The 135,000-nt window shown below is 43.2% G+C and overlaps 6 protein-coding genes across 15 annotated transcripts; 4 read left to right on the plus strand and 2 right to left on the minus strand.

The window, feature by feature from the left end:
* Positions 1-3,325: 3,325 nt before the first annotated feature.
* Positions 3,326-14,226, minus strand: wdr75 (WD repeat domain 75). Its single transcript, XM_030343592.1, has 21 exons — positions 14,065-14,226; positions 13,256-13,385; positions 12,809-12,874; positions 12,265-12,355; positions 11,488-11,612; positions 11,181-11,251; positions 10,897-11,013; positions 10,571-10,659; positions 10,198-10,356; positions 9,658-9,717; positions 8,782-8,897; positions 8,242-8,411; positions 7,638-7,792; positions 7,281-7,461; positions 6,775-6,866; positions 6,564-6,659; positions 6,105-6,274; positions 5,244-5,303; positions 4,459-4,605; positions 4,060-4,151; positions 3,326-3,832 (listed from the first exon to the last, which is right to left on the minus strand). The coding sequence occupies exons 1-21, from the start codon at positions 14,148-14,150 to the stop codon at positions 3,466-3,468; spliced, it is 2,640 nt and encodes an 879-aa protein (XP_030199452.1). The 5' UTR covers positions 14,151-14,226; the 3' UTR covers positions 3,326-3,465.
* A 2,566-nt stretch (positions 14,227-16,792) lies between these two features.
* stat4 (signal transducer and activator of transcription 4) lies at positions 16,793-37,486 on the plus strand. Of its 4 annotated transcripts, none has more exons than XM_030343595.1 (23): positions 16,793-17,345; positions 17,895-18,030; positions 20,802-20,900; positions 21,828-21,920; positions 22,281-22,359; positions 22,778-22,863; positions 24,364-24,515; positions 25,034-25,192; positions 25,920-26,012; positions 26,675-26,734; positions 27,097-27,117; positions 27,417-27,510; positions 28,256-28,300; positions 28,562-28,645; positions 29,024-29,122; positions 29,344-29,479; positions 31,822-31,874; positions 32,251-32,345; positions 33,752-33,888; positions 34,515-34,706; positions 35,332-35,377; positions 35,935-36,034; positions 36,845-37,486. In XM_030343595.1, the coding sequence occupies exons 1-23, from the start codon at positions 17,218-17,220 to the stop codon at positions 36,866-36,868; spliced, it is 2,211 nt and encodes a 736-aa protein (XP_030199455.1). In that variant the 5' UTR covers positions 16,793-17,217; the 3' UTR covers positions 36,869-37,486. The 4 variants fall into 4 exon arrangements, with proteins under 4 accessions (XP_030199455.1, XP_030199456.1, XP_030199457.1 ...); XM_030343596.1 differs by having other exon boundaries at positions 17,218-17,345; positions 28,259-28,300; XM_030343597.1 differs by lacking the exon at positions 35,935-36,034 and having other exon boundaries at positions 17,218-17,345; positions 36,845-36,982.
* A 226-nt stretch (positions 37,487-37,712) lies between these two features.
* On the plus strand, positions 37,713-51,761 carry LOC115533223 (signal transducer and activator of transcription 1-alpha/beta). 2 transcript variants are annotated; one of them, XM_030343593.1, is made up of 24 exons: positions 37,713-38,147; positions 38,590-38,720; positions 38,943-39,087; positions 39,392-39,490; positions 39,874-39,927; positions 40,179-40,257; positions 40,645-40,739; positions 41,331-41,482; positions 41,718-41,870; positions 41,973-42,056; positions 42,517-42,576; positions 42,664-42,693; positions 42,810-42,900; positions 43,467-43,508; positions 43,737-43,820; positions 44,168-44,269; positions 44,557-44,689; positions 46,775-46,815; positions 47,312-47,388; positions 47,491-47,627; positions 48,441-48,617; positions 48,832-48,880; positions 49,065-49,266; positions 49,959-51,761. In XM_030343593.1, exons 2-24 carry the CDS (start codon positions 38,590-38,592, stop codon positions 50,022-50,024), a joined length of 2,283 nt encoding a protein of 760 aa, XP_030199453.1. In that variant the 5' UTR covers positions 37,713-38,147; the 3' UTR covers positions 50,025-51,761. The 2 variants fall into 2 exon arrangements, with proteins under 2 accessions (XP_030199453.1, XP_030199454.1); XM_030343594.1 differs by lacking the exons at positions 38,590-38,720; positions 38,943-39,087.
* LOC115533225 (glutaminase kidney isoform, mitochondrial) lies at positions 50,799-81,962 on the minus strand. Of its 5 annotated transcripts, none has more exons than XM_030343600.1 (18): positions 81,522-81,960; positions 75,364-75,454; positions 74,276-74,397; positions 72,689-72,818; positions 72,177-72,256; positions 70,158-70,321; positions 69,452-69,510; positions 64,953-64,985; positions 64,487-64,545; positions 63,787-63,853; positions 63,226-63,276; positions 62,513-62,689; positions 61,490-61,621; positions 60,081-60,173; positions 54,300-54,361; positions 54,136-54,212; positions 53,347-53,410; positions 50,799-52,884 (listed from the first exon to the last, which is right to left on the minus strand). In XM_030343600.1, exons 1-18 carry the CDS (start codon positions 81,818-81,820, stop codon positions 52,734-52,736), a joined length of 1,911 nt encoding a protein of 636 aa, XP_030199460.1. In that variant the 5' UTR covers positions 81,821-81,960; the 3' UTR covers positions 50,799-52,733. The 5 variants fall into 5 exon arrangements, with proteins under 5 accessions (XP_030199460.1, XP_030199459.1, XP_030199462.1 ...); XM_030343599.1 differs by having other exon boundaries at positions 75,364-75,460; XM_030343602.1 differs by lacking the exon at positions 81,522-81,960 and adding an exon at positions 76,648-77,322 and having other exon boundaries at positions 75,364-75,460.
* Positions 81,963-83,246: 1,284 nt separating this feature from the next.
* On the plus strand, positions 83,247-87,764 carry fkbp7 (FKBP prolyl isomerase 7). 2 transcript variants are annotated; one of them, XM_030344156.1, is made up of 5 exons: positions 83,247-83,515; positions 84,087-84,238; positions 84,537-84,616; positions 85,685-85,815; positions 86,979-87,764. In XM_030344156.1, the coding sequence occupies exons 3-5, from the start codon at positions 84,577-84,579 to the stop codon at positions 87,138-87,140; spliced, it is 333 nt and encodes a 110-aa protein (XP_030200016.1). In that variant the 5' UTR covers positions 83,247-83,515; positions 84,087-84,238; positions 84,537-84,576; the 3' UTR covers positions 87,141-87,764. The 2 variants fall into 2 exon arrangements, with proteins under 2 accessions (XP_030200016.1, XP_030200014.1); XM_030344154.1 differs by lacking the exon at positions 84,537-84,616.
* Positions 87,765-120,248: 32,484 nt separating this feature from the next.
* Positions 120,249-128,249, plus strand: gjc4b (gap junction protein gamma 4b). The gene is made up of 3 exons (XM_030343838.1): positions 120,249-120,932; positions 124,635-125,833; positions 126,728-128,249. The coding sequence occupies exons 2-3, from the start codon at positions 124,672-124,674 to the stop codon at positions 126,739-126,741; spliced, it is 1,176 nt and encodes a 391-aa protein (XP_030199698.1). The 5' UTR covers positions 120,249-120,932; positions 124,635-124,671; the 3' UTR covers positions 126,742-128,249.
* The last annotated feature ends 6,751 nt before the right edge of the window (positions 128,250-135,000 follow it).

Genomic DNA, 135,000 nt, shown 5'->3' on the forward strand with positions numbered 1-135,000 from the left:
TCACACACTGCAAGTCGCTTTGGACAAGAGCGCCAGCTAAGTAATTGTCATATTATGTAAAGAGATAAAGATGTAGGGAGAGGGAAATAGAATGAGATATTGAGGGATAGAGATGGACAGAAATATTTTGAGAATATCTGTGAATTGAGCTGGAGAGAGAAAACCAGAAAGAAATATCTCTCAGTATTTCAAAAATAAATATAAATCTTTCCACTTTTACAGAAGTGATAGTCTGTTGGTTAGTCTGTCAATTTCTCTCGCTAAGTCAGTCAGCAAGCCTTTCTGTCAGTCAGTCCGTCAGTCAGAATATCTGGTCAAGAATGTCCCATTCCTCATCTTCACTGAGGACCAAAGTGAACACACCTTAATCCTTGAGCAAGGCACTGCACTTGACGTGAATTTGTGTAGGGGGAGATGTGGTGACCGTCTCTGCGGCTCCCCCCCCCCCCCCCCCCCCCCCCCCCACCCCTTTCTCTATCTCTGTCTCTCTCTCTCTCTCTCTCTCTCTGGGGACCAGAGGGCGAGCCATAAGGACCATCTGCCGCAGGACTCAGACCAGCAAACCAAACAGGTGCTGCCCTCACAACGGCCTGCTTCTTACCAACCTGACTCAGTCCGTCTTCCCCCTCGCTACTCCACTCTTCTCCTTCTCTGATCCCTGGCTGGCCCTCCTCTCTGAACACCTTCAGGAGCTCAGGTAGAGAGGGCAGAAGGAGGGGAGGAGAGGAGGAGAGGAGGAGAGGAGGAGAGGCCTAGCACCAACCAAGAGAAGCAGCATTGTCCGGAATTAACCTAAATGGATAATCTGTAAAACACACACAGGAAGAAGGGAGACTGAGAGAGGGAGGGAGAGAGAGAGAGAGAGAGAGAGAGAGAGAGAGAGAGAGAGAGAGAGAGAGAGAGAGAGAGAGAGAGAGGAATGCAGAAGGGAAATAGTGGACGAGTGTTTGAGACAGATGAAAGGATAAGACAGAGGGAGAGAAGTAGGGAGCTTATCCTGCAGAGACAGAAGGGGCCTCTAGCCAGGGACTCCACACTGAACTCACTGAAGACACTCCGTCCTGTGGTAGCGGGACAACTCCAGCCCCAGGCTCAGAGGCCTGCCTGGGGCTGGCAACACACACAGACAGATGTAGCCCTCCCAATTCAGCAAGCATGAATGCGCACACACACACACTCACACTCACACACACACACACACACACACACACACACACACACACACACACACACACACACACACACACACACATACTCTTACTGCGGAGGAAGCCAGACAAACCTCAGCATGCCACATGGTGTGTTTGTGTGTGATGGGGAGGGGGGGGTCAGAGGTCACAGAAGTCTTACAATGTACAAAAGCATGGCCTTAGGCCTACTGCCCTCGGGGTCACTGTCACACACACACACACACACACACACACACACACACACACACACACACACACACACACACACACACCCACACACACACACACACACACACACACACACCCCCCCCAATACATTAACACACACACTCCCATGCAACACAATGTACACACAAGACACACCACACACACGTCAGCAGGATAAAAGATTTATAGCATACAATCTCTCTCTACATATATATACACATATACGTATATATATACACATGTATATATATACACACATATATATGTAAACACATATATATATATATATATATATATATATGTATACACACATATATATATATACATATATATAAATATATCTACACATATATGCACAAATATATATATATAGATGTTACACATATATATATATATATATATATATATATATATATAATTTATATATATTTATGATTGTGTGTCCGGTGTGGGCTAACATCAGTGAGTGTCGAAAGACACAAAGAGAACTTCACATCTCTGATTAAGTCATGATAGATTGTCCCCATATGGCCTGGCCTTAAGTCCTGAGTGTATGTGCATGCGCGTGTGTGAATATGCATGTGCGACTCGCTCAGGCTGCAGAGTCATAAGTGTGGCATAAGTGTGTGTGCATCTGTGTGTCTTTGTGTGTGTGTCAGTGAGTGTGTGTGTGTGTGTGTGTGTGTGAGAGAGAGAGGCGAGTGTCAGGTCACCTAAGGTCAGAGGTAATAGACCAGAGCAGCTCCCAAGGGACCTGAGGCAGCTGCTGATCTCGACACACAAGCACGCACTTACGCGCACGCACACACACACACACACACACACACACACACACACACACACACACACACACACACATCAGCCCATTCTCTCCCTTAATGAGGGAGAAATAAGAGTTGACTACTTGGTTTTAGCATTTTTTCTTCTTCTGCATTAAGAGAATATCATTTATAATTTAGGTAAATTGTGTTACTATTGTATAATATATCTCCGATCTTACATCAAAGGTAGTCTCATAACTTATTTGAAAGGTTTTGCAACCTGTCTTTCAGTGACCATGGAGCATATTCCATGACATTAACTGCGTGTAATAAAATATAATGATGCTCCAGTTCAGTCCCTCACCCTAATGTGAAAACTTCTAACGCTGAATAACAAAGGTTTTAGGAGAACTAATAACATTACATAAATCGAATATTGCAACAACCTATCACTAATATTTCTGATCTACAATTAAAATGTGGTTAATGCAATTGTTAACAGTGTTAGGGTTTCTTCCTCGGCCAAAAAGTTATTGTTGGTTATTGGGGAACCAAACTAAGTATTCCCTATTTAATTGGACTAATTAAAAGGGATAAATAAATCAGGGTAAACGGTTCATGAATAATCTCAGAGAAGACTGAAGTATTGAGACAAATCAATGTTATAATCGTAAAGTTCCTCAGTTTAGACACGCAGAATTAGCCCATCTTTTTGCCTGTTCGTATACACAAGACCACACAATGATGATGAACCGTTTACGCTGCGAGTGAACCAATTTCGCACAGCACAGGGGTAAGTGTAGTCATCCGACGCCACTGCAATGTACACTGCACAGTAGTAGTAACAATGCAGTACAAATACAGGACTCAAATAACTATACTAATTAATTGCTAGAGGTATACATTCTATGCAGTGGAGTCCAATTTTCTTTTACACTACCATTCCAACTCATGCTGATGGATAGAATAAGCAATGCCTGATAGCTACATTACAATAGTGCAACATTAAAGTTTTGTAACCAGCTTTGAACAAGTCTGGCTTGAACATATTGACCTAGGTGGACCTATATCTTCATGCACACAAAATAACCAACATTTGTAAAATATGTTTTAGCTGAATATGTAAAGATTATTTACCAGCCCAAAAAACAAACACCATATTGACACTTGGTGAAAAAAAGGTTCATTTATTACAATTTGATAATGTCTGGTAAATGTTTGAGTGAGTGTTCATATGTTTGTGCTTATATATAAATATGTGTGCGCGTGTTTTCCTCTGTGCGTGTGTCTGGACTGTTTCTGCACGGTCATGGGTTGGTGGTTTCGACCATTGGTTTGGTGGTTTTGACCATCGGTTTGGGGGTTTTGACCATCGGTTTGGGGGTTTTGGCCATTGGTTTAGGGGTTTTGACCCTCTGTTTCGGGGTTTTGACCATTTGTTTGGTGGTGTTGACCACTGGATTGCTGGTCACCAGCCCACGGATCCAGCTGTAGTCCAGCTTCTTCACCCCCCTCAGTTCCCTGTGCTCTGCCTTGGTGAGAACGGGGCCCAGCTTGGCCCCCGTGTCTGAGCTCTCATGCTCCGGCCTGGGGGGTACGGACGCACCCTCCTCCTCGGAGTCTTCTTCCTCCTTCTCGCTCTCCATTTCCACCTCGGTGGGCTGTTCCTCGTCTCTGAGGAGACACATGGAAGAGACGCATGAGGACATTACATGATTTCCCGGTGCAAGATTGGGAACGCCAAAGTTCCAAGATTCGCCCCAAAGGCGGCTATCATCTGCCTCGTCATTACACGGCACACTAACGACTTTTTACTCTGTCGATTAAAACTTTATTAATGGTAACAAAAGTTGCAGGAACGGTGCATATCAAACATGACAGTGGATGGTGAGCTTTATTACCTGCTGTCGGAGACCGAGACCAGCAGGGAGCTGACAAACATGGAGCAGAGGATGGAGGTGGATGGGAGGACATGGGACGGGGTGTGGAGGAGCTGGAGGCAGGAGCAATAAAAACGGTTATTATTCATGGTCGTTATAGAGAAATATTGATGACTTTGTGTTCAAAATTTCCTTGAAAAAAAAAATAATAATAAAATCCTTCACTATTTTGCTTTTAGGTTTCACAACTTTTTACACAGACAATGAAGTGACATTTAATGAAAGTATTATTTTTTGGGGTTATAATGCAAATGAAAAAAAATATTACTTCCACACAGATAGTTGAGTTGGCATCTACAATATTATATAAAACTAAACAGAAAGAAGAATTGAGTGCACATCGTCGCCATGGTCACCCACCTCCTTGATGGCCACAGAGCCCTGTGGAAGCAGGTTTCTGACTCCTGATTGGCTGCTCAGTATGTCCCTCTCTTCCTCTTGCCGCTTGCGGTGCTTCCCCAGCAAAAGGTAGAACGGCGTCATGGCAACGCTGTCATCAATCGTTGGCTTAAAGGGGTAAAAAAAAGAAAATAAACATGATTAACGGACATATTCACTCCTATAATGTTGGGCCAAATAGGAATGGGGGGAGGGTTAATGTAAACTTTAAATGCATTTATTGAAACCCCAAATATACAAATGCTTATCCGATTTTGGTCATGTTTTAGGGTAAACAACGTGGTGGTGGAACACAGCATTAACGATAAATGATGTAACACGCATTAGCTAACTTAGTTGTGATTGGCCGGTGAGCCCAGCCCAGCACAAGCACGCAGCAAAATCATGCGCAGCCCGGATGACAGGGAGATAAACAGATAGGGCCGCTAGAGAGAGAACAGGGCCAGAAGGAACTTTATGGATTTCAGAATTTCTTCTTTCCACTGGCCCACCAAAGTGGGGTCCCAGTTCACCCCTGCAAGACTCACAATGTTTAAAAAGCGTGTGTATGGCTGATAAAGAGATCAACCATCCATATTCCACCGCCCATTCTACTGTCTACCTTTTGTTAAACATTAAGTCAATATTGATAGAACTAAGGTCATGATAGCGGACAATGTGAGAGCAAACTGGGAGATGAATAAACTGATAAACAACAAACATGATGTATGCAAAAACTCTTGTTTATGTTTTTTGAGGACAGCTACCTGTTTGCTCAAAGCCATCAGTCGCTCCTCTTCGGGCTTGGTCAGGAATGTCAACAGCTCCTGGAGACGGAGAACACAACAGTTACACATTGAGCTAAACATAAGTAAGTGGGTTATAAGTAGTTGGCTTAAAAATGTGCTCTGGTAACTGGTATCCGTCTGAGCAAAAGGCAATCAGACTCAATTCTAAAACGACAAAAATTATTTACATTTCATATTTTTCCGTCACACTGATCAATAGGTTAAAATTAGGCTTGGTTCAACTACCGTTCCACTTATATGCGTTGATAGATAAAGTTATCAAAACCGATACAAATTTTAAAACTAAAGTATCTTGCGAAGGATTGCCCAGTGGCTAGGCTGCTTTTCTCCTCGCCCAAAAGTCACCGGGTTCAGACCCCAGTGTCCACAGCTCCCCGAGCAGGATGGCCCTTTCCTACCGGCTGCTTCATGTCATAAATCTGAAATAATGGCCAATCCTTCTAGACAGAAAATCAAGCACCCTTCCCTCGCTTCTCCTGGCCATGGCCAGCGTCGCCTAGTGGCCAACTCCGGTATTGATCTCCGTATGCGATCGAGCGTTGAATAAATCTTGCTCGACTAATACCGTCTGATTACGCACGCTACTTCTCGGTGATGAGGGAATCCTAACATACTTCCTCTAGTAACACGCAGCCTTTAGTTTGGTGTCCTACTGACGCGCATGCTCCCGATCCCAGCCCCAAACTCAAAAAAAAGACATCTTCTGCTGCCTTTTGCGGTCTAGGGAGGACGGCCGGGTTGGGGGGTGGGGTGTATTCAGTTCTTGTAACCCAGCCATGGTGAGGGGTTGACCCGGTGCGGGCGCGGCGGCGGCCCTACCATGTTGTGGGTGAGGAAGTAGAGCTGGGAGCGGTTCAGCCACTGGCTGCTCTCCTCACAGCCGTCCAGAGGCTCGTCCCGGGGGGCGAACACGGCCCGCGTCACCCGGCCCGTGCACAGGGCCTGCTGGGAGAAGTGGGGGCGCGGCTCGCTGGGTCGGAACACAAACACTACGCACAAACACGAGGTTTGGTTATTATCAACTGTATTTTCAATAATTGTCGATAATTTGACTTTAAATTGTTGGAATTTCACGTTTATATTTTGCATTTATATTGCTTCTTTTCATATTCATTGATGTACATTGATAACTTTGTATCAGAGCAGAAAGGACACTTTACTTTGTCCCATGCCACTCACATATCCCCTCTGGGATTAAATAAAGTCAATTGTGTCTAATCTTGCTCAAAGGTGGAGCAGAGTGACTAGCAGTATGGGGGTCGCGTGTGCGTCTCTCACGGTCAGTGGTCTTTTCCGCGCCACAGAAGGCGGCGACGTTTTCCGACAGGGGGTCAGCCAGGAGCAGGCTGACGTCCAGGGCAGTGCTCCACTCCACTGCAGGAGACGGAGATCAGGGAGAAGGAAGAACGGTAAAAAAAAAAGACTTGAGGAGCAGCAATGGAAATATGGATATTTTCGATGGTTCTTCACACAAGCTTGTGGTTCTTACAGGAGCAGGTGAGCAGGTTCCAGCAGCACAGGTTCTTGTCGGTGGCGCCCAGTAGGTACTTGGAGCAGCTGAGACGCCCGAAACACAAGTCCCTAGAGGTGGAGGGAGAGAAGAACCCTGGTGTGAGTCGTCTGGCGTTACTCCGGTCGACCACAACTCAAACACAACGACCCGGATGTCCATCCTGAAGGCCTGATGTACTTCAACCAAGTGTCGTGTTTTTCAAAGACAAAATGGCAGCACAGAAACTGAATAGAAGGGCTTCCATAGACGCTGTCTGTGAGGGGTTTTAGGCTGAAATAACCAAACTTTTCCCCCAAAACACAGCTGCCTGCCATTGGTCAACAATACCATGTGACCTACTGAGTCTCGTCTCACTGCGACTCTTGCCATCACTCGCGTGTTATGAGGCCACAGCCCCTGCAATTATCCCCTTGTAGACAGCATTAGGCCGAACGGACCAAGTTTGTGAGTGAGTTAGTGAATGAGTGAGCGCGTGTTCTTACTGGATGGCTCCTGGTGGTTGCGAAAGCGTGGTCAGCAGGTCCCAGGAGGCGGGGCTCCACACCGTCACCACCTCCTTGAAGCTGACGGCCAATAGGGAGCCGTCGGCCGAGAAGCAGCAGCACTTGGGCTCCAGGCTGTGATAGTCTCCCACAAAGTCACAGGACCAAGACGCCTCCTCATCTGAGACAGAGATAGCAAAAAATGTTATGACTTTCCATGGTTGCCTCAAAAAACACACAAAGATGGGGTTGTACTTTCCAGATTCTGACTTCCTGACTTAATACCCACGTCTGTCTAGGACCCCGACCCAAATGTAAAGAACCGGCGACGGCTGCGGCCGGGACCAGACTGCTTACCGTCGGAGGGGTCCGGCTGGGTCAGCTGCCAGGCCTTGAAGTGTCCGTCCAGGCTGACCGAGACCAGCGTGGTGCTGTTCTGGCTGGAGGGGCTGAAGCAGATCTCGCTGATCGGGCCGTCGTGGGGGGCCGAGATGGTGGTGTTCAGCACGAAACTGGACATGGGGCGAGAGAAGAGCCGGTAAGAACTGGAGCAGAACTTGATAGAACAGCTAAGGACCAGAGCAGAAACCTGCAGAGAGCAGATAAAGGTTTGAACTAGAGCAGTTAACTGGCGAGAACCGGGGCTGGTTGGACGAGGGTTTGGAGGTCTCATCTTCTGCATTGCGTAGCGTATAGGGTATTGGATCCGCAACACACAGTATTTGTGTGTATGTACAGAATGTTTAGAAAACAACATTCATACTATAGTGCTGTTTTCTCAATAATATGCACAGGATTTAGAGTGCATGGTAGAATAGTGTTCTGTTGTGTAGATTCTGGGTAAAGTATCGTTAGTGTACGCTGTCGTTTTCTACTGTACCCTAACTGTGGTGAACCGCATCATATATTAGCACTAGAAGCAAGAGGCACGGTGGTGTGCGGTGTTCCGGCGTGATGCTACCTCTGTGTGTGCTCGTCAAAGGCCCACAGCTTGAGGCTGATCTCCACCTCCTTGGCGCTCCTCTGCTCCACCGTGGCCAGCCAGCTGCCCCGGGAGTCCAGCGCTGCCTTCACCACCTCAAACTGGTCCAGGTTCGACTGGTTGATGTACTCCTGCTGCACGATGTCCAGCTACACACACACACACAGACAAACACACACACACAGTCAAACCCTGTCCATTGTTGATTGCCTTCCATTTCATGGAAACGATCGTGGTTAGGTGAATCAACAACGTAAATATTTGGTTGGTTGCCATTCTATAGACAAGGGTTCGTCCACAATGTCGTCCACACAGAGCAAATAAATAAATATTTTTTATTTTATTTTTGCGTGCGTAGAGGTTTTCAACTACTAGACAATAGCTGGACCCTTCTCCAATGTGTGAGAGTGCTGCCCTCTAGGGGCCACGCTGGGGTTTAACATGCAGCGGCCACTCGGTACACAGGGAGGCGTCCATAGCGGAGAGGGGGTGCGTAGGGCGGCCGCGGGGGGTGCTTACGTTGTACAGCTGCTGGTCGCGCTGCAGGGAGTAGAACTGCAGGTGGCCTGGCTTCCCGTTCAGTACCAGGGCCTTGGTGCGGGGGTCCACCATCAGCGCCGTCTTCACACCGTCACCTGGGGGCGATCCAACAACGATGGGAGGGGGGGGTGAGGTTAACCAACATGTCCACAAGGATTTAGACATTGAGCAGATTTATCCAAATTGACTTGGAAATATTTTGCATAAATGTAAATAATGAGTACCGGTAGGTAGGTGGGATGTTATGGACATCTTGCTCATTAAAATTACAATTAGGGCATTTAGCAGACGCTTTTATGCAAAGCGACTCACATCGGTTAACACACATTGAAACACCGACGCAGAGTCAACCATGCAGGGCGACAGCCAGCTCGTCAGGAGCAGTTAGGGTTAAGTGTCTTGCTCAGGGACACATCAACACGCTAGGAGGAGCTGGGGATCGAACTAGCAACCTTTCGGTTACAAGACTACTGCTCTACTTCCTGAAGACAACTGCTCTAGCTAAGCCGACCCTTTGGCTCATGCATGCCTACGTACACCCTTAGAAGTGGACTTGCCTGCCCCCATTGGTCAAAATACAAAATTATATTGCTCACAACCATCAATTTAAACTTTTGTCAACCGGGTTACGATCGTTTGACCCAAACACGATCGGTTGAACTAAATATGAAGCAAAATAAATTGAACGGCTCTGTTCACCAAGATTTGACCTCGCCTGCCATCATAATATAGAAATGTACTTAAGGTCGGTTTAGTGAGTGTAGGTCCCAAAAGACACACGGCAACAGTCTTTTGGGTCCCGAGAATAAACTGTTTGCCTGCATGCCTCCTACAGACAGCCCTGGACGCACTCACCGTGGACCAAGCCCTGGATGACAGCAGACACCTTGGTGCAGTTCTTGATGACCGTGATCTCTGTGGGGGGAGAGGGGGAGTAGAGGAGGTCAGTCATTTAGTTGTAGGGTGCTGAACGGTTCAGCCAGGAAAATATCAGATTACATGTTATATCTTTGCTACTTTCAGTGTCACTAAAAATAGTACTTAGACAACCCTGGTCTTTCACTATGACCTGTTATATTAAAAACTGATTTTTGTTTAAATCTATCGCTCAAACTATCCAAGTGATTGTCCAATTTATTTTTAAATCATTTTCATTTCTAGTTCTCTCGTCAATTCCCTAGAATCACAGATTCAATCCATTATTGAAATGTAAACAACTTAATGTACATCTTTTTTAACTATAAATATCACCATTCATATTTGTATTTATAGCTATGTTTATATCACTATATATAACCTCAACTTTAACAGTTGTTGCTTGCAGTACAGAAAATCCTTTACACCAAAGGATGTAATAGCATCGAGGTGCGTTTGATGCGAGCTCCGGTGACTCACTGTTGTCGGTGTGGGAGGTGCAAAAGAGCGACCCGTCGGGGGACACAACGATCTCTTTGATGGAGGACCCGAGGCGGGGCAGGAAGTCCTTTTGACCCTCCTGGCCGTAGCGCCACTGGACCAGCACTGACTCCAGACCCCCACTCAGCAGGTTAGTACCTGATGCCAATGCACACAAAGACAATCCCACCACCACCGGTTTAAAACAGACAGCAACAACCAAGTGAAAACGTTTTAGACAGAGGGAAGCAATACAACCCCAAACAGGAAATAATCGAACATATTTGTTCCTTGTGTTTTGCAGGTGATGAAATAACTACATAGCAAAACCTTTAGATTTTAGTAAGGGTAGTGTGTGCATGTGCGTTCCTACCTTCTGGGGTGAAGCAGAGAGCGTTGACCCCACTGTGGTGCCAGTGAACCGTAGAGAAGGTGTACTCCTTCTCCTGGTTGAAGTTTCTCCTGCACAGACAAACGCACATCTCAATTTACAAAGCCGGGATGCAATCTAATTTATTATGAACCTTGTTGGAAAGCTAAGTTGCCTGAATGACGCAACTCATTTAAACACACCACAACAACATCAGAGTTTACTCATTATAAAAATGCATAACATATCCAGTAAATCTCCGGCAGATAATATATGCTTATGCATGTGTGCGCACGTGTGTGTGTCAGGGTTTCTGTCATGGTCCTCACCAGAGGCGGATCTTTCCGTCGCCGTGTCCGGTAGCGATGCAGTCATCTTTGGGGTGGCAGGCCACGCAGGTGAAGGCGTTTCTGGCTGCCATCTCACCAGAGGTGCCCAGCGCAAACCTGTTGGGATTCGAACCGTGGAAGGACACGATGAGAACCATCACGTTGAACGGCGCGAGTGTGTGTCACTATTAATTTAGGTATACACATACAGGATATTTTTTAACTCAATGTTTATGCATTCTTAAATCAGCATGTCAACTGTTAAATGTGCGTAGCTTACTCACCGGTAGAAAGTCTTCTTGTTCAAGAAGTAGACATGCAGCACATTATCTTTAACAGATGCCACGTATTCCCCCTGCGAGCACAGTGCACACGACGTTAAGTAATCAACACAGAGGTAGATAATACCATAACATAGGTGCATATAACATTGGTGCCCCCTACTGCACCCCTCACAATTGTTACGTTTTCCTTAGAGCAATGTTACGGGAAAATACTGAACTTGCACATCAACATAGTGCACCACCCAAACACAGTGTGTGAGTGAGTGAGTGAGTGTGTGAGGGAGTGAGTGAGTGCGTGCATGCGTACCCCTTGGCCGAAGGCGATGCACTTGGGATCGGTGCTGACGCTTTGGAACACAATGGTGTGCCCCTTGACCATCACATGCTGCTCCACACTGGGGGGCAGGTTCAGAGAAACCAGCCCAAACTTCTCTGCAGGGGGAGACGCAGCATGTTAGCATGTGGTTAACACCACTCTCGTCTGTAGTCCATCAACTCATACTGTAGCAAATGGTCCTTTCAAAGAATGGGGTGATGAATCCCATTATTGGAACACTAAAATACATCTCGTCTCTTAGTGGTTAGGGTTCCTGACTCTGATGAATGGCTCTGGGTTCAAACCTGCCATGTCTGCAGCCTAACCTGTATGCATCCATGAGCAAGATACCCAAACCGCTAACTGCTCATTGATAACACGCAACTCAAATACTAGGCAAGTCGTTCAGTGTTTGCTAAAAGGACTAAGTTGCATCATTGCGAGAGTTCTACTAAAGAGAAAATTTGTGTGACTGGATGAAGTTTAAAGTAGTTTCTTTCTACAGTGTCCAGTCCACACACATTGATTTTAAACCTTTAGACACATTGTTATAGTTTACTACTATTGGCATAGTTAGTGTTTTTCAATAAACCCTTACACTAACCAACTCCAGCAACATGATTGGTTAAATATGAAGTGTAAGAAAGTTTAACCAAATTTGACCCTGCTGCCATCAGAATTGTGAAACTGCAGTCAGATGGATTTCTACTGTAGATCATAAAATGCAGTGTGACCAAAGAATCCTGCAGACATTCAGGTGAAACTTACCCTTCTTGTTCCTCTTTACTGGCATCACAAGGAAAACGTCTCCTTTTGCAGAAACATGCATTGACAAGATGCGTCTCCTGACATTGTAGGTCTGGGAAATAATTACAAGAAACAAGACTATCATCCACGGGTTCCATTTCAACTGAAATGGCCTCACGCCATGAAAGTTATTCTACAGGATTACCAAAGTTGCAACCAATGAAAACAGGGCAAGACTAGGTTACATGAAGGATACACCATGTTCGTTATTGCTAAAGAAAATTACATCCAGTAGTCTATGATTACTAATGCGATGAGCAATACCGTGATTACAAGTGAGCATTTACAAATAAATAAAGATACATAAAAAAAAACACTGCTTTTATTCGATACCAGTGTTTGTTTAAATGGGGGAATAACTTCTTGAATAACCAAAGGGAATTCCAAGACAAAATCATAAATCGTCGTAATTACAAAAAGTAGAAAGTACAGTGCTTTATAAGTTACTGCAATGACCAGGGACTGAGTGCAAAGTAGAGGGAGTTTTGAGGTGCAGTAAGGTTACCCTAATAAGGATGCCATCTGTGAAGTCCCACAGCCTGATGGTTCCATCCTCTGAACACGAGAACACCTGCGAAAAACATGTCGTAGGGATGATGAGTTGATTTATATTCTCTAAAGCGCATACGAGTTCAGTTGAAACCGTTGGATTCAAATAAACAAAGTCCAAAGTTAGTAGTGACTGTCCTGTTCGTGATTAAAGTCTAAATGTGTAAGAGGGGGCATATGAAAGGTAAACTCAGTTTCCCTTTCAAGATTTTAACAATCGATGCAGCACACACTGCACTGACACATCTTCAAGTGAACAGATATAATCAAGTTGAAAACACACATCTATTCAGTCTTAATTCCAAGTCCAATGCAGAACAGTATTTTCTCTTGTATTTTCCATCTGTTTCCTATGGTGTTTGTCTGTGGATCAGAATACCTGAAAAGCGTTGCTCAACCTTACCTGGAGGTGGTTTGAGGGGTTGAGGACGAGCCCTGTGACCAGCTCTTTGTGTCCCTGAAGGTGATGGATGCATTCCTCCGTGGATGTGCTGAACACCTTTATGCACTCACCCGACACGCAGATCAGGAACCTGGGGGGAAACATCTAAATTCAATGTGTGTGGTGTGTGTGTGGGGGGGGGGGGGCTTCCTGAGCAAGACACCCTCATATTCCTCCTTAACGACTGCTTAATTTCTTTATTGAAGTGACTGAGCTAAGACACTGCAAGTTGCTTGTTACGGCTACACATTTATAGTAAATAGGCAGGGATCGACTCCCGGGTAAAATGTTCTTGGTTCGGAACCCAATGTACACTGTCTACCTTTTGGCAACTTGCGCAAGAGGTTTATCTCTATCCTACTCCTTGATGACATGTACAGTTACCTGTATTCATCAACAGCTCTTGCTTTGCTTAATTACTAGAGAGTAGCCTACGTGGTCTGGTGTTAGGGTGATCGAATCCCGGGCAAAACGTTACTGGGTTCGATCGTCATGTCCGCAGCCTCACCATCAATTCAGTTATATGCGATCAATAAAGTAGTCTGGCAAATGACTAAATATGAATAATAATATGAAGCCAAATTAAACGATTAGGTTGACATAAATAACGTTACAAACGTCCTAATGCCGGGGGAAGGGCTACTTTCCTCGCCCACCAAATGGGGCCCCTTTGGTAAACACTATTGTGCAAGCCTCAAACAACCGCGTACATCACACAAACTATAATCACCGTGATCGTACTGTTAACTCGATATAGGAAAAACACGTACCTTGAGTCTTGAGTGATCACAGGTGCTCTAAAGTTTATTTTGCTTCCACCTCTGTGGACCACGCGTGTATCAGCGTGCGCCACCATGTTTCACCTCTGACCCATCAGTCCCGTCTGCTGTGCGTTGGTCGGCTGGGAGAACGATAGACTCACAGCGCCCCCTATGGCACCGGCGGAGTGGGCCACAGGACCCTCGCCATGGAACCTCATTCTGAGGGGACGGAATAAAGAAATTAAAATAAAAACAATAAAAAAAGAAGAAACTAAATATTCAGAGGTTTCAAAATCATGAATAGAAATTCAAAGAAAACAAACGTATAACTTGTTATAATATAATCACAATTACCAAATAAAAATAACCTCCTTCTCGGTTCTTCTTCTATTTATCAGCCCTGTGGTCTTCAGAAAACAAAACAAATCCTACGCTCCAGCTACAACACAAAGTTGAGTCTTCATCATTGTCATATCAATCTCCACCAAATCAGTACGAGGTCCTCCGTCCTCTTCACTCCGTGTCACAGATCCTCTGAAAGAACCCTGGAGTTGGCTCGGGGGCGTCACCTTGTGGGCAGATAATGAATCTCCCTATGGGGGTTAATAAACATTATAAAAAGTTGAAACCAGACTTTTAAAGTATATTAGCCCACATATAAATTAATACATAGATAGATACAATTAGCCGTTATCATATATCTTTAGTAGGCCTACAACTATTTCACAAAAATGACAACAATTTCATTCCAACAAATAGACACAGGATTTTAAATATTTGCTAGTAATATGTCCATGGTATGCATCTCAAATATGGCCCTCATTCTAATTAAAAAACCAGGGACCCCACTTTTAGACAATATATGGCCATCATGGGCTTCCTTGAGCGCCATGTTAAGGAGAGGGTGACATCCAGCAATATGGATTCAGAGCAGGGAGATTATAGCCAGGATAGCCAGGAGATAGCACCGGAGATCTTGGCCCTGCTAGCGCCCATGATGTCTCCCCAACGAGAGGTAGGCTACTGGTAGGCCTATAACAAAAGCTAGCCTAAAACATATGCTAAAAACATACCCTAACATACTAGTGTCTTGGCTGTGATGAGCTTGTGCTAAAGGAATGACGATTTGATGATGTAATTACCCTATTAAAATTTGTAAACAGACACACATCATATAAGATTCCTTTTATTTAACCTTTATTTTTTTTTCAGGGAAGGCAATCGAGAGCAAGACCTCTAAGTATTTTTAAATTAGAAGATGAGGCATGCATGTATAACACATCTAAGTAAAGTCTTCCTGTTCAAGATTGAAAAAGAAGACTTGTTTCTGTATACAAATCTACTTTTCCCTTAAGGTTGTTGTTAGGTGAAGCCAGATGCAGAGATATTTATAAGAATTCACCATTTTAATTTGCACATTTTAAACAAACAAATGCATGCTTTCTTTCACAGGTGATGGCTGAAAGTGAAGAGGAGATATCTCCTCCCTCTCCAGCCTCTCACAGTCCGCTGCGGACACGGTCACCTCTCCTCCATCTCCTCCCACTACCTCTACGGTGGCTCTGGTCACACCGCTGCGTCCTGCACCTCCACCACCACGGAGGAGACAGCTGGAGCAGCCGCTGTTTGCGTTCCAGAAATCCATCATGACCTCTATACAAAAGGAAAAGGAGAATGCACTGGCTGTTGACGAGGATGTGCATTTTATGCTCAGCCTCGTCCCATCGTTGAGGAGGCTGTCGCACCACATCAAAAGTGAGCGTCATCACTAGCGAGCCGTCTCGTTATCACCATGATCATGAACGCGCTTTTGATAACAGAGTTCCCCAGTTGGTGACGTATGGTTTATAAGTGACGCGCATGAACATGGCGGAACATGAATGTTTTACTCAATATAAAATTATCATTATTGTTTGACATTGTAACCGTCTGTTGGCATCGACTTTGTTCAGTTTTAAACGTTGTGCACTGATAAACCAGCTCTAGATAAGGGCATGTGTAGCCTTCCATACAGTGGCAATACAATGTGCTCCTCTTGAATCAAAGCAAAGGATAGCAGGAGAAAAGCTACAAGGAAATAAAGGCGTTCGAACTTGAAACTGATCTTACTAGGTTCTGTTTAGTTCCGATTTTTTTTATCGGACAAATAAGACCTGCTTTGAAGAACTTTTAGATTCCCAACGCATTGCACATGAACGGTCGCTGTCGGGAACACACCGGCGCCGAAGCGGCGCGTCAAAACGCCCCCATTATTTCCGACGCCCACTCGCCCACACCGGCGGCGGCTACACGCACACCGCTCGGCGGTGCGCCGCCCCGCCCCTAGGCTTCACGCCACTGTTCTATTCCCTAGCCTAGCGTCTTCCCTAGCGTTTTTAAAGCTGTTTGCTACATCCCGGCTTGATACAAGGTCCGGTACAAATGGAGATTGTTGATGCATGCACTTGATGAATAATTCCACAATGCAAAAAGATTGAGCAATGACAGTAAATAAAGTGTGTAAAGTGACTAAACCCTAAACCGTAAACAAAGTGCCCGACAGTAGTAAAGTAACTATGAATTAATGTGACTATCATTGGCATATAATTGTTATAGGTTTGGTGGGTGTGTCAATGTCCAACTTTATGTGAGTATTTAGTAAATAGGCGTTGAACGTTGAAACGACGTGGATTGATGTCGTCCATGAGTCATTGAAACGACGTGGGTCGAAAGACCGACGTCAGAAAAACTTTCGTATCAGTCCCTCAAGACGTCGTATTGACCTCCATGACAAACGTCCACTTGATCGACGCCTAAATGTTTACTGGAAGGGGGACAAGAATATTGAAACTGAAAATTTAAAAGGTACATGGCGTACCCGTGTCCCTCCGAGAAGGCGTGTTTACATGATTTCGGACAGCCCTTTGAGTAAAACCTGTCACTCGGAAGTCTAGCGCTCAGCGGATTAAAAACGAAAGTCAGTAGGACAATCATAGGGCACATGAGTTTGGTAGAACAAGCATCAGGGAGGAGAGACAAAAAGAGCCCATTTTACACATCTTATTTAGGTCACAACTGGATTGGCTCCTTTTTGGTGTTCCTTCGTGCGCTCTAAAGAGAAAGTATATATATTTTTTCTATTACATTTGATTAATTGCGTGTGTTAAGCGGTGCGGTGACGCGATGAGTCAATGGAAACAGATCCAGCAGCTCGAGGTCGGTCTCCTGGAGCACGTGGACTACCTGTACAATGACAACTTCCCCATGGACGTCCGACAGGGTCTAGCAGACTGGATCGAGGGTCAGGATTGGTGAGTCCTCTCCCGTCTTGACTTTCCCCGCGTTTGCTCCTTATAGAGGTTTATTTTCCTCGCTTTCTGTCTTATCTTCCTGGCCTTGGTGCGCATTTGGTCTCTACTCCTGTTGTCTTTTATAGTAGATTCTATATTTGTCGCTTTTGGTTTTAATAGTCCCCATCCTCTAATTTGTCTTCCCCTCCCCTCTCCACCTTTTTCCTTTTCCTCTCCTCTTGTTTCCTCCTTCTCTCTCTTCTCCTCCTCTCTCCCTCATATGATGTATTATAATAGTATAATACATATGATAAAATAACATATCATGTATTATAATGTAGTATAAGAAATATTTTAAGATACCATATCATGTCTTGTAATATATTATAACACTTTGTATAATATACTTTATCATGTATTATAATATATTAAGTGATATGTTTTAAGATACTACATCTTGATAAAATATACTACATCACGTATGATAATAAAATGTATCATGTATATAGTATAAGATGCTATATCATGATAGTATACAGTATATACTGTATTGTGATGTGATTTTTTCAGGGAGACAGCAGAGCGCAATGAGTCTATGGCAGCAATGCTGTTCACCAACCTGCTGGGACAGCTGGAGAGAAGCTGTGCCCAGGAGCCCAACTTCCTTCAGAGACACAACCTGAAGATCATCCACCAACAGCTACAGGTACCTGCTTCACTACTATACAATAGCGTAGTGTACACTACAGGAGAGTACAGAAACCCAACCTGAAGATCATCCACCAACAGCTACAGGTACCTGCTTCACTACTATACAATAGCGTAGTGTACACTACAGGAGAGTACAGAGACCCAACCTGAAGATCATCCACCAACAGCTACAGGTACCTGCTCTATGGCGACACATAATAGTGCCATAATTCACTAATGTGATAAAAGATGCATTCGGGCGTATTATATTATTCCACACGCGTATATTAACTGCGAGCGCGCAAATTACCTCTGCGCGCGCAAAACAGCCTCTCGCGCGCGCAAATTACCTCTGCGCGCGCAAAACAGCCTCTCGCGCGTAACAGCCTCTCGCGAAAGATGTTTTGCGCTCTCGCTCCCAAGGCAGGGCGTGCTTTCCTATGATTGGTCGTTTCTGAAGCGCGATATTTGATTGACAGCCCTCCTCAGATTCAATTGTGAATTGTACAGTAAATGGCTGAAACGATAGTTACGTATTGTAACTCTAGATTCTATGAGTATAGGCGCAGCCTTTTAAGGCTATCGCTATTGGGTTATCCCTAGGCGTGAGCCGTAGCACTGAAAAAATTGTAATCCCCGCCCACTAACAGCATGGGCCTCAATTACGTCCGCGTGCGGCGTGCCTCGACGACGACCGCATTTCGCAAATATAGTCGGGCGCCGGCGGACGTTCTGCTCCCAATAAACAGCTTTTCTTCAGCTATTTAAAGGACAACGAGGCCGACAATCAAAAGGCTGCGCCTATACTCATATAATCTAGAGTTACAATACGTAACTATCGTTTCAGCCATTTACTGTACAATTCAGAATTGAATGAGAGGAGGGTTGAGGAGGGCTGTCAATCAAATATCGCGCAGAAACGGCCAATCATAGGAAAGCCCGCCCTGTTTTGCGCGCGCAGAGAGGCTGTTTTTGCGCGCGCAGAGATAATTTGCGCGCGCGAGAGGCTGTTTTGCGCGCGCAGAGGTAATTTGCGCGCGCGCAGAGATCATTTGCGCGCTCGCAGTTAATATCTACGCGTGTGGAATAATATAATACGCCCGAATGCATCTTTTATCACATTAGTGAATTATGGCACTAATGTGTCGCCATACTGCTCCATTACTGTACACTAGGGTAGAGTAAATTACAGGAGAGCACAGAGAAACAACCGGAAGATCATCTACCTCAACTACAGGTTCCTGCTCCACCACTGTACACTAGGATATAGTTAATTACAGGAGAGTACAGAGAAACAACCGTAAGATCCTCTACCACAACTACAGGTTCCTGCTTCAGTAGAGTAGAGTAGAGTAAAGAATAGATAGAAAGACACTCATACCCATGCACGCACGCATTTACGCACGCACCCACACCCACACCCACACCCACACACACACACACACACACACACACACACACACACACACACACACACACACACACACACACACACAGTATACAAATAAACATGTCTCTTACAATGTGGTTGTGATGGAAACTTCAACTTTAAGAGTTTGTGGGCCTGTCACCTGAAACAGGAACAGGAAACACAGGGTGGAAGTGTTGCTTTAGGCCCCATACATAGGTCTGCATGAGTCGCAGAAAGAGAGTGAGAGGAGACTAGTTCTTCACAACACAACTGTGAGGTTGAGACCACTGCTTCCTGTCGTCAATGTTGAGGGCACTCTCACACGGCTGTTTGTGTATTTTGTACAAAAATGAATTCATAAAATCCTTAAGATTTAAAATACGTAACATTACTGAACTTCAACAATTTGAACTGACATTTTTTGAGATATTTATCGAGGACAAACTCAATATTGACGCTTGAGACACATAAATGAACTATCAGTGTCATAATTAATTCCCGCTAGTCTTGAAAAAAACCTTATCTCTACCAGCTTCATGACGACTTAACGACTTGCTTTGGATACCAGTGTCAAAGTGACTAAATAGTTTCATATTTTTATGACGCTACCACTTTGTCAAGTCATACCTAGAGGGATGACTCAACTAGGGTCACTCTAGACGACGTGTATTGGTGTGTGTGTGTGTCGGGTGAGAATAGGGTTATTACAGGAAACAGCAGGAGTGAAAGATTAAGGAATGTTCCATTATGGCCTCAGGTTAGAGGATACTTCCTCCAAGCGAGGGTTAGGGTTAGCCGTTACAAACCTGTTAGACTGAATGGTTTTGTGTGTGTGTTTGTGTGTGTGATTTTTGTCTTATGTGTGCGTGCTTGGGTGGGGCTGTTTCTTTGTCTGTCTTCACGTTCATGTGCTAGTCAGTGTATGTGTGGGTTTTTGTTATCATGCATACGTTTTTGCCTCATGAGGGTGTGTTCCTATGTGTATTGTTTCCCGTATGCGTTTACGTGTATGTTGTGTTGTAATGTTATTGTGTTTATGTGTGTTTGTGTATCCATGTGGCCTGCTCAAGGCATCCCGCATGGCTTCCTGTTCCTCTTTGAGGACAACTCACACACACACACACACACACACACACACACACACACACACACACACACACACACACACACACACACATACACACACACACACACACACACACACACACACACACACACACACACACACACACACACACACACACACACACACACACACAACTGATGGATCCCCATTACTCTGTTTTGATTTAGTGTGTGTGTGTGTGTGTGTGTGTGTGTGTGTGTGTGTGTGTGCGTGTGTGTGTGCATGCATGCGTGTCCATTCGTGTTTGCAGATGAAGTACAACACCAACCCGGGGCTGATCGCCCGCGTGATCTCCAACTGCCTACGAGAGGAGCGTCGCATCTTGTCCTCCGCATGCATGCAGCAACAGGTCGTCCGCCATCCCCGACTCGCCCTTCGTTCCATAAAGGGCTGATTATGGTTCCACGGTCACGCGACGCAACGACCACGCAGATGGTTCAGCGTTGGGCTTTAGAAGCGGACCAATCACAGCCCTTGCTGCTGCGTCACCTCAAAGGAAGGTTCACTTTTTTGGGAGGTGCACGTCAGGCGCACGTCAGGCGCACGTCAGGCGCTTGCGGTGGACGCAAGGAGGGTCCGCAAGGATGTAAGGGGTCCGTAACCCCCATGCGTTGCGTGAACGTGGGACAATAATCAGCCCTTTTTAAACCCTCCGTTTTCCCTCCTCTCCCCACTGTTCCCATAAGGGAGTTGTTGTCTTCAACACCATTGTCGATGAAAATCCATCCGACGTGCCTCAGGCAAAAATAGTATGTGATGACGAATAAAAAATGACTCGCCCAAGTTAAGTCTATGTAACTTGGGCGAGTCCGTGTGGGAAACAATGCAGTAGCTTGGTGGCTAGAATTAACATTGTGATTTACATAAAGTAGAACATTGTAGTAAGCTAGATCACAATGGAAGTATACTATCAATACATTAGGTCTCCCCTGGATTTGTGTTTTTCATGTTTCCCCAGATGTTGGGGGGGAAGGGCATGTGCACCACATACATTTGCACACACAAAACATCTATCATATACATATTAACATATGCACATAACATATCTATGTGTTATAATAATATTGAAAAAAGTTCAGTAGATATAGTAATAAGTATCGAATAGAATGCGTGCAATTCCGAGCAGATCATTAAATTGGACTGCTAAATGGTGTCAGTTGCTAAAACCACAAACTGATAGATTTTTTTTTCCACGACTAAGAAACGTATGTATGTGAAGCTGTCTCCCTTTTCGAGGGAACGGAAGGAGCGAAGGTAACAGATTGTTATTGAACAGGGTCCCCTGGAGAACTCCATGCCAAACTCTGTGACTCTGGAGAAGCAGAAGAACATGGACAACCGGGTCGCCATCATCAGAAGCAGTGTCCAGGTACCAGCAAACGACTCTTTATCAGGTCAACATAATGATGCCACATATATGGTTGGGATTGACAACATGTACATGTTGAAGTTGAAGAAATGTGTGTGTGAGAAAATGAGACATAAATGCATACAAAAATAATATATATCCTATATAATTGATATTAACAGTAATGGTTGATTATATAAATAATACATCTGCCATTTGGTGGACACTTTCAACCAAATCGTCTTCTAAAAACGTGATTGCCTACATACATAGTATGGGTGGCCCCAGTGGGAATTGAACCCCTGACCCCGGTAGTGTTAATGCCTTGCTCTACCGGTTGAGACCTACAGTTTGTCTATCTTCTCATCTGAACTAAACCAGCTGATGGACCAGGCTGTGAAGTATATCGAAGACATGCAGGATGAGTTCGACTTGCGCTACAAAACCTTACAGTCTCGAGGTAACTTGTGTTACAAAGACACGCACACACACACACACACACACACACACACACACACACACACACACACACACACACACACACACACACACACACACACACACACACACACACACACACACACACACACACACACACACACACTCTTAAACGTTTTTATTTGTACACTGACGTGAATGGAAGGATGTAGTAAATGTAGTAAAATGGCAAAATACTGTTGGATGATGTTTGATAATCAATGTGATATGTGTGGAATGGTGTGTGTATGTCTGTATGCATGGTGTGTTTGTGTATGCATTGTGTCTGTGTGTGTGTGTGTTTGTGTGTGTGTGTGTGTGTGTGTGTGTGTGTGTTTGTGTGTGTGTGTGTGTGTATGTGTGTGTGTGTGTGTGTGTGCATGCACTCGCATGATATTTAGATCCAGCAGAGAAGACGACCGAGAGGATGAAAGAAGAAGTGATCAGACTACAGGAAATGCTAAACAGACTGGATTTCAAAAGGAAGGTGTGTGTCATTTCAAAGTGTTTATAAGACGTTTGTGTGTTGTGCATGTTTCAAGGTGTATGTAAGTTGTTTGTTTGTTGTGCAAGTATCATGGTGTATATAGGATGTGTGTGTTGTGCACGTATCAAGGTCTGCATGAGATGTGTGTTGGGCACGCATCAATGTCTACATGAGATGTGTGTTGGGCACGCATCAATGTCTACATGAGATGTATGTGCAAGTATCAACTTGTATCTAAGATGGGCATGTTGTGCACGTATCAAGGTGTACAAAACTAACCTAAAAAGATGGCGTCGATTAACGACCAGCCATCATTGTGTTTAAAGGTTGGGTATGGAATTCTCTTTTGGCCATTTTTGCAAAATTACTTGAAATCCTTATCATAACCCACTTACAGCCACTGAGTTAGAAGTACTGACATGAAAATTAAACAAGTCAAACATCTGTGGAACGGGCAGGGCTCGAAAAACTCCAGCCAATGATTTCCAGAACCACCGAGTGGCATTGGACAGTAAGTACGTCAATCAAATGGTCGTACTGCACTCCCCCTCCCCCGCTCCCTGCGTGTGACCCCTTCATGCACGTACTCAAAGCTCGTGACCCAGAGCAAGCTTCTGTTTGTTGTTATCCTTGCTAGCTAACTAGCTAATGGCTCGATCTCGCACATCTGTGTTCGCGCTCGTGCATGATTGCGCATCCATGTACTTAAAAGGGGTGGAGTCAGAGTCAGCGTTGAAGGAGAGGGGGTAGGACCATTTGTGTTGTGTATTTTCAAAATCTGCTGGCGTTTCGCAAATCCCATACCCAACCTTTAATCAATGTTTGAAACTGTAGACTGTTAGATAGTCTTATATTTTCTCAGCCCACCTCATCTCAATACCTAATCCTATTTCCTCTCAATTTTTAAGACATATTTTATTTTAAGAAGTTGTAGCAGGCTCGTGGGTGAGGGGTATCCACGCTACCAATTTGAACAGTGAAGCCACACAACACAGAGAGCAGTTCAATGTCTGGGGGATTTATTTACCGGGTATTTACAATCAGGGTGGTGAAAGGGTCATCCTCCTCCATCAGGGTATAATCCGTAATCAGTAATCTCTCTGTGTGTCCGTGTGACTACACGGACACACACTCACAAACACAATTACACAGACTTACAGCCTCTCTCTCTCTCTCTCTCTCTCTCTCTCTCTCTCTCTCTCTCTCTCTCTGGCCATACAGTACTTCCAGACACTCACACAGATGCTGTCTGTACTTCTCTAGCCCCCCCCCCCCCTGCTCTCTTTCCTTTAACCCCAAGCACCGGTCTAATGATTCTCAGGCTTGCATCGTTTACGGGAGGAAGTCCACGTAAGGCTTGGGGGTGGAGCCAGCAGGTTGCCAGATATCTCCCTTCAATCACCACTCCCCTCACTGCTCCCTGCCGTCTGCCACAACGTGTTCAATGTTTCTCTTCTGATCTGTGATGCATGTCAACATATATCGTGATGGTGTTGCCAGGAGATCCTGTCCAAGATGGGTGATGTCATCAAGGAGGTAGACTCCCTGGTGACGTGTGATCTCCACCCAGAGCTGCTGGAGTGGAGACGCAGGCAGCAGGTCTCCATCATCGGGGGTCCTCTCCTCACCGGCCTCGACCTGTTGCAGAACTGGTACTGACCCCCACACACACAGGGCCTCTGCGGCTCTCCCTCCAACTGTCTGATTCATTCATCTGTTATTCCTTCCATCAGCCATTCATCTAAATCGATCCATTGTTCATTCATCCATCTCACTATCAACCCATTAACCCGTCCAGCCATCCATCCATCCATCCATCCATCCATCCATCCATCCATCCATCCATCCATCAATCAATCCATCCATCCACTAACAATCTATCCATCCATCGACTTATCATCCATACATCGTCCCATTCAAGGACAAGACTCATTGTACATTCAATCATCCATTGATTGATCTATTTCAACTTTTTCCCTTTCTGTTTTGACCTCATCTCTCAATCCATGATATATCTTCTCCTCATTCTGTAATATTTTACCCTCCATCTGTCGTTCACCTCGGCTGCCTCCTCTTCCTCCCCTATTCCTACTCCTCCTCCCCCAACTTCTCCCCCTCTCCTCCTCCTTCTGTCCACCTCCTCCTCCCTCTACCTCTTCCTCTTCCTCAGGTTCACTGGGACTGCCCATAGTCTGTTCCAGATAAAACGTCAGCTAGACAAGCTTGGGGAGCTGGTCGTCAAGGTAACGTACGAGGGTGACCCCATCCCACTACAGACCCCCCACATGGCTGAGACGGTCAGGTGCCTCGTCTACCTCGTCATCAAGAGGTAAGAACGAGTCAAGTGGCCAATCACAGCTTAATGAAAAAGAAAAAAGAAAAGCTAAAAATCCTTATCAGTTACAATATTGACAATGACAATAATAATAATAATAATAATAATAATACATTTAATTTAGAGGCGCCTTTCAAGACACCCAAGGTCAAGACAATGCAAGTGCTTTCTTAATTAATGTTATGAGGAATACCAATGTTAGGCAGGAATATAACTATAAAACAGAGGACTGAGGGGGTTCCGAAAGAGCATTCAATTCATAATAAATAATCAAATATTCCAATATAATCTAAAGATGGGTTAAAATCATGGTTTAAATGTGTAAAGTGAAAGTGTTAAAAAGATAACTGATAAAAGAACACAAATGCAGAAATAAATGAATATATAAATGAAAAAATGCAACTAAATAACTAAATCATAGAGCACCTAGAAAATATTTGTAAATTCAAAACAAGTTTGATTAAAAGATAGAAGGAGAAGAGATTAAGATGAAGACATTAATTGATGATAATATGTTGATATGATTCTGCTGTCATGTATACAAAATGGTTTAAATGGGGAAGTTTTATATAATAGTGTGTGGGTGGATGCCTCTGTGTGTGTGTGTGTGTGTGTGTGTGTGTGTGTGTGTGTGTGTGTGTGTGTGTGTGTGTGTGTGTGCCTGCCTGTGTCTGTGTGTGTGTGCCTGTGTGTGTGTCTGTGTGTGTGGTTGTATTTACAGCTCGTTTGTGGTTGAGGTGCAGCCGTGCATGCCCACTCACCCTCAGCGTTCCCTAATCATCAAGACCGGTGTGCAGTTCACCACCAAAGTCAGGTACGGCCATTACCATGGTTACCCCATTGTCCTGGCAACCTGTGCGCCTGTTGTTGCTACCTGCTGCTTCCCTCCCCATGGTGGCTGCACTGGCTCAATAAAAACCTTGTTTGAAATACCACTGTTTATACTCACAGATTACAACATTGGGTGTTAATCCATCTATCAATTCTATTTTGTTCTATCATTTTTCTGTTATACGGTTAAAGATTTTCAAGATGCCACGCAAAGAGTGCTTTTTTTTAGCTAAAAAAATAGTTTATTTTTGATCAGCAGGAAGTCTCACGAAGGGGACTATATCCACTACTATATTAACTTATCTATATTAAGCCATTTAGTTAGAGAGGAACCAACTGGGTTGATTTAGCACTGGGTGGATCGCATTCCGTAGATGCTCGTCGTTTCAAATTACTTTGAACAAAAGAAAATATGACAGTAAAAAATAAGCCTGTTCCGGGCAAGTCTCTTTGATATGAAAATATCTATTTTTCAAGGAATCCCTGTTCAAGATAGAAGCAATACAATTTAAAGCAACCCAAAAAACCTTGAAAGTATATAAAACAAAAAAATATAATATCACATAATCCTAGCGGGTCTAGCAATGTGATAGTCATGTGTCTTTAAGTTGTATTAAGTAACAGTTGTTTCTCGTATCTAACCAGACTCCTGGTTAAACTTCCTGAGGTGGACTACCAGTTGAAAGTGAAAACAACTTTTGATAAGTGAGTAACACATTATTTTTGATCTCGATAATAAGTTGTATCTCAATAATTCATTCATATTTATGCTGGTGAAGACAACCAGTCCCATGATCCAACATTACGTCACAGGTTCACGATGTCATCAAACTACTTATTTTATTGTTTTGATTGACCCCTAGCTGCAGAAAATACATATAATAAATCTAAACTTGTATTCATTCTGTTTTACTTTTTGTCTGTATGTTTATGTGTGCTTGTATGTTTATGTACGTGTGTGCGTGTTACTTGTATATGTATGTGTATCTATATGTATATGTGTGTGTATGTGTTACGTGTGTGTGTGTGTGTTTGTGTTTGTGTGGTTGTGTTGCACGTGTGTCTAGGGACCTACCACCCGGCAGACTGTAAGTACAGCCACCTGTAGCACAGGAAGTTCAAGTTTAAGATGTTAAGACACCACACCAAACTTTTGTCTTTGTTTAAGTTTATATAGTTTTATTCAACCCTTTATTTATTACAAACAATCTTGATATTAGCATTCTCAATTATGTTTATGTAAAAAGAATCTAGGATTTTTGGGACCTTTTGAAATAGAACTAATTAATAAAACCACTGCATATATAACAGAAAATCTAATAACTATATTATGACTTTTTCAAATTCCTACTCCTTAATCGTATTTCTTATCGTCTTGGATCCTCAGAAACCGTCAGTTTTTCATCCTGACCAACAGCACTAAGGCCATGGACGTAGAGGACTCGGCCAATGGCTGCCTCTCGGTGGAGTTCAGACACCTGGTATAACACACACACACACACACACACACACACACACACACACACACACACACACACACACACACACACACACACACACACACACACACACACACACACACACACACACACACACACACACACACAAACACAAACACAAATTAAAAATCTAAAAATTAAAGTTGAGATTTATAAGATCGAGCCCTTCCCAGTAAGAGACTTTCACAATTCCAAGTTCCAACGTTATTAAAGCTTTCGGTCGACCCTTAACTGGCTGGGCAACTTCTTGACGCAAACCGGCAGAGTGTACATTCTTACAAGCATAGAGAAAATGTTACTGTTAATTACTGTTACTGTTAATGTTAAGAGTATGTAAAATAAACAACATACCAAACCCATTGTCAGAGCCATAGTGGGTGTAGCCATGCTACGGCACATTGGACATCTTGAAGCCACGTGTTGTAGATGTATCAGACGTGCCATGTCTTTGGGGAAGAATGGAGGCCGGTAACAGGCAGTCCGAAAAAATGTAACTCCACAAGCAGGCAGGACCTGAGATAGAATTCTGCTTTGTGGAGCTGAAGGGACACAGTGCCCTCAGCAGGACCAGCGCCGCACTGCACTTATAGATAGAGTTGGTAGTAACCGGAGGGAACAGAAATGGGTGGAAGCTGTTGAACCTTTGGTCTTCTGCTATGCAACTTCAAATAGTAGTATTTTTGTCTATTTATGTCTGGTATTTGATATTAACATGCATGTATTTCAGCAGCTTAAAGAGAAAAAGTACATCAATGGTGCGAAGGGGAATGAGGTGAGAGCAATAATTAAGAATGACTACTTTAAACTAATAACTCCTTCAGAGCCCTGAATGATAAATTACTGTCAACATTAAGCTTCTTAATAATTTATCGTTGCAAAATCAAGAATTGGTAAACAAAGTTGTTTGCAGATGGTTGGTCATTGACGTAACAATGACCAACCATTGTTCCTTGACGGGTAACAACATAGGAAGGCTGTGGACAATGACATGTGTGCGTGCGTGTTTGCGTGTTTTTGTGTGTGCGTGTTACAGGGCCTCCTCAGTGTGACGGAGGAACTCCACTCTCTGAGTTTCGAAGCTCACTTCATGGTTCTGGGCCTCGCTATCGACCTGGAGGTCTGAAGTTTTATTTCAAACATTGAAACTACTTATATCTAGCTTTGCTTGCCCACAAGGGCTTGGGCAAAACGACAAGAAGTTTAGAATCACAGAGATCCATTTGAGAGGTAGATTTAATCACACATTTAAACAAACACATTTGTATTCCCTACCTGATTAGAAGACAGCTTAACTATAAAGGCAAGGATTTTGTTAAAAAATAATGATGATTGCGATAAAAAAAAGGCTAGGGATTCAACCCTACCTCGCAGTCGGTTGTTATCATTGTATTACGTTTTTACATTTTAGTGAAAGAATAAGACAGAAATGTTTTGTAAGTATATCAGGGATTAATTTAACCTTGTTTTGATTTACATTTAAATGTTTGTTCCCTAGACAACTTCGCTGCCCCTAGTGGTAATCTCCAACGTCAGCCAGCTGCCTGCCGGCTGGGCCTCGGTCATGTGGTACAACCTTCTGACGGACGAACCCAGGGTGAGATGGCTCTCCACCCTTTCTTGCCCAACACACATCACCACCATCAACCCCTGTCACTCTCTAGCCCTTCCATCCACATAGGGGAAAGATCAATAGTCCACCAAACATGCCAGCCCAAAACTATCATTAAGTAAATCGTGACAAACAATTTCCCTCTGGATTAATGAAGTACTCTGATTCAACCAAAATAAACGAACTTAATGATTTGCCTTTCGCAGAACCTAGGTTACTTTGGTAACCCTCCCCGGGCCAGCTGGAGTCAGCTGTCTGAGGTGCTGAGCTGGCAGTTCTCCAGCTTTGCAGGCAGAGGGCTCAACCCTGACCAGCTCCTCATGCTGGGGGAGAAACTCCTTGGTACCGCATTACACTTATAGACTTAAAACTCCTCTGTAACCCACTACACTTATAATCTTAAAACTCCTCTGTACCCCACTACACTTATAATCTTAAAACTCCTCTGTACCCCACTACACTTATAATCTTAAAACTCCTCTGTACCCCACTACACTTATAGTCTTAAAACTCCTCCGTACCCCACTACACTTATAGACTTAAAACTCCTCCGTACCCCACTTCACTTATAGTCTTAAAACTCCTCTGTACCCCACTACACTTACGCCTCGTTTCCACATACGTATGTTTTTCGTGTCCGTGCTTCCGTAAATTTACGGAAGGAATCGCTAGTGTTTTACGTACGGGCATGAATTTATTTACGGACAAAAGATGTTAGGAGAAATCAGCGGATTGCTTACTCCGGGTAGGAAATGAGTGCCCAAATGAAGGAGTTCAAGTACCCCGGGGTCTTGTTCGCGAGTGAGGGTACTATGGAGCGTGAGATTGGCCGGAGAATCGGAGCAGCGGGGGCGGTATTGCGTTCGCTTTACCGCACCGTTGTGACGAAAAGAGAGCTCAGCCGCAAGGCAAAGCTCTCGATCTACCGGTCGATCTTCGTTTCTATCCTCACCTATGGTCATGAGGGCTGGGTGATGACCGAAAGGACGAGATCGCGGGTACAAGCGGCCGAGATGAGTTTTCTCAGAAGGGTGGCTGGCGTCTCCCTAACTCGGATTAGAGCCGCTGCTCCTTTACTTAGAAAGGAGTCAGCTGAGGTGGTTCGGGTATCTGGTAAGGATGCCCACTGGGCGCCTTCCTTGGGAGGTGTTTCAGGCACGTCCAGTGGGGAGGAGACCTCGGGGAGGACGCAGGACTAGTTGGAGAGATTATATCTCAACACTGGCCTGGGAACGCCTCGGGATCCCCCCGTCAGAGTTGGTCAATGTGGCCCGGGAAAGGGACGTCTGGGGCCCCATGCATGAGCTGGGGCCCCATGCATGAGCTGCTCCCCCCGCGACCCGACCCCGGATAAGCGGATAGGAGACCGGTACTTTGGAACATGAGGATCGACATATACAGAGATAAAAACAAAACCAACAGGCTTGGAAAGAGATCGCTGAGGAGTTTGGCCTGCAAGGTACTTAGCCTACAAGTTTTGTGAAAAACATAAAAACTTTCAAGAATGTACAAGAATGTACGTATGTGGAAACGAGGCGTAACGCCTCGTTTCCACATACGTACATTCTCGTATGCGATCCAACCGTCTCCGACCGAAAGTCCATTCATTCCTATGTGATTCTCCGTAATGTCCGTTTTTCCTCCGAGACTCCTCCCCTCCGTAAAATTTCTGTCCGGTATGTCCGTAATACACGTTCAAAAACTGTAACTTTCGCCGTCGTTTTACGGAGATACCGTATGAAAGTTTTTATGTTTTTCACAAAACATGCAAGTACCTGGCAGGCCAAACTCCTCGCCGATCTCTTTCCAAGCCTGGTTGGTTTTGTTTTTATCTCTGTATATGTCGATCCTCATGTTCCAAAGTACCGGTCTCCTAAAAACGGCCATTATCATACGTTCCCCCATCTTTTTGGCTGACCGTAAATAAATTCTTGTCCGTACGTAAAACACTAGCGCCCCCTTCCGTAAATTTACGGAAGCACGGATACGAAGAACATACGTATATGGAAACGAGGCGTTACAATCTTAAAACTCCTCTGTACCCAACTACACTTACAATCTTAAAACTCCTCTGTACCCCACTACACTTATAGTCTTAAAACTCCTCCGTACCCCACTTCACTTATAGTCTTAAAACTCCTCCGTACCCCACTTCACTTATAGTCTTAAAACTCCTCCGTACCCCACTTCACTTATAGTCTTAAAACTCCTCCGTACCCCACTACACTTATAGTCTTAAAACTCCTCCGTACCCCACTACACTTATAGTCTTAAAACTCCTCCATACCCCACTACACTTATAGTCTTAAAACTCCTCTGTAACCCACTGCGCTTTAAGGCTTAAAACTCCTTTGTACTACACTACACTTATAGACGTATAGCTTGTGGGTACCCTACACTTATAGACTTATAGCTCCTGGGTACATTGCACTTAAAAGCATGTTAACGTTAAAATGCACTGCGTGGTCCAAATTACGCAGAGTGCGTGCAGGTAGGGAGGCAAACAGAGGAGATAATCCAATCATTTCATTTGGGATGAATGAAATGATTGGATGTGCAAATGATAGGCGCCACAGCGACAGAAACCGTATTTCTTCAATTTTTTTGACAGAGCATTGGTAAAGAGATTTCAAACAAAAAGTGCATTACCTACGTTAACTTTACTGCTGTCCACCTCTTCCCAGGTCCAGGCAACTCCTCCGGTGACATCCAGGTGTCTTGGTCTAAGTTCTCCAAGGTAACGTTGAACCATTTAAAGGCTTGAATTCTGAAGAATCCAACACACTGGTTGGAATTATGCCATTATAGATGACCACATGTTATTTCCAGATGTCATAAATAAGTAGTTGGTCATTACTTTCAAAATAATAATAAAATAAGAATAGAAAAAATGTAAAGTAAAGTAAAAAAAAACAAAACACAAAAGGAATGAACGTAGGGGAAACTTTTTTGAAAATTTTAATCTGATTGGCATGATGAGGACATATTCATGTACAAGTGTGAGTAACAATGGCCAAAGCGCAGGCGCATTGCTTTCCCAGGACTCTGACCCTATTTGCTCAGCTGGGACCAGCGTCATTCATGTGTCTCTGTCACACTTTTGCCTGCTCCAGGAGAATATCCCAGGAAAGGCCTTCAGCTTCTGGATCTGGCTGGAGTCCATCTTGGAGCTAATTAGGAAACACTTACTGCCCGTCTGGAACGACAAGTAATTGAATGACTCACTCATCCCTTCATTCCTCCATTCGCTCCTCTGTTTATCAGATTCTAGATCTATGTTTAAAAACTCATCCGTCTATCTAACCCATTCTTTAACAAAACCCTCCAACTGCCTCTCAAGTTTATAACAGCATGGAAAATACACTGAGGATGTATGAAAAAAAATAATGATATAGTATAAAGTAATGTGAATCTCTAAATAGTTATAAGCCTCTCATATAAGTTACTTTGATGAAATCGGGCGCTGCTTCAATCAAAATCGCCGTGGTCCACTAGATGTGCTTTACAATTGTTCTCAATTGTTTAAACACGTTTTCTGAAGCTATAGCTCAATTTCTCAATATTCTAAACACAAACCTGAGAAGAGTTAATCATTTTGTCAAAACTACACAAATTCTTCTCAAAACCAAAACCACCAAACAGTAAACACAACTATCAAATGAATATCTCTTGGAGAGCATCAATTAAACACTGATGTGATCAATTCAAAACACATCAAAATACTATTTACATATGTTTTGGCTTTATGAGGCCATGTTATATATTCCAATGTATACAATTGTTTAGAAATAGCTTTCTTTTTTAAAGTTGCAATTAGGTGGTACATATGGTATAAAGACTGTTGCCATATTTTAATACAATACTGTGAATATATCATATAAATATTGCATTGACACAATCGTTTCAGAATAGGATACAATTAATATTTGTCTATCCAATGAGCTCCAATGGGCTAAACTCACAATCCCAGCTTCCCAGAGTCATACTGTACACCTATAGTTGTTGCTGCAACATTGTTCTGACAATACACCAATGTTACCTATTTTGGTCAATTACATTATTTTAGTAATTGCACTGATAAGTAAAATGAAAAACACAACACTAAGAAAATGTTGGTCTTTCGGGGGATGTAATGATGAAATCAGTGCAAAAATACAGTACAAAAAGGTAACAAAGCAAATATATATATTTTTTACTGTAATACAGTAAAATGGTCAGCTGAACTGACTGAACTGAAATAAAATTAGAATATTAATGAGGTGAAACAGATCTACATGTATATCAGTATGTATCCCACCTCCAATCCTGATGAGGCCAAATCTACAACACAGTAGAGATCACAGAGTCCTCTTTAATGCTCTGACACATGATTGAAGTGTTTTGCCAGTTGAGTATAAACAAGTGAGAAGTGAGTTAGACTTATTGGTAATTAGTTGTTTCCAGGTGAACCAAGTGTGCTAAATGATGATATTTGTGCTTAGAGTTTATCAAAAATATGAAAACAGTGGAGTTTTCAGAATTGTGTGCATAGTTAAATTTTTTTGTGTGTATACAATCGAGAAAAACCGTAATGTAACCACAAACGTAAACATCTCTTCCGACCACTCTGTGCAGTTACATCATGGGCTTCGTGAGCAAGGAGAAGGAGCGAGCCTTGCTCAAGGGCAAAGAGGGAGGGACCTTCCTGCTTCGCTTCAGTGAGAGCCACCTTGGAGGGATCACCTTCACGTGGGTTGAGCAGGCAGACAATGGTGGGAAACCAAATTATTCACACACACCGAAGATATCACTTGGCACTGACCAGCCTGCATGCTTTATGAGTAGTAGTATTAGAGGGACAGTGGTTGCTTAGAAATGGTGCCTGATAGAAAATCCGAACCAGGGCTCAAAAAATTCCAACAATTATTTTAACCAGGAAGAAAAAAAACTAAATCATTATTACTGTTCAGGCACAGAACCGTGGATTTAATTGACCTGAAAACGGGGATCTGAAGATGACGATATTCATTTGTTCTAATTCCGACCTTCTAGAAGAGTGAGCAGGAAGTGACCACTACTGTTTCACACTGCGATGAAACATTAGTGGGTGGACTATTATTCATTTGTTCGTTTAGTCTAATTGTATAAACCATTAAGTAGACTAGGCAGTGGTGGTTACACTAACGCGTTTCAAGTAAAACACAATAGTAAAACTTTTTATTGTACTTTTTACCTTGTGATTCTCACCATTTCTACTGTTGTTGCTCCTTGCTGAGTCTGCTCTCAATGCGGGGATTGATAAAAGGGGGGGGATATCACGCAAGGAGCCACTCTACTGCATCTGTGGAGCTCAGATTTCACCCGAACACTTGTCTCGCTATGATGCCCCTCACCACAGGGGAGTCAAACTTCACCTCCGTGGAGCCGTACACCAAGAGCCGCCTGATAGCCCTGCCGTTCGCCGACATCCTCAGGAATTACAAGGTGATCTCGGAGGGCTTGGTGACCGACAACCCCCTCAAGTTCCTGTACCCCAACATCCCCAAAGACGAGGCCTTCAGCCGGTACTACAACAGCCCCCAGAGCAAAGGTAACGCCACGGTTTCGGTGCTTGTTTGTGTTTGTTTGCACACCATGTTCCAAATTGGGTCCCGACTCAAAATGACTCAAGGGATTTAAACTAACAGTGACGAGGGAAAGATAGTGTCATGGCCGCCAGAGGGATGGACTCCCAGCGGAAAGACCCCAGTGTCTTCAGCTTAACCTGTAGGCATCCTAGAGCAAGATGCCCTCCTAACCCTTACCAGCTCCTTAAAGGTACAATATGTCGGCAATAAAAAAAACACTAGTCCCCTCAGGCCCCCCCCCCCCCCCACCCCTACTGTCTCCCAACCCTGCCAAATCCACGTTCCCTCCAAAGCATGTCTCACTGTAGAACATTAGATTTGGTTACACTGCTGCAGAGTCAAAGCCAGAAACCTGATCCCTGTAGCCTTAAATCAGTGTCCACATGACAGAATGTGTTTTAAAGCACATTAAAAAAAACGTTTTATATTGTTCCTTTAACGAAATGCATCTTCAATTCAATGGAAGTCAGATTGAATAAAATTGTAACTGCACATACATTATTGTTCATTATTAGCAGGAGCAAAACGTTTTTGGAATGTGTGTATTGCTTGTCAATTCTGATTCTGTGTTTGGGTTACTTATTTCAGTCCATCCATACCTGTCTGCCAATCTGATCCCCATCTCTGAGCTACCGTGAGTGGATCTCTATAAACATACTGTGTCTATACATATACATACAAATATACATATATATATAATGCTTTAGTCTACTGCGTAATTATGACTGTTTTTATTATTCAGAGCCACACTCATCCTGGTGTTTCTAACGGGTTCCATCCAATCCAATGAAGTTAATGATATTAACTGCCATTTCGCTTTATTCCTTGGGCGGCCATCTTGAACTCCAAATTATTCCAAAGAGGGATTCCATGAGCTGACGAGAAATATTTTGAAAAGTTTTGCTAATGATACTGACTGAGTAGAACATTCTGCCACATGATAGCCATGAGAAAAACTAAAACTAATACACGTCGGTCAGAGACATTTACACTAAAGTTGTCGTAGTTTCCCACAAAACCCTGAACTTCGCACAGAGTGGGTTTATAGAATGAGGAGCGATACTGATAGACTTTAAATCCTCAGGAATCCTCTTCAATGTTCATAATTCAAGATGGCCAGCGGGTTAAGGGAATAAGGTGAATAGTGTACACGGCCGGGTGAGCGTAAAGCTGCTTCTCCATTCGCCTCAGGTCCAACGGGAGCGTACCGCTGACACACTGCTCATCCCCTGAGCCCCCCATGAGTCCAGGGGTGTTCCAAATGCTGCACCAGCAGCTGTGCTTCGACACAGTAAGAACCTCAAAAACCCTAGATACTGAGCTACCGCTTTGGCCAAAGTACCAGACTTATCGGTGGCAGGAACTAGGATAGTCTAGTCTAGCAGTGGTTGTAGAGTTAGGCCCAATCCCATTTCTACCCCTTACCCCTTCCCCTTCCCCCTCCCCCTTGTTTTGAAGGGGTAAGGGGAAGGGGTAAGGGGTAGAAATGGGATTGGGCCTTAGACTCCTAGCTGAAAGGTTCTTGGTTTAAAATGCAATATCCACCTGTTTTGAGCTGCAGGCCTCCGAGAGCTAATACGTCTCTAGTACCCTTCGACTCCTTATTAATGACATGACGATATCAAGGCAATAGATACATAGGCCCTGTTTACAAGAAAGAAGTACCTGGATTCTAGATCTATGTTTAAAAACTCATCTGTTTACAGGTGGGGAATGTTTGGAGTCTAAATAGCCTTTGAAAATGCATCCCTGGTTCAGCCGTTCCCACTTGTTTAGTGTGGGAAAAACACTCTTTGCATTGCAATCTCACTGTTTAAAATCACGATTTGAAGAGAAATCAAAACCCACCAAAAATATGATCACTTTGCAAACATTCAGTCAAACTTTTGGTTAAAGTTGAATGGGGCTAAGACTGAACTGCTACCTGACAATTGACAATTATATACTCGTACACATGTTCATAATTCAGGCTATTATGCATGTACACATATTCATGATGTATGTCTATGTATAATTTGTCTATGTATGCCCGCTTGCACAATGCTGTTTTCCAGAACTTAACCTTAGCTGCTAATTTTAAATCTGTCTCTCCCTCCTTTAGATGAGCCCACCGTATTCAGAGTGAAGACCACCTGAAATCCTTCCTGTATAAAGTTTCAACATACTGAATCTAGAAAAGACCTCGGAATTAACAGATTATGACCTAGCAACGACCAGATACCCGCTTCCAATTGAATGTCCCGAAGCCCAGGATTGTATTTTTGTATTAGAAATAACTACTTTTACTATTTTTTATTCTACCTATCTATATCTTTCAAATGCACATTGTTGTTGCACCTATGTCCCTTTTGTTGTTGCACATATGTTATAAATGAAAAAATAAAAACATATATACATTTGGAGTGTTTATGGTGAAACAGCTGTGGTTATTTAGTCATTAACACAATATGCATATTAACGTTTTCTTCTTTCTTTTTGATACACCAAATCAATAACGTTCTTAGTATGGCTTAATATGTATATGTGTTGTGTTTTTTATGTTTTGTTGATTGGAAATCAAAGCACATGTTTTTGTCATATGCCACTGACTTGATAAGGGTGTCCAAAAATATGGTCCATAATGTGAGTGCCAACAAGTGTGCGCGGTGTGAGGTGGAGTCGCAGCCACCTCTCCTCCTCCTCACAGATCACTAGAATCACGACATGACAGAAATGAGTCACGAATAAAAACTCATGTTGTAAAGTTGTTTTCACGATATTTTCAAATCCCCACCAGAAAGTGGTTAAAATAATTGAATCTACCCTCCAAACGCTATTTATTTACCCAACACGACTTATTTAATGGACTGTAAAAAGAAAAAGAAATTGTACGCGTTTTCTCCCTCTCCTTTTGTCTCCCTCTCCCTTAAGGGGAATTCCCTCTCTGTTTCTCGAGAACCACGTGATTCACACAAGTCGCTCCTCCTCTGGTTGCATTTAGAAGTGCGCTGCGCATTCAACCAGCCTAGTGACAGCAGTGGACGGTGCAGAGCAGTCCTCAAGTGGCCACCGATCTTACTGGGCAGCACGGAATCAAGACGATAACTTTAACTTTAAGAAGTAGGCACCGCGCTTACTTTAGGCGTTGGGATTTTTTTTTATTTTTTTTGTATAGCCTATTGAAGTCGTGTGAGGATCAGAGTGGAGTAGGTGGGAGGAGTTGAAGTACGTACAAGAAGGTACATCGTTAATGGTTCAAATCAATTGCCTAATAGTTCATATAATAGGCCAAATAGTTCATTGAACACCGTCCACGGTGTGTGGGCTGGGGAACACCAGCCCACGCTGTTTGGTCCAGGCTGTTCGGACTCGCAGAGAACGCAAAGTGCGCGTTCAATGCCCATTGGATTCATCACAAAGCAAGGGTAAGTGTATTTATATTGGGAATTGAGAACGTCAGAATATTGAATGACTGCTCTATTAATAGGTGTACTCGGATTTTAAATGTGGAGGAATGTATTATCATCACCGCCGTAGCCTTATCAAAAACCCGGAACTTTATACCCCAAGCACATTAAACAATACAGCACGGCTATAGATCCAATGCACTTACACCAAGAATCTATTGTGATTGTCAAATGTTTATTTGGAACAGTTTTACACATATACATTTATAAAATACAATACAATAAGATGACGACAGAATAGTTAGGCCTAAATCACTTTTGCCATTCAACTTCGATTGCCGTGACGTCAGAAATAAACAAACGGGATAGTTCTACGAATTATAGGCCTACGAATTAAGTGAATACGATGTTTCAACCTAAATTTAAACGGATTTGGATGTTTTTTCATATTCGTCGTTAGATGGCTCAGTGGCAGGAGCTGAAGAACATTGACTCGGAGCATCAGAACCAGGTCATCCAGGTGTATGTCCACCAACAATTCCCCTTGGAATTCCGAAGCATTGCGAGCGCCTGGATCGAGGCCCAAGATTGGTAAAGGACCCTTACTCCAAAAAAAAACAAAAAAACATAACTATATTCGATTAAATATTTTTCAAATCTTTTGTTAAGAATATGAACAATTCCTACTGGAAAGACAGAGACCCTTCTTAAATTGTTCCAATAGGACACTAACAACAGAGTTGTAATATTTCATCTTTCTTTCAGTTATGGTATTTACAAGATTCTCAAGGGATTTGTTTTGTGCTATTGCAGGAAATCGGTGGCAGAGGATGAGGGACGTTCCAGGGCTCGTTATGATGAGTTGCTGGACATGGTTGAGGAACACTACAGCCGTCTTGTGCAACAGAACAACATTTTAGGCGGACCCAACTATTTACAACTAGTAAACGATGCGAGGGTAGGCCAACTGCTTCCGTTCCACATGTTATCAATTCGTGTCCTCCTTTCTCTTATCAGACCAAAAATATCCTCAAGCAAGGATATGTAGCCTGAGTTGTGTTATGTAGGAATAAATGCGTGTCTGATGCGTAATGCAGTTCCCTTTTTCGAGACTAGCCAGTGGAAAATAAACGATCAGCGCTTTGCGAAAGACTTGAAGTTTAGCAAATAAAGCGACGGGGTATTGAAGGGGCAGGTGTGGCCTCGTGGCGCCGGGGCTCTGCTCGGCCTATCTTAAGAGCCGTGCTGTCTCTTCCTCTCAGGCCCGCTTCCAGGAGAACCCAGTGCACATGGCAAGGATCCTCTCTCGATGTCTGTCAGAGGAGCGGAAGATCATTACATCAACTAGGGCGAATCTCCAGGTCAGTGCGGGAAGTTTGTGATTGGCCCGATGTGAGTTAATCCCCCACTCACCCACCCATCTTCTTATTTATCTTATAAGGGTGCCGCCCATATAATTATTTGCATTTATTTTGTCAATATAAAAAAACACGGTTATTATCATTTCTTTGCTTGGCTTGGATGGGTCGGCTGAATTGGTTGTCTCAAGGCTGTTTGAAGACTGCGGACATTGGGGTTCAAACAAATAACCTTTGGGCTGGGAGATGAATATGTGATTGAATCATAATCGACTTTCGTCCCCTTTTCTTATTGAAATAGTTTTTTTCAGGACACAGTGATTCATTCACTTCATGGGATCACGGCAGGTGTCCGTTTTTAAATACGTCAACATCTCTTTTCCCAGGAATGCCAGATAGAGCTGGACGACTCCATCATTGAACTGCAGAAGAAAATTCAGGTAGTATTTTGGATCTATATAGACACAGACTTATGTAAATATGGTTGTGGGACCATCAGATTTTGAATACAGGATACTGTCACTTGTTAGGGTTAGGAATTATATTACAGTGGTTCCCAAACTTAATTTGGCCTGTTACCCCATTTTTACAGATCTGAACATTAACCACTGTACAACCCATTTTAAACCAACCATATTATTCAGTGTCTAAAAAAGATTTTTAATAACCATATCCTTTTCTTTTGGCGCAGATGGCTGATTTGAAAATCAAGTCAATCGACGAGCAGTTCGGAAAGCATGACTCCTTCTTGAAAGAGTGGCAAGACGAAGGTACAACAGGATTGAAAGGGGCTGATTTTTATGACATCCATTATAAGGATAATAAATAAACTCTTAATGCCCCTTTTCATTTCGACCAATTCCAAAGCACTTAAACAATTAGTATGTTTACATGTACGCTAACTAACAGATCTAAATCTGATTTAAGACAATCATTTTAATTGAGTAACTTATAATTCCATGTACACACAAATGTGGTTAAGCTACGAGATACCTTGAACAGCATCCAATGTTCATGTCATGTTAAACGATTAAATGTATGAATTCATCCTGCGCGTGGTCAGAGATTCAGCACTACGTTTAGCATGTAAACAAGTTTCCGCACGTTTTATGATGGTTAGCGATTACTTGCTATGGTGTGTTTGTTGTCATCTCCAGTGGAGCAGCTGAACGGATCACCAGTCTCCCTGCAACTACACATGAGGAAGATTGACATAGACCGAATGCTCGAAGCTCTGAATCAAGCCAGACTGGTACACACACACACACATTGGTTTTACTTCTCTGATCTGTGTGAACCTACTGTCCCGTGGATCTGGAACTGACCTCAGCCATTTTGTGTACACATTGCCTCTGCTTGTACAGATTTACATCAGAGGAGCTTAAAGTATTTAGAAGCACACTGTGCCGGTAATTTAACATCATAATGGGAATGTTAGCCAGTATCAAAATGCAGGCAAATCGTTTCCCCCAATTTCCCTGCATAAGATGCTGTAACATTGCCGGTAAAAGTCTGGCACGTAACTGTTAATGGCAAAAGCGCACACACACACATATATATATATAGATGGATGGAAGGATGGATGGATGGATAGAACGGTACTACCAGTGCTTTGTGAATGGTAGCATTCCGCTAAAAAGACAGAAAGTCAAGCCTTTTGAGAAGCCGAAACCGCTACCTTTACCGAAAAACTTGATCTGGCATTTTAAAACATTCAGGTGAGAAGGGGCCTTTTGTGCAGCTATTCCAATATTGATGTATATGTCAGTTGCTTTGGATGAAAGTGTCCGATAAATGTTAATGAAAACGTATTAACCTATTTGTTTGTCTGATGGCTGTGCAGCACGTGTGTAACCTGATCGGGAACACGCTGAAGCTGGCAGAGCAGGTGGTGTCCAGGGTGGTGGATGAGGAGCTGAGGAGCTGGAAGCTCAGACAGCAGCAGGCCTGCATCGGAGCTCCAATCGACACCAGTCTGCACAAGCTGCAGAACTGGTACCTTACATATGTTCATGATGACCTCGGGCTGTGATGTGTGATGACTCTCAATAAGCACTTGACCATGTAGACCTGGGCTGGTGTTAACTTCGATGACTTTGAATAAGCACACCTCCTGTGTGTGTGTGTGTGTGTGTGTGTGTGTGTGTGTGTGTGTGTGTGTGTGTGTGTGTGTGTGTGTGTGTGTGTGTGTGTGTGTGTGTGTGTGTGTGTGTGTGTGTGTGTGTGTCAGGTTCATGGCGGCCGCATTAGCTCTGGACAAGCAGCTCCAACAGCTGAGGAAGCTGCCGGAACTGGACCTACAGTTTCCACCCAGTGACCTCCTGTCTCTGAGGACCCAGTGTGAGAAGACCGCACATTGCCTGTTCATAAAGCTCCTGAAAAAGTGAGGACTATATATATTATATAGGTGGCCTGTGAAGGGTCTCGTGCCATACCCTTTTCTTGGGAGTGAATAAAGTAACTGAGGGGTGGTGTTGCCTTGCAGTGCTCTGGTGGTGGAGAAACAGCCCAACTCTGCTCAGAGACCTCTGATCCTCAAGACTAACGTGCGCTTCTCAGTCAAAACAAGGTAAGGGCTGATAAGTTCCCATGTCCCATCCTAGTCTAGGTGTATCTAACAGACAAGTTTAGTGGATCACAACCATGGTAGCTTGGCAGAGATATCGTTGAACAAACTCATGGTACAACATCTGCACAATACAAAGCATTGTGTCGAAGAATGGGTAGTGGGAATGATTTTCCTTTTGAAAGAATTATTACAATCATTTAACAATTTATCGGGTGTACATGTACCCAACACTTATCTTACTTATCTTATATATATCTGGAGAAAATATGTGAGCGCCAGGACATCTCTGCCGCACTACTGTCCTTCAGTTAAAATGCTGTTATAATTGTACAAAAGGTTCCCCCTTCATAAAATTGCAGCTCCTGCGATTTGGATCTTGCCCTAGGCCTTAACTGATTTCTATAATATTAAGATTAAAGAGAGAGAAATATAAAATATTATATATACATTCCTTCCCCAGGTTCCTGGTGAATCACTCCTCATTTAATTGGATGCCTAAAGTTACTCTGATTTTCGACAAGTACGTAAGAGGCCTTATAGTATACAATCTTAAGTGTTTTGTGAACCGGAGCTTTGTCATCATTTCACATGCTATCTTTCTTTTAAGGGATTTTGATGAAATTGGAGCGGTCAACGGGTAGGTAAAAAGATAATAATGGTAAAAAAAATGGTAAACTATATAGTAATTAATACATTGCTTGATAGATTACAGTAGTGGACATTTCTCATCTATATATTTATGTGAATTCCTAGTTTCCGGAAGTTCAACTTCAACCCGAAGGGAGTGAGTAAGATGATGGATGCTAATGAGAAGACGGGCTTGGTGGCACAGTTTGAGCGCCTGGTATTCTACTTCCTCACTATATCTCTTGGTATTTGTTTGTTCTGTGTACCATGTCACTACCTATCTCGCTGGCTTCCACTCCCCATCCTGTTGTGTGTCTACTGCAATCTTATTGGCCCCCGGGGACAAACAAAATGTACTTGTACAATGCCCACTAGTCTTTTAGCTTTGAACCGAAGATGATCAGTGAGCTTGAGGGGTTAGAGCTAGGCCCAGGATTGCCTGCAGGTAGACTGAAGACATTGGGGTACCGACCCAGAACCCCAATAACATAACAGATAACATCCCTGTTAAAGTGCGCTTCCCCGCTTCCCAAGCGCTTAAAGAGGGCTTGATTTTAGGAAGGTTACCCCCCCATGAATAAGGTCATATGAAGCTTTGAGTATTATCAAAGAATACTCTTTGAGCTTTTGTTTGTGCTGATGGACTTGCTAATCACCTACTTTTTCTTTCTTCTGAATGTAAGACAAAACATGTACATCATTAAATCTCATTCGGGACTGAAGTAAAAGACGAATGCAATGGTATAACATGTTCAAAATGTGTGGTTTTTTCCCCCCCTCAAGGTACTTGTGGAAGAAAAATATAAAAGCAAGCGACAAACTGAAGTACGTTAAAATTCTGTCCAACCTTATTTTGTAGCTTTTAAATACCTGCAAAACACTTAATTAATGTTTGTAAAATCATTTTGACCCAAGGCATGATTTGATCCAAGACCCCTAAATATATTAATTGTTTTGCCTTCACTCTATGGTTAGACCAGGGTTGACTCCTAACCTAGCTTTGGGCCAAGACAGGGTTCAGCCCAGGGGTAAGAAAGTGTCCTTCTTCCCCAGAGTCTCCTGGCCGTGACCGAGGAGCTGCACTCTATCACGTGTGTGATGGAACTCAAGCTGCCAGGCCTGAGGATGGAGGTAGAGGTGAGAATGCTCAGTTATTTCTGGCCGTAACTTAGGATGGGGTTAAGAGTTAGCAAGTCATGTTTTTGATGAAATCAAGTCTGGTGGAAAGGCATCACAACAAAAATGATTGGTACCGAGATTTGGCTAATCCTAGTTTCACAAATCAGACATTAGATGAATAGTCTTACTAGAGATAGAAAACTCTCCGTAACGGACCAGGGAAAGAGGCGGGACCCCTGCCCTCTTTCAGGTTTTTGGTTTCCTGCCCGGGATCTGTGCCGTCTCCCCAGGTGATTTCTCATGATACATCCCTGGGGTTTCACACTGTTCCCTTCCCTCTGTTTCACCCTTCTTGATTGGTGCAGACCAGCACGCTGCCCCTGGTGGTCATCTCCAGTACCGCCCAGGGCCACGGGGCCTGGGCGTCCATCCTGTGGAGCGCTATGGCGGCGGACCTCCAGCCAAAGGTGGGTCTCCTTCTCGTCACTGTGCGACCGGCTCAAGGCTGCTGCTCGGCTTTGTTTCCTGCTTCCGGACTCATAAAAAAAAAAGAAGAAGAAAACAAAGGGTTTTCCAAGCATACAATATTTGACCTGGTCTTCAACCAGCGATGTTCCGAATGATAGGAAGTCATGCTACAATGGCACTACGACATCCTACGTTACAAAGGTTTACCCAAGGGTCTTCAAAGGTGCCGGTGGCCCCTTAGCTACCACAGTAGCTCTGTCAACATCCTGTATTCTGTTTCCTTTAGAATCTGTTGTTCCTGACCCCGCCCACTGTAACCTGGCCACAACTTTCAGAGGTGCTAAGCTGGCAGTTCCAGGCTATGAGTGAACGGGGCCTTGATGAGCAGCAGCTAGCCATGCTGAAGGACAAGTTTGTGGGTGAGTCCGCCCCGGGAAACGTTAGCTTGGCGACGCCAGATGACTTGCAATTAGTCTGGAACCTCTTGAATCATTTTCGATTTCCGCCTGCACCCGTTGCGGTAACGTCTCTGGACGCAAATGGATAGGCCTATAACCAATCATAGCAACGAAACGTGCGACGCAGCACTGAGCGAAGAGAAAGAGACTTCTTTCTGTCATTTGTGCTTATTTTCTTGGAAAAATAACGTCCAGTTCTTTAAAGGTCCCATGACATGAAAATCTCACTTTATGAGGTTTTCTAACATAAATATGAGTTCCCCTAGCCTGCCTATGGTCCCCCAGTGGCTAAAACTTGCGTTTGGTATAAAACGAGCACTAGCTGTTCTGCTCGCCTTTGGAAAAAACGGAGGCTCAAGTGCGCTGATTTGGAATGTCTGTGTTTAGGACGTCATCAAGCATGATGACGTCCTAAACGTCATCATGCTCCTCCCCTTACTCTGCCTGGGCCGCCCAGAGACGTTTGCCCGCCAATGAGACTCGACCGTGCGAGCGCCACGTGTGTGTGTGTGTGTGTGTGAAGTGAACACACACACTGTAACGCAAGTGTTTCTTGTCGGTTCTTTGACGTGTCTTGTATTTCCACAACGAGACTGTTGTGGGGGTTATCTGAGCCATGGTTGAGAAGGAATTGGGGGAAAGGAACTTTGGCTTTGACTGGCTGAAGTACATGAACTGCGACATGCCGCCGGTTGCCGTGAGGCACCATCGCCCGGCAGCGGGCAGCCGGCAGCAGGCAGCGCGCGGTTCAGTCGACTTCAGGTTGATGTGAAAGTGGAAGAACCAGAGACGTCGCAGAACCTGACAAAGTCGTTTGTGATTCATAATATCGTCTGGAGGCGCACACAGCTTTTTGCTGTGATAATATGTATTATATGATATAGATATCTATGTATTATATGATGTTACTTAGATATAGAGCTCCAGGACTGTAACGCAAGTGTTGTTCACTTCCTTGTTATTTGGATAACCGTTCTGCTTTTGGTGTTATGGCGCATAACACGTCGGACTCTCGTCTCTGGTATTTCTACAACGAGACTCGTATTGGGGGTTATCTCAGCCAAGGTTGAGAATGAATTGGGGGGAAGGAACTTTGGCTTTGACTCCCTCAAGAACATGAACCACGACATGGAGGAGAAAGGGATTGTTGGCGGCGAATGTCTCCCGCTTGAGCCCCGCGGAGGTGCCTAAGCGCTGCCCGGCAACGATCGATTTCTCCTCCTTGTCGCGGTTCAGTCTACTTCACATTGATGTGGACGTTGAAGAACCAGGAACGTCGGAGAACCCAACGCGGTCGTTTGAGATTCATAATATCGGCTCACACAGCTTTTGGCCGTGATAATATATATTATATGATATAGATATCTATGTAGGCTATATGATAATATTTAGATATAGAGCTCCAGGACTCCCGTGTGTTCTACAATATTTACAGAACACGGCTAAAGGCTGTGTGCGCCTCGCCATTGCGATACATCCACTGTAAACAGAGCGCATGGTACCGTGGCTGCAAACTGCTCAGGGCCACACCCCCACCCTCCTCCTTGACCCGCCTCGCTCCTCCTCATTAGCATTATAGCTACAGACACCAAAACAGCGCATTTGGGGGAAGCTCAATGTGCGACTGGCTCGGGGTGGGTGTAACTCTGCACCACGGCTGAATTTCGGGAACGTCTTTGAATACTGTGTTAGTTGTCCACTAATACCTATATTAAAGAATACATCAAATAGCATGTCATGGGACTGTCTCGATAGCGTAGTCAACAGACCGTTCTACATCAGCGGCAGCCAACTTTGTTGTCGTTAAAAACGGCTCCAAGCCGCCGCCAGGTTAAGCCCACTTCTTTCAAACCAATTCACTTTTCATTCAGAATGAAAAGGGATGCCCCATTAAAGATGGTTACGGGTGGCAATCGTATCCTGATCAAACCGTTCGTTAAGGGATTATGTGGCACAATGTTAACACTTTCACGTCCAGCAAATGCGATCTCAGTCTGGAGATTAATTCACGCGTTCACTCTCACATATGTCGCACTGTTTCCTCAGATGAGACCGATGGCCTTGTCAGCTGGAACAAGTTCTACAAGGTAGGTTGTTCTCATGTCCTCTTCTGTTGAATTTGGTTTGAGATTATAAATTTGTCGATTTCAAGAATAAACTCTGGCGTACCACCTACAGTATCCTGGTAGTACGCGTACCACAGGTTGGAAAACACTGAGATAGGCTATGTGGCTCGGGTTGGACTACATACATGTTTCAAATGATAACTCTTGTTTGGGGTCGACGAGGGATGGCCAAATTAAATATTTGCCTGCAGAGTTAACCCTTCCTGGGGTCAAACCGATCCCACACTTTGGATTTCCTACCCTACTTAGCCTACTTTGTAGTAATAACCACATGTCAACCCTTGTTTGTGACCATGAGTGTCCGATCTTCATAGAAATAGTCCAGCCATACAGGATTGAACGCACATCTCAATGATAAAGTGACCTTGATGCCTTTCAGACTTCATACCTCTGTGTTTTTGTTTGTGCTGCTGTTGCTATGCTAACCCTTGCGTTGCCTATGTCTGTCTGCGGCCAGTGTGACGCCACCTGGGTTTGGATCGAGGGCATTCTGAGCCTGATTAAAAATCACTTGTTGTCGATTTGGCGTGACGGGTAAGAGATCTGAAGAACGTCGCTGGATCACACTCGCACCTCAAATCATTCATATTTTTAATGAATTACAGCATAGTTATTGAGTATTATTGATATCATCAGGCACATCATGGGCTTCATCAGTAGGGACTCAGCCATCGTGCTGCTGAAGGACAAGCCCCATGGAACCTTCCTGCTGCGCTTCAGTGAGACCAAGGAGGGAGCCATCACCTTCAGCTGGGTGGACCACTCCACGGGCAGTACGTCCTGCCACATCCCAAAGAGCCTATTAGGGCTGTGCGATTAATCAAATTTTGATCGCAATTCGATTTTTCCGATCTCCATTACGATCTCCAAACTAATATAATCGAGTTTAAACTAAGTTATTTATTTTGTATATATATTTTATTCATTAAATGTTTTATAGAAATTGTAGAAAGAGCTGGAAATATATTTGTATTTATTTTCGATTATAACATTCTCTATTTCAACATTTTGTGTATTTTTATAAAAGGAAATTTCAAAGTTCTCAGGTACAAGCCCTAGAGTGTATTAGACCTTTCTATTACAATTAGGGCATTTAGCAGACGCTTTTATCCAAAGCGACTTACATCGGTTAATGCACACATTGACACACCGACGGCAGAGTCAGCCATACAAGGCGACAGCCAGCTCGTCAGGAGCAGTTAGGGTTAAGTGTCTTGCTCAGGGACACAGCAACACTCAGCTATGAGCTGAGTGTTGCTCAGCTTTCTACAGCAACACTCAGCTATGAGCTGAGTGTTGCTGTGTCGAACTAGCAACCCTTCGGTTACAAGGCACCTGCTCTACCTCCTGAGCTAAGCCGACTACTGCAGGGTTCTAATACAGCCGAGGTCCTACGTGGTTCAAATGTCCACAGTATGCCTGCAGGAATCCTTGAGCAGGAGTCCTTAACCCCGACCTGATCGTTAATGGGTTGAGATTAACTGAAAGCTGTGTTTGAGGAAAGCGACTGCTGAATGACATGATGACATGTCAACCTCAAACCTGTGCCCTGCCTCTCCTTTGACCTCTGCTTGTGCCCCCATCAGCGGCCCGCGTTCACGCCGTGGAGCCCTACAAAAAGGAGCTTTCGATCAGCAACCTGGCCGACATCCTCCGACACTACCGTCTCACAGACCCCAGCAGCAGGAGTGTGAACCCTCTGCTCTACCTGTACCCAGACACCCCAAGGGACGAGGCCTTCGGGACGTACTACACCAAACCAGGTAGCACGGCTAGCTTCCCCATTCTGGCCAGACAGCCAATCAGCTATTGTCTAAATTCTTCCAAGAGTAGCGCTACGATATCACAGTAAACCGTGTAGCGTAGCACACGCAGCTTCTTGATTCTTATCCAGATTAGCAAGGGGCTAAGATCAATTCATGGGAACTGAAAAACGATGTACCCGTAAAACTGACCTTTGACCTTTTCTCACCACAGCAGAAAACACTGACGGCTATGTGCTGAGGAATTCCGGACATTGGTCAGTGTAAGTGACATAAAACGCGTCTAACTTTCATGATTAAACCCTGCAGTGAGCAGGATAGTACAATAGTCAGTAGGTAAGCTGTATACTGAAGACCAAGAAGATTTGCCTAACAAAAAACAAAAGCTTCCTGATCGCATAATGGACTAAATGGTAAAGGGATGTTTGGCTGCTTGCTGCTCTCCAGGCACCCTACTCCCCCTCCTTCACCTGAGGAGAACCGCAGCATGGAGTCCAGCCTGAACAACATGGAGTCCAGCCTGAACAACATGGACTCCGGCATGAACAACATGGACACAAGCCTCAGCAACATGGACCCCAGCATCAACACGATGGACCCCAACATCAACATCAACAGCATCATCAGAAACAAGGACTTCGACACTACGGTATTTTAGTTGAACTGCCCCGAAGAAGCAGAATGCTTTTTGATTTGTTGCATATTCGCACACTACACTGTATATAAAGAAAATCTATTCTTAGCCCTCTCCGCCAGTAGTTCTGAAGTGACACACATTTCCCACCTGGGATGAAAAACCAAAGTATTTAAACTAGTGCTGTCAAGCGAGTAAAATATTTAATCACGATTAATCGCATTAATGTCATAGTTAACTCATGTTTAATCGCGAGCAATCGCGATTAATCGCAATTCTTTTTTCTATGCTAAATATCCCTTGATTTCTTAGTCCCATTAATTTTTCTCATTTTAATGCTCTTATCAACATGAAGAAATGCATCGGCTTGCCTTGTGCAAATGTTTTTTTATTGATAACACATTGGCATATACTGATCAAAACAGGACGATACAAAAAAAATGCCTATAGTGCAATTAAACGATGAACAAACAAACATACTGCCTTGAACATAGCAGTCAGGCTACTGCTTCTTTGTTTTGAGGCAAAGAAAAAAAAGTCATTTTTTTAATAAAAAATAAAAGAATTGCGTTAATCGTGCGATAAAAAATTGGTTTGCGTTAACGCCGTTAATAACGCGTTTAACTGACAGCACTAATTTAAACGTATCTTATTGTACGCTGCAGCGCATCATTTGATTACAGTCTTTCTTTTGCTTCTGTCCCTAGATGGAGCTGTTCCCTGAGTTGTCTGACATGGGTGGACCACTGCATGGATTCCAGCTTAACTATTGAGCTGCTATCAGACGTGGACTGGACCGACCAGGGCAACCTGTCTCCGTGGTGATGACCTTATCACCTGTCGACCGTTTGATCGGGTTTCTCGATCGGTATTCTCAGCTGTAACGGACAACTGTTCCACACTGTAACATTTTCGAAGAGAACAATTTTTAATGAGCTACTGACCAAAAATCATCCAACATAAATCAATCATCATAGCGCATTCCTCAGCTGACCTAGGGATCTCCCATTTTGAATTCATTCAACAGAAAAGTATTTTGTGCTTTAACATGATCTGCATCTATTCTTTGAATGCAGCCATTACCACCAGTGATCAACCACACACCTCTATGGGTCGCTGTACGTCCGTAAACAACTGCCTTGTAGGAAGAACAACATTTTTGGGGTTAACCATTTAATTCTATCAAATATACCACGTTCTCTTAAATATTTGTTTGAAATGTTGCCATTTTAAGGGCTGTGCATTTTTAAGGTTCTTAGAAACGTTTGGGTAGGCATCCGAGCCCAGATGGACTGCAGTACTGTAAATATTATGTGCTATTTTCTTCCTTTGCTGTCAGTGAATATATTAATGTGCAGAAAGATTGAAATAGGAAGTAACTGATGTGGTACTCCATATCATTATAATCATATCATCTCCTGGTCGCTTCGTTATATCGTAGGTGAAGCTTTAAATGTGCAATCCGAAGGATTCTGATAATGTTCTCTGGTTTGATTGATTTGTGTATTTTAACTTCTCTTGAGACAGAAAAAAAAAAACAATGAAGGTGCAATTTAGTTTTTGTTTATTAAAATAAACGTTGAATATATGTTCCAAAAGCAAATGACATCTGTACTGTACACTCTTTTCAGGAACTAAAAACAAAGAATACTGTACATCTAACATTCTGATATTTCCGTTTCTTATTCAGTTTGTTATTGTTTAATCATCCAAAAATGTCACAAGCCAGTTATCAACGATACAAAACATTACCATAAAACAGACAAACAATTAATTTAAAGCTACAAGTTCAAAATAACATTCAGATGCATCTTTAACGCCATCGATTATATTAACCTCCGAAGAAGTACATTTTAAAGGTATGGCTGCACAATATCAACTATAAATTTTGCCTTAACAGAATGCAATTAATGCATTTAATAAGCTTCAATGTAAGATATTCTGTAATACAGGATTCACAATTAACACAATAATGTATTTGTTTTTAAAGTTGACCTTAACAATTTTGTCCCCATCATTTCACTCAAGCCCAGACTTAACAAAAGCTAGTTACAAATGTAACATAGTTATGCACGTTCATCTAGTAAACACACACACACACCATTTGATGCACAGCAGTGATAGAGGCCTTGTATTGCCATATTGCTAGTTGTGATCAGAATCACATCTGCAGCGTAATGTTGTCCATGTAGCCCTTTTTGTTGCACTTGACTTACTAATTTGGCTCCTGATTCCAGAATTCAGGAAAGACGGTTTCTAACTGATCAAAATGTGGACGTCAAACCACGCCAGCTAATTGGTTCTCATTCTTATCAATAATTTCCGAGTTGTGATTGGTTCGAGGCAGGTAGCACGGACAAACCAAAGCCGAAAATGGCATCTTTAAAAGTGTTTACATTCAGTGAAAGGAATCAGTTGCTTTTGTCAAATTTATTGATTAATAAATATTCAGGGGTTGTTTATTGTATTGATGTATTACAGGAGAGTAAATTAAACTGATTCTAAAAGTGCTTGTCCTCATTTTCTAGTACTGCTGTTTAACAAATGTCATCCTTTTCTAAGGTATATGCCTCAGCTGTGTCTGTTTCAGAGCATAACAAAAAGGCACACCCTTAAATGACTAAAACACCTGGAATGTTAGATCTACGCACTAGCAGACAACAATTTTATATCCGGGATTGGTGTTTGCCATCCCTGGGGGAATCTCATTGAACAGATTAAGTAATATGTGTACTTCAAAGATTTTTTATTTTTTTTATCAAGCGTCGGTCCAAATTTTAAATGAGTTAAATACAGTCATTTAATTCTAGTTCAAGATTTGATGACGACTTGAGCAGCTTACACAAGGGATTTTCCCTTATAAGAGAAACCGACTTCATCTGGTTGAATCACGGTTACCTTGCACATCTAAAAAAGCAGTGGAGTGCCTGTATTGCACGACAGAGTGTACGTGAACGGGCAGTATACGATACGAAACATCAGACTGCCGATATACGGGTGTGACAAAGCTACTGTTCAGTTGACCCACTCTAGAACCGAATTTGGAAGAGGACACCGATCTACATCCTGATAGTTCAGTGGTTCAATAACAATAAATATGTACTAATCTTATATAGTTTCATAATAGTGTACGATTACTTTCCAATAGTATTGGTGCATTTCCTTCACACATAAAAAAACGTGGAGTTAAAGGTCACATCTGAAGCAGAACACATCCAGGAAAGCTATAACATTACTGAAAGAGAACTCATGACAAACTACAATGTATATTCTATAATTGTCTCTATTTTTAACCAGTTAAACCCTGTCAAACAAAATGATAAACGAAAAACGACCAACAACGAACATTCGTCTTCTCTGAGAGAGATGGACCGTTGTTGTGAATACAGACCCACTCCAAATAACCCAGCACTCATTTGGTCCATTTTACTGCGATATCTCTCGGCGCTACAGCGCCGCCACCTCGTGGCCCGGGGGTGGTACTACAACAGACCGTCTAGGTTTTTCTCCGCACTCTCCTTGGCGTTTGTGTCTGATGCGATTGGATTGTATTTCTCGTGGAAGTCCTTCAGGATAGTGACCACATCGTGGTGACCAAAGTGCAACGCCTCTTCCATTGGAGTGTTTCCCCACCTGGGGTCAAGGGAGAAGGCCAGGATAAAAACCCTAATGTTAATAATATGCTATTGTAAAGATACTCATATTAGTCACATCAACTTGGACTTTAACTATTCATACTATCTTTAATCACAAACCCCTATTTTGCAATTATCATCTCAATATTTCATATTCAATTTGCAATATTCCAGCATCTGAGACACTTATTGTTACATAGTTTAGTTCCATCTACATTATTTCTGTGCAAATATATAATTTTCTGTATTTCACTCTTTTATGTAAATTCATATTTTATATATTAAAATAACTCAATTAACTGTTCTTCCCCCCAACACCATAGTACACCTTCTGTATCAAAAAATTTAAAAGCTGCTTCGGGTGAAAGCGACTGCTGAATGACTAAATAGCGAAATCGACAAACGCAGACAGACCGGAAGTGGACGAGGTGGACAGGAAGTGGAAGAGGGAGGGTCCTACCTGTCTTTGGGTACGGGGTTCACCTTGCACGCCTCCAACAGGAAGCGCACGACCTCCCCATGTCCTGAGAATAGCAGACACACAGTTATGGGATTTCAGGCCAACTTAAGCCCCTTTCAAACATGCAGTCAATTTTCCGGTAGATTTCCTGTATGGGGTCGTGTGTGAATTTAATCAGAGATCGATAGTCTGGGAAATGTGCACGGGGCAATTTACCTGCCCAATACCTATTAACATTTGCGGATCACTGCCTTGACTGTGTTGTGTAGGAAAGAAGTCACGTTCCCGGTAGGGGAACGTAAAGGGTCACGTTGACGCAAGACAATTTTTACTTGGAGGGAGCAAACCAATCACAAAACCCCGCTGGGGAAGTACATGAAATCGCAGGCTTTTTGTGTGCTGTTTTTTCTGGGACAGGTTCCAAAATGAGGGAGTTGCTCAAAGTCTGCAGGTCTTATGGGGAATGGCACTAGAGTGAGCGATCCAATCACAAGACTCCTCTGAGGTGTGTGTGTGTGTGTGTGTGTGTGTGTGTGTGTGTGTGTGTGTGTGTGTGTGTGTGTGTGTGTGTGTGTGTGTGTGTGTGTGTGTGTGTGTGTGTGTCCGGTAAAAGCGACAACTAAAATAATCAATCAGTAATGATGATGGATTATATCATTATACTCATATTATAATAAGCATTATAAATATTATATAATATGTGTAATGCTATATGACAATTAAACATATTATATCATATGTATGATGATTATAATTATAACTACATTGATTATGATAATTTTGAATTACCTTCTGCAGCTGCCACATGAAGAGCTGTCCTGGAGTCATAATCCCTCTGTTCCATATCAATCGACGATAAAGCAAACCTACACAACCACAGACACACTTAAATCAGACTTCATGTTGCAGAGAAATGTTATAGATATTTGGATTAAGCGTTATTTCCGCCTCACCTCCTGAGTGCGGAGACGTCTCCGGTGTAGGCAGCGAACAGCAGGTTAATAACCGACTTGACCTGCAGGGGGCAACAGAGAGCCATTTGTAGAGAATAGTTTGACAACAACTCTTAAACAAGAAGTCCTTCTCTGTATCGTCCAGAAACTGCTGGAAAGTCGTCATAGTTAGTACAAAAAAGAAAAGATTAGTGGTTATAAAGATGAGAAGAGTAGGCTTGAGTATTTCATGTCAAACCAGGGCTTTCAGCAGGTTGATATCAGTTTAATCTGTACGAGTTGGCCTATGGTTTGGATGTTAAGTGATGGTTCAATTACCCTTAACCACGTCAACTCTACCCGTCTGCTCTGATTTAGACAAGTTAAAATTAGGCTTACTCAAGTATGACTATATAGGCCTAGGGCCTTATATATACACACAGACACACATACATACACATGGAAATACTTCAGATATCCCCACAACCGCAGACGAGGTGAGACTTACCCTGGGAATCACTAAATTCTCTAGACCAAAGCAGGCCAACAATCTTTTTGAAACAAAAATATGGTATTGATATGGTGGCAAGCCAAGAAAAAAATGTTGACCGAAACCCTCTTTCCTAAAATGTCACACAAACAAAATTGATCTGGAGACTTTGCAGCCCCTTACTTTACTCATTCGCAACATCAGATGTCCAATGCCCTGTTTAATCATGACTTATTTTGCCATGATCAAATGATAAGATAGATTTAGATTCTAGATTCCTTAAAGAGGAAGAAGCCAAAGAAAGAGGCAATTTTGTTAGGGAGAAACACTAAAAGAAGATTCATAACGGAAACACGGATTAAAAACAGAAACAGGTTAATAACAGGCAGGTCAAAAAAGAGCAAGCACCCGATTAAATGAATTAGCCTCCACCAAGGTTAGAGAAACACCATATGTGACAAGGATATAGTAAAAACATTTGAGAATTATACACATCTATATATATTCTTCAAGAAGATCTTTACAGAAATTAAGTACAGATTTGTGTGAATGGTATAATTATTCGTTATGCGTGAATGTTTATCAGTTATACTGGCAAATTATACAAGCATCAGTGGCTGAATGGTAGGAACAACTTGTTAAAAAATTCCAAACCCATTTGTGTTACATATAACACCAACAGCGAACAATAATGTTTAGAGATTCTATCGGTATACAACAAAAGGTAACATTTAAAAATACATAAACTAATGAATTAAACAGTTTTGCCTGGAAAATGAGGGGTAAATACAAGTTCATGCATTTATGAATATATGAACCAATGCTTGAATGTGTACTGCTAAATGTACTACTGTACCTTAGGTTACTCAGGAAAGTGCTATTTCCTGAAACAATAGGATGAACATTACCATGTATTCTTATTTAGTTCTGAAATGTATGTATTTGCCTCAACACTGACACAAGAGAAATAGTCCTGAAATAAATTTCAGAAAATGGGTTATTGTTAAACAATTCCAAGTTAATAAGTGAGTGAAAAAAGAGCAGTTATCACTATTTATATGTGTTGATAATAGTTTTTTATTTGGTGTATTTGGTACATGGAAAAAGGAGGCAGAAAACTCTTAGTTTGAACTCTCTGCCTTGTTTCCACCCATTGGTGGCCATCTGTTGGTGCATAGGTTTTAAAAACTGTAAACGTCTAAATGTTTCCTTAAAGTACATCACATTCGGAATTTGCTGTCAACTACCCTTTACAAACAAAGTTGACTGTTACAGGAAAAGGCACATTAAAAAAATGTCATGATAATCAACTCTCATTAGACCAAAGATTCAGAGAAACACCCAATTCAATGTCACCAGATGTTGATATCAGAATTTAAGCAAAAAAAAAGGGCAAAAGTGACAGTTGTAACATGATCGAGACAACATGGAATCATAACATATTCCATCAAATCATACAGAAAAGCATGCAATGGACACAATGGAAATCAAAAGTGTGTGTTTGTGCACAAGGATTCAGACAAATGACACCATGCAAATTGATAGAATGGTTAAAGTGGTACTGCGTTCAAAGGCCCAACCTTATCAGTGTTGTTGGAGCAATCAGCACATTTTCAGGTGAGAACCAGTAAGTGTGTATATAATTGGAGGTAGGATTGATTTTTGTGCATTAAAGTGTCAATTCGGTTTACTCGATGAAGAATGTTTCCAGCTTGGTTAAGATAATGGTGCTATTCAACAATAGCCCTCCTACCATTCTACATAACTTTACTTTATATGGAGCCAATAATCAAATACTCTTTGTATATATTTTGCCAAGCTATAACAAAGAAAGCATCGAGTCTTTAGGTCCAGAATACAATGCTTCTTCATAGACTGAAGACGGGAGTGTTTGAATGCATTGTACCACCACCCAATAACGACAGTTTAATGAAAAAATAAAATAAATGTCAGTACAAGTCATATTTAAGACAGAAAGTTAAACCGCTTCACAAAACAGGAGTGAAAATAGCTTTCAAGATAAATATAGTCTTCGACCGTGGCAGATAGACAAAAAGCTAAATATCCCCAGCACAACACCAACTGTTTCAAAGGTCCGGCAGAGATTAAAAATGCAGAGCGGGGCTAGACAAGTGCTTCTTTAACTCACAGCCGGCTTGCAACAGTTTCTGGGTTCCATCCCGATCTCTGCATCTTACCCTTAACAATTCTAGATCCCTACCGCCTCCTTAATGTAACTGAACCCACTGTAAGTCGCTCTAGATGAAAGCTTTTACTAAATAACCAAGTAAAAACACATTTAATCTGCTGTTCCACTGAAAAAGTTCAAGTTTGCCCGAGCTAAGTTTGGTAAATAATATGTGAGAGATGTATAATAATTACATGTCACGATTTCATTTTTTTGGTCAGTTTTTGACAATCCTGCCCCGACTTCAAATGAAAAACTTAAAAAGCACAAGCACAAGCACAAGCACAAGCACAAGCGCACACACACACACACACACACACACACACACACACACACACACACACACACACACACACACACACACACACACACACACACACACACACACACACACACACACACACACACACATCTGTAACACCGTCCTTATAGAGATTGAGATATATTGAGTTCTTAACAAAGTACATATTTATGCAATGTTAAAAGCACCACATGAACATTAAAAACAAACCTGCGTGACTTTCAGATCCGGCACAGGTAAAGCAAGCTACTTTACAAAAGGATCCCCTCTTCTACCGCAGCCACGCCCGTCCATTCATATACAGACAATCCTTAACTACAATAGCATTGAACCTAAAGCTCCAAAGCAGTGACTTCATTTGAATTCTCTCTTGTTATAAGTCTCTTTAAAGCAGAAGCTCAGTGTGGGATGGTGAGCTAGCCATCCACACTGCCAACTGACCCTGGGAAGGGACTAGGCCACAAGGGGAGACAACAGGGCCAAGAAGCTAGGGGACAGTCTCCCATCTCTGGGTTCCCTTAGTGTTATCCGAGCCCCTGGCAGTATTCCTGCTTCGGTCTGGGTCAGGGTTTTATGAGTCAACGCTTCCGCCCATGTCTCAATCCCAAAATGATCCCAAAACTATCATTAATGATAATACTAATGCAGATTACAGACACGGCCCAGGGGTAAACGGCTTAGCCAAACATCGGTTTTCACTGCCTTTCTGAGCTCCTGGTTGTGGACCGGAAAGGAACAAATGTTGGAATGTGAATTGACGATGGGGCTCGGAATTTCATATAGAGCTTTATCTAACCCTTATAACCAAAGCATACATAGTCTGAATTTTGCCTTATATTGGAAGTTTGACACCAAAAAACTGAATGGTAGGAACTAAAAATCTAGTTATTTGAACAGGGCACATAGCAGGGAGCTCTTCAAATAGGATTCGGTCTCTACTCGAACAAAAATTCAAAATAAATCGTCACCCACATTTGGATGCCGTTTGCTTTAGCTTTCGTCTTCAGCGATGGCTCAACAGAACTCTGACTGTTTCTTCGGGGTCCTTAACCTTAAAATCTGATTTCTAATTCAATGATTTCTAAAAATGGCTGCCTCAATTCCTGATTTGGACTCTGCTAACAAATGGCAATACAAACAGTGACTACATGAACACAACTTCACTGCATTGAGTGACTCCAATCTGCATTGTTCGCCGATACGAAAGTGATATTGGAAAACACAATCCTTTAAAGCACCGGGATTTTGACGTGATAAGACTGAAGACGACCAGGTGTGCCTTGCCACACATACACACACAATTGAATTGTGTGTGTCAATTCCATTTATCCAGTGAGGTGAGGTCAGTTATATATATTGAACCTAACAAATGTGAACGGATTGACCAGTCGGAGAGGAGAAACGACCACATGATGGTGTGTAACATCTCAACAGCTACGTCCCAGTCCAAGAGAAACAGTTCTTCCCCCTTTTAAGGCAACAGGCTATTCCAACTTTGAGTCCATAGCAACCCTGAACAGAAATGTTAAAAAATAATAATAATAATAATAAGGAAAGGAAATTAAAAACAGAGATATAAACAGTCACCACATCTTCCCCTATTTAAACGCAATAAATAACTTTTTTTTCTATAATTTACATAAATATCTCAAAACCGCAGGCATGGGGAGGAGGGGAGGAGGAGAGGGATAGGTAGAGGGTGAGGGAGGGGGAGATGGGATACAGGAGGGGAGGAGGATGGGGAGGGGAGGTAAAGGGACATGGGGGAGGAGGGTCCTAGCTGTCCAGCCTATACACTATAGTGGTGGAGCTGTCCTGGTTGGACTCAGTAGGGCAGATCTTTTTCCAGAGGGGAGCGTTGAGAGCTAGCTCCTGCTGCAGGCTCTCGTAATCCATGGGTCCGAAGGGAGGCAGCTGTTTAACGGATACACAGTTAGTCTCTCTGCCCTTTGTGTTTGTGTGTGTCTGTGGGGGTTTTGTGGTATCGATTAGCTTGTGAGTGACATTTTTAATGGTTCATTGGAAAAATTTGAAGGTTCCGCCATTCACACCGATTACCTTAGGAGAATATTGTGTATTAACATCTTAAAAAAGGTATAGATACAATTCTCTCAACGTCTCAAGGTGCTGTGCTGGATTCCACTTCCTCTTCCAAAGAACTGCAATCTTTTTGTTCTTGGTGCCGCTTAGTGGTTTAACTCTGTAATTGCGGGGCTCGGGTACTTATTTTTGGGGATATTTTGTTTTCAATTACATTTGACTCAATAAAAAAACATTATTTTTAAACATGCCGGGGAAAAGCTCAATAAATCCCATTAATTAGAAGGAAGGAAGGAAAGTAATGTCATTATTTAAAAGTGAAATGTGATGTACAACATAAGCCATGCTACTTACATTTGACAAACAGAAACATGCGTCCTTCTCCAAACATTTGCTATACGTGTTGTACGTCTAACCACTCAACATCAGAACATTCAAAAATAATTCCAAACATACAGTTGAACCCATAGCCGCATCCAACACACTCCCGGCCAGGCATAGCACCAGAAAGACCCTCAGATACACATACGGTCCCCACAAAGCAAGCATGCTGTTTTGTGTGTGTGTGTGTGTGTGTGTGTGTGTGTGTGTGTGTGTGTGTGTGTGTGTGTGTGTGTGTGTGTGTGTGTGTGTGTGTGTGTGTGTGTGTGTGTGTGTGTGTGTGTGTGTGTGTGTGTGTGTGTGTGTGTGTGTGTGTGTCAAGAACAGTACTGGCAAGGGCACCCATCACCGTGTGTGCATGTTTGGCAAAGGGGGTGTTCATAAAAGCAACGGCAGCCTTACCCGCTGGTCCCCTCCCTCCCTGCGGGGGTCGTGCTTCTTGGCAAAGTGCCTCAGGTTGTCGTAGTTGTGGAAGTTGAAGAGTTCCACCAGGTCCTGCCAGGGAGTACATGTGCGTTAGTGGACGTCTATGTTAGTGATCGTGGCGCCAGACGCTCCCCTGGGAAAAGGCCATTTCCCCTAACGTCAGAAAAGCGGTCAACGTAAATACGAGTACGTCTTCATTTGTACATGTAATTGGTACACAGACTTTGCTTTTATATAGCGCTTTTATCCAAAGCGCTTTACAATATTGCCCGACATTCACCCATTCGTGCGCACATTCACACACCGACGGCGGTGTCAGCCATGCAAAGCGACAGCCAGCTCGTCGGGAGCAGTTAGGCTGGGGTTAGGCTGAGCTCCTTTCGTTATTTCCACATTGGAGCCCAAGGGATTAATAGTCTAGAGAACATAGCAGTTCCTTCAGAAAAGAGATAACAGCTACCCACATGAAGGAACTGTGAAGAACTATTATTTTGGTCCCAGTATTACAGTGAATGTCTTACTGCGCTAAACACGACAGATTTTCAACACAACGCTTTACGTAAATTAAAGGGAAATGCCGAGAAATCGGTACATTGGCGATAACCTGTCATGTGAAATTCATCATGGTACGTTTATTATGGGAGTTTGCTAGTCTATTCAATGGACTTGCAGTGACAATAGGCCAGCTCCTGTTCATTTGTGTGTTTGTAGACAAACTACAATCTTGTTGTGTTGTGGCTGGCAATACAACATTGGAAACCTTTGGACAGTAATTAAAAGTGATTTTCCCCTCACATGAACGGTTCTTTAGCTCTTCAATGGAAGAGGCTAACAGAAAGAAAAGGCTAAACCAGGGAACTACTCTACTGACGCACAATTATGAATTTAGCACTTTAGTATCCTACAGGGCTTCATTTTTTAATAACTGTAATATCTAAATAAAAAGCCGTCCTGTCCATATAGGATGCCCTTTGGGGCATTTCATTAGCTTCAAGTCCCCAGGAAGAGGAAAGAACGTTGAGTGATAAAGAAGATCCTGATAAAGGAGAAGATTTAGCGAGCTTGCTATCAGCTTGTTATCACCTCACCCTGCAGTGAAATAGTCATTCATCAAACATCTACTTATCAATGACCTACTGATGTTTAATCAGCTTCTGCTACCACTACAGACCTGTGACTACGTTGTAGTCAACAACTTCTTTTTTTTTTTTATAATCATGCTTGTGAAATTAACCTTTAGACATTACAATAAAATGTTGTTTTAACATTTGTTTACAAATTCCTCCGTCCTATCAATGGGTTTGTCTATGCGTGTGTTTTGCACATCAAATAAATAGTGTATAGCATATAGAAAATAGTGTATGCGTGTCATGGACATTTCTTACTGTGCAAAACTGGATTCCCCGGACCGAGTTTCCCAGTTTATCCAGGGGCGGCGACCAGCACATGATGCCCATCACGTTGGGCACAACCAGTAGGATCCCCCCGGCCACTCCAGACTTGGCCGGTAGACCCACCTGGAAAAGGGAGGGGCAGGGGGCACATATACTGATTTAACTCCTTTGATCTGTCAAACACCACACCTTTAACCTGTCAAACATACAAACATTTAATCTGTCAAACACAGCGCTCTAATCCATCAATTACACGCACCCTTAACCTGTCAAACACTATACCTTTAACCTGTCAAACACTATACCTTTAACCTGTCAAACACTATACCTTTAACCTGTCAAACACTATACCTTTAACCTGTCAAACATAAACCTTTAAACCGTCAAACACTAGACCTTTAATCCTATAAACAAAACACCTTTAACCTGTCGAACATAAACACCTTTCAACTGTCAAAAACACATAACCCTTATCCTGTCGAACATAGACACCTTCAACTTGTCAAGCATGTAGCTATCTAACTTTTCAACATACACCGTTATTCTGTCCAATTAAAACACTTTAACCGGTCATACATGCACAACTCTAACCTTAAGGTCACCTGAAAAAACAACTTGCACTGAAAATCACTAGGGGTGACCTTGAATCGTCTTTGAGCAGGGTAATAGGAATCTGGAAAATTATTTAAGTTAATAATTCATCAGAGTGTAGGCTAAAAACAAAAACGTGTTTTCAAGCAGAAACAATGAAATATGAATTATTAAACACAAGCCACAGTCAATAACCGAGCATCATGGGACGAGTACATGGGGACAGTTACGCGTGTGCCAAGTTATACCTCCATTTAATTTTCTTTTGCATTGATATCATACATTTGCGCCTTGCAAAAATGTCCCATTTGTAGTCTGTATAACAGTCACGGACACTTCAACAATAATTCACCCAAAAATTAACATGCGATAACCTATCTATTATTTGTAGTGGAAGTAGGAATAGGAGTGGATGTGACTCACGTGGAAGGCGAACTGGCCCGAGAAGTCGTACATGCCGCAGGAGTGCATGAGGCTCAGTGTGTCCCTGACAGACTCGGGGCTCAGCACACGCTCGCCCGTGATTGGACAGAAGCCGCCGTTGGCCAGCGTGGCCGCCATGACACTGGCGCTCTCACAGGTCACCTCAATGGAGCACAGCTGGGGCACACACACACACACACACACACACACACACACACACACACACACACACACACACACACACACACACACACACACACACACACACACACACACACACACACACACACACACACACACACACACACACACACACACACACGTTGGCTAAACATTAGAAAAGGGACTACCGTGGATGCAGGCAGCTTTACCACTTGCAGTGGATTTATCCAAGGCATGCATCCTAGATTATACAGTACATAGTACTGTAGTACGTACTTTTAGGGCCCACACATTGCATTACTGAGTCAGTAGAGAGGCAGAATATCATAACCAAAATGATGAATGTTTGGAATTATCATACTCCCAAGAGAGAAGAAACAACTGAACCAATGACGGATGGGACTACGAGACCGAACCAAAACAAAGAAGATGGAGGTAGGAAGCCTCTGAGCTAGCGCGACGTTAGCTTCCATTAAACATGCGTGGTGTGCATGCTGAAACTGACCCACCGTGGAGGGGAAGACAACAGAAGTGTCTAGAGTTGCACTCACCTGGAAGTAGAAGTCCAGAATGGATGTCATGTCGGTCCCTTCTGGAAAACACTGCAGGAGGGTAAAGAAAGGATTTAACAAATAATAAAACATATGGTCTGTTGAATGAATTATGAAAATATTTGTCCGTTTGCCAGACACAGTACTATTTCAACAGGATGTTTATACTCTTCTCAGATTTTTTCGGGTCTCATGCGGTAGTTTGACTAACGACCACTATAAGGCAGAATGCAATGGAACAATGGGACACATTTTAATCAAAACTAAGTGGGGAGGGCAAACATGGCTGGTTACAGCTTTGATTTGCAAACTGCTTTGGCAATGTTAAAGTTTATAATCCATGTAAATAAAGATCAAATTGAATTATTTAAAGAGAAACAGCGAGCTGGTGGAAGAAAGGTTAAGACCACAAGAGAGGGACAGAGAGCAGCAAGCATAATTAACCCTTATTCACAGACAGACAGACAGACGACAAAGGAAGATCAATATCAAGCGAATGATATACATGTACAGAGAGGGTGAGACCGAGACAATACAGACTGAGAGAGAGAGGAGCACTACCTTCTTTTCTTTCAGGTAGTAACCAATGGCGAAATTCCTGTCTCCTGACTCACGCTCGGACTGGAATCTGCACACAAAAGACATTCTTCAGCCTGCACACCCCGTGTGTACATAACGGCTGCCCCCGCCCCCTTTTGTTTCTTCTTGATGCGTGTAGTGGAGTACAGTACACCGCACACACACACACACACACACGTAACATAAACAGCAGTACCAAGTCATTATTAACCTTTAACACCACTAAAATGCATGGCTGACATCCAATAACTTAAAGCATTTACCAGAATGATTATATATAATTATTAACCTGAAACAACATCCACAGCCTGCCAAAGGAGGGGAATGAGGGCCATATCTATAAACAGAAGTTTAGCTATCTTTCAGTTTACCTCTCAAATGTACCTTGGTGATTCTTAAATATTTGTACTGTTTAACTTATTTATTGCTTGTTCTTGTTGGTTTTTCCCCTTTGTTCAGCACTTTGAACTGCAGCCGCTATACAACAGCAACCAACCGGAGCCAAAAGCCAGTACCAGTCAATAAACAACCAACTAGGACAAGTGCCACATGATGTGAAGGCGTTTAAATTGTTGTTTTAGCTCAGATTCGAACACTGAGATTTAAATGAAGCCACTCCCCAGACATACCTCCCCACATCCAGGCAAACCCAACTCCCCCCTACCTCCGAGGAAACACTTACGTTGCGTTGCTGAAGCCAACATACTCATTTCCGGCCATCTTGTTCAGAAAGTCCATCACCTGGAAGCGAACAAGTAAACACTGTTAGTGTTCACTATTCATCACTTTATCCACGATGACTACTAACAGTGATATAGATCGGGTGGCTAAGGAGTCTGTAGGCGGTTGGAGTATCTTGCTTTAGGACTCCTACAGGTAGTGGTGTGGAAATAGGGGATCGAACTGAGAACCTTTCGAGCCTCGAACATCCTTACCACTGCAATTTCGTGTCCTCTTCCCCACACAATGTGGTGAATGAGCAGGTACAGTCATGCGTTTAGATTTAATATTTGAGTAACTTCATTGGCCTGAAGATACTCAAATTTCAATGCAGGTCTCTATTTGGTATAGACAACGGTTAAATAAGAGATCAAGTGGTAGTCTTGGCCGTTACCAGATAATGACTGAAAACACAGTTCCATACTTACATAGTCAAATTTCTCTGCGTTGCTTGCGCCTTGCTGAGGGACAAAAAGAGAAAAGGAAAAGTGCATCAGCAAAGTTCATCCTACGCGAGTTATATATATATATATATTCATCCGAGAAAAACGGCAACAAACAGAGCAAGGCGAAAAAAGATGACAATGCTACAGCTAGTGAGTTAGAACTACAAAATTAGCACGATGCTAAGATTTTCATTCATATCAAGACGGCACAAAAAGAAAAGTAAATCACAAAAAGTTTGGGTAGCATTAATCAATGCACTAACGATTGGTTTAAATACTAAATAAATACAACAGGGGTATTTTAAAGTAAAGAAAAGGAGGTTTAAACATGTTCATTGATCGGGGTGATTAAACTAGATGATTTGGTAAAGAAAAATATAACATTTAATGAAACAAGCTTTTCCCATCCAATGAGTTTGTTTTGGGCGATTCATATCAAAGGATCAAGTTTACAGTTTTTAACTAATCAACCGTTTATAAGACATGTAGCTTTTAATGCGTATGCAAGTACCATTTTATATCCATCAGTATACATGGACTATTATCCTTTAGAACTGTGTGTGTGCCTCTGTGTGTCATGTATTTTTGTGTAGGTAGGTATAAATGTGTGACTTGTACACAGTTGCGTAATTTGCGTGTTTAAGGCATCATAGCACGTGTCATGCGCGTGACAGTGATATTGTTTAGGATGAGAGACCTTGGCAAGGACTACAGGAAGGAGAGAGGTGAGAGGAGATACAGGAGGAGAGATCTGGCCTTCTAGCAAAGTCCCAAATATACTTTATCATTCAGGCAAAACGTAAAAGCTGGTGTCTAACCAACTGGCGTAGCTTTGCATATCACAAGTTCCTAACCTTACCATTACAATCACTAGAGTCTAGAAAGTAAAAGATCACCTGTTTGATTCATAGTTTGATAAAAAAATGAAATTTGGGGGGAATAATTGACTTAAAGCCAAGTATCAATTAAGTAGAAATCGGTTAGAAGGAGTATTGCTTTCACTTTTTAGGGTCAAGGTTTTTTTATGCTTAAGATTAGTAGAATACTTCTTACAATTGGTAAAAAAAAGATTATTTCCATTTGATTTAACATATCTTTTTTAAATGTGACATTTATTGCGATACATGTCCTTAACTGCACAAATTGGGGTACACCCCAACATCTTCACTATCCTGGCGATTTAGGGTCCCAGTGTTCAAAATGAACTCAAAACGTTTTCCAAAATTCTGTGCTCTGATTTCGTTGAAGGGAGACTACATCAATACATCACTACACGCATGGCCGAATTTGTAAAGGACTACAAGTCACCGTGCAAACAAAACAAATACAAAATAAGAATCATGGTTTAGTTAAAGGGTCACTACATGAGGCGTTTTCTAACGGCAGGTAGGAGGGAAAAGTGAGTGAGAAAGAAAGTGGGAGAGGAAAAGTTTGAGAGAGAGTTTGAGTAGCCAGGGATTTGGGGTGGTAGATAGATATGGAAAAGGAAGAAGAATTTACCAACGTCTTTTGACCTGCTGCAGCAGTCATAATATCCCACAGATCCTAAGTCTGGAAAATATGCAACAACATACAAAAAAACAGCAGCAACAACATGTAGCCTGTCAAGCACCATGTAACAACAGTTTCCGTGGCTTTCTGTTTTTTCATCCACATGTTGCCAGGGCAACCAGAGGTCGACTGTATACTTCTCACAACAAGGAGAAACAGCTTCAACTCATTAAACGCAGAATATAAACTAGATTTCGTGCCAATTACAATTTAAGGTTTTAATATTATTATGAATTACGTAGAAATATAGAAGATACACTAATGGCAATGGGTTGGATGGGAGCACAGACCACACATTAAGTACCCTGACCATATGCATTCAACATTCTTCATGAACCACTATTTCTATTGCAGTGGAGGGATGGATCGCGGTTTAGACATGCATTCAGGCCTTTACATGGCAAACTCATTGTTGCTGCCGCCTCTGGCGTGAAAAGACCAAGACTAGTGTACGTGAACCTGTGTTTGTGTGTGTGTTAAGCGGGTATTAAGGGAAGGATTTTAAGATGGGCAGACGTGCGATAGTCAGACCCGCCAATCGTTATGCGTGTGGGCGGGTGAAAGATGCAAATCCTTCTGGATACGATTCACAATCCATGTGGTCCAGATTTGGGGACAGTGTTACCTAGATGGAGTGGTGTGTGCGGGGTGAGACGCGAATTGGCAGGAGAATATTCAACTTCCGTTGAAGTGAGTTATTTCAAATTTATTTCAGAGAAGGTTGCCGTTTTCTATGGTGTCAAAACGTTGTTGGAGAATACACCAACGGTGGTGCAGGGTCAGTCTTTAGATTATTAAGCAAATACCGCATTTATGAGTCCATGCAGAAAAGACTAGAAAATCTGCCTAGTCAGTCGTTCGTTGTGCTTCAAAAGGTCCCGTGTATAGTATTTAGTAGCAACTACTGGCGAGTTTGCAACCAACTGAGGTTGCTTTTGATAACATTACGGTGTGCAGTTGTATTGCAACAGTTTAGTTTTCGTTTCGTCAGTTACATGACGTCTTCCTGAATGTTTATCATGCTTCATCAGCAAGCGTATGAGATATATGTCAAAATTAACGAGAAATCAGTCGTTAGATCAACCAAGTTAAATTGGTTTAAATAAAGCTTCAGTTTATTAAGTGTCGTGTTCCTAATGAATTCTGTGCAGTCTATGGTATTTTATTTTTAATACATTTTATCAACTATTAGTTTGAGTGTTAACCCACATGTCATTCTGGTCTCAACCCAAACATGAATTGGTCCATTTTGGCCAGTTGTGAGTTTCGCAGCATTGAGTTTGTTCGACGGAAGACCACAGGGAATTTGCCAACTGGTTGTAGTGTGTAGACAGGAATAACAGGATTCCAGCAATTATTTGAAGACATTCACACCATATTGAGCAAATAAAAACCTAAATGAAACAAACAAACAAAAGTATCGTACACAACTGTTGCACGGCGATGCAATGCACAAGATGCACATGTGATACATGTCCTATATCTATATGTAGATATCAAAAATAGAAGTCTGACAACATGTGGACAATCGCCAAACGTACGTGTCAAAGTCCCTGACTGTCATCCTCACAGATGATCTGCAGCCACTGGGGAGCACAGATCACATCATGTCCAGATGCACCGGCCACAAACCCCAACATGCCTCATCATGCACTATGACAGCCCACCATTTCTCCCCTCTACAAGCTGTTCATTATGCTTTTTCTAAAATGAATGATGGTTTGAAAATGACATGTTGTATAAAAACAAGAATGAAGATGGCGGCAGCTGAATACTACTGATGGTCGGGATTATGGGACAGTTAACAGAAGAGTTCGGATGAGATTAAAAACGCCCACAATCAAATTTAATCTCCAGCTCCGGAACTCACTTTTGATCAGTCTGAGTTTCTAATTTGTTAAAGTGATTAGAAAACACAGAAGTGGATGTCATTATGTGAAGGTTAGAGAGCAACGATGGAATCTGCAAAATCATGTTATGACGACTATTCATAAATTAATACATAAAAAAAGGCTAAGGTCAGTTCTAGTGAGTGAAATGCACTGTGAAAAGTTATCGAGAAAGCAGGTAGTTTGGCGACAACCACTTCGATCGATAGAGTGGCTAGATGTGTTGGTTCCTACGCTAGCTAGTCGAGTAGGGCGGCTGAGCTCTGCCTCAACGCAGGTCGATGCAGTCTGCCTCTGACCGTTTATACCAGCTGGTTATTTTCAGCAGGGAACAGTGAGCGAGCGCCTCGCAGCGTGGGCTACAGGGGCCAAATCCCTTGCAGGAAGCATTAGCCCAGGTTTTTTTTTTTCCTTTTAATCCCCTCTGTGCCGCCATCATGGCACCTCGCTGGGGTCAATGTCCTGAGGAGCCCGGGACTAGGGTCACGGATCACTGATCCACCATGGGCGTGAGAAGGATTGGACTCGTATAGTGGAAGCAAACGTATAATAGAGATAACGCTAGTACACTAAAACACTCCGGGACTGGTAGTCGACGCTGCCATTGCCTTTCATCAATTGTCAATTTATTGACTGATTGTCCTTGAAAAAAATCCCTCTGAATGGAACTTTGTGCGTGAAGAGTGCTGTATAAATACCAGTCCCGGCCAAAGATCTTTGTGGTAGTAGTTTGTTTGCTTTTGATAAATAAGCACACCAGGGCGTCCGTGATGACAATGAGTATCTGAGGTACTGCAAAATGAAACCATTGCCATGATTGGTTGGAATGGTTCATTTTGTTGACACAAAACTAGGTTAAATAATAGGCATTGTGAAACAGTCATATTAATATCGATGCTGGCCTTGTAGTGAACTTGTCGAGTAAGACGCTGGTTGATATAAACCCGGTGGGCAGGGGGGGGGGGGGGGGGGGGGGGAAACGACACACATGGTAAACATTTAAATACACGGGAAGGAGAGGAGTGCATAGGTTGTGTTTACCTTTATCAGGGACGTGCAAACAATGGCACCGGCGTTCACCATTGGGTTGTGGGGTTTATCTGGAGAATAGAAATGGTTTTGTGAACATTGAAAGTATAATATAGGGTCATCTATTAAGGTATTTTATTCTAAGCTACAGCGACTTCAGATAGAGGTTATTAAAGAGGATTTAGGACATCTAGCCCAAGGACCACTATAGAAGGACCCAAACCTAGTGCCTTTGGGCTGAAGTTTGAATACTCTGACCAAAACATGATCCTGCCCCCTGTAATTAGTTTGTTATTAATGACACTATGAAGGACAACAGATTTAAACCAGGCCTTTTAGGTATGAGATCTGTCCCGCAACTCTTTTAGTATAATATCCGATTAGAGCAACCAGTAATGGGACTGGACCACAACTATACAGTTGCAAATTAATCAAAAAATTTCACCATGTACGTGACAAGTAAACTTCTCAGAAAGACGAGGGGAGAGAGAGAACAAGAGAGAGCAAGACTTGCATTCCTCAGAGGGGCCTTCTGGTTGGTGAGGCAACACATCACAAGAAATACATCACAAAACACAAACCATAAACCAGCAACAACTAAAAAGTGGGGCATTTACGTCGAGCAAACAAACAAAAATATTGCCACCGTTTGATTCTGGGCAATTCTTTGAAGCCAACACAGCAGTCGTTCACTAAACCGTAAGCGCCGACAGCTCACCTTCCTCGTCCAGGAAGAGCTTGTTGAAGCGCAGCCCGCTGGGCTCCTTCCCGATGAAGCTGTGCACGTAGTCTGTGCCGTGGTCGTGCACGGCGATGGCGTACTTCAGGGGCTTGACGCACGACTGCAGGCAGAAGGGGACCTTGGTGTCGCCCACCGTATGTCTGGGGGAGCGGGCGGGGGGGGGAGAGCAGAGGAGATATGGAGGTCATCGTATACGCCAGGGCTATTCAACCTCCTTAACAAGTGGGCCGAAAAGGAAAACCGCTGGGGGTTCATGGGCCACACAGAGTAAAACTACGTGAATAAATCGCTACAAATAAATCGTACTTAAAGTAGTGTTAACTTAATATATATAATACTACTACATGGAATAAACTTGCATTCCTTCCTTCTTCACTTTTAATCGTATCATTATAAAAGATTTTGTTCTCACATATTTTGGCCACGTATTTAGAATTCAACAATGTTGTTTGAATCATCACAAAACAGAACTACTGTACATGAGACATTCTGAGCCAGTGAGTCGGTGAGAAAGATTGCACTGCCTTGTTTGCCTAGTTTGGCTCATCCTGAGACACTCTTCTCATAGGTCATGGAGCAACGTGCCCTTGTTCTGATGGCATTCATTTGAGAAAACCTAGACTCACACTTATCGGTTGAGCCAAACATTGTCAGAATAAGCCAGTTCCTGATTGTGGGGTACTGATACTGACTAGTATCACCCGCTACACACAGAAACCTGATTTGCATGCAACTATGTTTCTCCTTTATTTTATTTATTTTTTGCATGCAACCTCTTGCGGGCCAGAAAAAAAGTAAGAGGGGCCGCATTTGGCCCACGGGCCGCTAGTTGAACAGGCCTGGTATACGCTATACACAGACCACAAGAATCGATCACACACACACGCACGCACACACACACACACGCACACACTTTGGTATTCCATTATGAACTTTTCGGATTATATTGCACTCATTATGTAGTCGACAACTACATTTTGCAGATTGTTATTATTTGAACAGCTTAATAATACAAAAACGTATTATTTAACAGATGCCTTTTATCCAAAGCCACTTCCATTGAGTTCCGACACGTCGTTAAGGAGCATGCAGGGGTTAGACAGTACAGATACATGTCATTAAGGAGCTGGTCAAGGTTAGGGAGTACAGAGACATCTCATTAACCAGCAGGTAGGGGCTATACAGAACAGTTACAGGTCATTGAGGAACTGGTAGGGGTTAAACGGTACAGACATGCGTCATGATGGTGCTGGTAGGGGTTAGACAGTACAGACACGTGTCATTAAGGAGCAGGTAGGGGTTTAGGGCATTTTGCTCAGGGCTGCCTAAAAGTTAGGGTGTCGACCTTGGGGATTGAACACTGTTCCCTTCTACTGGGATAGATATGCGGACAGATCACGCTTACCACAGATCTAACACGGTTTAGATACCACGGGTCTTTCACAGAAATCAAACAGCATTTACTGGAAGCCAGTGATAATCGTGCCCACCACAATCACGTGTTTTTGCTCCGGCTTGTTTGTTTTTAGAGAGGAAGTTGTAAAGATAAGACAAGGACACAGAGCGACGCTTGATGACCACTCCTGTGCCAAAGGCACAGTCATTACAAAACCAAAACAAAACCGGTGGAGCAATCGCAAACTCCTGACCCAGATATGACATCGGTCGAGATAAGGTTTACGAGTGTTTGTTTGAAGCCAACAAATAAACTAACTAAATAAATAATCCTTGACATGTTGTGTTTGATGTGAAGGTATTAAGCAGACGCCTAGCCAAAGAATCCGAGCAGAATAAGGCGAGGCATCGACGCCCAACAATGTCTACAGATAGACTTTTGACATTTTGGTTTGAACCCAGAGTCTTTCAACTGGGCATCGAACACCCCAACCACAGCACTATCCTGCCTCCCAATATATGTAGGTTATAACTAATTCACCCTTATGATCGGAAAAATGGACAGCGCTCAAATCAAGAGAGAGAAGGGCAACCTCCTACCTCTGTCCATCCACTGTGCACAGAGACACAGCCCAAAGGTCAGGGTTGAATTTCGCGAGCTGGGGAATGTAGTCTGCAACCTGGGGGTAGGAATGACAAGTTACGATGACAAGGTGCATAGCTTGTAAAGGCGTCGGAATCAATCATAAAACGTACATTTACGCGTGCAAAAGATACATAACAATTGATAGACCAAATTATTGAAATGGACCCTTGACAACAATGAACAATAGATAGAAGAGGAAACAAGCGAGAGAGAGATTTGTACTTTGAAGGGTTGTGCAGCGTCAACCACAAGCCGCGTCACACACACATCATAAAGAGAGGTAAACTATAGCCTCCCTCTTACGGACACTTTTGTCCCGTAGTACAAATATCAAGCGATTGCGATTTTAAATTACCACATTTTTTAACATTAAAAAAGAACAACATACGAAGCTAGCGACAATGACAACAACAATAATGTGTTTGTGTCAATTCGGGAAGGTGGTTGGAGGTCAAGGCCTACGCACCTGTCCTTCGTCCAGCTTCTTGGCGCTCTCGTACAGCTCGTCGATATGGGAGGCAAACGTGGGGAAGTCTGGGATGACAAACTTCTTTCGGAAGGCCTGGGTGAGCAGCACGATGTTGCTCTGCACACACCTGTTAGGACGAGGAGGAAGAAGAGGAGTGGTTTTTATCAGAGAAGGAAGAGGAGTGCAGAGGGTGATAACAGGGGTTTAGGATGACCCGTTGGGAGCACTCAAAGAAATGTAGCGTCGCAGACAGATGAACGTGCATGTTAAGGAATAGATCAGCTTTAGCCTCATCACTGAAACGGTTCATCCATAAAGTCACACTAAAAGAATTAAGAAATTATTTATTAATAATAATCATAATAATACCCTTGGTGTCTGCAAAAACAAATGGTTTCCCAGGTTACTTGGACAAACTAACATGATTGTTTAGGCAGTGGCGCCAGCACTGAATTCTTGATCTTATGCCAGTGCTTCAGCTTTCCCCGATTTACAAGCAATAAACGAAACGAAACAACTGGAGGAAGTCACACCTTCCAGTAGGAACCAGGGGAGTGGCGTATGCTTGGAAACTTTGACAATTACATTTGTCAAGTTTGACAAGTCCAACCTTGCAGGTTCAAATGCAATTCAGCTGGTTCATCAGAATGCATCATGGGATTTTTGGTTGCCGATATTCTGCAATTCTGTGATGTCTCGAGAGAATCATAGTAAAAATTCTACATGAACGTGTAGAAGCGTTGTGGTGGTTCCAAAACACAATGCCTCCCCATAATGATTACTAAACAATGACCAAAACCCCATTATAACCACTAACATCCCAAAGTTCCTATACTACCGAAATGGATCGGTCATTGTGATATGTGATTTGACGTCACAATGTACAAGCCCTATACCTATTAACCCAACATGACCTCGGGATCACAGCTGAAACAAACAATCAAGGAACAGCTTGTGAAGAGCGTCACTGTCTGGAGTGTTGTTGGTTGGTTTAAGCTGCCTAACCTGGCTGACTCAGGCTGATTGCTCTGGGGCTGGGCAAGGTGGCACGCCTGTGGTGAATTGGGCAAACATGGCACAACGGATAAAGCTAGCCATAAACTAACCAACCTGGTGGAGAGCTCCAACATGTCAAGCTAACGCCTGCTCTGCGAGTACCAGTTTGCAACTCGCTAATAAACTGGGTGTTACAACAGCTACCGCTACCGTAGCTACAGCTACCGCTAGGACATAGCTACAGCTATGACCTGGTCATCCTAGGAGCCAAGCAACAGGGGTGTGTGGCAGAGTTTCCTGCAATGCTGACCAATAACATATCAAGGGCCTTGCATAGACTGACCAATGATGAAGGCTGACATAAAAACGACAAAACATATGACCCAGATCGTAGAGTGGGGGGGAAGACTTCACATGAAAAGTAGGAAGTAAACACATTCTGAGAATAATCACATGACATCCCAATGAAGAAGAGAAACCCCCTGTACACATCCACACCCACATAAAACAATGTTTGCTAAAACAAAAGACCTGGCTTGAGCAATGGGAGGGGGAGGACAAGGAGCAGGAGGAGAACCGGTTCCCTACTTCTTGAAGAGGTGTCTGTCGAGCATGACGCCGTCTGAGGTGTTCTTCAGCGTTTCCTTCAGCGTGGCCATGCATTCTTTCAGCCGTGGGTCTCCCGTGCGCAGCCCCGTGGTTTTCAGTGCCTGTGCAAACAGCATCGCAGAGAGCATAGTTAACAATGCCGTAGCTAAAGGACGCAAGTCATTCAAATAAGGGGAAGGGGGACCACCAAAAGTAGTGGTAAGGTAACGGCTTGTTGTGACGTTTTATGTCCAGGCACTCCATTTCAGAAGGAAAGACCCAATCTAAATGTTCTGGTTCATCTACAGCAACTCAATCTGCGTGGTTTTTCTTGTTATCTAAATAGAGATCAGCACTGGGTTGCTCACATGTCTTGTCTTGTGCTTTTGGCAAATAACCTCTAGGAATTAAGGCCTGAAAATATTCTAATATAGTCGCTTTTCAAGAGAAAGAAATATTAATTTCAGAAATTTTTGGCTAATTCTTACAGCCCTATAAGTCTTGCATAATTGTATGCGCAAAAACAAATTTGGCATAATTGCACAGCGGCTGCTGCCCAAGATAACAATTTGGTTAAGGTTCCATGCCAACATTGGGCACTGGGCAGTACATAAAGTATTTGGGTGGTTGGCAAAGATGCGTAATAAGATACAGCTTATACTACGAAGCGGCTTATGTGTGGCGTTTTGAAACATACAACCTCATTTACCGCTGCTGCGGCTTATCGAAAATGTGGCTTTATTTTGGAAAAATATGGTATGTCATAGCTAGTTATAACCTGGACATATCTGTAGTCAATGCTGATCGGTAGGGAGTTCAATAGTATAATAGATAATTCAAATTCTATAACTGATATATTCTACCAAAGGATTTTACCTTTGACGTTCCCAAAACCAGTCCCAGTCAAGCCAACCCTCCAGATCTACTGCGCTTGTTCCCGATAAAGTTGCACAGCCAGTTAGGTGGACGGAACATTGATATTCTGAAAGTGTGTTGCCTACTAACTTGGATTGGCTCAATCATACACAATGCAACTTTAAATATATTGCTGTTTAATGGTATCCTAATAGATTTACTCCCCGACTTACTGCAATGAACTTGTGTGCTGGGATCTTCTCCTGACCTTCTGCGATGGTGTAGAAGAGCAGGTCCTCCAGACTAGGAAGAATGCCCGCATTTCTTCTCCTAGAATATCCAACGTGAACGCACACACACACACACACGCAATAGTTCAGATCAGTCCATGTTGACAGTCATATCCTTTCAAAGTAAATCTGTTTATTTAATTCAATAGAAGATAAGGCTTAGGCAAGATTATCCTTCACCACCATTCAGAAGATGCTGTATCACTCAGTGATGGTCGTTTTTGTTAAGCATGTTCTAGTGGCTCTCCAATGGAGGTAATATGGATTCCAGGGGTACTTGGAAAATATAAATATTAAGTGTATCTCAACGTTTGAAGTGTAACGTTATGGTTCTGTAAATCCTTCCAATGCATGACAAATAATAATAAGCAAAGCCAATGTCGTTTCCTTAACCCTAAGTATATGCACCACCCCCTGAATGTTCATGTACAATTATATGCACGTACAATTAATATTTATGTAAAAGAAATTGCCCTCTCAGAAATGTTTTGGGCAGGTGAAAGGAGTACCCTGCTGAAAAAGATTTTTGGGCAAGGGAACACAAGTTTGACAACCACTGTTGATGTTATATGTGTACACAACAAGAATAAATAAAGAGCATATCTGGCTTGTTAATGCAGCCTTATCTAGCGGGAAAGACACTAGGCCAATAAAGATTGCATGTGTGTGTGAGTTTGAACAGCAAGTTGTTCAAATACTAAACTTCAGATGTATTTTATTTCTAATTTATCAAATTTGTTTTAACACCATGTGTCAGTATAAATAATACTGTAAAACATATTGTAGAAATATGTTAATCATGATATCATCAAAATAATACTGATATTTTCAAACTGCTTTGGCTTCTAACTGATATAACTGAATAATTCAAACAGCCACTAGTGGGTGAAAGGTAACGGTTTGGTATTTAAACTGAAGGTTGAGAAAACCTACTGAACTGACTGATGACCCCACAGGGGACCCTGGCGTCCCAATGGCAAGTTCGTAAACATGTAAGCTGTGACCTTTGTGTGTAGATCTGCATGAGAATGTTAAGAGAGCACCTTCACCCTTGTCTTTGGACTTCCAAACCACCCTCCCACACAAACACGTTTACAAGAATAAATACATTAAAACGTAACTAAAAAGTGTGGGGGCAGGTAAAGGAAATAAGGGATAATCAAAAAAGAAATACAAATAAGAAGTGTCAAAAAGAAAGACAGCAATGATGAGGCAAGTCATACTTACAAACATGTATAGCAGGTAGGGTGAGAGAAAGGAACAGGCCCCAGCAAAGGAAAACACAACAAGCATAATTAGACATGGTTTGTGACACATGAACCCACTGCTCATGCACTGATTCGTGCACGAGTCATTGGACACTGTCGAACACTCAACAACACGAATGACAGCAAACACAAAACGTAGGCAGCCGTAGTTCCATAACACAATGGCTTCAGCGAGTTCTGGGCTCTAGTCATACCCACACTCAGGACTGGACTACCCTTGAAGTCCCAAAAATTAATGTTATGCACCCAAAGGTTCAAATGAACTAAAGGAAGGGCCGAGTGCGGATGGACACCAAGTTGGTGGGATATTTTTGAAGAATTAAAATCAACATTTTATAAGAGGACTGTTAACCAGCCTCGCTTGCTTTTTGTTTTAATGCACTTGTTATATATTTTTTCAGGACACATTTCCAGATACATTGTATTTGCTTTTTTATTTCAACTAGTATGCACGCAGGGCCCGATTGCGGGTGAGACCTTGATCTCAATGAGTTACCGCGCTTGTACTCCCAGGAAGAGACGGGTTCTGATAATGCATTGCATTGAGCTTAATAGGGCAATCCCAATACCACTCTTAGGCCTAAAAAAAAGTTTGGTTCCTGTTGGTTGTCAGTTGAGGTCATGGGTAGGTAGGGAATTTATTTTTTTATTTTATTTTTTCCAGCAGCAGCGAATGATAGCTAGGTAGTTTTCATTTAAAAACGAGAAAATTCGCTCATCCTTGCATAGAATGAAGAGGTGCTGTACCAAAATGTAATTATAGTTTGCATAAAAAAAAAAATATATATATTTTTTTAAAGCTCTTAAAATAATTTGGGTCACACATAAATTGACAGGGTCGGTCGGAAACCGGAACCAAACAAATTTTTCTTAGGCCTTATCACTATGATAACACAACGTACACATGCACACACATTTCCTCGGTAGAGCTAAACGATTTACAACCATACTAATAGCAGGAGTGAAAGGAGCAAAGCAGTTGTCTCTCTGTCCCTCTGCTACTACTACTATGAAATATATTTGAAAAAGATGCTTTGGTTGTAACTTAATCATCTCTCACACGTCCGCCCTGAGGAATAGACCACGGCCACTAAAGCCCAGATCGTAGTTCCAGCACGTGGCTCTTGGTATTGAAAGGTCCATCATGTCCCTTTCATTCACATGATAATCAGAAGGTATTGGTTATTTGAAAACACAAAAAATTCAGTGGGTCAACATGAATGACAACGCTTGGGAAACCCTGACGTAGTGGATCATTTCCCCCCCCCCCTCTGACTGAAACGGCGTTTCGACACAATCGATGTGTCCAGCGAATCAGATCGTGCCGGATCGAGGCCCGAATTCCTGGAATGCCTTTTGCCGCCCAAAGCACCGGCTAGTCCTGCATGTCCTGGGGGCAGCGGGATTACTAATGCCAACATGCCGGCTGGTTCACACGCCACTGAAGACACAGCTACAGGGCTGGCTGGAGAACAAGCACCTCGCATGCACACCACTACACCACTGATCTAAGGGCCCCAACATAATCATCAGTGATGTGAACTGTGAATACAGACACGGGCCGTTGGAGAGAGGTAGGTTGTGAGGCACATCGGCACATTGCTCTAGGATGCGTACGCGTAGGCTCGGGGATGGACCCAGTACCTTCTGACGAGGCCGTCAAACACCCCAGCCCCTACACTATCATGCCTCGTACGACATCAGGAAATGAGTCGCTTGACGAAGATATCTTGGCATGTTTGGGCCATTCCCTCCCTGGAATGCGATCCTTCTTTCCTGTACACACAGGAAAACAGTCTGTTCAAAGTCTCGGCTATGTTCCTGATTATATCAGCTGTAAAAGAGAAAACGATGGAAAGAGAGACCCAACAGCTCCTACGATTTACCATGTCATTAAGGAGCAGATAGGGGTTAGGGCCTCAAGGAGGCCTGCAGGTACGCTGTGGGCAGTGGGGGAAGCAAACTGTAGTTGTCAGGGTTGAACAGGCTAACCCAACAGGTGTTCCCCAACATGTGGGTCGGTATCCTACTTGGAGTTGCCAGTTAGCCGTTTAGGGTAGTGGCAAATTCAAGACTTACAGAACATTTGATCGAACATTTTTTGATAAAAATCTTATATTCTAAAATGGTCTCACAAAGGGGTGCCCATGACTACGATTGCTTATGTGTTCAGTGAGGCGCCTTTGTTCTCTGTGAAATAAATGGGAAAACAAGAGGTTTACGAAAATTGTACACCTTTTTTTCTAAAGAAACCCCACAGCTCTCGTGCCATGTCTATCCTGCTTCTGAACAAGGTCCCCTGAGGGAGTAACACCACAAATCATGGTCTGATCTGCGCTTTCAAGTGTAGAACAACAGTCTGTGTTGAAACCCTCTCCCATTCCCTAAGAGCCTTTTCCAGAGGAAAAACACTTCACACAGCTAGGGATACACCGAGTGAGAGCAAACACAGCCCGCTAGCGCACGCTCATAACCAAACTCAAAATATTTACTGAAAGCCACGCATCATACTGTTGAACACCACTACAGCAACCTGTTCAATTTTAAGTGTACAGAGAGACATTTCAGCTTGCATGTCTCATGCAAGCCAGGATGTTTCTGTATCCTAGGACATACGTTGATGGAAATTAAATAGAGACTAGTTTGTCTTTGGGTGAAAGTTAGCAACCAATCCCAGCATATAACGCTGTCATATCTTAAATAGATTGCATTTTTACAAATAAAAACTGGATTCCCTTTCACACACGCTCATATCAATTCTCCAAGAATTTAAAAAAGGTATTCATCAACTGAAGAACAAGAAGTTTGAATTGAATTCCATGGCCACGCGTAAACAATGTGCTGTGGCGCCAATGATGATGCAGGCACTTCCTGCTTTGAAACGTGGTCCTTTGAGAGGACAGATGGAGGCACTTAGTGCAGTGCCTGTAAAGAATAGCTAGGACAAATTAAGGTGCTTTAAATCAAATACAAAATAGACAACTGCCACTGGCCCCCTCTTTCTCCTAAAGGAATTGCTCTAGCCTGATGGATCTAGCTGATGCTCCAAGCTATCGCACCAAACCGAGTCTGGTTCCAGGAACACATTTGCCACTTCCTGTTTAGAATGCCATGTATTGGCATGGGTTTTAGCCACAGAGTGCTGGCATAAATTCAGCCATTAGAATAATAGTAACAAGATGGGCACATACGCCTTCTTTCTTATTGGAATAATGCCCTACTTGTTCGATTATTAACTAGTGAGTCATTCAATGTCTACAGTTCAATAAGCAGCAGGTAGAGGTTAGGGCAGGAAACGGATCAATGATAACTACAGGTAGACTGCAATCAATGGGGTTCAAACACAGAACCTTTCAGTTGGGAGTCAAAAACCCTATCCACTTCCCTCGCTCACCACCCATTATCCATTCCTGTGAAGGAAGGACTACTGATATTGATTATAACAGAAGCTTGCTTAGGAATAAGACTTTGAATATGATGTAGGCAATAGGCATGGCTTGAAAGACTTTATCAGCTTTCCTCCTTGGTTCGGTACCGACTGTGGGCTTATTGTGATGATGAGGAAATAAATGTGTCATTGTTTTGCTTTTGGTTAGTATCCTACTTTACATTTTAATTAATCTCTGTAAGATGATGTGTTATTATACGTTGTACGATAAAGTAAAAACACCCAAGCCATAGTGCAGTGAACTTGTTACTGGATATTTGAATTACAATGAAGCTTAAAAGCCTGTGGTGAATTTACATTTAACAATTCGAGCCGACATTATGTTTTACACTGCAATAATTGTTCTAGTATTAACACGTATACTAATAAAACCATGTAAATATGGCTGCATCATAGAAAAGTAGATTGCAGGATAGGCACTTACCAACAACAAGCTATACTATTACTACCAATCCTTCTATTTAGAGTTCAGTTCAAATTCAACTTCAAAATAACAAGCCAGTCTAATGAGCAGCTCATAAAACTCCCATTAAAATAGACCAAGGAAGCAAATAAAGACACATTGAATTAATTCTTGCAATGATGAGCAAACTGAAGTAACCTCTTCTTTAAAGCAGTGCAAAATGGTGTTTGAGCTTCAGTTTTTGCCTAACCTTTGTGAGTTACCACTTTCATAAGATAGGTAAATATAGGCGTCAACACTAGCCATCTGATAGAGAGAAACAACTGAAAAAGCTACATCTACAAATGAAGTTATATAACATAACCCAGAGTGTTACTATAAAACAGAGGCCAAGAGCCAAGAGCTGTTATTACATTGCATCATATTCCACACAGAGGTCATCTTGGTGATTCTTTGACCTAGGGTTACTGCCCTAAAGCATCAACCAAAATGTGACTGCAAGGGTGCACATGAGCTGTAACCTATGCGATAGTCATCTGGAGGGGGTCTGTATGGAAACACCTAGAAGGCGCACACATAAGTAGGCCAAATTCAACCTCAAGACGAGCCAACTAAAAAGGGTATTTCTCACTATACGCCCATTGGTACGGTCTCGCCTTCAAACGCATCATCCACTGCCTTCTGCACTGACAACCCGACAGCAAATGAACAGTATAATCTCATATTAGTAGCCTACTCGGGACGCCCTTCTCGAGTAGACGTTATTTTTACTTGACACGGCTACAGATATGATCTGTGGATTTGGGGGTAGAAAGGGACAATAAACGGTTAATTCGTGGTGCTGAGTCAAGCCTATGGCATCTGGAGCTACATGCGTCATGGCTCCGACTCCCTGAGTAGCACAGCTAGCGACCACATCACATGCGAGCCACCGTTAGCAACACGTTGGATTGAACAAGGCAAATCATTTTTGAAAACGCACTTATCGCCCGTCGCTCCGGTGGTGACATCGTCCTTCTTCCCTGGCTCGTCCGGCGTCACTGCGCCCTCGGATTTAACGCAATATGACCGGGTGCTCCATGACGCGCCGCCGCTCAGCAAAGGGCGGTGTACGTCGGCATGAAGGACCTTGAGGGTAGAGACGACTTTGGCATCGAATGAAGCGGCAGCGACACAATTGTGGCTCGGCAACCACGATTTGTTTCTTGAAACGGCCGCCGGGCGCTTGAGATTGGTGTGAAACAACTCCTTCAGCAGTGTTGAACGCCTAAAATGTAACATCTCAATCCGATCAGGCGATTAAAAGAGAAACCTTGATTCCAGTAGCGATGGGATACGGCAGAGGAAGTACAGATCCGACCGAGCTCTTGCTAGTTGTCACGAAGCAATGAGTCACATTCAGGCTTCGTCTTCTTAAAATAAACAGACCATAAAGCCCTCCCCTCTGCTCTGCTATTGGTGATGATGGGGTACTACGCCAGCAAGTCTTTTGAAGGGTACTGGTCGCCTATAGGATTTTAGACATGTCAATCATTATTTTCCGGTCTTTTTTCACCGGTGTATTTCCATGTTGGATTTCTATGGGTATTTCGCATTTCGTCCTCGATGTATTACTTACTTATGGTAGATCAAAATAACGTATGCTTACTTTATATTCGTGATCCTGTAGCAGATTTTACAGAGTTAATAATAATGAATGAAAATAAACAGGTGGAATAGATGCTGTGATCTGATCTTGATATGTCAAACTGATACAGGTCTATATATCAGTTATGTTCGACGGATAGATAGATAAGTAGGCCTAGTACATATTTAATAATAGTACTTTACAGCAGTGGGGAGCGGTGCTTTTTGAAGCAAGGCATCAGCCTCTCCTCAGTCAACCTTCCTGATGATCTATGGATCAGATCACAGAACAACCAGAAATGTGGATCTCTTTTTAAAATGTTGATTAATTTGAACGTAAAAGCCGCATTAAATGGCCGTCATCAGTTGAATAATGTGTGTTCAATGTCGTGACATCGCTGTCGAATTGGGATAAGGCAGAATAAGCACTTGAGTTTGTGTTAGGAAAATATAATGGTTTGGGTGAAAAATAACCGGATTGTCGAATGAAAGGGGAAGCAAGCAAGCAGTGATCTAGAGGTGGTCTCGAACAGTGCTCTCATGAATAAACTGAAATGTCCAATATTGAGGTGGCCACTAGCGGTGAGGGGTTGTAACTACTTAGGGGTTGCACACTGAGGGTTGCACACTGAGGGGGGCACACTAGGGTGCACAATCAGGGGTGCGCACTGAGCCCATGTAGCCTACTGGCCTGTCGGAATTAGAAGAAATTAAGTAGTAAATCCGATTTTAAAAAGTTTCGTTATTTATTTAATAAGTGATTTAACTAAATAGCAACAACTATAATTAACAATAAATTAATTGCCATAATCTTTGAGCAGGTTAAAGAAATTGGCCCATATAATATCATTAAATAAAAAAACTGATATGGACTGTAATCCTTGCATCAATTGTGTCTTGATTTGAATAAGCATATTGACCATGGACCTATTAAAGAATTAAAGATATTGTCTCGGGACTTGATTGAGACTTGGACGAAAATACTTGAGTCACGTGTCTAGTATTTTACACCTCTGCCGCGTTGCACAGAGTAGGTGGGGTCGTACGAAACAACAGTGGCTTTTCATTGGCTCTGGCGAATGGCGTCACCTCCCACAATCGTCATCTTCAAATGTTGCCACGAACGCAAGGAGTCAAGATGTCCAACTTTAATTTCCTTGTCTGCTCGTTTATTTTTCTACAAATGTGGTCGTTTCTTCTCGTGGCGGCTGAAGACGACTCGAGCAGTGAAGTTAAGATTGAAGTTATGTTCAAGCCGATGGAATGCAGTAAGAAAAGTAAAAGGGGAGATCTGATGAACGTTCATTATGATGGCTATCTTGCCAAAGACGGCACCCAGTTCTACTGCAGGTAACTTTATAGGCTGTAACGTTAACTATTTGGGGTTTTAAACGTGTACTGCATTCGCTACTATGCCCACTTGGATACTAGCAAGGGTAAGTCTTGCAACTGAATGCAACCTTTCCACAGTTTCTGCATTTGCCAGTTGTGATGCACTGTTGCATTAAATACTTTGCATGGGGATCTTTCCGAAGTGAACGGTAATCAATACATTTCACAGAGGTTGGACGGTGAACAATACCATCCATCGAGTTGGTTATGTTGTTTCAGCAACAACATAACGCATCCCATATTTTATTGATTTACTTCATAATGGTCTTTAAATGTGATCCCTGCCATTGTAAAGCAATATGAGTGCTTGTGTGTGATGGGTTCTATAAAACTTTACTTGCCATGTCATACTTATGCAACTGTCGTTTCGAAGATGCCAGTCATTTCAGTTTAACAGCACATGTCAACATGCCTTCAAGTCCCCCATTCACTTCGAAGGGATCCTGTCTCGCAAACGCATCAAGGAGATACAAAATGCAAAACGTAGAATCCACTTTAGTTATCGCACCTTGTTTATGCCTTTTACCAGCCGATCAGACAAAGCTGGCCACCCCCAGTGGTTTGTGCTGGGCGTCGGGCAGGTCATCAAAGGCCTGGATCAAGGGATGAATGATATGTGTCCTGGAGAAAAACGCAAAATTACCGTCCCACCGTCCCTTGGATTTGGAAAAGAAGGCAAAGGTAAGAATCACATAATACCCCTAATAAAGAAGTGACCTGTATTTTCAGCTGTATTTGTATCCCCTCTACCAGTAACAGCCTCACTGCCTCTATAACTCCTCATTTTGTTTACATTCTCTTAAGGCCAGAGGTCCACTAAATACAAAAAATAATACATTGACGTAGATAACTTAATCCGGATTATAAATACTTAGTAAAACAGATAGTTGTGCTGTTAAAGGTTATAATACAATAATAATATAACAGGGAGTCCTTAGCCCAGTAGAATGCTCTCACCGTGTCTGTCTTCTTTCCACAGTGCTTTAGTTGCCTGACTAGGCTGCTCAGTTCGTCATTGAATGCAGCTGTGTGCTACTCATCCTCCACTGGGCATGTACCGTAAGCATGCAGACATTTCAGGGGTTCTTATCCTCTGTTGCCCAATCCCTTCTCCTTGGCACTAATACTTAGGCGCTTGCATGCTGATCCACATCTTGGGTTCTGAGTTCCTTTTAAAGGGCCCCTATTTCGCTACCAGGTATGATGTTGGATAAAAGACATTGAAAGCCATTTCAAAATCGACACCTATACCATCACACGTGGGAGCGTCCAACCAGATAGATCAGCCTGCCAGATCGATATATACACTTGGTAGGCCTGTAGGCCGATCTGTCTGTCATATACCTAACATGGCTAATAGTTACCATCACACCTGGTGGAAGAATAAGGGCTCTTTAATATACCGCTCACAGGCTATGCATGAATTTGAGATGTTGCAATGCATGGACACCATTCGTCTTTCTTCTAGAGTCACCATATTTGACCTGTGAACTTTGACCGTCATCTTCTATGGGTGATTTCTTTTTTTTACTTAATGGGGTTGTTTTGGTGAAACTGCATGTTTTTGTCTCATCATTGAATGTTTCAATGTTGTTATAAACATTGGTACCTTGCAGTGTGCCAGGAACATAAGAGTATGGCAGAGTGCCTAATTCCTTTTGTCTCGTAAAGGGGTTATTCTCTAAGAGAGGAACAACTAACAGGTCGAAAACTAACAAATATCAGAGTCTATACAGAATTTAAACGTGAAGAATCCAGAACAACTTGATTCTTGTCTTCCTTTATCCTTCTTGTTTGGACTTTATGCATTTAATTACAGCAGATTTTTTGGTCCTTTTTTTAATGGGATTATATTTGAATTATAGAGCAAAATGGATTTACGGATTTTGGTTTGGGATGACGTAGCTTTACAGAATAATTAGAATAATTTTATTTTAGTTGTTATAGTTGTCCAGTCTTGAGGTTCTGGTCCTTTTGGTCTTTTAAAATACTAATAGGGCTTATGTTGTGTGTGTGTGTGTGTGTGTGTGTGTGTGTGTGTGTGTGTGTGTGTGTGTGTGTGTGTGTGTGTGTGTGTGTGTGTGTGTGTGTGTGTGTGTGTGTGTGTGTGTGTGTTTGACCCAATAGACCCGGTGGTCCCACCCAATGCCACGCTGGTGTTTGAGGTGGAGCTGTACTCCGTCTCCAAAGGTCCACGCAACATGGAGGCCTTCCGGGAAATAGACCTGGACCAGGACAAAAGCCTGACCAAAGAAGAGGTAGAACACAGTTCAGTGTTTTCCCCAGAAAATGTCTTAGTCAAGGTGGTCAAAGAGTGGGGGGCGGGGGGGTCTTGTGGCCCTGCGGTCATCGGGGAGGGTTTCAGTTCGAACAACTATTGTTTTGAATAGTATCACCGATGCATTATTTGAATTTGCGTTTTATTTTTTTTATATACATTGATAGTCAAGGCGGGGCCCTATTGTTGTTAAGGCAGTTGACCAGTATTGAGCATGAACGCTGCAGCTTAATTTTGCTGGTGAAATGTAATCCTTTGGGGCAGTAGCCAATGTAATTCCACTCAAAATGCTGGTTTTTCCACTGACTGCTCAGAGAATATTCTATCATTATCATTTATCATTTTATTTGCCTTTCACTTGATCCAGTCTGGTTTTTGTGTTTGTATCCAAACAAGTCTGGCTCAAGGAGAAGTCTCGCTCGGGAATCTAGTTGTTGCAGGATATTTCCATCTTTGCATTACAATCTCAGCTCTCAAGTTTCCACTCAAGTGTGTTCTCATCTTGCCACAACTCGACTCTTGTAAGACTTCTCCTTGAGCTTGACTTAGCTGAACACAATGACAAATAGACCACGATCAATTCTCTGTAGGGATCCTTTCCTTATAACAGGATATCATCTGAGCCTCTCCGTGGCAGAAATAAGTTTATAAACTTTTAGAGGACATACATTGAGGACTCTTTTCCCCAAAGTCTCCCTCCTACTAATTGGACGGGGCTCAAACGAACGCATTGGGACATTTTGGATAAGCAGGATAGCTGAGTTCTTATGGGGTTTGAATCTCTACCATTGAAAGGCACTGGGTTCAAACATCAATGTCCACAGTATACCTGTTGGAATACTAGATCACCATGCTTCATTTGAGCCCTGGGAACAGTTAGCAGACCAGTCCCTGGTGTACTCACTTGTCCTTATCTAATAATTAAGTGTTTGTAATTAAGTGTCTGTAATTAAATCCAGTTGCAGACATTAACCACCTCACACAGAGTTATATTATACGGACGCTGGCGCTAACACTGGTGGATGGAAAGAGGACCAGGGTGTGGCGTACGCCGAGGAAAGCAACACAAAGTACTTTTGCTAGTGTCAGAGCAAGCCTGCTATCTATTGGTGACACTAATATTTCCCCTCTCCCCTCTCCCAGGTGAAACGTTACTTGAAGCTGGATTACGAGAGAAGCGGGACCCCTAAAGACGATGCCTTCTACGATAAAATCATGGAAGACATTTTCAAGAAGAACGATCTCGACGTTAACGGACTGATAACGTCGAAGGAGTACAACGTCTACCAGCACGACGAGCTCTAGGGTTGATTGTGACAGAATTTGTATTTGTGTTTTTTGACTTACTGTAGTTAGTTAAAAACCCAATAGGGTATAAATCGTCTAAATGGCCATGTTGTTATCCCTACCACAACTAACGACACAAGCATCTAACCCACTATCCTCCTGGCACACTCTTTCAAAACTTTATTTAAACAGTTACACTATGTGAGAAATCCACACACTTCACATGCATTGGTTTCTTGGAAGGAAAACACCACTCAATTAGTAATGAAATACGTGATGAAATCGCGATTAAATATTATCCAACAGCCTGTATTCTAAAACACATGTGTTTTAAAGAAAGAATTACACTGCATAACAGTGTACTTCTTTCTTTCTCTCTCTCTCTCCCTCAAGGGTTGGTAAGAATGTGCGAACATTAAGGTCAAACGATTAACTTCCAGAACTCAAGGAGACGCTTGGACTAATGAACAGATATTAGATGATAGACGTTTAGATGACGTCAGTAGGACGCAGTATGTCATTCTTCTATGTTGGTAAAAATGCCACAAAGAACATTTGTGTTCTGAGTCTTAAGAGAACTGAAATGCAAAACTGATTTCAGAATGATAAGAGAGAAGTTTTAATAAACATTTCGTAAAACTGCGTTTGTTTTGTCTTTTAAAGATCCCGGATGTGTCCCATGACATTTATGTCCCGCACCTCTATCAACAATCTATTATTGATAAGGAATTTCAGGAATACAACAATGTCTATCGTTTATGTTACCCTAATGTTTTGACTAATTTGATAGCACTATAGTCATTTAGTTATTGTGCTTTGATTAATTGAATATAACTTTTCAACATTATTTGTCATTAATTCAAAGCACTTTCAGTGGATTTGTAGACGTCATTTTGAAGCTGCTGGGAAATAAGGCTCTTGTTATAAGATGTCTACATGTAGTCCGTAGACTGGGTTGGGCTGAGAGACAAACACCACCACTGCATTAGGTTTGACCCCACTGTTAACACTATTAAACATCAGAATGTTGTTTAAAACACAGTAGATATGTGATATTAACATGATACCATTAAAACTATAATAAATTATGTTTTCTAAGCCAATTTCAATTAATTAGATCATGATTAAATATGTAAAATTTGATCGTATTGGATCACATTTTTATGTATTTTTTTGGTAATATGACGTTCAAAATCTCATTTATTACAATAACATACAATCTTGACTCCCAGTTAATCCTGGAAAAATGGTATTTGACAATCCTAAACCACAATTTCGAGGAACATGTCGATTGTGTGGAACAGCGACTGTACAGCTACTGTGCGTGTGTGCGCATCGTTGTGTATTTGTGTGATTGTGATTTACGTTTATTGAGTATATTTGTTGAAGAAGCTTTGATATCTTCTATGCTATGGTAGTATTAGAACATTGTTCCGCAAAGTCTATATTTATGTATGAATATGCTTGTGTTTGCCTTATGTTCTTGTCCCGTACTTGCATATACCAGCAGAGGGAGATAGAGCCACATTTCAATTGGTCACACAAACCAAAAAAGCCGTACTGTCATAATGGAGACAGCTATACTGTTCTCACACTTCATGCACATTTTTTATTTAAACGTATTAGAACTATTTTCTAATCTTCCATGAACATTTATCTGAAACAACAAGATAGTGTGGCGAGTGTGGGTAAGTAACTGAGCTTCAAACATTCATTTACTAGCCCACAAGAGACGCCAGCAGATTAGTGATATTATAGGTAGTGACTGTACAGAAGTACTACCTTCAAACAGAAAAATGCATCTTCAAACGGAGCAACACCGTAGGCTGCAATTATGGCTTAATCAAGGCAAACAAGTCGTCGGACGATAGGAAGTTCACCAAAGAACACCGAAGACATTGAAGTTGGTGGATTTACTGATCGCTGGGAAGAATTCAAATTGCACAGGCTGTGTTTTTAGTTGTCTAAACTCCACACTAGAACATAGTAATGAATGGTTTAGAAAATTTTAGATTGTGTCGACGAAGCCAAAGACCTATAGTAAACTCTGGCAGTGGGGAAATAAGTTATTAACTTAGATAAATACATTATTTTCTTTATGTTGTTGTGAACTTGTGGTACAACATGCAGGTGCATGTTGTAGCACCGGATGTCATCATCGGTTGGTCGTGGTTCATCTCACGGCCCGTGAGGAGGCTGAACCGACGGGACCTTCCGAACCACAGCCACTCAGCGCGCAGTTCTGATTCACTTGAAACCATCTGGCAGGCGATACAGGACCAAGGCTGCACCTCCCACCAGACTGACTCCAGTGCAGCTTTAACCACCTGGTCATCATGCAGGCATCGTAACTTATTTACCTAAATCTTCCCCATCTGCTTAGCTACTGACTGCAAAAATGCACATTATCCACCATGACTGCTGCTATTTTACCACTGATAGTCATAAATTCCCCCGAGAGTCGTTTCGCTCTAAATAATATTAGGTCTCTCGCATACCACCGCTTGTTGTATACATTTAAATGAACTTGTCTTTTCATGAAATGTATCTTTTAAACGTACCTTTCAGTCATTTCCTTTCATAAATCCAGTCCTTTCATAAGTCCAGTTTACGTTGAACCTCTGCATGAGGCCCAGCAGATGGCAGCAGGGCCTTCCGAACCCTTCTGGGACTAACTCGACAGTTGGGCCTCCAGCATCAATGCCTTTAGCAGGATAAACTTGGCGATGGGCCGGCCTGAACTTTAATTACACTCTTCTTACCTAACACATATATGGTTGCAGTCAGAATGACTGTTAAACAAGGTCAAAAAAAGAAAGGCTTTCCCACTAAAAGGCTACCTTTTAGTGGGAGCGAATGTATATGGGTATACATTTAACCCATATGGGTTAAATTTAGACGTTAACTACACCTATTTAAACGTAAATATGAATTGGAAATGTATGGAAAGTTAGACACGTCCGTAAGGGATAATGCCCGACGAGGTGTCCATTATCAGGAATTAATGGACGACGTCCGCTTCGCGTCGGACGGTTGCCTCCGCGAAGTACATACATTTGTTTCCCTGGTTACGCCTGAGGGTCCGACTAATACCCGGAACCACCATTACACGCCCGTTGGGTTCTCATGCAACGGAAACGTTGTTCACTCCTCCAGTAATTAGGACGGACCATAGCTACGACTTTAGAACCTGAGGTAGCGGGAGGTATTATAGTCCGCTGAGCTTTGTTTATTTCCCGTTGCTATGGTTACTACTATTTTAGAGACGATACGCCAGCTAGCGCATTAATTGAGAACGGTAAACAGACAATTTGACGGAACTACTTGTCCAGGTGTCCGTATATCAGGAGTTAATGCACACCCTGCATCCAATCAGAATCGAGTATTCCCGCAGACCGTGGTATAATGTGTAATATGCTACTTTTATTTTTATTTAAATATCGTCCATTGGCTGGATGTCAAGCTCATTTAAATTTTAGTTCAAAGTCAATGGTATAATTTATCACAAACACACAGCTGTAACAATCCATTTTAATGCTAGCACATGGTCGTGAATATGTCAAACTGTGTTGCTCATAAAAATAAAGATGACTTCCTGGAGACCATGGAAAGGGACGAGAACGAAGGAAAAGACATTTGCTAGGGCTATAAAGTCCGTAGATACGCAGTCTGCTGAAGTTATGTCGCAGCTCGTTTTTTATACAGCACCACAGGATGCTGCATACCTCAGGCAAACACACAAACTACAGCTTAAATATGTCTCTCTTATAAACCACACCTCGGTTATGCTACCCTGACCTTATCTGTCTGATAATTTAAAAAGGCTGTAGGGAAAGCTGAGAAAACGCACACAATAAGTCCACATTGTGACTAGCCTAGTTAAATTCAGGTGGTTTCTGGGTCCAATTGGTGAAAGAAACACCTCTTCCTGGATACATACACCGTTCTTCAGCCAACAAAGACCTTTTTGTTGTCGAAAGAGGTCAACAGTAGCTAAGCCAGTCTTGTTTAGCTAGCCGTGAATCACAATATACAAAGCTGGTGTGTCTTAACTGGCTGCCTGTGTGTCATTACACCCCGTGTCTCTCGTCAACAGTATCTTTCCCGCATCTGTAGCTGATCATGCCCTTGCCTGCCTAAAAAAAGGACAACAAATAATTGATTTAGTTAAATACATTGACAAAAGCATAGACTACCATATCTTGTGTCTGTGTGTGTGTGTGTGTGTGTGTGGGTGTATGTGTAATGGACCTCCAGCTCTTCAAACAGGACATGTTTGTGGATGTTTGTTGACTCTGTCCAAACCCAACCTGAGACTGAAGTGGCAACCCAACCCCCCAATACATATCAACCCTTAAAAGCCTCAAGCCTCTTAATAATCCCCGCCCTACTTCCAGTAGTTTGTTGGCATCGTTTGACGTTTGTGTGTTCAAATGAAAGGTTGTTGATTATAGTCAATGTCCTGTTAAAGATCCCATGCCATTAAAATCACACTTTTCCTATTGTTTGTTAAATAACATATGTCAGGATAAGTTTGTGACCTGTGGTAAGTTTTAAATCTATGCAGTTTGTCTGCTGAGCCTCGCCGGAGCAGCGAGGCTCCCGCCGGAGCCTCGCTGCTGAGGGACCACCGCCTCCTGCAGCAGGCAGCGCCTAAGCGCTGACCGATGCAGTGGCGGTGATCCCTCAGCAGCGAGGCTCTGGCGGGAGACAACCGCGGTCAACAATCGCGGGCAACAATCCCTTTCTCCTCCATGTCGTGGTTCAGTCTACTGCAGATTGATGTGGACGTGGAAGAACCAGAGACGTGGAAGAACCCGACGCAGTCGTTTGAGATTCATAATATCGTCTGGAGGCTCACACAGGTTTTTGCCGTGATAAGATAGGCCTATATCTATGTATGATATGATATTATTTAGATATAGAGCTCCAGGTCTCCCGCCGGAGCACCCGGAGTGTTACAGAATATTTACAGAACACGGCCAATGGCTGTGTGTGCTTCGCCATTGCGATACATCCACTGTAAACAGAGCGCATGGTACCGTGGCCGCAAGATGCTTAGGGCCACACCCCCACCCTCCTCCTTGACCCGACTCCCTCCTCATTTGCATTAAAGCTAGAGACACCGAAACGGCGCATTTGGGGAAAGCTCAATGTGCGACTGGCTCGTAGTGGCTGTAATTCTGCACCATGGCTGAATTTCAGGAATGTCTTCAAATACTGTGTTTGGGGCCCAATAATATCTATATTAAAGCATCCATAAAGTTGCATGCCATGGGACCTTTAAAGCTCGGGTTTACATTGAAATGACTTTACCTTTACAAAGCTGTCTGAGCGGAAAGTGATGTAAAATGAACCAGGCGGCAGTCCTACCTGCGTGTTTAGGGAAGAATGCAAAAGAAAAACAGTTGGCCCAAACACAGAAGAGAGCAGGGCCTATAAGAGGAAACATCTGTGCTGCAATGGGGTCCCCACTAGATTAACTGTAACTGCACACACCTGCTACTACACCCCTTTGCCCTCATATCACACAACCATCTTTTATTTGTATTTGTGCAGCACTTTATTGACATGACATTAACTTGGAATAACAATCCACTTTACAGTCATTTTCGTATTTTAAGTGGATGTCAGTAGCTCAGCATGGGTTATGATTATATCTGTGTATCACATTCATCTGTTTGTAAGCACATTTAAATAACATTTAAGAATATATATTTACTATATCTTTTATAAATCTTGGGCAGTGTAATTGTAACAGTAAAAATGTCCATAAAGGGAATCTTGCTACTGAATTACAAGGAAACGCCAGAGCGCATTATTCCAAGGGGATTTGAGGTACAGGCCTCCTCTATCCTATTGTGAGTGTCAGGTAGTCACCGCAACAAAGGGTTTGTTTGTATTTGGCCTATACCTTCCTGTTGGGTTTGAGCTTCTGTGCTGGAGATCACCTTAGGTACACAGTCTCAGAGACGCCATAAACAGCCTCACCTATCCATCAAGATGCAATCTAGGAGAACCTGGTCTCTCCTCGTCAACATTATTGTCACAAGGGTCATTTAAGGAATGTGTTCAACCTTCACAGCGTTGACACAGACGTAAAAAGACGTATCCATCCTCCTCCTCCTCCTCCTCCCCCTCATCTTCCTCCTTCTCCTGAATAAAAAATCTTCAAGGTCCTCCCCTCTGTTATTTATAATTATTCATAAAAAAAATAGGACTACATAATAACTATATCTTTCACATTATGTGGCACAAGTTTCAGGCTAACAGTTTTCACCATAAGTGCAGTCTTTGTCAAAGAATGAACAGAATCTCATGTGAGTCTTGTTCCGTTTCCTCTGTAGTCTTCGTTGGCGGTCACTTTTGTCTCTTTGTAAAAGTCAAGGAAACACAAAATCACGGCAAAAATCAACTAGAGACGAGTTTATATCACGTGGTCCTCAGAAAATAGATATTTCCTGAGCATCCACAGATTTTTTTTCATAGTAAGGTACATGAGCATGTTTGTGAAACAGATAACTGGTTAATGGGCACACATATTTTGTCGTGTGCAACAGATGAACACAACAGTTTAAAGCACGATGGAGGCAACTTAACCCTTAACTCCAATTCGGCCCGATGACTTGTTTGTATTAAAAGTCTTCTTGTACAAATCAAATTATTACCACCTCATAAATGTCAGAGTTGTGTGTTTGGTGGAGTGTGTGTCGTTTCCACACAAAGCACTTAGTGTATGGGGAGGTGTTTGACCACACAAGAGCAAATCAAATTGAAGGTTAATCAAATAAAGAGCCTTGGCATTTTTAAAGCACATGCATGGAAATGGAAACAACAGGATTCATATCATCCATATCATTGAAACAAATAGATTGGACATGAAAGAAAGTGCTGGGTACAGTATTGTACACTATTAATAATCATCAGGAATAGCAAGGGATATATCAAAAACATCTTGGGTGTCAAAAGGTGAGCGAAAACATTAAAGGTTATTGTCTAATCAGTATACTGATGTGATGGTAGGATTCAGCATCTGGTGATTTAAAACCTCAGTAAAAAAGTATTAATTAATCGTAAATACAAATTGATGAGACATATTCATATATTCCTAAAATAAAATAAAAAATTTGATAGCTAATAAAATAGACAGGGCAAATCTACAACATTCATCACAGTGCATATGCGCAGCACTAAACAGGGATTGACATTGAAGGCTGTGGTGTATTGGTATTTTGTACTAGAAAGAAACTAAAGTTGGCTAAAATGTTGCCTGGGATGTCCATTTGTTCCGGTGTCATCGTTACTGTGTGAGATTTAGTGGCGCCGATGGACCTCAACACTGAGTCGTGCAGCCGACCACAAACCAAGCGCCCGACAACCCATTGCCTGACGTGAAGACGATAAGTCATCTTCATTGCTGTCGCTGTGCTTCACAGGTACAAAACCTTGGCAGCCTGCCCGTGCTGAGGCCGGGGAAAACTGCATGAAAAGATGTCGTGAAAAACTTTGAAACTTATTTGAGACACGCAAATGCCTGAATGTGTGTGCGTGCTTGCCTGAGTGTGTGTGTGTATGTGGCAGCAGCCTTTGAAAGCGAAACACATACTCCTTCCACTTGACATGCAGCGCCTCTAAACCGTGATAAAAAAGTCTTTGGGGTATTGTACTGAAAGTCAAAGCTACCAACATCGATCATACAGACCGGAAAACTGAGGGAATGCAATGAAATGTTCTGCTGTTGTAATGTATAGCTCCCTGGGCACAGTGTTGATTTGTTTGGGTATTGGCTGTATGCCGGAAGCAAAACTGTTGAAGGTTATTGAACATGAAAGCAAGGTGACAAAAGTGATAATGAACCATGGTTTGCTATAAGACTATATATGTCAACTTTGTTGTTTAGAAAAAATTCAGTAGGCAGGTCAGGTGTCTCTTTTCCAAAGCCACTTACATTGAATTCAGATACGTGTCATTAAGGACACATATCTGAATTCACAAGTGGCTTTGGAAAAGAGACACCTTTCCACTGAAATGTTTTCATCTTGTAAGAGGGGTTAGGGGTTCTTTATGCACAGCAGCCATTGGGGATGGAACCTAATGCATTCTGACTGGGACTCAAACACCATGCTTTGCAACACTCCAATATCATGCCCACTATAGGTTTGTTTATGGAGACCTGTAGATTCTTCGATAAGATAGCGTTCTTTGGTAAATTATTAGTGTTTCAAATATTGGGATGATTAGATCTGTTCATAAAACACGATGATTGTTTGGCTAGGAGGAGGTAGAGCGGGTTGCCTCGTCACCGGAAGGTTGCTTGTTCAAACCCCAGCTCCTCCTAGCTAACTGCTCCTGACAAGCTGGCTGTCGCCTTGCATGGTTGACGCTGGTGGTGTTCATGTGTAAATATGTGTATAAATTGTTCCAAGGCACTTTGATTAAGAGTGTCTGTTTAATGACCTTAAATTTAAAAATCATACTTATCCATCTTACATTACACTATAGTAAATTTACCTTTCCGTTTACATTTAGGGCATTTAGCAGACGCTTTTATCCAAAGTGACTTACAATAAGTACATTTGTCATAAGAAGTGCATCAATATATCGCTGTCGGTACAGAAAGAATGTTCATAGAACCAAGTGCAAGTACAACAATCGCTAGGCTAACCAATTCCCGGTAAATGTGCTATACTACATTATACTGCATAAGCGTACCATAATTATTCCTGGATAGACTTTTCCGGAAGATACTTAGTAGTCATGCGGCCGAAAAGCAGTGAGTCCCTTCCAGTAAACTGTAGTGGGGTCATGGAGTGCGTGGTTAAACTGTACCTCCTCATTTCCTGAAGGACTGCGGTGTATGTTGTGGTTTGACGCCTCCTGAGACGTATTTGAATGTCCTCTATTTCAGTGGAGAAAGCCGCCACCACCACAGGCTACGCTGTATGAAAGTTAAAGCTGTATTTAACTTTTCAGATGGTTTCCAAAATAGTAAGAGATGAAAGAATTTGAAAACTTTGAGAAAGAGGCCCACAGAGCGGAAATATTGTAATTTTAAAATATCCAGTGGTGTTGATTTTCTATGTTGCATTGTATATGCTAGATGTAGCCCCTTTATTCACTTGAGTGTTGTGTATATATACAGTATATATATATATATATATATATATATATATATATATATATTTGGATATGCCCCATGACATGGTACTATACCTTGTTCTCTAAGTTAAAGGAGAACTCCAGCTGTTTTTTAACCCCATTATTTGTTTCCCTGAGGGTCACCCCATGTTGAGGGAAGCTAAAAACCCGTCGAAAATCGATTCGACCTAGCCAGAGATCTGCACTGGCTGCCGGTGCTACGGAATAGCTATAACGCTAACCTCTGGGGGCAAGCACTTTATCCGCTTTTGGAGCTTCTAAACACATTCAGAAAACCATTCCAAGAACTACGTAACACGAGTTGGATCCTTACGAGACACCACCGTGCGGTGAAACAGTATAAACTTTGTGTTTTTGCATTCAAACACTCACCGCAGATTACCCCGTTGACATATCCAGAAAGCCCTTACTAGCCAATAGCAGAACAGGGGCGCTCCAAGCCACTATCAACAGAAACGAAAACTCTTATATTTTATGCTTTTTTACAAAAAGAAATGATTGAGCAGTGCAGTTGTCATGTCCATAATATCTCCATGAAGCTGTCATGTATTTATGACTATGTAACGACATAAAATGATTGCCTGACTAGCCTATGTGACATCCAACCTGCTATAGTAAAAACAAATCTCGCACAGTTGCAGTACATTTGCACTCGTAGTGACAGGCGACTTGCAGTCTCCCATCATCCCAGTGATAACGAGAAAGGAGTTTAGCAAGAGGAAGGATATGTCACTGGGAAAACGGTTTGTGTTTGTTCATTTCCCAATTGTGAAAACCGATGAGAAAATACAAGGGGTTGAGTTTTCACCAGCTACCATACAAGGATTTGGATGCATTGCAGTTGTTGCTGGTTGCACTTCACCTTGATATGCAAACTCTGTTAAATGTTTGTACGGGACTGGTCTGACAACACAGGAAGAGCCAGAGCAGACTCTTCTTCCCTCAGGAGGCTCAGGTCGTTTGACGTGTGTGGCAGGCTGCTAAGGACATTTTTATCTGTCTGTGGTTGTTAGCCAGCATGCTGTTCTTCGCTATTCAAGTCCATCCTGGGCAGCCCCTCCCATCCCCTCCATGCTGAGCTGTGGCAGATGAGGCGCACCTTCAGCCACAGGTTCATGTTCCCAGGGTGCAAGACGGAGCGCTTCAGGTGCTCCTTTGTGCCGGCAGCCATTAGGCTGTTCAACAGTGCCTGATGATTGTGTTTGTGTATGTCTATGTGTTTGCATATGCATGTGTGTGTGTTAAGGTATGCGTATATATGTGTATATGCATCACCCATCATGATGTTGGTTCTGTTTGTCTTGTTTTTGTCCCTATTTTAACTATAAGCGTCTACTTATGCGTTAGCACTTTGTACTTATTGTATTTATTGCATTGTCATTTTATTCTGTGTCCTTCCACTGCTGCTGGGCTGTTTTTGTTTTGCAACAAACAAATTTCTCCTACGGGAGATTAATAAAGTTGTATCTTATCTTATCTTGTGTCCTGCGTGAGAAAGATTACCATGTTTGCAGCTACATTTTGACAAAGAGGACTACTAACATCACAGTTATTTGAAGAAAATTTCTATTCCACGACCGAAGATTTAGTCTGCAGACACCATTGAGGTAATGTATTATCTTCCAAAGTTCATGTTTCAATTGTCGTTCGAAATCTGGCTCTAGGGGACTACTAGGCTACATGATTGTGTTGTCTTGCAGACGTTTATTGTGATGTTGAGGTTGTGGGGATTTGTCAATTTTTTCTTAAGAGTATTTGGGATTTGCATTTTGTTTGTCGCAGACATTTCAGTAGAGAAGCAGCTAGCAAATCTAATGAGAAGGTGTGTGTTACCCAAGTTGAAGAAGAGGCGGGAGGGGATCTCACAAGGGATCCCCCCATCCTCCCCGGGGAAGGCGAGCTGTGTTTTTCCATTGAAAAGACACTTGTATTTCTTCTACTCTTTCAGGGGAGTGTAAGTACATCTGAAATGGAGTCTGATGCAATGGCCCAGTCTACTCCCAAGAAGACAGAAAGACCTGCATTTCAACCATCCTTGACTATTTTGCTAAACAGTCCAGGAACACTACCTACACATCAAAATGAGACCAAACATTAATTATCCGGGTTATATTTAGAACGGTCCCCATTATGGGAAGAATCATTAGTAAGCATTTTATTTTTATAACCTTTTGGGACTAATATTTGCTATTATTTACCAACAAATCCATTCTGCTACTACTACAGTGGTTTTATGTGTGTGTGTGTGTGTGTGTGTGTGTGTGTGTGTGTGCGTGTGTTTGCATTTGTGTGTGTGTGTGTATTTGTGTGTGTGTGTGTGTGTGTGTGTGTGTGTGTGTGTGTGTGTGTGTGTGTGTGAAAATTACAGGACCAGACAGTCATTGCCTCTTCTCCACCTGTTGCTTGCAGTGATGGCACTTGTAACACAGTAGTGAGTTCTTTAGTTTTTGATGCAAGGTGTGACAGTCCAGGTAAGGCTGATATTGGAATCCTATATTTAGTTTATATTTATATATTTAGTTATATTTAGACAGTTCTTTGTAGTGTGTCGTGACAACCACACAATATGGTTACTTATTCAACTATCTACATTTTTCTCTCAACAGGTGTCAGCGCCAAGTACTGTATCTATTTGTTTCAGGATGACTTCACTAAAGAGATTGTTCTATTTGAAATGGTTCAGGTAAAAGCAACAACTTTCATGACTGTCAAAATAATGTTGACACGTGTGTACTGATCAAACAATGATATTCTATAGGTGACTGAAGCAAGCAGTTCACTGGCAATGGAGTTGGTTGGTTTCCAGAGGGGTTTAGAATACTTGCTGGAGAGGGGGGATCAATTCGCAAAATACTGAGGGAAGAGTGCAACAATATCCAACACGAATTTGATCCCTGGCACGTCAGCAAGAGTAAGTAACCTATGTGTTCAATAGATTATATTGTATGTCACTCCAATTTTTGCATGCCATCACCCAACTCTGACTGAAGATCACCAGAGACGCGAGAGGTGGCTGGAGTCGGACTCACCAGCTTTTCTTGGACTGCAGGAGTATAGTGATGGACAAATTATCCTGAGAGACTTGAGGCAGATGTCACTCTTCAAGCACACTGGTATATCACATTCTCACATTCTTATAACTTTGACAATATATCCTTTATCTAAGAAACGTTCAACTCACTGCTGTGACGCATTACCAACAGGCCACATATGTCCTTGGCAACTAGGGAGGCGTCTGGCTCATGCAATGAGCCATTCATTCATGTATCAATTCTGGCAATACCAGCAGGCCCAATATCCTCCCACTGCAGAAAACAAATGTGCGTTCGCGCGTGGTGGGGGTTCTCGTCAACGCAGACTGGAACACCCCCTTCTACTTCTTCGTCCCCTTTCTTGCTGAACTGTACTAAAATGTCAAAGTATACTACTCCGACTAATCCTTAATCCGTGTTGTAAATAAACTTCCAAAGCTTAACAAATCTTATTTGGTGTTTTATTGGTCTTTAATGTGCAAAGTAAACAATGTACAAAGTAAATAAGGTGCAAGGTCAAACCGGAGAAGTGATTCCTGAAATGATTTTGTTAGAGGACCAATCACAGTGCTTGCCATCTCCGCTGGTCGACGTATAGTTAAAAAATATTAGATGTGCACGTAAGCTATGGAGAGGGCTCTACGTACAGCACTTTACGGAGGACTATAAGGCCCAATCCCGTTCATTTGCTCTACCAAAATCTCCGGGAGATTTGGTGGTTGTTAGAAAGAAAATGCCTAATTAACATTCAAACGGCATAATGATAATGCAATTGTCATCATCATTTATTTGATGATTATTAACATAGAAAACACTTACATTTGTGGTTTTCGATCCTGTAGCATCTTTTCGCCCGCCATCTTGCATAGGATGTTTCTTGATTTTCTCGCAAGGTATTGCGGGAGCAAGTCACAACTGTAGCGTTGCAAGGGTGCCCATCAAAAATCTTAACCTCAAGGGGATGTTAGCCCTCCCCTTACCCCTTAACCCTACCTTAGAATGGCATTCGGGACACGGCCCGCTGTGCATGAACGCGCAACATCGAGGCGCAGGGCTGAGATTTTGCTTGGAGAAAAGGATCGGGATTCTGCCTAGACCAGCCTAACTTTCACCGTCAACACCGGCCCCCTTCTTCTTTGCACGGCTGACAACATCCGGAACATTCCCTAGTTAGATTTCCTCAGACAGAAGTCTCAAAATAAGATCTAGTAGTAAGTAAAGAGGTAAAATTGCCATTAAGGCAGGAAAGCATAGTATGCCTTGCGACTATGCTTCGCAGTATGCCTTGCGAAACCCAGGATGCCTTTCGAAACACCTCTTGATTGGTTGATGAAACGCTACCAGGAACGCCTAATGGGCGTTCCTGGGTTTGTCATGGCGGAAATGCCCAAGCCTGCAGCTGTACCCTTCTCAGCAGGCCAGGTGTGGAAACCCAGACGCTCGAGGCCTCAAAAACAGTAATCGTGTGTGTGTGTGTGTCGGTGTGTGTGTGTGTGTGTGTGTGTGTCGGTGTGTGTCGGTGTGTGGGTGTGTGTGTGTGTATGCATGCTGAGAAGCGACTAAACTTCCACTACGACAGCATGAGGGCTCGAACACAACTTGAAATAATAGATCACAATGTCAATGTTGGCGTACACCTGCTAATACCAAAGAAGGTATGACATGATATGACAATATTCCCGTCTGCTAATATGTCTTGACACATTATGAACAGAAGGCACTTTAGGAGTCTGCTGAGTTGTATTGGCTGCAAGTGTGTGGAACTATGCAAAGTATCCTTTGTAGGCCTAGAGTGTCTTATATATACTGACATATAATTCCTTACAAAATGACACCATGTTCCTTGCATCTAACCTATACCTGTTATGTTATTGAGATGCTGGACTAAATTTAGATGGGTTTTTTTTGTCAGGACAACCACAGCACAAGGCGAATGACGGTGAGTGTTTACATGCAAAAACACAAAGTTTATACTGTTTCACCACATTAATTGAGTTAAACGAGCACGGTGGTTTCTTGTAAGGAACCAACTCATGTTAAATAGGTATCGGATTGGTTTTCTGAATGTGTTTAGAAGCCCCAAAAGCGGATAAATAGCTTACCCCCCTATTTTAGCGTTAAAGCTAGCCAGTGCAGTTCTCTGGCTTGGTCGAATCGATTTTCGTCGGGTTTTTAGATTCCTTCAACATGGGGTGACCCTCAGGAAAAAAAAAAATGGGGTTAAAAAACAGCTGGAGTTCTCCTTTAACTTAGAGAACTTTAAGAGGAAACACCGAAAGCAACTCTGTCAATAGGGTGGCGGTTCTATGTCGAATTGACATAAGGTGGACTCTACTGTAATTTAGTTTAATTTCGTTTGAATGCTTGTTGAGTCACTGGAACACTAAAGCGTTTGTTTCATTTTCCTGAACAATAATCAGCTTTATTTTCAAATTTCTTAGACCACAACAACTGTGATCCAAAACCCAATGTCCTTCCAGACGTCTCGCCTCAGTCGAGGACTAACACGCGGCCTGTGGGTGTATATTTCCTTGAATACCAAAGTCAGGCCAAAAACAACATTCTCTCCTCTCAGAACAGGGTGGTGCTTTTGTGTGAGCCATGTCCCTCTACGCCCTCACTGTGTACTCTTGACTTACACAGGGCTGTCTGAAAGCCTTAAGGTGGATAAAGAAAGAGCCGACTGTGATACTCAAAATATGGGGTCTTTCTCACATCTTGAACTAGCTATTCAGTGGTGGGTTAGGTTAAATGGGATGTTAACTATTCTCTGTTCTGTTCCTGGTTTCTCTGCAACCTCCCCTCCGCTATTCTTTGCTTACAATGGGGGTGTGGTCAGGTTCAATCACAGATGCATTCATCCATTTAACCACTGGCCTGTACTGTCTGTGTACAAAGCTCAATACTGTAAGCATAGCCTGAAGAGACAAAGGTTAGCTCGTTCAATTTGCTACAAACAGGCCTGCTATTTGGGGAGGACACAATCCTTTCAAAGTGGCTTCAAAGGCCCATAGTAAGAAAATAACCCTAACCCTAATCCTATTAATATTATTATTAATTTACTAAAGTGTAACCAAACCTTACAATTACTAACTAAGTACAGCGCCATCTCAGGATTAAGGCAGGTTACAGTTATGTTTTTTTCTTCTTCTAATCAGCTTCCAATAGTGTGTGTAGCTGTTTCAGCTGTTTCGTCATTTTTATAGTCTGGTATAGTATCATACTTTTATAGCATCGTATAGTATTATACTTTTACAACATCATATCGTTTAACCTTTGGTAGGAAACACATTTAACTAACAGAACAAGGTAGCGTGTACACTGCTATTATCTCTATGCTATCTCTCTTATGGCCTTGTGTCCTGTAACCAGATAGTGTCTGCAGGTGTTGTAGTCAAACCTGCTATGGCCACACCTCCCAGTTTGCATCACTGTTTATCACTTTTGATGATAAAAGTGTGGTGGCCATTTTAGATCACACTGACCCTCAAATATGTCATGTTATTACAGTAAAACAAACTTTTCACTTCGCTCCCAAGAAAAGGAAGGAAGAGGCTTATCTTACCCTACATAATATATTCATTTGGGTCCAATGTGGACTGTCTGGTCTCTAATCACACAACACATCGTTTTGCGGTGAGGGTGTTGTTTTGTGTCGAACATTCGATCTTAATACATCTGGAATGTGTCTTGGAACCATCGAATGGATCTCGGAGAGTATTGAAATCTAAAATCCCAACATTTGAACGTGGGCCAAGGATCTACATGGGCTGACATTCCAGAGCTCCTGGGAACAATGATGATTTAGAAAACAGTTGCTTACTGATCGCTAAGTTATCTCACAGCTGTTGTTTTGCGTCTCAGTTGAATCCCAGATATTTCCCTCAGCCTGTTTCTTCACATGCGTTAAATGGCAGAATAACTGACATAACTGCATATTGGATTGGACATTTTATGGAAGATAGAAGAATTTTAGCATAAAAGGTGGGGCAAAACATAATCCATTATAATACAAAAAGTAATAAATGCCTCCAAAATGCCAAAATTGAATATTTTATTTGTAATATTAGAAATGCTTGCAATAACAGTTTTGTATTCATATAGTACTTTTCAAAACAAAAGTTACAAAGTACTTCAGTCACTTTTCTTTTCTCATGGTGAAAAGCAATCAGAAAACCGGGCGGAAGCCTTTAGCAACAAAGACAGTAAAAGTGTGTTCGATCGTGAGAAATAACCTACATTGCTAACACATCATCGAATCTGTGCCTCAGCCCGTCCCTAGGGTTTTCTCTCACTGTATTTAATCAAAAATACACTTGACCCAACTGTAAACCTCCCATAAATACATGATACTCAAATTTCCCATCAGGCCATCGTCGTTGTTCACAGGTTTCTATTTCTTAAGATCCCCAAGGCTTTGCGTGTTCCCTGTATCGTGTTTGTTATGGACAATGGTGAAACTGGGCTTGGACACCCAAACGACTGCCCTGGTTTTCCGCCGTGTCAAAGAGAACAGTTGTCACTCCCGAAATGTCCTTTGAAGCGATCTGAGCTATCAGGTTGTGCGGGTTTGGCAGAAGCTTTTGCTTTTTGTAAAGAAAGGTTAGGTTAGTGAGTTGATGCTTTTTGAGAAACTATTCGAGGTACGGTTGAATGCTTCTCGTAATGTGCTGGAAAAACTCGTATAGATGCTATTGGTTGTTGCTAAGCAACCACTGTGGCGTCCTCCTTACATGAAGGTTGATGAACAGGAATGTTATAAAATGAATGTCTTGCTGTTGGATTGAGTTTAGAAACACATTCAAATTAGCAGTGTAACCTCCTTGTTATGTTTCCTAGATATGTAGCATAGAACGCACCACAGGCCGCGTCATTGTGAGCTAGTCTAGCTAGATATATCGGCCGCAAGCAGCTCTGGCCCACCATGAATAAGACACTCGCTTTCTATCCACTCTTCGCTCAAAGAGTTGCCTTGTGCGTCCGTCCGCTCCTCACCGGCTGCTCTCTCGACCACTGAGGGACGAGGACGGGGGGGAAATCTCTGTAATGGCTCTCTGCCTTTGACCTGAGCCGTAGTCTCCCCGGCTTCACACAGAGACCGCCTTGTTACAAAACCCTCATCCCCCTCCGGCTAAGATGCTTTCTGTCTTGTTCTTTTGGCACGCTCAATACTCAATCCCGTCTTTTTTCTCTCCATCCCAAATGGAAACCATCTTTTACTTGAAAAACGGAAGACAGTTGTGTAGTCATTTCTGTTTAAGGGATCAGATCTGGGGGCCAGCACGCAGACCCGAGGCTGAGTTACGGTTGAGTTAAGTCGTATAATCACAGTGGAGGAGACGTAGACTGGGCCATAATGTGAGTCAGGTGATGACCCAAAACATAATCGTCTTGGTCCGTCCAAAAGTCTGCCAGTCTCACTGAAAATATCCTAGCGCTCAGCACCTTTCATACCGTTGAATGGTAAAGGGTTAGACCTGATACTTTGTCAATGTGCTGTGGAGGGAAAGTGCTGATAGTTACTGCGATTGGCGATCGAGATTTTTTCTAGATTTCATCATCGATAGTCAATCTTTACAGCCGTTGGTGATTCAGCAACCGCTTAGCTGGTCATAAATTCATGCAGATTGTGTATTCATTCAAGTCAAGTCAAGTCAAGTCAGTTGTATTTGTGTAGCCCTAAATCACAGTAACGGTCTCTAATGGCTCCACTGGCCATGTACTTATTAATATTAGTTATTCAAACGACATCATTCACTTTATGCCATCCTGTCACACACACACACACACACACACACACACACACACACACACACACACACACACACACACACACACACACACACACACACACACACACACACACACACACACACACACACACACACACACACAACCAAACTCATACCAATTCATAAATGCACCACCCAAAAACGCCACACAATACCAAGTCTCAAAAGATAATTGTTGTGCAATTACTTGTGTCTGTTATTATGCAATAATAACGGATAAAACGGATCTCTGACTTAGTTTCTTAGCAGAATGGGCAGTGTAGCCCCACTCCTGCTACGGCCGTGCACTGGTTTGTTGGGTGGAGGATGTATGAAAACATGTTGTTAGAAAACTATTACTGTTACCATTGTGGTCTCAATTAAAAGATAACCTCCTCAATAACAATGTGATGCAACGTTAATTTGTAACCTGGTTTTGACACTTTGTCAAGTGTTTAGGGATATGCGGGTCCGAAACAATAAACCCATAATAATCTACAAAATATAGAACACAGGGGGACTTAACACAGTCTATTTCCATGCTCCCTGGCTCCTACCAGTCATTTACACCACTGCCTAAGCGTAAAGCGGCCTCAAGTAGCTACACCAATGAATATGAGTTTTTCTGTTCCATGACATCTGGAGCTATGCTGAGAGTCCATGCAATGTCAAGACCCTGCTATGTCTGGACCCTGCAAGGACTAGAGACTGTGCATTATCTAGACGCTGCAAGGCCTAGACCATGCAATATCTTAGACCCTGCAACGCCCCCTCAAGATCTTCACCCTGCAATATCTAGACCCTGAAAGGCCTAGACACTGCAAGGACTTCATCCGCATATTTTGGCCCTCACGAGTTCCCCACACATACCTCGAATACTCTCAATACTCGATAACTGATGAGTATTTGCTGCATGTGTCATGTGTGAGACCATGACTCTTTCTTATGCTTCTCAACCCGTAACGGTTTCACATTGGTTGTCTGAATGAGTGTGTGTGTGTGTGTGCGTTTGTGTGCATGCGTGCATGCGTGCCTGTGCATGCATGCGTGTGTGTGTGTGTGTGTGTGTGTGTGTGTGTGAGTGTGTGTGTTTGTGCATGTGTGGGTGAATGTTCATATGTGACTGTGTGTGTGTGTGTGTGCGTGTGTGGGAGTGTTTGTGTGTGCGCGTGTGTGTCGGTGTATGTGTATGGGTGTGTGTCTGTGTGACTAGGGAGAACGTTCGGAGAAGACCGGGTTTCTTTTACACACAGCTGGCCCTTCCGGTCCACTGCCAGTAAAATCTGAGCTGTGATCTGTGGTGGTCAGACAGTTATTTTATGAAAGACAGAGAGGAAGACAGACAGACAGAAAGACAGACAGACAAACAGACAGACAGGCAGGCAGGCTGGCAGGCAGGCAGATGTGGACAGATAGGCAAACAGAGGAATGGACTGGCAGACATGCTGAAAGAACAGCCATACAGAAAGACAGAGACAGAGTCTGACAGAGAGACAGAGGTATCGAACCGCATATCATGTTTGTGGTATTAGGCGGTCCAAAATGAAGACAGCTTTTGTTTGCTCCAGCTGAACTGGCTCTACCACTGGGCCCAGTATCATTCTGCCTCCTGGTGCCAAAATAGCAGCCCCTCCCTGGGTACATAGACAGAGCTCTCTCCCTCTCTCCTTCTCCTTCTCTCTCTCTCTCTCTCTCTCTCTCTCTCTCTCTCTCTCTCTCTCTCTCTCTCTCTCTCTCTCTCTCTCTCTCTACCTACCTACCTACCTACCTACCTACCTACCTACCTACCTACCTATCTATCTATCTATCTATCTATCTATCTATCTATCTATCTATCTATCTATCTATCTATCTATCTATCTATCTATCTATCTATCTATCTATCTATCTATCTATCTATCTATCTACCTACCTACCTACCTACCTACCTACCTACCTACCTACCTACCTACCTACCTACCTACCTACCTACCTACCTCTCTCTCTCTCTCTCTCTCTCTCTCTCTCTCTCTCTCTCTCTCTCTCTCTCTGTCTCTCTCTCTCTCTCTCTCTCTCTCTCTCTCTCTCTCTCTCTCTCTCTCTCTCTCTCTCTCTCTCTCTCTCTCTCTCTCTCTCTCTCTCTCTCTCTCTCTCACTCTCTCTCTCAAGGATGATTGTGGACAAACACTTGGGGATCGAACCCAGATCCTTTCTTCTGGGAAAACCCGAACCACTTTACTATCCGGATAACACCGCTGCTAAAACGACCAAAAACCTTAAGCTTGAGGGACAACCAACCTGGACTGTTTTATCACGGTGGACTCATACATACCAGTCCGGATTAAAACTCTATAGGATTTCAAATGTGACCGAACTTGCTTCAATACAATGTGGTCAGACTGCATGGGGACAGAACCGTAGCCAGGATGTGTATGGAAGAAGCCTAGCCCTATGACTAATCTGAAATGCTGAGAGGGATCGCTGCTGTGGGAACAGAACAAAGAAAGGGTTCAACATCAGTCTGTGATGACACATCGATTAATACTTGGTGTTAGATGATACCAGTATAATTCCATTAGCAGATGGAAACATCTAAAACTTGTATTTAAAGTTGGCTTGTGGAGGAAAAAACTATTTTTCTGTCCGAATCAGTCTTCAGAATCTCTGTATTAAACAAGATAAAATGTATTACGGTTTAGCCTTTAGCGGATGCTTTTATCCAATGCAACTTACAAGTGAGTCTTAGACAGCTCAGAGTAAACAATCAATATTGCAGGAAAAAAAAAGATTCCAAGTGCTGCACAACCTAGTGGATAAAAGACAACTTGGATAGAGTCCAGAGGGCGAGTAGATTTTAACAAACGCAAAGTTAGTATTATGGTTTCCTTGCATATATTAAATTGTATATTCAGTCTGACCTCTTCTGTTTAAAGTCAAACATTAGCAGCTAAGCAGATACATTGTATCTCGGGGTTACGGGTCTGTTCAGGGAAGGCCTGACGCGTGTGTATTCGACCCCTCATAGAGAACAGCACCAGCAGCAACATGGTAGTAATACAGTAATACATCAATGTCAATATCGTAAGCCCTTGATCACAGCTCAAGGGGCTTCACGGCACCACTGTACATCCACTAACCAAAGCCCTCTAAAGGGCAAGAAAACCCCCTGATCAGTGAAAAGCCTTTGGCAGAAACACAGAGGAAGGATCCCTCATTTCAGGGATGGTTAGGGGTGTGATGGGTGCAGTAACGGACAGGCTTAGTAACATAACGACAAACGTGGGGGGGGGGGGCCTTCTGATGAAGAAGTGCTTTTTAACAACAGTGCTATAGTGTGTTGTTGATGTGTTGGCTGATTGGCCAATGTCGGTGTCAGCTGGGCAGTCAGCTGGTTGTCAATTGGTAAACATGGGTTTGGATGGATCCCATAACAGGATCCCCGCATAAATGTGACTGGTTTTCGTTGTCATTAAATGGGTGAATTACACACTTTGTTGTGTACCGTAGTCGTCTAGTGGAATTGTTCAACAAGAGCCCGAGGTGATGTTGATAACGTCTGCGGTTGTTGATCAGTTGGGCTGCCCGCCTTTATCGGCTACTTCCCGACCCTTTGAACCTACTGAAATATATTCTTCCGTCCAAATCCTTCCAAAGGTCAGAAGAAAACGGTGTGATGACTCAATGTGTGTCTGGGGCTGGGTTTGTGTGTGTGTCTGTCTGTCTGTCTGTCTGTCTGTCTGTCTGCCTGTGGCGGTGTTGTGTGTGTGTGTATGTGTATGTGTGTGTCTCTCTGCCTGTGGCGGTATTTGAGTGTGTGTGTGTTTGTGTGTGTGCGTGTCTGTCGGTCTGTGACGGCGTTATGTGTGTGTGTGTATGTGTTTAATTGAATCCAATAAATCTCTTTGTCCCATTCTTCCCCCGGTTTCTACAAAGCACTTTGTTAAAAATGACGGTTCTTGGTCTGAAAGGCTAATAAACCTGACGTGATTGTAAACAAATCAATAGCACTGGCGAACCAGGGGCCTGGGCTGGAGGGGCCCGGGGCCCAGAGACAGCCAGGCTCCATCTTATCTGAGGGGGGGCCCTGACTGGCCCTGTGTACAGGAATCTCTTTCATGTGGCAGCGGCCAATGACTGGTTAGCGTTCAAACAAGACCATACAAATACAGCACACCATGCCATGCTACTTCATATCATAACGTAACATAGCATGACATCATTTCTTGAATACATTTTGGTTGGTGACAGTTGAAGAAACAATTAGGACTCAAAGCACCTTCGTTTTATGTTGGATACTATATCGTCGTTCATTTCCTTTTAGTCTGTTTATATGCTTGCAGAATGGTTCAAAATAAGGAAACCAAATGCATTGGTAAAAACAAATGGCATAACGAAGACTGTTTGTTGTCCGTGTGAACCGTGTGTGTTTCGGTATACCTGATGCGTGCCTTCAAACCGCTCAACTGATAAAACGTACCTGACGTCTCTCAGCAACTCCCAGTACTTCTCATGGAATGTCACAAGCATCGTTAAATACCGCCTTAACGCGGGCACTTTACCTTGATAAACCGCCTTAAAGGGCCATACTGGTCTGGTGAAACCAATGTAACCGTCTCTCCTGGCTTCACAAAAAATCTGTTACCAATATAAACTGTCAAAATGACTTCCTCCTAACCGATTCTGCGGTGAATGTACCTAATGTAAACAGTGGTAATATCCCCCTTCGATCTTTGAGATAACACATATTGTAAAGAATGGAAGTTCGAAGTTTTTTATCTTTCTTCCAAAGGTCTTCATGCTAATCATAAGTGACAGGAATAGAAAGGTATTCGATTTGGTTCATTTACCCTGACTCTTGCACACATCCATACAGACACAAACACAGCCACACACACCGCCGCACCCATATGCAAACTCATACACACACAAATACAAACAAACACACACACACACACACACACAACAAAGTTCAAGTACACCAAAAGAGGAAAGGAATACCCATAAAAAGTCAAGGCGCTACGTGTTCCAAGGAACTCCGCACTGACTGCAAACATTGATGCCAAATGAGGAGAGTGTATAGGGCGTCACCAGATCACACAGGTGCAACATGCACCTTGTTATCTCTGCATGGCTGCTGACAGGTGGAGATGCAACAGCCGCAACCACACACCAAAAATAGGGGTCTTTCACCTCTTATCCAATGAGAATACAGGATGAGGGGGTCGCCGGGGGTTAACCGGGCCAACACACATTGACAGCACTGTCCGTCTGTTGCAGGTTGACTGGTTGTCCTGGTCAGTGAATTCCACTTTACGTTGAGGTCGGTGCAGAGGTGAAAGCCGAGAACGATTAAGGGCATTCTTATCTGGCTCCTATCGGGCCTAAAACAAGACCTGACGTAGCATAAAGCTAAGTTAATAACACTCGTCCTTCAAGTTGGGGTTCAATGTTGCGCCTGCCGGGCTGTGCTTTGCTTTGGTTAGTAAGATAAGATAAAATAAATTAAGATAAACTATGCCCTATCATATAACATATTTTTGTTACGATAGGCATGCCTTACCTTTTTCTTTTTATTATTATAAAGGTTGTGTTTATTTATGATTCTTTTTTTTTTTTTTACAAATGCGTGACTAAAAAGAGTTTCCATTGCAAGGGGTTTCAGGTTTTTATCTGTTCAAATTTGTGATATAACTTAAATATCCATATCAAATGGAAAAACACAACACTCAAAACACACACACACACACACACATGCAGACACACGCACACACAAACACCAACATACACACACAGACTTCCCAGTGTTTGAAACGTGATCACGTCAAATGAACCAGAGTTCAACGTGCCTTTCTGTGTTGACCCCTGACCTCAGAGTGTTGTTCAGGATGCCAGCACTGACTGACTGATTAACATGACAAAAGTTAGTGTGTTTGTGTGTGTGTATTTGTGTATTTGCCTCTAAATGAGTAGAATTACCAGTGGTTAGGGCTGAATTAAGGCATTGCACCTTGGAAAAGTGTGTGTGTCATGTGTTTGTGTCATTTGTGTGCAGGAAGTGGGTTTTGGTTTTTGTGCGTAATGTATACATTCCCTATTCTGACGCATATACTGCCTTACCTGTCATAACATGACACGTTATTTACATACATGTACTTAATTTACGCATGCACAACTGTTATTCTGTATGTATGTATGTATGTATGTATGTATGTATGTATGTATGTATGTATGTATGTGTGTGTGTGTGTGTGTGTGTGTATGTATGTGTTTATATATGTATGTGTGTATGTTCGGGTTTTTATGTGTGTGTGTGTGTATGTGTCTGTGTATGTATGTATGCATTTTTTTATATGTGGCAATGTGTGTATGTACAGCATACTTCCATACATACATTCACACATACAAACACAAATACATACATATGATATAATCCAACCTCTACTGGCCAGCAATGTCACGCTCCTTAACTGTAAATATTCCCTACAACCAACCCATTTCGGTGACACTTTGACGGGATAAAACCTCAATGAACTATTCGGTGCAATCCTCTCGGGTGATGTGCAAACACATACATCAAGGCTTCTATATTGGCCAATGAATGTTCATTAATATTATAAACATTCTGGCATCAACAACCCGCACAGGACGAGGAGGAGGAGGACGAGGAGGAGGAGGAAGGATCCTCATGCGATGAAAAATGTCCCCTGCAGAGACCCATAAGTCCTGCGGCCCTCCCATGTCCTCTCGTTTGTTACGGCCACAAATCTCCCCCCTCTCCCCCCCGGCCCCTTCCCCTCCTCACCGTGCAGTGTCACACTTTGGCCTTGACGGAGCACCTCGCTCTCCCATCTCCTACGCACTCGCGCTGAATCATCTACGATCCGAGCTCCAATAACTCATAACTCCAGCCCCAGCACCCTCCACCCCTCCGCACCCTCAACATGGCTGCCAAGTGGCTGATGTTTTATATTTTTATGGCTCTTCGCAGGACTGCAGTAATGCTGACATCACCCAAGCCACTGCGTCCGTGTCAAGAAGAATAAGTAGTGCATCGCACAGGAAACTCCCAACATGTTCAGAAATAAAAGAGAGTTTGGACACGCAGTTCCCTATTTTGCCATGCTGTGTGCGGGACTTGTGTGTGTTGTGTTTCGCAATGCTTTTGTTGTGTTGAACGGGTGACCTTGCGGTCAATGAGAGGGTTTGTAATGCAGAACATAGAAAGTCGTCCGTTTCCTGATGGGGAAAATCTTGCTGGTGTTGGCGTGTTGACGTGTTTCAAGGTCTGGTTATCAGATGCATCTGTACCTTTGTTCATGTTACTCTATCTACCTGCATACTGACACACATGTTCCCATTGACTCACCTTTGATTAAAATCTCAAACTCTGTGATGAAAGAGGAGGGTTGCTGGGAGAAAAGGTAGACTGGGAGGAAAGCTTATTCCAGAACAGTGAGGTTTGAGCACTTTAGAATCACTGCCACTCTGAAGCATTGATAAAGTTGTAGTGAATAGCTATAAATGAGTTTAGTCTTTTGTGTGAGCTTATCTAAAGTGAGAACTATCTATTCCTCACTAAGCATTTTTAAATGACATGTTAAAACTGGATTGCTCAAGTCTGGAAGTTAGAAAGCAGTAGTGTGAGCTCATCTGAGGGGAGGAAAGATATAGTTCATACTTTGGATAAGCTTACACCACGTGATGACCCAATGCTTTCTAGCAACCTAAACTAATCGTGAATTGCAACGAATTGCAGCCAATTGCATTAACTGTTTACACAGCATCATAAACACATTGTGAATAGTTTGTAAATAGGGTTCATAAATAAATATGAACCCTATTTACAATAAATAATATAAATAATAGAGAATCAGCTTCTCTATTATTTATTAGTGCATTATAATAACATTCATGTAGGAACAATGCTTTAAGAATGATGAATTCACAATATGCTCCAACTTTATTTATGCCTCAAAATTGCATTTTTTCTTTAGGGCTGACTAAGTTGGATTTTCGTTGTCTCTTGACAGGGTTGAGTGAATGATTGGGAAATCTCCGGTCCAGATGCTGACAGCTGTTAGTGGCCGTAGTAGAGACACACGCAGGGTGGGAGGGTGGAGAGGAGATAGGAAGCACATGTTGTTGGACTCTCTGGAAGTGAGCTGTTTTCTCACACACACTTCTCTGGTTAAGACTGCAAAGTCAACATCCAAACCCATCTGGTGTGTTTGACCATAGTAGAAATAAAAGAAATGGTGGAGAGGTCAGCCCAAAATAACATATAAGTACTACTACGATTACTGTCCTGAGAAACGATTTTCACACATTTCACATTACTGAGCACTTCAATGGGAATGATTGATGATAATCAACCCTTCACAAAGGATTGATAGTGATCAGTCCTTCACACCAACATCTTTTCCCAGTGACCTCTGGGCCTTTCTTTCCGGGCAGGACAACTGCCCTTAAAATAGGTTCTGAATGAGCTTACTGTAGCAGAAAAAGCAGCTTTGGCCAGCACGAGTCTGCCTCCCTGAGCAGAGGGTAGCTGGAAGTCCCTAAGGGCCAGGGGGGCCCGCGGGGGCCGACAAGACATCAGTGTTAATAATCACACGTTTCCTGCGCCTTCAAGTGTGTCCCCCTTTTCGTTTCATTTACGAAATGTCCCCTTTCACTCCCTGACCTGCATGAAGAACATCTTTGTCTCACTCTAGTTGTTTTGAGACATCAAAGCCCCTCACAGTTCATCAAGAGTCCTTTAATCTTGTTCCGACTTGTTTACTGGAACGGATCTATACTGTAGAACACTTTTGAGCCATAAATCGATGTTTGTGCTGCAAGCAGCTAATTGATTTGATTAGACTCCTCAGAGAAAGCCACAAACTAGTTTTTCTGGATGTAAAAAAAAAAGGCCTGCCGACATAAATAGTTTAGTTTGTTGGAGAAATAACTTTATCCAAGAAGAAATCAATGCTAAACATAATCATTGAACCATCAACAGTACCAGATTTGAATACAACTTTATATCTAACATAAAGTAAATGATATACCACCTAAAATGAACAATTGGCTCACTTAGTGAAACCAAGGTGTTTATACAACCGCTTTTAATCAAAATCTTGGCCTCAATCCCGATCACAAACTTCCTAGTTCGTCAGCGTTCATTTAAGAGGGTATTTCAGAACAAAGACAAGACAAGACAGGAAACGACAGCAGAGATAACAGCAGAGTCTGCTGTGGCTGTGCTGCAGGTCTGGGCGGGGGTTACCATACCTGACTCTGATGACACTCATCCAGCTGTGGAAGCCCAGCCCTGCGTCCCTACCCCCGATAAGCCCCGCCCACCACCATCACCCCCACCACCACTACCACCATCTGTTCCGGGGGTAGGGGGACCCGGCAGTCTGTTACCATGGTAACGCTGCCTCGATACCCCCCGGCCCCTCCTCCTCCCCCTCCTCCTCCTCCCGCCCTCCCTTGCTGCGGGCGTGGGGGAGGAGAGAGAGGGGGAGGGGTCCTTTTGTGAGCTCCACGTGGAGTGTGTAAGGACTGTAACCTGAGCTCCAGACCACCTCAAGGGGAGGGGGGGGGGGGTAACGTGCTGGGAGCATCAGAAAAATACAATACTGAACCTTTGTTAATTAGCAAATAGATGTGATCTTTGGAATAAAGGCGAGACAAATTGATTTGTATGTGGTCAATACTGGACAATTTTTATGTGGAGACACCACCCACACGCATGCACACACACACACACTCACGCAAACACACACACACACAAACACACACACACACACACACAACAACAACAACTGCCAGAACCACGACCATCCCGTCAGCTCAGTATCTCCCATCCTCTGTCAGTCGGCTGGCCGGTCTGTCTTCATGTCTTTCTATACATGTGACCTATATCTATGTCTGTCTAACTACATATCTTTGTGTCTCTCTGTCTCGATGTCTGCTAATATATCTATGTGTCTGTCTGCCTGTCTATATATCTCTGTCTATCTGTCCAACAGTCTTCAAGTCTCCTCCAAGGTTTCCTCCCACTCCAGCTCTGCTTTTTCTCCTGTTCCCTGTCTATTAGTATCTAGTTTAGCTTATTCTGTGGTCTTTCCTTTGCTTCATTCACCAGTTCGTTTAGGGATTAATGTGATTAAAGGCATGCTGACCTGATATGTAGAGTGACAGAGACATGGACCACTACACAACACAGATGGGACAGATTAGTGTTGCTGGCATTAAAACTCACAGATAGAAAAGAAGCCTTCCAATGTGGGTTCACTCCTGTGCTACAGGACCGGGGCATGTCCTTGGCTGCCAGCCTAATAGCCCCACAGGTGCAGCCAAAGGCTTCTAGTAACCACCCCCAGCTGGATCATGACTCAAAATCGGTGATATATATCTGTGATTTTTGGTGAGTTGCAGATTTGTTGGCAGGCGGGGGTACCCCGCTAGCACATCGGGTAGAGCAGGTACTATTAAGGCTCAGTCCTGATCGCAGCGACCTTGGTGCAATTCCTGGTCCTCTGCTGCAGGTCATCCCCTCTATCTCCCATACCTTCCTAACTATCTCACTCTATCATAAATCATAAAAATGCAACAACAAAAAAAACAAACAGAAGGATATAGATTTGTTGACAGGCAGGTGGGAGCAGGGTTGCGTAAACAAAGCATTAACAAAGGAAACAAACAAGGAAGGGGGAAAGAATGGATTTCCTACTCCGAAGAAACGCATGGTCATTTTTCCGTGAATCATTTGGGAATGTCGCCAGTTGAACTTTGCACACAGTTCCCCCCCCCCCACCATGTGCACCTCATGCACACCCATGGACGTTGGCAGGGCGACCGCCGCAAGAATGCATGCTAAAGGATTATATGCTGTGCCCAAAGATGAGGAGGAGGAGGAGGAGGAAGAATTCGGTCGACTGACTCAAAGACCTGAAATACCTCTGCACTGTTTAGTGTTTACAGCTTGCAGGTGCGGGCATGCTGGGAAGACATTATAGAGACAACAGGGCTAGAGGGTCGCGGCTGCCAAGATGAACGCACTGATGAAGTCAGATTTCCAGACATTAGTAAAGACATTGATCAATACAAGTATATGGAAAGTTGGAATGCATGTATCACTTGGGAAGCACACTGAATCCATATACTTGTTTGTTGCCTGGTAAAGGTCTCTTAAATGTGTATTTCAAACCTTTGAAGATGATAATGGATATGAATATGTATGGCTACATATCTTCATTACTGTTTAATACAAAAGAGCAGAGGGTACTGGCTTGGATCTCCAACTTCAACCTTCCACCCGTAGCATGCATCCTTCAACAGGAAGCTAGCCTAACCCCTACTCCTTAGTGTGCTCTACGTATCTGAATTCACCGCAGGCCACGTTGCAGAAAAGACAGCTAAGTAACAGTTAATAGTACAATGACTTGTGTCTACGTGTGACATGATCCGCATTTCGCCCACTTCCTCGAATCTCCAACAGAACCAACCGTCTCAAAGGGACTTGTTGCACAAGCATTCCGCCACAAACCAGTTGCACCACTGCTTTGTGCGATCTGTGAACTTGTGTGTGTGTGTGTGTGTATGTACGAGCGTGTGCGGCCGAGAGGAAGGAAATCTTAATGCGGGGGTGATTCATTATGGCTCTCTTCTGTTGAATGGAATCCCTTCCTGTCCCTAGATATGCAGCCTGTCCCAGCCCTGAAACACACCAGGGCTGTCTTTAGGAGCCAAATCACACCTCTGTCCCAGATGACAGCACAGAGGTACATCCTGGGTCCCTACAGTGGTGCTTGAGTTGAGTGTTCTGCATTTTGATTCAGAGCGCAGTCCAGCAAAGGGCCGACATCTTCATAATCTGAGGATTGATGAGTCACACAAATGAACATTTATAGGAACGCCATCGACTCATCTTTAATAATAGAACCCAAAGATGTAGCAGGAGGGACAAAAGCGGACCATCGATCTCCCTGAGAGTATAAGAGGCGCACAGACCTACGGCGCCAGCTCGATGCAGAAGCATGACTTGACCATGAGGTTCAAACCCCACTCCTGGCCAGAGGTTCAACGATGACTGCATTGATGTGTGAATTGAATGCCATAGGACCTACCTTAGGACGGAGAACAGGGTTAAGAAATAAATAAATTAGGTGAGAGAGAGTGAGAGATGGAGGGAGAGAGAGAGAGAGAGAGAGAGAGAGGTGAGGGAGAGAAGTGATGGAGGGAGGGAGGGAGGGAGGGAGGGAGGGAGGGAGGGAGGGAGAGAGAGAGAGAGAGAGAGAGAGAGAGAGAGAGAGAGAGAGAGAGACATCTGGTCTTTCACCTCTGGAAATAATAACAGTGTCAACCAGAGGGAGGAGAGGAGCTCTCTACCATATGGCACTTTGTTGACTCATCAAAAAAAAAAAAAAAAACTGACACACAGTCCTCCATTCACACAGATACAGTCATCCAGACAAAAACACATCTTAAAGTAATCCAGACGAACACATCATACAGTCTTACACACACATCACATTCCTCCAAACAAACATAGAGTTTAACACACACACACACACCAAGTCACAGTCTCAAACACACAAACACACACACACACACACGCACACACACACACACACACACACACACAAACACACACACACACACACACACACACACACACACACACACACACACACACACACACACACACACACACACACACACACACACACACACAGGCGGGAAACTAGTGCTACTCTTCACGATTGAGAATACATGTCTACTCAAGATTAAATTCAGACACAAGTCCTTTTTATTTAAGGCAGATGGACAGTGGACATTGGGGAACCCAGTTTCTTTCTGTGGGGAGTCAAACATCATCGCCCATATTGCGCAGCCCACAAAGTAAAAGGGAATAGTAAAGGCTGTATCCAACAGAAGTCGAATAACATTTTTCTAACATCTTTCATGAGGCGTCTGCATAATAGTGGAGGCTGGGCGGGACATAGCGTTGCAAAGAGTGTGTGTGTTGGGGGGGGGATTGTCCTGGGGGCTAGCAGAGCTTCGCCTGGATATTTGAATCTTTTAAAAATCAAAGCTGTCAATCACCATGCTATGATTTATAGTTGACAATACTCAACTGTTTGTTGGAAAACCGGGGCAGGAATCTGGGATTATTATGTAACACAGCCGTATACCTGATGCAGGCACAAATAAATGTTTGGGCACAAATATAGGAAAAATACCTTAGGGGATTGTAATTTTATATTTACCCAATTCATATATTATGGTATTATAGAAATTCCAAAATAGGCAGCGCCGTTTGGAAGGGTCAAGTGCAAACTGTTGTTGGCATTCAAACATCATGGTGAGCGATCTTGTTCTCTAAAGAACGACAACACAGGCTGTCAATCAAGGCTGTAATGGATGACATATAAAGAATAGGATAGTGTAGCTGGCTAGTGTTTGACTCCCAGACGAAACAAAAGGTAGCGGGGTTCGATCCCCATCGTCCACACCCTACCGGCAGCATAAAGCAAGATGCCCTCGCCCCTACCTTCTCCTTTTATTCCTTTTATCTGAAATCACAAGCGTCTCCTCAAATGACAAGTAATGCTCAGTAGACACAATGACGAGAACAGTATTAGAAGTTCTGTTGTCCTGCTTCTGGGTCATGGTGATGGGCTGAAGGAGGGTGGGGGCGGTTGGAGGTGGCGCTCAATGTGTGTGAGACACGGAATGTGAATAACTGGTACACCCCTGAATGGGACCATACTTGGGGTTTGGGGGGGGGGGGTTGTGCAGCCCGCCATCACCCTCCTCCCTCCCTGACCCCTCACCGTAAGATGGAGGGGGGGGGGGGGGGGGTTGTGCAGCCCGCCATCACCCTCCTCCCTCCCTGACCCCTCACCGTAAGATGGAGGGGGGGGGGGGGTAATGGTCATTGTGCATTCCTCACTTCCAGACCTCATGCTTTGCAGCAGAAGCCGATATTTTACAATAACTGTTGGGCTGGTGCCAGGGGGAGGCATTCTCTGAGAGCCCTGGTCAGAGAGCAGCAGAATGTACTAGAATAGAATGTATTTATGAACAACAGCAAGGTTCTGCGGCCTGGAAGTTTGTCCTTTGTCTCAGTGGCCCAACAAACAGTAATAGGAATAATAGTTTTGAGGGATATAAATGATATTTAGATTAACCCAAACTACGTTGGTATGTAGTTTGGCCTCCTATTATTTGTGTTAGACCTTATACTGTACAATAAAGGTTAAAGTTCCCTGAGGAAGAAGCTGCATAGGCCAGCACAGGAGTTATTAAAGGGGGGGTATTTACATGAACCCTGCTGAGATTTCAACTCCCACCTTTGATTAAGTGTGGTGGTGCTTAATGTCTCGCTGCACATGCTAACGGTAAGACATTTCCCATGTAAAGACAAATAGACCATTAAATTGATTCTGGGACCTTGCTGTTAAGGAGGGCAACTGTTCTACTATTGAGTGTGGCCATTCATCACGGCCACACCGGACTGTCTTTCTAGTTCACGGGAGAGAAAAGGGGGTCGGGGAGTAAATCACGCACTTAACAAGACAGCCTCATGTCCTCCTTATGTATTTAAATTGACCTGGTCTGAGTTTGATTTTGAGTCGCAACTCGACCAGACTAGTCGTTGACACAACTATCATACGAACAGCAGATGATGGAAAGTAGTATAGACCTACTTTAGATGAAATACAATCATTTAGAAGTAAGTCATATATTGAGACACTTATTGGAATAATCATACATATATATATATATATAAATAAAAACAAATACATGCAAATATTATATAGGTATAAATAATATAAATATACATTTCTGATTCATGTGTTTTAATTCAATAGGCCTACAACCTAGCTAAACTAATATTGCTGTAAACGTTATGTTGCTTATATTGGGTAACTTCTTGTTGTTTTCAGATGGGATTATATATATGGCTGACTTTCTACAGGACGCTACAGCAGGCCTTTTGGTCCCACCACTGTAAGCGAGATAAGAGTGACAGAGGAAAGGCAGACACTTTTGCCCACACCGCTGATGCCAAATAAAGTGTGAGCAACAGCAAATCCAAGTCAGATAACCCCAGCTTCCGAACTCCTTCCCTCTGCAGGAAGACACGAGATATAAAACTGCCCCTTTAACTGGCAACTGTTGTTTTCCACATAACGACATTGAAATTGGACTGCCAATATGATGATGCGATCTGTTAAAGTATAATTATGAGGACTCTATTGATCAAACCTACTAAAACAACCAAATGCGTGTAAAAAAATAGTGTCGCTTAGGCTTTCTCGAAATTGACCGTTTATTTTTATTATTCTTCCTCTCACGTTTTTTTTTTTTTTTTTAATCGAAGAGGTTTAAATGCCCTTCATCCAGTCAACACGTCATTCTCATTCATTTCCCGCTGGAGCCAAACTATTATCACACTATGGCTATGATAACTATTAATGTTCTGGGACCGGGTTCACTTACGACAAACTCTACTGTGTAAAAGGAAAATAAATCCTTGAAATCCGGTGAACTGAGCAGGATTGCATCAGGAATGTTTTGGCTTTTCGTTTTCCCCCCTCCTTTGCGCAGATAGGGGGTGGGGATCCCGAGCAAAACGGGGAGGAGGAGAAAAGGGGGGAACAGACCGGTGGGGAGCCTACTCTTTGTCTCACCCGCAGTACACACGGAGACTCCCAGCCGATCGCACACACGCAGGACGCGCTAACCGCATGGCGCAGACAACACTGGAGATATAAAGCTATAATAAATCCTAGGAAAACTTCAGGGCTGGAAAAGGGAGACCCTCTAAACAGCTGGGGTGGACGGAGAATCCACGTTATTTTTTTAAGGTAAGTCTCCTTACTAGCAGACAAAGCCTGCTAGACGCCGACCAGCATCCAGCAGGAGACGGCGCTAGCCTGTGCTAACTTCACCGGGATGAGTTGATATGTAAACTATCCGCTATTGGTGCACTGTGCATCTGTGCTAAAAAAAAAGCCATTTATGTTACCGGGTTTGAGTCGAATGATTAAGTGTTTTAAACCACGTACGCATGATGGGTGAAGCCCGGGATAGGGCAGTGTTTGCGCGCACCGGAGAGATTGCTGTGCTAATCCTTGCTCGTTTTATCGTTAAACCAACGATTTTCCAAGCCTCATTAGATCATAAAAAGGCTAAATATGTACGTCGTTGACCGTGTCTAGACTATCTAGGATTTTCAATACGAATGCGTGCAGTGCTTGTTAAATAGTGTCGGTTCCCCCACTATGTCCCGCTGCAGCAGTTTCGTCTATAGACGTGGACACTGGACACGCACCCGTGTGCCCGGGGAAGCTGCGTATAGTTGTACCTACTTGAATTGATGTTTTTACATAGAAAAACGCCGACCAAGTTTCGTTTGAATCGTTATTTAATCATTATTGAAACGTTACGATCCACGGGGAGCCGACTGTTTGTTGCACTTCCCTCGGTGGCTTCATCAGGACAACAGTTGGAAGCGTGTGCGTGGAGGAGCGCGCATCCCCCAATCAGCGACCCTGCTTGTTGTCCCGCCGCCCCGCTAATTGGATACCATCGGTGTGTGTTTGGGAATGTTGGGCTTGGATTTGGGCTTGGTGTTCCCCTACAACGGGAATTGTAACACCAAACCCTATGCCAAGGGACTATTTCAAAGGACGTCGTATGTCGCCTATATTGGCCGTTGACGGGGTTTTACGCGCCACCATTCTGTTTGTTCTTAAAATAATCACAAGTGTAAAGAACGGTGGAGGCAAGCGTCGGGACCATGGAGTTATAAGGCTAACTCCTGGTGTGGGTCGAGACTGCTACCCCGTCCATGGGCCTCACGTATAGTCTATAGATGAAGGATAAGTACTCTCCCAGATGTGGAGGTGCGGGTGTTGGGGGAGGGACACGCAATGTTGGGGTTTTTCGTGACTGCTGAAACTGGATGCCAACCTTTCATCTTGTTTTGCTGTGCTTCACTGGCTTCTTGGAAACACTCGGGGGTGCCTTCAAAATATGATAGAACCGCAATCTGAATATTTTTTGTCAAGACGTGGCGCTAGTTTCCATTTTAAACAACTAATTTGACTGTATTGAGTGCAACTAATAAGCTTTGCGTCTTACGTTAAAGTCAGTTTGCACACGTATATAACAATTTGTAACCTCTTAACACTGGGTGAAATGTCACTTTTGGCTGCATTCTTGCTTGAAGCAATCTTTGGCAATTAACCTACATTATGAAGACCTGGTTCGCACTTTCTGTCTAGAGAACGCTTGGTCGGATGTTAATCTCAACGATTTAAACGGCTCCGTACATACTTTGAAGTTGTTATGTTAAAGGAACGCTTCCCAGAAGGCTGTCTTAAAGCCGTCTACGATGGGGCAGGCAACTCTCTGCAATCAGACATTGGGGTTCAGTGTTGTGACAGATTCCGGAGCACTGATATAAAAGGACCCCGTTTCAGCTTCCCCTGGGCTTGTATAGGCCTAGCACATGGCTGATAAAGGTCAACCCTACTCAGTGAATTAGGCGATGAATGCATGGGAATCTGTCTTTTTCCTTTTTACCTGCTCCTTCACCAACCCACACCATTATGCACAAAAACGCAGTCTCCTTCGTGCATTTTAATGAAGCTGTGCATTATAACACGAGGGTGCCTCATGTTTTTGGTCCAAAGCCATGCTGGCCCCCTTCTCTCCTGCATTCACTATCCCCATTAATCACAGTCTGCACAGCTTAGCCTCCATGTGGGTGCTGAGTATCCACCTCGGTAATTAGGAAAGTGATTTTCAATGTGGCGGCAATCAAATCGCTGTGAGTGCATTAAAGCTAATTGCTGCGGTTCTCTGATGGGTGATGTGGTTTCTATAGGCGGTATAGAAATGCTCTGCTTTGTCCCCCCGTTGTCTTCAAGAGGGCCCTCCGTCGATTCCTGTATTATGCTTGTTCTCTATCTTGGTGAATCACATCACGTTTTATAGTAGCCCTGTGTAGCCTATAGGCCCCTTTGGCCTATAGTGTACCCCCTATATAGGGTAGGGGGTTGGGGTGCTCTAACTTTGTAGATGCAAATAAAAGCGTAATAGTAGAGCGATTGGGTGAAACCTTGTCTCTTTATGACGTCTTATTTTATGTGACATGTGTTGTGTGTTATTCTTGAGTTATGTGTAGATATGTTTGTCTGGTGTGGTGAGTGCAGGAGGCCTAGATGTGTGGTTGAAGGGTGCAGAGTTTGGAAGAGGATTTTCCATGCTAACTGACCAAATTTTTGGGGGCCCCCCTTCAAAAGACAACCGTACCGCAATCTGAAGAGATTTTTGGAATGAGACCTGTTTATATTCAACTTAAATCATTTGACTCAACATTATGGGTTTGGCCTGAAGGCTACCAAGCCATGGCAGAGCCCATGCTTTATGCTTTTTTTTTTTTTTCACTTTTCTAAGTTTATAAAGTCTTTGAAATCAGCCATCTGACTTTTATTATAAAATTGTCTGATTTGAGGAATTGTGAGAATGTGAGGTTTATACTCGGACCCGTGTATCTCTGCACAAGGTCACTGGTGTCGCACACTGCTTAAACCCTCCACACGTTGGGCTCATTTACAATGAGTTAAAATATAAACTATTCCCACCATTTGTGGGAAAAGATGACATTTAGTAAGTTGGGTGTTGGCATTGGTTGCAGAATCCTTTTTTTCCCCTCGGGGGTTAGACGCAACATCTGGTTCTTGCAGGAACACTGGTTTATTTACTTCAACACCACACTCACGATGACCGTGCATTACTTAACAGCGTGACTACCCCTCTGCGTGTTGAAGCAGGATCTGGTTGAATATTGTCTGACAAATTCTTGTGCGCTTGCCAGCTTGTACTATTCCTGAAGAACTACACTCAACATGATTGACGCCTGAAACGTCCCGCTATGGCGAATGAGCCAATGTCGCCACCTAGTGGACAAGAGTGCACATTAGAACACGGGAGATTTGAAGAGGCCCGTTTTCCTTGTGAACACACATTTGATGAAGTGTTTTATCAAATGTCTAGTGTAACGTGGTCATTCTGGATACGGAAATGTGTGTATCTCTGATAAAGATGATTACTTTTGGGATTTACGCCTCTTTGCAAGATAAACATTGTGGTGTCTGTAGTGGCTTCTGTATTTCGAAATTACATAATACAGATTGTTTTTGCACTTGTTTTTGCTTTATATTTGTATTGTATTGAATTTAGTTTCGTAAACTGAGTGTTTAAAGTGTACCATAGTATAGCTAGCTTGTGTTAATACACTCAGTTTACTAGATAAATGCGATTAAACAACTAAATACAATACAAATATAAAAACGCTAATAAATGTAATTTGTAAAATAAGTGTTATATGTTTAATGTTATTTCGTCTCGTGGCGCTCAATGAATGAGGGCGAAGGTTCATGAACCTTCCAACGTCATCGTTTGACGCGATCGTCCATTGCCAGGCAACGTTCGACTATGCTTGAATAATTTTGTCAATATGTCACTCATGTCTCTCTCTCCCTCCCGATTGGCTGCAGCTCCTGAGAGGCCCCTCCCCCGCGGCCCGGCGGCACCATGAGCTGGAGTTTCCTGACGCGTCTGCTCGACGAGATCTCCAACCACTCGACGTTCGTCGGCAAGATCTGGCTCACGCTGCTGATCGTGTTCCGCATCGTGCTGACGGCGGTGGGCGGCGAGTCCATCTACTACGACGAGCAGAGCAAGTTTGTGTGCAACACGCAGCAGCCCGGCTGCGAGAACGTCTGCTATGACGCCTTCGCGCCCCTCTCCCACATTCGCTTCTGGGTGTTCCAGGTGATCATGATCACCACGCCCACCATCCTGTACCTGGGTTTCGCCATGCACAAGATCGCCCGCATGGACGACTCGGAGTACCAGCCGCGGCCGCGCAAGCGCATGCCGGTGGTGAGCCGGGGCGCCAACCGCGACTACGAGGAGGCGGAGGACAACGGCGAGGAGGACCCCATGATCCTGGAGGAGATCGAGCTGGAGAAGGACGCCGGCGGCGACAAGGCACCGGAGAAGCCGTGCCGCAAGCACGACGGGCGCCGGCGCATCAAGCGCGACGGGCTCATGAAGGTGTACGTCTTCCAGCTGATGGCGCGCGCCACCTTCGAGGCGGCCTTCCTGTTCGGCCAGTACGTCCTGTACGGCCTGGAGGTGGCGCCGTCGTACGTGTGCACGCGCTCGCCCTGCCCGCACACGGTGGACTGCTTCGTGTCGCGGCCCACCGAGAAGACCATCTTCCTGCTGATCATGTACGGCGTCAGCGCCCTGTGCCTGCTCTTCACAGCGCTGGAGATCCTGCACCTGGGCTTTAGCGGCATGCGCGACTGCCTGTGCGGCGCCCGCTCGCCGCCGGCCACCCCGCGCCACGCGGCCCTCGCCGCCGAGAGGGCCGCGGCCATGTGTCGCCAGCCCTCGGCCCCGCCCCCCGGCTACCACTCGATGCTGAAGAAGGTCCCCGTGGGGAAGATCGTGTTCCGGGACAACCTGGCGGACTCGGGCCGAGAGTCGTTCGGCGACGAGGCGTCGTCCCGGGAGCTGGAGCGGCTGCGGCGGCACCTGAAGCTGGCCCAGCAGCACCTGGACCTGGCCTACCAGCACGAGGAGTGCAGCCCGCCGCGGAGCAGCAGCCCCGAGTCCAACGGCACGGCGGTGGAGCAGAACCGCCTCAACTTCGCCCAGGAGAAGGAGGGCGGCGCCTGCGAGAAAGGTGAGCGAAACCTTTAGGATTTATTTTGTATTTATAAGACACTGCTTTTTCTCGTTGGTTATTGGTCTCGTTGGTTGTTTCTTAGGGCGTGAGTTAAGAAGACTAATGGCGCCTTGACTCATGACCACCTGAGTCAAGCTACTGTAAAAGCACTCACACATAGTAGATAGAGGCATTGAAAAGAGATTAAAGAAAGAGAACTTGCTACTTTCTTCTCACAGCCGGCGGTGCTCTGATTTCATTGTGCTGCTCCCATACTTGTATGATTGTGCAGGCCACTCATACATCTTTGAATCTCGCCAGGACTCTTTTCACGGTTCAGCTCACCTGCTGTGCCCTAGGCCTAAAAACCCTGTCAATTTATGTGCGACCCAAATTATTTTATGAGCTTTATAAAAAAAGAAAAAAAAAAAAACTTTTTTTTTTGATGCAAACTATAATTACGTTTTGGTACAGCACCTCTCCATTCTGTACAAGGATGAGCGAATTTTCTCGTTTTTAAATGAAAACAACCTACCTATCATTCGCTGCCACTGGAAAAAATAAAATAAAAAAATTAAAATAAATTCCCTACCTACCCATGACCTCAACTGACAACCAACAGGAACCAAACTTTTTTTTTTTTTTAGGCCCTAGGAATAAGAACCATAATCGCCCAAATCGAAATAGCCCGTTTTGTGTTCTTTCCCGATTCCTCGTGTGTCACTCTACTGCACTCATGGCTAACTCCTCCATGCTTTAGTCTGTTCTTTCTCTACGGCTCAACACAGCCATTGCACACACTGAAATGAATAATAATTACTACAAATAAATATTACTACATAGAAAGAATGGATTGCACCATGATTTGCCTTTCTAATGTTTAAATGATGGTTCTCTCACTCTCTTCTCCAGGTTTGCGGGCTTAGATCTCCCATCTCCTCCTGGGCCTGTTGGTCCTGGATACGCACCAGGGAATACGATGGAAACACGAGGGAAAACTGTCTGGAGAAGTTGGGCTTAGGAATCCGGACGCACTCGCAAGGCGACATGGAAAGTCTTGTGCTGTCCCACGACCCCCCCCCCCATATACCCCCCGCCCTCCCCGTATCCACGGGCGTCCCCGGGTAGTCGGTGGGGACCCCCAGCCCAACCGGCGATGCTCCCCAACGCACAGACACGGCACCAGGAACCTCCTACGCCCAAGGGAGGACTCGGGGCGCACCATCAACATCTCAGGCTTGCCTTATTCCCCCCACACTGATGTTTACACCTCACCTCTTTCCCTTTTTTTTCCTTCTCAAAATGAAACCAGTTTGACTGAAGGGCGTCGATAATGGGTCCGCCAGGTGAGGTGCAGCTTGTGAAACAATAAAACTGGAAGTCTTGTTGACGAGATGCCAGCTTGAACCGGTACTGGAAGTTCTTAGTTTTTCTTTTTCTTTTTTAGACCTAAACGAAAGAGAAATCCATGCAAAGCTTTCCTTTTTTGTTGTTGTTTCTCTAGTGCTTTGTAGTTTGGCCTATATATATTTACTAGTAGTGACTGAGGAAAGACATGCTTTTATTTTATACCATCTTTTTAATGTTTTTGTACGGTACTTTAATTTTGGCACTACACCAGTGTTTTGAAGTTTATCTTGTAAACTGGAAGGTGATTGTGGTGCCTTTGTCCAAAGTAACAAAAAATACCTGGGTAATGCTTGAAATGCGTGTAAAAAAAAAAAAAGAAAGTGTCTGTTTTGTACTGTTTAAAAAAAACGAGCCTTCTTTGATACTTTTTGAAGCTATTTTTCTATGTTTTTGTATTCTGACATCTTTCCTGAAGCAACTGTTGCGGATTGTGCTATTGCTTTGAGAACGCTGCTCTTCTTCGATTCGACGTCTTAAATCTTTCCAAGAAGCGATCAAAGCTGTTTCCGGAAAATTATAACATAACGGTTCAGTGCAAATATCTCGCCTTGAGGTGACTAAATTGTCTTTTCTTGAGTTCTTTCTACTCTATGTTAGGCCAGTGTTTATGAACTAAAGTTTGTAGTTCATGATAGCATTACATTTCAACAGAAGTCTTTGCCGGTTGGCCACATTAAAGACCTGCACACTGCAAGACATCCATGTTCTTTTAAGTTATTTAGATTTGGGTGATGGGGCAGAGCAAGGCCCCATGTCAGACGGTTGAGTGACGTGTCCGTTGAGTGTATTCTCCGAACACGGAAGCTGGGGGTTTTGGTTAGAAAGATAAAACTTCCGTTCAGTTCCATGAGAGGCCAAATGCCGCCAAATGCCTTTGTTGGCGACCAAAGCTGCCACCGTTTTTTGTATTCTGAATCATCTCGTTAATTTTTTCAAACTTGCTTTTTTGGTACCCTTTTTTATACCCGTTTGTATTGATAGTATTTTACTGGTTAGTTTTTAAAATAAACTTTTTACACCAAAACTTCTTGTGTCTTCAATGTTGTTTTTTGCTCTACATGTTGGGATAGAGCTCGCAGTACATCAACTTGAAGGGGTCGTCTTTTCAGCGGTTCTGGTGCTGTGGAAACCTGCACCTGCATTTCTGTCGACTACATTTAAAATATACTTTTTTAATATGTATTGATTTTCTAGAGTTTCGAGGGCCAGCTATCTAACGATCCCCTAGATTGTTATGGTTTACAGTCACAGGCAAAGTTACATGAGACCTCGGTATGCTACAATTGACGGGCACCCTGCAGTCTCTTGGCGGCCCTGGCTTCAGGTGAAATTAGAGGAGCAGCTGGTCCATGGTCAGATCTCCTGTCTCCCACAAGATAGCCCCCATCCTGATGCAGAACGAACCCCCTCCCCCCAATGGCTGTTCTGCATTAAAGCTCCACTGCAGCCAGCTCTTGACAGTTTGGGAGCCAGACCTTTGTCCAGGCCAATATGTAGATACTAGCCATACCTAAAGCAAACCAGCCATACATGTAGATACTAGCCATACCTGCAGCATACAAGCCATATGTGTAGATTCTAGCTATAACTGCAGCATACTAGCCCTATGTGCACATCACTCAACTGCTATCCCTAATAATCAAAGCATAAAATGAACTCCCTTTTTAGATTTTGTGATGTTTACATTTTTTCTTTGAAGGCCAAATTGTTCAAAACACATCGATTATAGATGTTTTGAATCCCATATTCTCACTTCAAACAATAGTTTTAAGATTCTGAATAGAATAACCATTATGAAAATAATAGCACTCAGACTTAAGTCCCAGATGGACTAACTGACAATGAGAACTTTATCTTAAACCGGATGGAGGCCATCTGTCAGCTCCCTGTTAAACAAGCTGCTGTGAGGAGAGACAAACCTCACCAAATATTCAATGAAATGCGAAGGAACGTTTAAGAAGATGTTTGAGGCTTTGTAAACACAAACATGGCTTGCCTGAGTTTCAAGTAAACAATTTCAATCAATCTCATTTTCTGATGTATTTTTGTTTACCCACAAAAATCTAATCTCTGCATGATTCTCCTGATTGTCTACAGTATTCATTTAATAAATTGTCCTTATTTGGAGCACTGGGCCTTTTACTCCGAACAAACCTAATAAAAACAAGCTTTGTTCCAACTGCTCTTTGTGTTTATTCTTTACCAACCTTTTGTCCAGCACATCTTTTAAGAACTAAAAAACAAGCATACTATGATATGAAGCACCGGATGCCAATTTAAACCTGAACTATGGCTATCTTTTCTACTGCAGCTGTTAATTCCAAAATGTACCTTTAAATCATTTGGTTGTGGTGCACTTGTTGCCTGTTGACTGAAAGGATAGCTACAACTCGAGCCACTATAAGTGTTTCGATATGAGTCGAAAGGCTGTTTCCTATCAATTATGCAAATGTATATCTCTCTTCTCCTCTCTTTGTCTAACGCAGCAGGAAACCAACAAAAAGTAACTTGTGTGTTTTTGAAAGCTGTGCCTGCCTGGGAGTATTGTAAAGATTACTGCCTCTCTTCAAGCTTTGAAGCACAAGCCACAGCCACTTACATGACTCATAAACTGTTTAACCAACTGAAACGTTTCATTATCATTATTTCAATTGATTGTGAATATCTTTTATTGTTATAAATAATTAATCACTTTTGTAAATTGTTGTATTATAAATGTATTGCCGATTCGGAGAGCGTTTGAATCTGTGTGCGTTTGTCGCCCCCTCGCGGTCGTACTCTACGGTATAATTTATACGTGGACATCACACACGAGAACCATATCGTTTACGGATGGATGTAGGTAGGAAGGTTTAGGTTTAGGTGAGTTTGTCCTTTATTGACACAATGCTATCCGTTGTTTTTCCTCGATGCTTGAAACGATGTTTAATTCGGATTTAACTTGAAAACTTTTCTTTGTTTACCCGTAAGCAAATACTTCTTGAACTTGGTCGGAAGTTCTCAACGTCAGATCAGCCCGACCAGATACAAGTTTAAATAATAATAATAATAATAATACATTTAATTTAGAGGCGCCTTTCAAGACACCCAGGGTCACCTTACAGAGCATATAGTCATCATATATTTTTTAAAAAGCAAGACATTGTGGAAAAAATAAATAAATAAATAAATAAATAAACATAAGCAATAAGAAATAAATAATAAAAAAAACAATCAAAACAGTGATCAGTTAGACGTTGTGTGCGAGTTTGAACAAGTGAGTTTTGAGTTGTGACTTGAAGGTTGAAATGGTGTCTGACTGTTTTATGTGTGGGGGGAGGGAGTTCCAGAGCCTGGGTGCTGAACAGCTGAATGACTGGGCACCCATTGAAGTGAGTCGTGATGTGGGGATACATAGTAGTCCAGCAGAGGTTGAGCGGAGGGAGCGGGAGGGAGTGTATTCTTGGAGGAGGTCGCAGAGATAACTGGGGGCTAGGTTGTGGAGAGCTTTGTAGGTGAGGAGTAGGGTTTTGTATTGGATGCGGTAGTGTACTGGGAGCCAGTGAAGTTGAATGAGGACAGGGGTGATGTGGTCAGATGATTTGGTGCGGGTGATGATCCGGGCGGCTGAGTTCTGAATGATCTGCAGTCTGTTGATAAGTTTGGTGGGGAGTCCGGTGAGGAGGGCGTTGCAGTAGTCTATGCGTGATGTGACAAATGAGTGAACTAGGATTTCAGCGCTGGATTTGGTCAGTGATGGGCGGAGTCTGGCGATGTTGCGGAGGTGGAAGAATGCAGTCCGGGTGATGTTGTGAATATGGGGTGCGAATGAGAGGGTGTTGTCCAGGATGACGCCGAGGCTCTTGACTTTGGAGGAGAAGGGTACTGGGAATCCATCGATAATTATGAGTGGAGCTGGGGTGTGTTGTGATTTAGTGAGGGTGGATTTGGATCCGATGAGCAGGGCCTCGGTCTTGTTTCCATTGAGTTTCAGGAAGTTCCTGCTCAACCAGCTCCGGATCTCTTCCAGGCACGTGATGAGGGAGGTGGGGGGGATGGCAGCGGTGGGTTTGGTGGAGATGTAGACCTGTGTGTCGTCAGCGTAGCAATGAAAATGGACCCCATGGTGACGGAGGAGTGTGCCCAGCGGGAGGAGGTAAGTGGTGAAGAGGAGTGGACCCAAGACTGACCCCTGGGGGACGCCCAGTGAGACACCTGAACACCCAGACTTGTGGTTGCTTAGTTGAACAAATTGTTGACGGCCGGTGAGGTAGGATGTAAACCAGGAGAGTGCAGCACCAGTGATCCCAATACCAGCTAGGCGGTCCAGGAGCAGAGGGTGGGAGATGGTGTTGAATGCTGCGCTGAGATCGAGGAGGATGAGAATGGTGAGTAATCCAGAGTCGGCTGCAAGGAGGAGGTCGTTGGTGATTTTAACTAGGGTTGTTTCAGTGCTGTGTTTTGGACGGAAGCCAGATTGGAACGGTTCGTGGAGATTGTTAGTGTCGAGGTGGGACTGTAGTTGTGCGGCAACCACCCTTTCAAGTGTTTTGGAGATGAAAGGGAGATTGGAGATGGGCCGGTAATGGTTAAGGTCAGTTGGGTCAGCACCAGGTTTTTTTAGGATGGGAGTGATGGCAGCCAGCTTGAGAGTGGGGGGTACAGTACCAGTAGTGAGGGAGGAGTTAATTATGTTGGTGATCATGGGGGAGATGGACGGAAGACATGCTTTGACAATGGAGGTGGGAAGAGGATCGAGCTGACAGGTGGTGGTTTTGGCTTTGCGGATGAGTTCTGAAACGGTCTGTTCTGTTACTAGGGTGAAGTCAGAGAGGGAGCTGATGAGAGGTTGGCCAGAGGTGATCATCCAGGGTGGCTCATCAGAGGGGGTGCGAGATGAGGCCAGTTGTTGGTGAATGGTGTTGATTTTAGAGCTGAAGAAGTCAAGGAACGCAGTGCATTGGGTGGTGGAAATGTCTGGAGGGAGAGATTTAGGAGGCTGAAGTAAGTGGCTGACTGTTGAGGAGAGGACTCTGCTGTTGCCTGTACCAGTGTTGATGAGGTTGGAGTAGTATGAGGTTTTGGCAGTGGTGAGGGCATTCTTGTAGTGATGGAGGTGGTCCGAATACATTTGGCGGTGTACAGTGAGTTGAGTCTTACTGTAGAGTCGCTCCAGTCGACGACCAGTGGCTTTGAGCTGGCGCAGATGAGGAGTGAACCAGGGAGCAGTGTGGGTGAATGAGACTGAGCGGGTTTTCAGGGGGGCCAGGGTGGTGAGGGAGGAGGAGAGGCAGTTATTGTAGTGAGTCACCAGGTCAGTCAGGGAGGAAGCTGGGGGAGGGTTGGGGTAGGAGCTGATCAGGGTGGAGAGGTCTGTGGTGTTGATAAGTTTGATGTTTCTGAAGGAGATGGTCCGTTGTTCCTTGGTTTTGTGTAGTTGGGTATGAATGTCAAAAAGTACAGCTTTGTGGTCGGAGATGGGGAAATCAATGACATCAAGGTTAGTGGGAGTGATGTCAGTGCAGCAGATTAAATCCAGAATGTGACCTTTGTTATGGGTTGGGAGGTTGACATGTTGTGTGATGCCAAGACAGTCCAGAAGTGATGTGAAGTCATTAGCAAAAGTACAGGATGGGTTGTCAATGTGGATGTTGAAATCACCAAGGAGGATAACAGTGGGGGACATTGCACATACAGATGTAAGTAGTGATGAGAATTGATTGAGGAAAACGGCGGAGGGTTTTGGTGGTCTGTAAATGGTGACAATGATAGTGGGTTTGGGGCCTGAGAGTTTTACAGCTAGACATTCAAAGGAGGAATGAAGGGGGACTGTGACAGTGGTGACTTTGATGTTATCACGATGGAGGAGAGCAAGGCCACCCCCCCTCCCATTAACCCGGGGTTTACTAATAAACGAAAAACCTGGTGGAACAGCTTCATTTAGATGGGAGAAGTCATTTGGTTGTTGCCAGGTCTCAGTGAGGCAGAGAATATCTAGGCTCTGGTCAACAATAAAGTCATTTATCAAAAGGGCCTTATTACTGAGGGATCTGGTGTTCAGCAGACAGAGTTTCAGACAGGTGAGTGGAGTGTAGCAGGTTGCTTTGAGCAGAGGGGACAGTACACTGTGATTGACGGGACTGACCGTACGGGCTGTGCGAGGAGGGGGGCGGGGCCCAGTGGACCAGAAGGAGCGGATGTTTTTGTTGCTGGTGTGAGTGTACTGAAAATTCCGTCCAGAGCCTCGGTGGATGTATTTTGGTCGTTTGAGAATGTCCTGGGGGACAGTGTGGGGAACGTGAAGTTTTACTTTTTACTGTAGATTTTACATTGATGCTCTTGCCAGCCCAATTATTTCAATCTATGTTATGGCGACACATTAGTGTCATAAAGCACTAATGTATGGCGACATATTCCTGACGTAGCTAGATTCACAAATGCATTTTTTTCAACAAGGAACTCTCTGAAGCCAATCAGATGCCTCCCTCTTTTTCAGCCAATCACATGACTGCAGTTCCGACCTCTGAGTCCAGACTCCGAGCCTCCTGGTTCCCTCGGCCAAATATCAATGGGAATAACATGTATTTTTGTTTAATGATCGTACATAACAATCTCTAGGTGGCGAAGAAGTAAAAGCTGCGTCACGTTTTGAACTACACACTTTTTCCATCTAGTTTCGACTGGGTTTTTAAACGGCACCGACAATGTAAAAACCCAGTCACTGCAGTCAGGTGATTGTCTGAAAACAAGGTTTTCAGCCAATCAGTTACAGTTTGCACATTTATTATAATAGTAATAATTATAACTAAAAGGGATATTTTTTTCTGTGCTGGGGGGGGCAACCAATGGCCGCTAGGGGGGGCACGGCCCACAAATGCCCCACTTTGCCATCTTATATCATACGGAGGGGAGCATCGAACGCTACCGCCTACTGGCGCTGATGTGACGCGGGGCCGCCATCTTGGAGTGGTGATCCGAGTGTAATCCGTTTGACAGGAGCAATGAACGGTCAGCTCATTTTATTAATCACACAACCTCACTGAATACCACTGATTTCCACGCGTTTTTTTGTCATACGTGTAGATGATAAAGGACACATGGTTTGGCGTGTTTTGTTATTCATAGTTGGATTAACAGTAATAGAATATTGTTATGCTATAAGTGACCAGACGTCCGAGATCAAAATTGGGAACATAATCCCAGAGAAGGGGGAAAAAACCGGTCAGTTATTTTTAAGTTGAAGAAACAATATATGATTAGGCTATCTATACATATCCTACATAAACAATGTATGAATACATTAGATATCTATATATCTTACCTTATAGACTGTATCTCTGACTGTTGCTGCAGCAGCAGAGTTTATTCTGCCTTGACACTTTGTATTGATATTTTGTTTTTACTTTTATGAACAACATTCTTTCCTTAAATTATTCAATGTTTACAGTGATTGTTTTATATGTATTTTTTATGAATGTTGCTTTGGAATAAAGCGTCTGCCAAGTAATTAAACGTATATAAACACCTGAAAGTTTTTATATCAGCTAAAACAACCAATCTGTTTCACTGGATTCAGATAAAACCAAATTCCGTTTTACCCAACAATGTTAGTATTTGAATATTGTTACTTGAATGACTCCATTTATATCATGGTTACAATTATACTGTGAAGAAAGTATTGTCTTATACTTTGCCTAAAATGAGAATGCGTCATGATACAAATCTGCTGATGGAATGTTTATTTGTGGATGGAGGGATGGAATGGACTGGAGTTTGCAGGTGGGAATTGATACAGG

This window comes from Gadus morhua, chromosome 20, assembly GCF_902167405.1.
Source record: "Gadus morhua chromosome 20, gadMor3.0, whole genome shotgun sequence".
Classification (NCBI taxonomy): Eukaryota; Metazoa; Chordata; class Actinopteri; order Gadiformes; family Gadidae; genus Gadus; species Gadus morhua.

Coding starts and splice junctions, on each gene's coding strand:
- stat4 (XM_030343595.1), top strand. CDS start 17,218: ATGAGTCAATGGAAACAGATCCAGCAGCTCGAGGTCGGTCTCCTGGAG. Junction 21,921..22,280: donor TCATCAGAAGCAGTGTCCAG/GTACCAGCAAAC, acceptor GAACTAAACCAG/CTGATGGACCAGGCTGTGAA. Junction 28,646..29,023: donor GCCTCGCTATCGACCTGGAG/GTCTGAAGTTTT, acceptor TTTGTTCCCTAG/ACAACTTCGCTGCCCCTAGT.
- LOC115533223 (XM_030343593.1), top strand. CDS start 38,590: ATGGCTCAGTGGCAGGAGCTGAAGAACATTGACTCGGAGCATCAGAAC. Junction 38,721..38,942: donor TGGATCGAGGCCCAAGATTG/GTAAAGGACCCT, acceptor GTGCTATTGCAG/GAAATCGGTGGCAGAGGATG. Junction 49,267..49,958: donor ACAAGGACTTCGACACTACG/GTATTTTAGTTG, acceptor TTCTGTCCCTAG/ATGGAGCTGTTCCCTGAGTT.
- gjc4b (XM_030343838.1), top strand. CDS start 124,672: ATGAGCTGGAGTTTCCTGACGCGTCTGCTCGACGAGATCTCCAACCAC.
- wdr75 (XM_030343592.1), bottom strand. CDS start 14,150: ATGGTGGCGCACGCTGATACACGCGTGGTCCACAGAGGTGGAAGCAAA. Junction 11,014..11,180: donor AACAAGAAGACTTTCTACCG/GTGAGTAAGCTA, acceptor GAATCCCAACAG/GTTTGCGCTGGGCACCTCTG. Junction 3,833..4,059: donor GTCTCGGTCTCCGACAGCAG/GTAATAAAGCTC, acceptor GTGTCTCCTCAG/AGACGAGGAACAGCCCACCG.
- fkbp7 (XM_030344154.1), top strand. CDS start 83,277: ATGTTGCCACGAACGCAAGGAGTCAAGATGTCCAACTTTAATTTCCTT. Junction 83,516..84,086: donor GGCACCCAGTTCTACTGCAG/GTAACTTTATAG, acceptor GCCTTTTACCAG/CCGATCAGACAAAGCTGGCC. Junction 84,239..85,684: donor ATTTGGAAAAGAAGGCAAAG/GTAAGAATCACA, acceptor TTGACCCAATAG/ACCCGGTGGTCCCACCCAAT.
- LOC115533225 (XM_030343599.1), bottom strand. CDS start 81,820: ATGTTACATTTTAGGCGTTCAACACTGCTGAAGGAGTTGTTTCACACC. Junction 74,398..75,363: donor CAGCACACAAGTTCATTGCA/GTAAGTCGGGGA, acceptor CTGTTTGCACAG/GCACTGAAAACCACGGGGCT. Junction 54,362..60,080: donor GGGAGGGAGGGGACCAGCGG/GTAAGGCTGCCG, acceptor TGCCCCCTGCAG/GTCAAGTCGGTTATTAACCT.